This window comes from Telopea speciosissima, chromosome 5 (genome assembly GCF_018873765.1).
Source record: "Telopea speciosissima isolate NSW1024214 ecotype Mountain lineage chromosome 5, Tspe_v1, whole genome shotgun sequence".
NCBI lineage: Eukaryota > Viridiplantae > Streptophyta > Magnoliopsida > Proteales > Proteaceae > Telopea > Telopea speciosissima.
The window spans coordinates 33,968,270-34,112,448 of NC_057920.1; the positions used below are offsets into that span (position 1 = coordinate 33,968,270).

General features: G+C 41.7%; 1 non-coding gene across 1 annotated transcript; it reads right to left on the bottom strand.

Annotated features, from left to right (window-relative positions):
- Positions 1–137,114: 137,114 nt before the first annotated feature.
- LOC122663517 lies at positions 137,115–137,221 on the bottom strand. The gene has a single exon (XR_006333182.1). It is a non-coding gene; the product is annotated as a small nucleolar RNA R71 (small nucleolar RNA).
- Between the last annotated feature and the right edge of the window lie 6,958 nt (positions 137,222–144,179).

The window sequence follows — 144,179 nt, forward strand, 5'->3', positions numbered from 1 at the left end:
ATTTGTGCCCACTCAGAAGGCCCTGGAACCAGAGAACTGGCGACACTCGTCGCCTCATAAGTAGGAAAGTCTATAAACTATGCACCAATGCCCTCAATGTCATCATGCCCATCACCCTGCTCCTCTCCATGCTAGCCCTAGATGTCACCCTGCTCCTCACCCTGCTCATCACCACCCTGCACCTCATCCATCTCCTCATCCTCTGGTGGATCACCTCCTGGTACCTTCATCTTTAGTATCGAGGTCTTATCAATAGGTTTGAATCTATCCTTCTCCATGTACTCACCTGCCAAAGGAACCTCGAAGTGCCGGAAGACTAAAGTAAGGAACTTTTCATATGGAAGGTTCCCATCAGATGGGTTCTGTGCATGATATAGAATAACCTGGAGTAATAGGTATGGGAGGTTTATGACTGGACCCCCTCTGGTTGCTCCCAATAGGCAGTATGTGATATACGCTCTCATCATAGAAATGCTACCCCTATTACCGCCTTTGGGGTAGATGTTGTAGGTTACACACCTACTAATCACTTGAGCACTAGGCTTATAGGAAGCCTCAGATTTAAGTGTGTCCTATGACCCTATCAATGCTTTGAAGACCCTCCTCCTGGTATCCAAAGAGAACATCTCAGATATGTCAATGCGAGGCTTGTAGTAACACCTTTCTCCAGTATTGGGCAGTCCCAATATTCCTGCTAGTGAGGCAGTGGTCAATCTAATATCCAAACTCTTGTGCCCCAGATGGCACCAAGTTGCAGTAGAAGTACCGAACCAAGTTGGGATAATAAGGTTCAGTAGGTGTCAACATGGGGTTCCAACCCAAGGTGTTGAACCTAGTAAAGAGACTGTATTGGTGAAAGTCATCCACCTGGACCACCCGACCATTGACTATCTTGAGGGACTTAAACTTGTCCCAATCCTTAAAATGCTTATACCTAGAGAAGAGGAATTGGTCAAACTCGGGCTCCTCCGAAGATGAATCGTCCCTAGGTGAAGAGGGAGGCACCATAGATGATGATGATGAGTAATGATCACTCTCAACCCGTAGCCTCTTCTGGGCTACTGACTTCCTAGCCGTACGGTGACTAGTAGACATTTTGTTGCAAAAAGAAAAGGAAAAGAAGTAGTTAGGGCAAAGAAATTTAACAAAAGCCTAGCTAAAGTAAGGAGAAGCAAAGAAAAATCTAATCTAGTGAAAGTAACCAAGAAATCTTACCTAGGCTTGTGTGGTTTTGCGGAAAACCCAAGGAAATGTGAGGACTTGGGGTGGAAATGGTCACACTATCATCCAAAGAGCTTCTCTAGGTGTTTAGGGAAGTTTAGAAAAAGTTTGAAGTGAAATGGGCCCCTCTCGGACTCATATACTTGCGCCCTGATTCTCTGGGAGATGGCACTGGGCGATGCATCCAACGCCCAGAGACATCGCCCAGTGAATGCATTTTTGCTGATTATGTGTTTTAACACATGGGCACTGTGGTTTTACCCAACATAACCTTAATAAACTTGGGAAAACTGATTATTTATAAAAAAATATAATCATATTTGGATTATAAAAGAAAATATATAAAATAATAAAATATAATTGGTTAAAACTAATTAATTAAATAAATACAAATGCATAAAATTAAGGGAATACAACTCCTACATGGGGATTATAGTAAGACTCATTGAAAGTCGAAATCCTTTGTTTTGTAAGGTAGGTACCTTATGATAGGTAAATATACATGTACATACTCTTATGAGGATTGGTGTGTGTGTAAGATATTAATATTATGTGCTAGATATTGTGATGTACAAACTGAGTGGAGTGATGCTATGCAAAACCAAACATAGATATGTAGGTATGTTGTAATAACGTATTTACGACGTGTAGGGAGCATAGATCTTACCATATCCATAACTTAGGACAGCCAAGTTCAGGATCTAATAGGTTGTTTAGCCAATCAAAATTCTTTAGACGCTAAGGTACCTTGAGCCAACCCAATTATGTTCACATTATTTATAGTCATCTGAATTTTAGTAGACATGTACTTAATTCCTTTAATTAAGTATAACCTGATGCTTAGAACCATTTTCTATGATAGGACCCATTACCTCAGCCAAGCCTGGAGACCCCAGCATCATGATCTATATTAGACAACTACGAGAGAGACTGAGATGGATACGACTAGTACTACGTCAAGCCGAGAACCGGTTGGACTTTTATCTAGCCCTTGCTGCCATTAGTGGACTAGGGGAGCGAGACTTTTATATGTCCTTAGCTGAAGAAGTAAGAGCCGACATAGAGTACCTACTTGTGATGGAGTTTGTGATGGGAAGGAAGCTGGAATTGCTTACCTGTTAGACCAGGTAAATAATTAAATGTCTTTTACTTAAAAATTTAAAGTCTCTCATATAGTGTCATGCATAGCATAGCACTACATAAAATGTTTAAGAAAGAGAACATAATAAATGAAAGAAGCACTGCAAAACAAACAAAGAAGATGTATCTAACAATCCACCTTACTGGTGCGACTCATGAAGTTCTCTGGAACTATGGACTAGGTTTGTACCTGCACTAATTAGGAAATAATTGTTGGCCCCGAAGGGCAATATTGGAATATTGAACATGCTCCTCTTTCAGAGAAGTAACGATGGTCAACACAAGAAGAGGTTCTCGTGGTGGTCGCAAAGGAAAACAACCTCGTGTTATACCGGAGGTTGAACTGCCAAATGGGACTGAGGCTCAAAATTCTGAAACATCGGTTGCTTCGTCAGGGGCACTAGTAGCTGCATAAGCCACTGCTGCAGCACCTCAGCCGAATGTGGTAGCCGGCGACGTAACCGCATTCATGACCACTATGATGCGGACCATGCAACAACAACAAGAATTGCTTAGTCAGATGTCTACGCAGTTTGCAACCATGATGCATGAGCGTGCGGCACCACCACCACCCAACCGGCCCGTACTATTTCCACCACCTATGCCTCAACACTTAGCGGAGAACTCTACCACTAAGGTTATGGAGAGATTCAAGAAACTCCAACCGCTTGTGTTTTCCAAAATAGCTTCCGAGGAAATGCAGCTGGAACGGTGGATCAGTGCCCTAGAGAAGGCATTTGAAGTACTTGATTGCATGGACGCACAGAAACTGATATGTGTGGGTTATTAGTTGCAGAATGAAGCCGAAGCCTGGTGGAAAGCTACTAAGCCTAATTTGGAAGCCACTCACCCGAATCCCACGTGGGAGAAATTTAAAGAAGTTTTCTTCAAGAACTACTTCCCAGAGAGTTTCATGGATAGGAAAGAAGCTGAATTCACCGCACTGGTGCAAGGGACCAAGTCAGTGTTGGATTACCAACAGTGGTTTGAAGACCTGTTCCATTTTGCTCCAGAACACCTGAAAGGGGAAAGTTAGTAAGATAAAGAAATTCGAGAAAGGACTCAAGATTGAGATCAGATCAGTATTGTCAATCATGGACATCCGGGATTATGCTCAGATGGTCGACAAGGCAAAGAAGATGGAAGATAGATTTAAAGAGAAAGAGAAAGAGAAGGCTATGACGTTGCTTGGGTTGAACAAACGGCCAAATAATTTTCAAACTTTTGGATGGCCAAATAAAGCTTATCGAGGAATAAGTTCAAGCCCTAATCCGACTCTGTATCGTAGGCCGAACATGGGTTAGAGCCCTTTCCGCCCCACTTGCAATCGACCTGCTCAACCGATTACGAGTCAAGCGACAATAGCAGCTTCGCCAGCCCGATCAGCAACAAGTCAAGTGAGCCAAGCCTCAACACCTACTGTTCCACCCTATAAGTGCTATGTGTGCAATAAAGAAGGACACATGGCTAGAGATTGCAGATCGCGTGGGTATGGCAACAACTCGCCGAATCAGCAATACGCAAGACCTTTTCAGCCACGGGACAATCGGACGCTAGGAAAGGTGTTTGCAATGACGAATGAAGAAGCTGAAGCGAACCTCGATGTATTGACAGGTTAGTCTGCTGAACACTACTAAATTATAGGGAATAACTGGCTTACTTCATGTAACCTAAATTATGTATGAACCCTAGGTACCCTGAGTGTCTCGACCATACCTGCACGAGTATTATTCGACTCAGGCGCAACCCGCTTTCTTTTCTACCACTTTTGCGAGTAGGATGAAAGATCAACCGAGAGACATCGGGCACGAACTAGTAGTTAGCACACCGACGGGTAGTGTCATGAGTTTGAAGGAGGTCTATGACCCTTGCCAGATTGAGATTTGTGGGAAGAATCTCACCATACGATTGATAAAGTTGGATTTAAAGGATTTTGACGTAATACTAGGCATGGATTGGTTATCCACCTATGCTGCAAACATCTTATGTGTGGAGAAGAAGATAGTGTTTAAAATGGATGATGGCTCAATCCTCACCTATCAAAGTAAACCAAGAAGGAAACCCAAAAAAATAACCTTGTCTACCCTCCAGGCATGTAAATTGTTAGACGAAGGATGTCAAGGCTTCTTGGCCACTATAATAGACACGGAGGCGAAGAAAAAACCCTTGGAGGAACTTGGGGTCGTCAGAGAATTTCCTAATGTTTTTTCAGAAGATCTGACGCATCTACCGCTTGACTGCGATATAGAGTTCGCAATAGATCTAATTCCTGGTGCAGCACCAGTATCCAAGGCATCATATTGGATGGCGCTAATTGAACTGAAGGAGTTGTAGGTTCAACTTCAAGACCTGCTGAAGAAGGAATTCATACGACCCAGCGTATCACCCTGGGGAGCACCTGTGTTGTTTGTTAAGAAAAAGGATGGTAGTATGCGGCTGTGTATCGACTGCCACGAGCTGAATTAGCTGACTATCAAGAATCGATATCCGTTGTCGCACATTGACGACCTGTTTGATCAGCTACAATGGAGTAAGGGTTTTCTCTAAAATTGATCTTAGGTTGGGATACCATCAATTGAAGATCAAGAACGGCGATATTCACAAAATGGCATTCCGAACTCGATAAGGACATTACGAATTGCTGGTTTTGTCATTCGGATTAACCAACCCCCCGGCAGCATTCATGGACATGATGAACTGAGTATTCCATGACGTGTTGGATAAGTTTGTCATTGTGTTTATTGATAACATTTTGGTGTACTCCAAGAATGAGGAAGAACACACTTGACACCTTACTTTCGTGTTGCAGTGGTTGCGGGAGCACCAACTTTATGCCAAGTTCAGTAAATGTGAATTCTGGCTTCACCAGATTGAATTCTTGGGACACATCATCACTGAGGACGGCATCAAAGTGGATCCAGGAAAGGTGAAAGCGGTTCTCGAGTGGGAGACTCCGAAGAGTGCTGAGATTCAAAGTTTCTTAGGATTGGCCAAATATTACCGACGATTTATTGAGAATTTCTCGCAGATCTTGGCACCCATGACAAAACTTACAAAGAAGGGAGCCAAATTTGAATGGAATGAAAGCATGCGAGAAAAGTTTTCAGGAACTAAGAAACCGATTGGTGACAGCTCCAGTCTTGACCATTTTGGACAGCCTCGGAGGAATGGTAGTATATACTGACGCATCCAAGACAAGATTGGGTGGCGTCCTGATGCAAAAGGGTAAAGTAGTCACCTACACCTCCAGATAATTAAAGGAACATGAAAAGAACTACCCCACTCATGACTTAGAGCTGGCAGCGGTAGTCTTTGCATTAAAGATATGACGGCATTACCTATATGGTGAAAAGAGTGAAATCTTCATCGATCATAAAAGTCTGAAGTATTTCTTCACCCAGAAGGAGCTGAACATGAGACAGAGGAGGTGGTTAGAACTGGTAAAAGATTATGACCGTGAAATCTAGTACCACCCTGGTAAGGCTAACATTGTAGCTGATGCATTAAGAAAAAAATCTCAGACTGCATCTCTCGCTTCCTTAGTCGTAAGCGAGTAGTTGGTAGAAGAAGCTCAAAAGTTTGATCTGGAACTCGTGATCGAAGGAACGACTATACAATTAGCAGCCATGGATCTATAGCCATCGATACAAGAAGAGGTAATTATGAAGCAACCATTGGACCTCAAGCTGGCCAAGATCATTGGGGAAGTACAACAAGGTGTCCATAAGGACCCAGACTTTTCTTTGGCCCATGATGGACACTGAAGTTTTGAGACAGATTGTGCGTGCCTGATGGTTATGATGTCCAAGACTGAATCCTTAAAGAGGCGCACAACTTACCTTATTCAATCCACCCTGGAAGTACAAAGATGTACAAGGATTTCAAGAAGTATTACCGGTGGATGGGAATGAAAGAGACCACAGCAATATACGTGTCCAAGTGCCTCACCTGTCAACAGATAAAAGCAGAGAGACACCGACCGTATGGGTTATTGCAGCCACTTCCCATACCTGAATGGAAGTGGGAAAGGATCACTATGGATTTCGTGACAAATCTGCCCAACACTAGGAAGGGCATGAATGTAATTTGGGTGATTGTAGACAAACTGACAAAGGTAGCTCACTTTATACCAATCAAGATAAGCTATTCTATGGAGAAGCTCGCCCAATTATATATAAAAAATATAGTCCGCTTACATGGCGTGCCTGTCAGTATTGTGTCTGACAGAGATCCTCGATTTACCTCAAGGTTTTGGAAAAGTTTACAAAAGGCGTTGGGATCTCAACTGAATCTTAGTACAGCTTTCCATCCGCAGATGGACGGACAGTCAGAAAGAACTATTCAAACTCTGGAGGATATGCTTTGGGCCTGTGTTTTGAAAATGAACAATAGTTGGGATGCTCACATACCTCTGGTGGAATTTGCATACAAAAATAGCTATCACTCCACCATTAGCATTGCACCATTCGAAGCTCTTTATGGACGAAAATGTTGAACTCTGCTATATTGGGATGAAGTTGGTGAACGAAAATATCTCGGGGTTGAGATGATACAAGCAACCTGCGATAAGGTGGATGTTATAAGGGAGAAGATCAAGGCAGCCCAGTCAAGATAGAAAAGTTATGCGGATAATCGAAGGAAGGACATTGAATTTGAAGTTGGAGAAAAAGTGTTCCTTTGAGTGTCTCCAACTAAGGGATTGCTACGTTTCAACAAGAAGGGCAAGTTGAGCCCAAAATTCATCGGTCCTTATGAAATTCTGAACAAAGTAGGATCCATAGCATATCGACTACCATTACCACCATATTTTTTGGCCGTCCACGATGTTTTCCATGTGTCGATGCTAAGGAAGTACATTAACAACCCGATACATATACTATCGATAGAACCTGAACAGTTGGATGTGGATATGACCTACAAAGAGCAACCTATGGAAATATTGGACAGAAAGGAGCATAACCTCCGTAACCGCACGGTCGCCTTTGTGAAGGTTCGATGGGGAAATAACCAAATAGAAGAAGCTTCATGGGAACGTGAAGAGGAAATGAAGGAAAAGTATCCACAACTCTTCGACTTGCAAGGTAAGCAAGTTTCGAGGATGAAATTTTTGTAAGGTGGGGAGAAATGTCAAACCCTGCTCTTGACTGGCTAGAATTTTGATTGAAGGACAGGAACCCTTGACCAGGCAACCAAGAACACTATGGAGTATCACTCCAGTGATTTGATTGATGAAGAAACCCTGTGCATGTCTTCCTACATACCTGTCAAAAGATGGGCAGCTGACCCCTGCAACTGCACAGCTCATAGCATCATGTATGGCTTGAACTTTAGGTAATCTCTCTCATCTCCATAACTATGGGACCCACCCCTAGAAAAGTATGTAAAAAACTCTAATTAGCATGTGGGGACAATGCCCTAACCATGGGTCAAACCCCTGTGCAAACCCCACTGAGATTCAGCCTTGTTGAAATCTTTGGGCGATGTAAACAAGGCCCAGAGACATCGCCCAGAGTGCAAAATAGCATATTAAATTGATTTTAAATTATGGGGACCACTCATATTGGACATGGGCACCCTCTATAGGTAGAGGGGAGTCTGAGGGACCACCTCATACCCTTGGTTCACTGTGGACCCCACCAGTGTGCCCAGAATGGCTAAGAATGCAGTCAAAAATGCGTTTTCAAAAGGGGCCTTAACCAGCCAAATAGGCCTTAGCCAGCCTTGGCCTATAAATACATGTACCTCAGCTCATTTTAGAGCTCTTGGTACTATTCAATTCATTGGAGAGGGAGAAGAAAGAAAAGAGAGGAAAAGAGAGGAAGAAGGAGAAGAAGGAAGGATTGGGAGGCAGCTTTGCATCCAAAGCTTGGATTCGAGCAGCTCCACACTTGTGTAGGTATAAAACCTCATGAAATACCTATTGCCTCTTTGAAATCTCTGTTGTTTGTTGGATTTCTGCTCTCTGGCAGCCCAGAACAGATGGGAACTGCCTAAAACTACTCCAAATCTGCCATGCAAGTATGAAGCATGGAAGATCTTAGAATTTTAAGTAATATTACTGATCTATTATGCTGGTCTTGGCACCAAAATCTGATTGTGCATGGCTGCACTGCCAAATGCACTGTTATTTGGCTATTTGGAGCCCTGGAGGCAAGCCTTGGCTACATGGGACCTAGCCCTAGGTGGTAGCAGCCCTAGATTACCATTTCATATGTAAATACAACCTTGCATGTGGCCAAAATCCAGATCTGCAATTAAAGAAAACCCTGTGATACTATTCACTAGGCTGTCTGGGTAGCCTCTGGCAGCTAAGTGGTGGGCCCAGTGGAGAATCCACATGGACCAAAATGAAGATCACCCCTGGGGTCACTTAATACCCTAACATGCATAGGGCAAGGATTTGATCACTGGCCACAGCCAGCAACATAGGAATCTCACCCAAATCTTGTTTTGAAGACTCTAGGTGATGCACTGGGCGATGCACCCAACGCCCAGAGCCATCGCCTAGTGAATGAATTGTTGCTGTTTTGATGTTTTATCTTGGGGGGCCTCACCCATTGGCCATGGTACTGTGTGGGAAGGTGGGAAATGACCTAAATGCCCCTCCCTACATCTGTCCATAGGAGGGAATGCTTGGGAACCCAAGTGGGCCCCGTAGGACTTGGAAACCCTGCCTGTGCTTGGTCCTGTAGTACTGTCAAGCTGGGCACAGCACTATAAGTCTATTATGACCTAGGGTCAGGTACAAATACTGTAAATGACTATTTTACCCCTAGGCCATCATCTCTGGATGATGCACTGGGACATAGACCTAAGGCCTAGAGAATTCCAAGTGAAAACCAACTGAACACTGAGTCAACCCAGTGAGCTTAGGTTAACCCTAGGACCACCAGAGAAAGATTGGAATACTAAAATGATAATTTCTGATTTATATCTAGGATTTGATCCCGCGCTCGAGGCCTACAACCAGACTGCAGTTGGAACTAAATTTGCAATCGAGTACTTAGAACCAGACCCAAGTGAGTACTACACAATGATTGTCTGTTGATCAATATTGTGAATATTATCTGATGATTGTAAATGTTAGACTAGATGCCGTAGTCGGCTTGGAAATGAGGCCTATGGTAGCCCATAATATGGGATGCGGTTGACACCACCTGACTCATACGATGCCATATAGACATGGGGCTAGAGTTTCATCACCCGTGCTACGCACCCTTACCAACAGGGGTTAAGGTGTTGGATGCCTGTGAGAGTGACCATATGTGTATATGAGAAAAGAAATGAAATGAAACGAAAGAAATGTGTTTGTACCGGAATGGTGATTATGGGCTATAAGCTAGGAAAGAAAAGAAAAGAGAAAAGTGATGGATTTCCCTACAGGTCAATCACAGAGGGCTGGTCGGGCTGACCTTGGTGAATGAACGCGGGAGCTGACTAGTCCTCTCCGACAACTCAATGGATGTATCGCGGGAAGGGGTAACAAAGCCCGCACCAGGGATACATGTATTGGGGATTGTAGTAGCACTGAGCTGACTTAGTTGTATTGCTAGGTGGCTAATAATCAATCTGGACTTGCATATCATGTAGGATCATGTGGATTGTGGTTGCATGTGCATGCATGGTGATATGTTTTGCTCACGAGCTCAGTTGGACTCACACTCTGTTATACATTGTTTTCTTTAGATGATTTTACAGATCGATGTCGCTGTTGCATGGAGGCTCATTACGAGGAGGAGAGCCCTGGTTATTATGATGATATTGGTGTGGACCCTGACGGAGGTCATGCTGATGATGCGTGCATTCTCGGTGGTCATTGATGAAGACCGTTGAAGAGTGCACTTGATGCTTTTTATCTTGGGGACTCCTTTTTGTTTTGTTAGGAGTTTATCCCCGTCTTGCTTGTGGTTTAGCTGTAGTTTTTCTTACTTTCTTTTTGGGGTTGAGTCAGCTCACCCTATATATATATGTATGTATTTTCTTTGGCTTCTGTTCTTGTCAGCTTTACTTCTCAGTTTGTGGGTAGTTTGGGGAATGTATCAGGACAAACATATGCATATATATATTATCATCATTTCCCATATCGCTACGCTTTATCTTTGTTATTGTAATTGTAGTTTATCTTGAGCACTCTGATCTTACCTGTTGTAATGTAATGAATGTGGGACCGTGAATGTAATAACTGCTTCTGGATCCGTGGGATTTGGCGGATTGTCATTACGCAATTCGGGTCACCTACCTAATCCTCCCAAGGGGTGGTTTGGGGTGTGACAGGATTATTCAAGAGTTCAAGCTTCTTCAACTACATTCATGAAAAGCTTAATTAGTTCATGCACTTTCAACTTTGGTAGAAGGGAGTATCAAGTTCTTATTTTTATTTTTATGTTCTTCTTAACCTCTTAATTCTTCTAGTTTCTAATTTCTTATTCTTATTCTCTACCTCTTTTTTCTATTAGTTTTATTTTTTAGTATTATCATCTCCATTAAACCCTCCATTCTAATAGAATTCTCATTCCACTTTTTAATTTTATTTTTTTTATTCATGCTTAGGATTTTTATTTTTATTCACTATTATCATTATGCATTATGTTAGGATCTTAATTTAATTAATTTTATTTTAATTTCAGATTTGGTAATGCCATTTCAAGTGTGAGAAGCAAGCAATTTCAGTCCGATTCAAGCACCCTTGGGTTTACCTCTCTAATCTCTTATCTTTATTTTTTTCCTTGTGTTTTTTTTTTATGTGGTTGAGATGTGTGGCTGCTGTGATTTATTTCCTCCAATCCGTATTAGTTTGATAGGTTAGATGTTTATGTGTTAGGACGCCAATCAATTCATGCCAATTCAATTCCTTAGATGCGTAATTTCGATAGATGCTTATGAGTTAGGACGCGTTAATTTAATTATCATTAGTTTAATTCAACCTTTTAATCAATTTGGTTCACTTTGCATTGCTTTATAGTGAGTGAAATAGAGTGGCATACATCTCCTTGAGTTCGACCCGTAGCTACAATAGATCCGTACGCTTGAGGTTAATTATTTCTTGCAAACAAGTTTTTGGGTCCGTTGCTGAGGAGATTATTGTCCACTTTATTTTTCTCATTTTTAAGTAATTCGAAGTGCTTTAGTTTCTTCTCTTTCTCCCCTTTTTTTCTAAAAAAAAAAAAGTTTTTGAAAACCTCATCTTGTTTCTCTTCTGTTTCAAGGACTATGCACCCATTCTAAAGTCCTTCATATGCCCAAACCTTACCTCTTTTAGTGTCCCTCATAGGATTAAGTTACCTATGACGCTACATCTTGACTTGGTTGGGTGGAATGGCATATGACTTATCTTTGGAGGTGACCAACTTTAACAATAGGAAAACGACATAGTGAGTGCTCGTGGAAACAGAAACGTATAGCAATCCTCTACTCTACATCAGAATCCACTAGGAGTCGCCCGTAGGTGGCTCGTGAAGACTATACGGGTTCCCTTGCTGTCAACCTATATGACAAACTTACAGCTTTGGAACCACTGTTTTGATTCTCAAGGGACTGATGCACTATCTACCTTGGACTCCATCTTATTTTTGGAATTTTTTCTAGTCTTTTATTTTCTTTAATTTTTTCTAAAGGAGACCTCATATCTGTTTAGGTGGCTACGGTGTGGACTCATGATTCAAGTAACCGTCTTATTAGAATATCACCTTCTCCACCACCTTTGACCCCATCTTTGACCATGGGTGACCAACAACCCAAGACTCTTAAGGATAGGTTTTACCCTGCTAAGGTTGCACAACCCTCTTGCATCAATCTGCTTGTTGCTACAGGGAACAACTATGAACTCAAGATCCACTTCATTTGCATGCTACCCCACTTCCATGGGATGGCCAATGAAGATGCCTATATTTTTCTTAGAGAATTTGAGGAGGTCTGTGTTCTAATTAAGGTTCAAAATTTAACTGATGATGCAGTGAGGCTGAGGTTTATAAACTTTGCCCTGAAGGACCAGGCCAAGAAGTGGCTCTATGGACTGCTAACAAACTCCATTAATACATGGGATGAGTTCACCATTGTCTTCTTGAGAAAATTCTTCCCTCTTCACAAGACCAATAAGCTTAAGAATGACATCCTCCAGTTCAGGCAGAAACCACATGAGTCCTTCTCTAAGTTCATGGAGAAATTCAAGGACCTCCTTTTAGAATGCCCTCACCATGGTATTGATTTGTGGCAATTTTGCCAAATTATTTATGAGGGTATAGACTTTCAGTCCAAGCAGCTTTTAGAATCTATGTGTCCTATAGGCTTTACCTCTTTTTCTGAAGAGAATGAGGCCTGGACATTCTTGACCAACTTGGCTGAAAAGACTAGGGAGTGGAAATCTTTTCAAGATGCTGAAAGGATCACTAAGGGGTATCTCATTGAGGATGTTCCAGCCAAAGAGGTCAAACTTGACAGCCTCATCAAAAGGTTGGAGTCCCTAATGCCTAAAGAGCATATGCCAGTTAACCAGGTCAACCACGTGTCAATATGCAGTTGGTGCCATACACCTGGACATCTTTTGGAGGAATGCCCTAACACCTTTGTGGGTAATTCCAACACTGAGAATGTGAGTGCTCTCTACCAAAACAATCCATACAGCAACACTTACAACCCAGAATGAAGAAATCACCCCAATTTCTCCTAGAATCAGGGAAACCAAGCAGGTCCATCCAACTTTCACAATCAAGGCCAGCTTGGTCTCTAAAGGCCCAACTATGCACCACAAAATAAAGGTATGTCTCCTCACCCCCTTCCCCCTCATCCTCATCTAGGACCTCCATTGAATGCTTTGAGGCCTCCTCTCCTTGCACCTTAGCAGCAACCCCCAAGGTTTATCAATACAGGAGAAGTAACAAGAATGAGTGAGATGGAAAACAAGATAGCCCTTCTCATGATAAGCCACAATAATATGGAGAAACAACTCACCCAGCTTGTCACAATCCTGTATGAGAGGAAAACAGGGAAGTTACCTAGCCAACTTGAGCCAAATCCTAGGCATCAGGTTCGTATTCAGCAAGGTACCCAAGCTCCTCCACTCAATGTTGCACAAGGCTAATAGCATCAAGGGCCCTCCAGCCAGGTAAATGTTGTATATGCTTTAAGGAGTGGCCGTGAATATCAAGAGGTTAGTACACCTCAGTCATTACCATCTCATACTCTTGTTGTCTATCCCCCTTCTAAAGAGGCCTTTTGTTCCTGGTTTGTCTGATGAATCTGAAGAGATTCCAGATGATTTGATTGAGAAAACCAAAGATGATTCTGTTGAGGAAGTGAAAAGGACCACCCCTGAGAGTTTTTATACCCCACCTGCCCCTTTCCCAAATAGGTTGGTTAGCAAGAAGTCTCTTTCTGTGGAAAAAATATTGGATGTTTTTAAACAGGTTCAGGTGAATATTCCTCTATTGGATGCTATAGCCCAGGTCCCTGCTTATGCTAAAGTCCTCAAAGACTTATGCATCCAATAGCGGACCACCAATGTGCCCAAAAAGGCATTCTTGGCTACTAATATCAATTCTCTCATCGCACAACAAGTAGCAGCCAAGCATAAGGACCCTGGAAGCCCTACCATCTCTTGTACTATAGGCAACACCACTATTGATCATGCCTTACTGGACCTTGGTGCAAGTGTGAACCTGTTACCCTTTCATGTCTACCAACAGTTGGGATTGGGAGAGCTAAAACCGACTAGAAGTATTCTTCAACTTAGAGATAGGTCAGTTAAAGTTCCTAAGGGGATGATTGAGGATGTCCGATTAAAAGTTGAGGAATTTATCTTTCCTGTGGATTTTGTTGTCTTAGACACCCAACCTACTGCCAATTTTAAGGATCAAATCACAATTATTTTGGGTAGACCTTTTCTTGCTACCAGTAATATTAATTGCAAGAATGGTTTCATGAAGCTATCTTTTGGCAACACTTCTATGGACTTTAATGTGTTTAGGTTGGGCAAGCAGCCCAATATTGATGAAGAGGTACATATGCTTCAGGGATTTTCCGATGATGTTGATACTTTCTTTGAGATTGATTTTGATTCGGGATTTCAGGAATGTATGCAGGAATTGGAAAGTGTTGATGATACCCCCTTATCTGAGGTTTGGAGCATCCAACCACCATTGGATCCCCTTGGACCCCTATCCACCTCCAATCCTAAACCCTCTATTATTGAGCCCCCCCCATAATGGAGTTGAAAGCATTGCCCTCCAACCTCAAGTATGCCTTCTTAGGGCAAGATGACACTCTCCCTGTAATTATTGCTTCTGATTTGAATTCCATACAGGAAGAAGAGTTGATTAAGCTTCTAAAAGAACATAAGAAAGCCATAGGTTAGATCATGTCAGACTTCAAAGGTATTAGCCCCTCCATTGTTCAACATCATATTCATCTAATAGAGAGTTCCAAACCGTCTAGGGAACCCCAAAGGAGGGCTAATCCTGTGATGAAAGAGGCAATCAAGAAAGAGATCCTAAATTGCTTGGATCATGGCATAATTTATCCTATTTTTAATAGCCAATGGGTGAGTCCTGTGCAAGTTGTGCCAAAGAAAAGGGGAGTCACTGTAGTTGAGAATGCCAATAATGAATTGATTCCAACCCGTGTCCAAACGGGATGGAGAGTGTGCATTGACTGCAGAAAATTGAATGCGGCAACTTGGAATGACCACTTCCCCCTGCCTTTTATTGATCAGATGTTAGAGAGACTAGTTGGCCATGAATATTATTATTTTCTTGATGGATATGCTGGCTATAATCAGATCCCTATTGCTTTGGAGGACCAACATAAGACCACATTCACATGCCCTTATGGAACCTTTGCTTACCAGCGTATGCCTTTTGGGCTTTGCAATGCCCTTACTATATTCCAAAGGTGCATGATGAGTATCTTTTCTGATATGGTAGAGCACTTCCTAGAGGTGTTTATAGATGATTTTTCTCTTCATGGCTCTACCTTTTCTAATTACTTGTATCATCTTTCCTTACTTCTCAAAAGATGTATAGAAAAAAACTTAGTCTTGAATTGGGAGAAGTACTACTTCATGGTGAAGCAAGGCATAGTTCTTGGTCACATTGTGTCCAAAGATGAGATTCAGGTTGATAGATCTAAGGTGAACCTCATTGTTAATTTACCACCACCCAAGAGTGTGAAGGACATTAGATCTTTTTTTGGTCATGTAGATTTTTATAGAAGGTTCATCAAGGACTTTAGCAAGATAGCTAGACCTTTCACTTCCCTTTTGGCAAAGGACTGCCCATTTGATTTTTCCCCTGAGTGTCAAGAGAGTTTTGGGCAATTGAAAAGAGCATTAACCTTAGCCCCCATTATTCAACCTTCAAATTGGACAATACCATTTGAGCTTATGTGTGATGCCTCTGATTTTACTGTAGGGGCTGTTCTTGGGCAAAGAATCAACAAATTGCTCCATATGATTTATTATGCAAGTAGGACTCTTGATGATGCACAGCTTAATTATACCACCACTGAGAAAGAATTTTTAGCTGTTGTATTTGCTTTAGAGAAGTTTAGGCCTTATTTGATTGGATCCCATGTGATTGTTTGTGCTGACCATGCAGCTATCAAATATCTTGTGCAGAAGAAAGATGCTAAGGCTCGTCTCATTAGGTGGGTCCTCTTATTGCAGGAATTTGATCTTGAAATTAGGGACAAGAAAGGATGTGAAAATTTGGTTGCAGACCTTCTATCTCGGCTGCCTAATTCCTTGACTGTTGATTCTCCAATCAACGAGAACTTTCCTGATGAGTTTCTGATGGTAGTGTCTAGTGAACTTTGGTTTGCTGACATTGTCAATTATCTGGTTATGGGTGTGACACTTGCACATTGGTCCACCCAAGATAAGAATCGTTTCTTTTCACAGGTAAAATATTTCTTTTGGGATAATCTTTATCTTTTTAAGACTTGTTCGGATCAAGTAATCCAGCGATGTGTTCCTGATCATGAGCAACAATCTGTCTTATCTTTGTACCATGACCAGGCTTGTGGAGACCATTTTGGGCCCAATAAGACAGCGGCCAAGGTTTTGCAGTGTGGATTTTATTGGCCTACTCTTTTTAGAGATGCTTTTACTTATTGCAAGGTGTGTCCTTCATACCAATCTTTAGGGCATCTCACCAGGAGGAACATGATGCCCCTCAACCCAATCCAGGTGGTTGAGGTGTTTGATGTATGAGGCATAGATTTCATGGGACCTTTCCCTAATTCTTTTGGTAACCTGTACATATTATTTGTTGTGGACTATGTGTCCAAATAGATTGAGACAGTTGCTTGTAAGACCAATGATCATAAGGTGATTGTGAAATTTCAGAAGGAGAACATCTTCTCCCATTTTGGTACTCCCCGTGCTATCATTAGCGATCGGGGCAAGCACTTTTACAACCGACCCTTTGAGGCCCTCATGAGAAAATATGGTGTTAATCACAAGTTGGCCACACCCTACCATCCCCAAACCAGTGGCCAGGTTGAGGTTTCAAATAGGCAGATAAAGCAAATTTGGGAGAAAATCATCAATCCGAACCGCAAGGATTGGTCTAACCGGTTGGTAGATGCATTGTGGGCCCATAGGACCTCCTTTAAGACTAATCTTGGTCAATCTCCATACCGTCTGATGTATGAAAAGGCGTGTCACTTACCTGTTGAGCTTGAGCACAAGGCCTTTTGGGCTATTGTTTAAGTTAAAATAATACCGCAAGCGTACGGGTCTACCGTCTGATGCATGAAAAGGTGTGTCACTTACCTATTGAGCTTGAGCACAAAGCCTTTTGGGCTATTGTTTGAGTTAAAATAATACCGCAAGCGTACGGGTCAATCGTAGCCTTTTGGGCTATTGTTTGAGTTAAAATAATACCGCAAGCGTATGGATCAATCGTAGCCATAGGTCGAACACGAGGAGATATACGCCACTCTATTTAACTAACTTAAAAGTAATGCAAAGTGAACCAAATTAAAGTGTTACATTAAACTAATGAAAATTAATGCAACCTAATTCATAAGCATCTAACAAAATTAAGGGATTAAATTGGCGTCCTAACACATTAGCATCTAACCTATCAAACTAACGCAAATTGAAAGGAATAAAAATGTAGCCACACATAATAACCACATAAGGAATAAGGGAATAAAAGTGCATCCACAAACCACAACCATATATAAAAAAAAATAAAAGAAATAGAGGGAGAAGAAGAAGAAGATAGAGAGAGATAGAGAAGAAGGAGAATAAGATAAAGGGTTTAGAGAATAAAAACCTGGATGTGCTTGAACCGGACTGAAATTGCTTCCTCTTCTAAATCTCCAAGTCTTGTCATCAACTTAGAAACTTAGACTAGAAAACTAGAATTATTACAACCATATTGAAGACATAAAATTAAAGCATGAATCAAAAGCATCACAACCATGAAATTGAAAGCATGAATTCAAACTAGAACTTAGAAAGCCAAAAACTAGAAGAAGAGAAGAAAAAATTTCACTAATTAATTGAACTAAAAACTACACTAAAAATTGAATTAAAATTGAACTAGAAACTAACTAAAAATTGAACTAAAAATCCACTTGTTACAACCCAAAGGGTAAGGGGTATTTATAGGGGGAAGGGAGAAGAGAGAAGAGGGAAGTGGTAGGAGAAATATTCCCTAAGAAAAGAGAATATTCTCTTCTCCTTCCTCCTTATAATGCCTTAAATCCCAAGAAAAAAAACAAAAAAATAGAAAGAGGGAGAGAAAAGAATCCTAGATACATAAACCTTCTATTTATTAAAAAGTAACTTTCTAATTTTAACTTGTGCTTCATTTTCTTTGTAGGTGTCTTTTCCAAGCAATGAGATCAAGGCATCTTTGACTTTTCAACCTTTCATAGATGAGAGAATATCTTTCAAAAGAAATCTATCTCAAGTAGAATTCCAAAAGTACCCTTGAAAAATTAGAGGAGAGAGAGAGCAAGGGTGATGAGTAGGATTCCACTCATAATTAATGAAATGTCAAATTTATCCTTCAGAAAATGTGGAGCATGGGATGCTTATATGGGCCTCACTATTGTATTCCTTACGAAAAATCACCCAAATTTTGTCAAATTTGGAGTTCGGGAGCCCAAGATATCTCAAGTTGAAGTTGGACTGCTCCAGAGCCTTCCAAATGGAATCTTTCGGCTGACAGAAAGATTACTTTTGATAATTGTGCTAAGGCCCCTAGAATCCGAACTTCCGCTTTACTTTGTCCCCGATTGACTATCAATAATTACAAATAAACCCCAATCCACAAAAACGGCTGTAACTTCTTCGTTTCAACTCGGAATCAAGTGTCATTTGAACCGTTACGAAGCTGACTCGACGGGCTATGCATCTATACTATTAACACCTCAAAATTATGCTAAGGGGCCCACTATAATCACATTCAAATTATATTGATTGGCATGATTCTTTCAGTGCTCAATCCAAACTTGACTTTCTCGACTTCTGGGCGCTTCCGGCTATTCTTAGCATCTTTTGCTCCATTTTCACAAGAATTCACCTAAAACCTGAAAAGCACAAGAAAGCACCAAAGTAACTCTGTCTAATGTGGTAAATAGTATGCTTTATGCCCTAAGATTTCACACATAAATGTGCTCATCAGATTTCCCCACATGAACGTTACTTGTCCTCAAGTAAAGCAAAAGAAAAACTAATCTAGAATGCAAAAAATCCTAACTCACTCTCGTAGGAATCACGGTTGCACTTAGCATGTGCAACAAGCCTTTGAACCCCTAGGTTACCCCTAGTGGACGAGTTTAGTCTCGTGGGTGTTTGCAGTGAATGGACACCCAAAATTCAATTGTAAATGAATGATGCAAATTTTAATCATGGCATAAGTAGGACAGTGCACATAATCCCAAAAAGTACTCAACTAAAGATCAAGGAGCCAAAGGTTCCCCCACACTTGAATTTGATCACCCCACATCAATTCAAGTAACAAGCATGCATCAAGATTAAGGGATCTCCTCATATTTTCTGAACACTACTCACCTTCAGGTAAACCTCTCATAGCATCGATGGAACCAAAGACTTAGACTTTGACTATTTTTTACCATACTTTCTTTTCAGGCTTTTCAGGCATTAAGGCAAAAATTTTTTCTTTCACAACAGTAAACTCTATTTGTACTCTACTGCTATTCTCTGAATGACACGGTGGAGCATACACCAAACACCCAAATACTTGGTAGCTTTACTTTTTGCATATATCCATAAAGACTTTGAGACATTGATGAAAGAGCTTTTTGAGTTTCCTTCCAAGGAATTTCAATCAAGTCACTTTACTTCATGAGGCACAGTGCCCTGTCTAGGCCCAAGGAATTCCACTTTCTTTTCTGTTTCTTTCTTTTTTTCTTTCACCTTTTTTTTTTTTTTCTTTTCTTTCATTCACTTTCATGCTTTGCCTTGCCACAAACAAATTGGTCTCAACTACTAGCCAAAAGATAAAGGGTCCATAAAACACATAGAGGAATCTAGCCATCAAATGAAATAACACTCATATTTTCCAACTCAGTCCCTCTCACCGGATACAAACCGACTACTATCCTTGAAAAGGGATTTCTTTATTATTTCACATGCTAGGGCACCTAATTCCCTCTTTCTATCGCTTAGCAATCAAAGAAATGTAGGCACAACACCAAAACTACCGCCACAATCAAAATTTACCAAATAAGCAAGCTCCCCCCCCCCCCCCACATTTAAGTCATGCAATCTCCTCAATGCATGCATAAAAGAAATAATAAATACAAGGGAGGAGATGAAGGGGCTTACCAAATATAATCAAAAAGAGAATCATGAAGAGTCATGAGCTCTACAACAAGTACTTGGGGCATCAAAAGAAATCTCAATCCATGGCCGGCAAATGTAGAAAGAGCTTCAGAACCAGAAAACACTCGACCATGAATTTTAGTAAAACGAGAAATAATATAGAAGTTAAGCACAACTGAGAAATATCCACTAGAAAAATCTATCCTCATGGGACAGTGGAAAATGAAGGCATTAAAACTCATGCCATAAATCCTCCCATTCTCTCCCGTTTGCAATGTAGAACACATGTCATGTTTAGAAAAAATCAACCAAAAATGGATCACAGTAAGCATAAAAAGGATTATGAATAACCTCATCAAAATAATCATAAAAAATGGGAGGTTTACTCAAATCAATCCTAGCAATATAACTATCCGTTGTTTACATAACTTGGTTTTCCAAATAAGGATCGCGATAAAATGCTTGAAGAGCATCAGGACTAACATTGTCCTCCTCAATAAAATCATCAAACCTAGGAGGTTTGGATAAACCACTATGTGGGACAAAACAATCCTCAGTATGACAGTCAACTGGGTTTTCCAAAGAGAGAGAGGGAGATCGAATTTCTAGGATTTCTATGCTATCATGAAAATCTGATTCTAAATTAGTAGAAACACTAGGCGCACTGAAATAAAAAATTTCAGGCAAAAGTTGGACGTCCTTAGGTAGCTCATCAAACCTCGCTTTACTAACATCTTCAGGAGACTCAATCTCAACAAATAAATCATCTTGAAAATTATTGTGTTGAGAGTGACTCTCATTAACCTTAAACTGGGGTGGTGGACTTTCAAATTGGGGTGGTGGACTTTCAACATCATTAAACTAGGGATGGGGCGGTTTAGACTGACTAGGTAATGTACCCATTTCCTCCTCTTGCACCATGGTTATCAGTTGAGAGAGTTGCTTCTCCATGATATTTTGGCTTGTCATGCGAAGGGCTATGTGTTTCTCAAGCTCACTCAGTCTGGCCTCCTCACCCATGCTTTGAAACTTAGGGGGTTGGTGATATGGTTCAAGGAGAGGTGGCTCATTGAGATTCAGTGGAGGGTTGGGCATTGGCGGACCAAACTGACCATGGTATTGGAAATTGGGTGGTCCAGCTTGGTTATTCCATTGATCCCATGAGAAATTGGGATGATCACTCCACCCCTGATTGTAAGTGCTAAAAGAATTGTATTGAAATAGAGGACTCATATGCTCATCACCATAGTTCCCCCCATAAAGATTAGGACATCCGTCCATAACATGGATAGCCTGGGGATGAGACCAGTCAAAATTTTTTGAAAGCCCATAGTTGGGTTGGGGAACAAAATTGTACTGGGGTGGTGCAAAGTTATTCTCTAACTCTCTCTACTTTTGGCCGTCCTAGTCTGTTTAAGCATTTCCCCCAAAGTTATGGTTGCCTTAGCATAGTTCCACCTTTCCCCCAAAGTCATAGGTGGAAGTGTATCTCCCATTATTCTAAACTAACCACCTATCCCAAATTGAGGTCTCCCTTGGAAAAATTAAAGAAAAATAAAAGACTAAAAAAAATTCACTAAGAACATGAGGGAATAAATAGACAGTTGGTGCATTGCCCCCAAAAATCGAAACAATGATTCCAAAGCTGTAAGGTTACCATATAGGTTGACAACAAGGGAAACCATATAGTCTTCAAGAGCCACCTACGGGTGACTCCAATTGGATTTTAATGTAGAGTGGAGGACTACTATACGTTCTGTTTCCAAGGCATTCACTATGTCGCTTTCCTGTTATCAAAGTTGGTCACCTATAAAGATAAGTCATATGCTATTCCACCCAACCAAGTCAAGATGTAGCGTCATAGGTAACTTAATCCTATGAGGGACAAAAAAAAAGGTTGGGTTTGAGCATAAGAAAGACTTTAGATTGGGTGCACAGTCTTTGAAACAGAAGAGAAATAAGATGAGGTTTTCAAAAATTGATTTTTTTTTTTAGAAGAAAAGGTAAAATAAAATAAAGCACTTTGAATTACTTAAAAATCAAAAAAATAAAGTGGACAATAATCTCCCCGGCAACGGCGCAAAAAACTTGTTTGAGTTAAAATTAAACCACAAACGTACGGGTCAATCGTAGCTACGAGTCGAACACGAGGAGATATACGTCACTCTATTTAACTAACTTAAAAGTAATGCAAAGTGAACCAAATTAAAGTGTTAAATTAAACTAATGAAAATTAATGCAACCTAACTCATAAGCATCTAACAAAATTAAGGGATTAAATTGGCGTCCTAACACATTAGCATCTAACTTATCAAACTAACGTAAATTGAAAGGAATAAAAATGCGACCACACATAATAACCACATAAAAAAGAATAAGGGAATAAAAGTGCATCCACAAACCACAACCATATATAAAAAAAATAAAAGAAATAGAGGGAGAAGAAGAAGAAGATAGAGAGAGATAGAGGAGAGGGAGAATGAGATAAAGGGTTTAGAGAATGAAAACTAGGATGTGCTTGAATCGGACTGAAATTGCTTCCTCTTCTAAATCTCCAAGTTTTGACATCAACTTAGAAACTTAGACTAGAAAGCTTGAAACTAAACTAGAATTATTACAACCATATTGAAGACATAAAATTAAAGCATGAATCAAAAGCATCACAACCATGAAATTGAAATCATGAATTCAAACTAGAACTACGAAAACCAAAAAATAGAAGAAGAGAAGAAGAAATTTCACTAATTAATTGAACTAAAAACTACACTAAAAACTGAATTAAAATTGAACTAGAAACTAACTAAAAACTGAACTAAAAACTCACTTGTTATAATCCAAAGGGCAAGGGGTATTTATAGGGGGAAGGGAGAAGAGAGAAGAGGGAAGTGGTAGGAGAAATATTCCCTAAGAAAAGAGAATACTCTCTTTTCCTTCCTCCTTTACAATGCCTTGAATCCCAAGAAAAAAAGGAAAAATTTAGAAGAAGAAGTGCATCCACAAACCACAACCATATATAAAAAAACAATAAAAGAAATAGAGGGAGAAGAAGAAGAAGATAGAGAAAGATAAAGGAGAGGGAGAATAAGATAAAGGGTTTAGAGAATGAAAACCTGGATGTGCTTGAACCGGACTGAAATTGCTTCCTCTTCTAAATTTTCAAGTCTTGTCATCAACTTAGAAACTTAAACTAGAAAGCTTGAAATTAAACTAAAATTATTACAACCATATTGAAGACATAAAATTAAAACATGAATCAAAAGCATCACAACCATGAAATTGAAAGCATGAATTCAAACTAGAACTTAGAAAGCCAAAAAATAGAAGAAGAGAAGAAGAAATTTCACTAATTAATTGAACTAAAAACTACACTAAAAACTGAATTAAAATTGAACTAGAAACTAACTAAAAACTCACTTGTTATAACCCAAAGGGCAAGGGGTATTTATAGGGGGAAGGGAGAAGAGAGAAAAGGGAAGTGGTAGGAGAAATATTCCCTAAGAAAAGAGAATACTCTCTTTTCCTTCCTCCTTTATAATGCCTTGAATCCCAAGAAAAAAAGAAAAAATTTAGAAGAAGAAGTGCATCCACAAACCACAACCATATATAAAAAAAAATAAAAGAAATAGAGGGAGAAGAAGAAGAAGATAGAGAAAGATAAAGGAGAGGGAGAAAGAGATAAAGGGTTTAGAGAATGAAAACCTGGATGTGCTTGAACCGGACTGAAATTGCTTCCTCTTCTAAATCTCCAAGTCTTGTCATCAACTTAGAAACTTAGACTAGAAAGCTTGAAATTAAACTAGAATTATTACAACCATATTGAAGACATAAAATTAAAACATGAATCAAAAGCATCACAACCATGAAATTGAAAGCATGAATTCAAACTAGAACTTAGAAAGCCAAAAAATAGAAGAAGAGAAGAAGAAATTTCACTAATTAATTGAACTAAAAACTACACTAAAAATTGAATTAAAATTGAACTAGAAACTAACTAAAAACTGAACTAAAAACTCACTTGTTACAACCCAAAGGGCAAAGGGTATTTATAGGGGGAAGGGAGAAGGGAGAAGAGAGAAGAGGGAAGTGGTAGGAGAAATATTCCCTAAGAAAAGAAAATACTCTCTTCTCCTTCCTCCTTTACAATGCCTTGAATCCCAAGAAAAAAAGAAAAATATAGAAAGAGGGAGAGAAAAGAATCCTAGATACATAAACCTTCTATTTATTAAAAAGTAACTTTCTAATTCTAACTTGTGCTTCCTTTTCTTTGTAGGTGTCTTCTCTAAGCAATGAGATCAAGGCATCTTTGACTTTTCAACCTTCCATAGATGAGAGAATATCTTTCAAAAGAAATCTATCCCAAGTAGAATTCCAGAAGTGCCCTTGAAAAGTTGGAGGAGAGAGAGAGCAAGGGTGATGACTAGGATTCCACTCACAATTAATGAAATGTCAAATCTGTCCTTCAAAAAATATAGAGCATGGGATGCTTATATGGGGCTCACTGTTGTATTCCTTCCCAAAAATCACCCAAATTTCGTCCAATTTGGAGTTCGGGAGCCTAAGATATCTCAAGTTGAAGTTGGACTGCTCCAGAGCCTTCCAAATGGAATCTTTCGGCTGACAGAAAGATAACTTTTGATAATTGTGCTAAGGCCCCTAGAATCCAAACTTCTACTTTACTTTGTCCCCGGTCGACTGTCAATAATTATAAATAAACCCCTATCCACGAAAACAGTCGTAACTTCTTCGTTTCAACTCGGAATCAAGTGTCGTTTGAACCGTTGCGAAGCTGACTCAACGGGCTACGTATCCATACTATTAACACCTCAAAATAATGCTAAGGGGCCCATTGTAATCATATTCAAATTAGATTGATTGGAATGATTCTTTCAGTGCTCAATCCAAACTTGATTTTCTCGACTCCTGGGCGCTTTCAGCTATTCTTAGCATCTTTTGCTCTATTTTCACAAGAATTCACCTAAAACCTAAAAATCATAAGAAAGTACCAAAGGAACTCTATCCAATGTGGTAAAATGTATGCTTTATGCCCTAAGATTTCACACATAAATGTGCTCATCAGCTATCAAAAAGCTTAATTTTGACGTACCCACTGCAGGTGCTCATAGGAAACTCCAACTATCTGAGTTGGAAAAGCTTAGGAATGAGGCATATGAGAATGCCCAAATTTGCAAGGCAAAAACCAAGGCTTTCCATGATAGGCATATTTTGAGAAAATCTTTTGAGGTAGGTCAGAAAGCTTTGTTGTATAATTCTCATTTGCACAGGTAAGTTGAGCTCTAGATGGGATGACCCTTATATTGTTCAGACTATTTATCCCCATGGGGCTATTGAAGTTGTCAATCTAAGTACAGGTACTACTTTTAAGGTAAATGTCCAATTTTTGAAGCCATGCATTGAGATGCCTGCTCCAGTTGAGGAAGAGGTCATGGATCTCCATGAGCCTCTTTACTTTGAAGACTGATCTCCTGGTATGTATCCCCTCCTTTGTCCTTATTCCATCTTTTTTGCATGCATTGAGGACATTGAATGACTTAAGTGTGGGGGGATGTGTTGGAATTAATTGGTAAATTTTGATTGTGGTGGTAGTTTGGTTTTGTGCATACGTTTCTTTGATTGCGAAGTGAGAGAGAGAGAGGGAATTAGGTGCCCTAGCATGTGAAATAATAAAAAATCTCTTTTCAAGGACGGTAGTTGGTTTGTATTTGGTGAGAGGGATTGAGTTGGAAAATATGAATACTATTTTATTTGATGGCTAGATTCCTCTATGTGTTTATGGACCCTTTGATCTTCTGGCTAGTAGTTGAGACCAATTTGTTTGTGGCAAGGCAAGGCATGAAAGTGAAAATGGATGAAAAAAAAAAAAAAACAGAAAGGTATGTGGAATTCCTAGGGACTAGACTAGGCATTGTTGCCTCAGGAAGCAGTGTGTTCAAAATCCCTTGGAAGGAAACTCAAAAAAAAAAAACTCTTGCATCAATGTTTCAATGTCTTATGAATATATGCAAAAAGCGAAGCTATCAAGTATTTGGGTATCTGGTGTATGCTCCACCATGTCATTTAGAGAATAGTAGTGGAGTGGAAAATAGAGTTTACTATTGTAAAAGAAAAGTTATTGCCTTAATGCCCGAAAAGAAAGTATGGTAAAAAATGCTCAAAGCCTAAGTCTTTGGTTCCATCGATGCTATGAGTGGTTTACTTGAAGGTGAGTAGCATTCAGAAAATATGAGGAGATCCCTTGACCTTGATGTATGCTTGTTACTTGAATTGATGTGGGGTGATAAAATTCAAGTATGGGGGAACCTTTGGCTCCTTGATCTTTATTTAAGCATTCTTAGAGCTTGTGTGCACTATCCTACTCATGCCATAATTAAAATTCACAGCATTCTTTTCCTTATTGAATTTTGGGTGTATATTCACTGCAAACACCCACGAAACAAAACTCGTCCACTAGGGGTAACCTAGGGGTTTAAAGGCTTGTTGCACATGCTAAGTGCAACCGTGATTCCTATGAAAGTGAGTTAGGATTTTTGGCATTCTAGATTAATTTATATTTTTTTTTTGTTTGAGGACAAGTAACGTTCAAGTGTGGGGGAATCTAATAAGCACATTTATGTGCGAAATCTTAGGGCCATAAAGCATGCATTTTTATACTTGGAACGAAGCTACTCGAGGTTTTTGTTTATGTTTTTAGGTTTTAGGTGAATTCTTCAAAATGGAGCAAATGATGCTAAGGAGCCATTTTTAAGCTGTTTAGTGGTGTTTGGCAGTAGTCGAAAGCGTCCAGGAGTCAAGAAAATCAAGTTTGGATTGAGCACTAAAAGAATCACACCAATTAGTCAAATTTGAATATGATTACAATAGGCCCCTTAGCATAATTTTGAGTTGTTAATAGTATGGATGTGTAGCCCATCAAGTCAGCTTCACAACGGTTCAAACGGCACTTGATTCCGAGTTGAAATGAAGAAGTTACGGTCGTTTTCGTAACGACGCGCGAAAATGGCATGTAAGGGTTTATTTATAATTATTAAAAATTATTCGGGGACAAAGTAAAGCAGAAGTTTAGATTCGAGGGGCTTTAAGGTAATTATCAAAAGTTATCTTTTCTGTTAGCCAAAAGATTCCATTTGGAAGGCTCTGGAGCAGTCCAACTTTAACTTGAGATATCTTGGGCTCCCGAACTCCAAATTAGACGAAATTTGGGTTTATTTTGGGTGATTTTTCGTAAGAAATGCAATAGTGAGGCCTATATATAAGCATCCCATGCTCCATAAATTTTGAAGGATAGATTTGATATTTCATTAATTGTGAGTAGAATCCTAGTCATCATACACTCTCTCTCTCTCCTCCAACTTTTCAAGGGCACTTTTGAAATTGTACTATGGATAGATTTCTTTTGAAAACTATTCTCTCATCCATGGAAGGTTGAAAAGTCAAAGATGCCTTAATCTCATTGCTTGGAGAAGACTCCTACAAAGAAAAGGGAGCACAAGTATAGAATTAGAAAGTGATTTTTTGTAAAATATAAAATTTATGTAGCTAAGATTCTTATCTCTCCCTCTTTCTATTTTTCTCTTTTTTCTTGGGGATCAAGCTATGTAAAGGAAGGAGAAGGGAATATTTCTCCTACCACTTCTCCCTTCTCCTCTCCTTCCCTATAAATACCCCATGGTTCTCTCTTGTAAACTAGTTCAATTCATTAGTAAAATTTCTTCTTCTTTTATTCTAGTTTTTGGCTTTCTAAGTTCTAGTTTGATTTTATGATTTCAATTCCATGGTTGTAATGCTTTTGATTCATGTTTTAATTTTATGTCTTCAATTTGTTTGTAATAATTTAATTATAGTTTAGTTTCAAGCTTTCTAGTCTAGGCTTCTAAATTCTAGTGAGAAGATTTAGAAGACTTGGAAGAGGAAGCCATGGTAGGATTGTTCAAGAGTTCAATCTTCTTCAACTACATTCATGCAAAGCCTAATTAGTTCATGCACTTTCAATTTTGGTAGAAGGGAGTATCAAGTTCTTATTTTTATTTTTATGTGCTCCTTCTTTTTAACCTCTTAATTCTTCTAGTTTCTAATTTCTTCTTCTTATTCTCTACCTCTTTCTTTTTCTATTAATTTTATTTTATTAGTATTATCATCTCCATTAATCCCTCTATTCTAATAGGAATTCTCATTCTCCACTTTTTAATTTTATTTTTCATTCTCTACCTCCCTAGTTCAATCATGCTTTTAGGATTTTTATCTTATTTATTCACTATTATCATTATGCTTCATGTTAGGATCTTAATTTAATTAATCTTGTTTTAATTTCATTTGGTAGTGCCATTTCAAGTGTGAGAAGCAAGCAATTTCAGTCCAATTCAAGCACCTTTGGGTTTACCTCTCTAATCTCTTATCTTTGTTTATTTTTTCTTGTGTTTTTGTTTTTATGTGGTTGTGATGTGTGGCTGCTGCGATTTATTTCTTCCAATCGGTTTTAGTTTGATAGGTTAGATGCTTATGTGTCAGGACGCCAATCAATTCATGCCAATTCAATTCCTTAGATGCGTAATTTCGATAGATGCTTGTAGTTAGGATGCGTTAATTTAATTATCATTAGTCTAATTCAACCTTTTAATCATTTTGGTTCACTTTGCATTGCTTTAAAGTGAGTAAAATAGAGTGGCATACATCTCCTTGAGCTCGACCCGTAGCTACGATAGATCCGTACGCTTGCAGTTAATTATTTTTTACAAACAGATATGTTGAGTTCACTAGAGCTACTTTTCGTTTCAAATCAACATTCGAAATAATATTTGTTCTAATAGGGCAATCTAAGAAGTACAATCCACTTTGCACATATCCATATGGCACAAAAGAATTATTAAAATGAATAATTAATTTAGAGTTAAAGGACTATACCCGTCCAAAATGAGTTTTAAAATAGAAATAATCTTCCTATTAAAAGAGGGTACATAGTAACAATCCTTTTAAACCAAATTAACTAAACTAAAATTTAAAATATAAGTTCCCACAGCCATCGCCATGGTTTCAACTCTAGTGCCCATCTGAAGACGCACCTCATTTCTTTCCAGATTATTTGTCTCCTTGAACCCCTGCAAATCATTGCAAATGTAAATAGTGGAACCACTATCCACCACCCAAGAATTGGTCGGTTCAAAAGATAAATTAGACTCATAAAGAACGTAAACATCAAATGTACCTTCTTTAGCAGCCTCAGTATGATCTAGCTTTTTGTCTTTCACAGTAGCCAGGAATGCACGAGAGTTCTTTTTCTACTGACCCTCCTTCTTGCAATAGAAGCACTTGCCTTTTGCTTTATTGCCAAACTTCCCACCCTTGGGTTTTAGGGGCTTTCCCTTATTTCCCTTTTTCTTCTTCTTCCCATTTAAAGAAGGTTTCATATCAGTTGTATTGACCTCGGCCTTGTCTTTTTTCAAGGAAGCTTCTGCCTCTACCAATGCATTAGTAAGCTCGGTGAGCTCCATTTCCTTATCTGACATCTTATAAGACATCTTAAAGGGTGCATAGGCAGAAGTGAGTGATGCTAAGATCACATTAGTCTTATATCGTAGACCAAAATCAGTCCCCATGGATTCTAGTTTCTTAAATAGATTAATCATGTTCATGACATGGTCCATCGCTGGAGTCCCCTGGGACATCTTGTAGTTATGGATCTGACCCACTACATCATAGTGTGCATGTGTCAGCTGCCTGTTGAACAATTCAGCAAGCTTATCCATTTTACCACCTGAAGTGCATATATCCTTGACTGAGTCAAGAACTGATTTTTCCAATGATCCTAGGATGTAAAGTGATGCCTTGGAGTCCCTCTTGGGGAAATCCTGCATCTCTTTATGTGCCTCAAAATCATTCGGGTTGGGTTGAGGAGGAACTTGTTCATCAAGAACTGTGTTTAGTCCTTCTACAGTCAAGAGCAATTTAATGCTCCAATACCAATCGACATAATTTGTACCATTTAATTTGTATTCGCTAATGAGTGTTAACAAGTTGGAATTAATTGTAGCCATTGAATAATAATCTACACATGTGCAAGTAAAGTCATATGCATATTAATAACCATTGATAAAAAATGAGTATACACATCAATGGTCTTTCATGATTTAGGTCTCCCTCATGACCCAAAAAATGAATTGGATACCTATAACCCTTGCATGCATAACTTACCCTGTCTAGAGTCATTATACACACCGTGGTAGTGTGGACTAAGCTCTCCACCTCATGGGCTTATAATATTTTTGGCCACCTCGGTGTCATGCCCAGTCCCTCTCTACCACCATCTTCAAATCTCAAGAACAATCCTATTGAGATCACTCCTTCTTCTACCTCCCCTCAAGGCTCGTCTGATGAGCCTATTCCTATGAGAGATGAGGAATCTCAAGAAGAAAGGGTTGAAAAAGAAAGATATGTCCCCAAAGCCCCTTTCCCTAAGAGGCTTGTCAATAATAATAAGAAGGCGGCATATATAGACAAAATCTTAGATGTGTTCAAGCAAACCTAAGTAAATATCCCCTTGCTTGATGCCATAGCCCAAGTACCCACCTATGCCAAGGTACTTAAGGACTTATGCACACATAAGAGAACTACGAACGTGCCAAAGAGAGCCTTACTGATGGCCAATGTTAGTTCTATCCTTTCTGAGCAAGTTACCAAGTGCAAACACCCAGGCTGCCCCACCATTGGATTTGTAATAGGTAACACTAGGATTGAGCATGCACTCCTAGATCTTGGAGCTAGTGTTAACCTTCTACCTTATTCAGTTTATAATCAACTGGGTTTGGGAGATCTCAAACCTACTACCGTCACACTCCAGTTGGCGGATAGGTCAGTGAAGACCCCCAAAGGTAAGGTTGATGATGTCCTCATCAAAGTGGGAGAATTTATCTTCCCCATCAACTTCATAATCTTGGGCACCCAACCTGTCGTGAATCCCATGGATCAAATTCCTGTGATCTTGGGAAGACCATTCCTTGCTACGAGCAATGCCCTGATTAATTGTAGGAAAGGTCTGACGAAGCTATCATTTGGCAACACATCTGTCAATTTTAATGTCTTTAGGCTAGGTAGCCAGACCTAGCAGAGCATGCCAACATGTTGGAGTACTTTCCTGAGTCCGTAGACACACATCATGACATTGATTTTGATTCGGACTTTGTGGATTGTATGCATGAATTAGGGGACATAGATGGCTCAGATTTTTTTTTTGATATGATGCGTCTTCAAGCATCTGAGCCTATCGATTTTGATTTGGACTTTATGGATTGTATGAATGAACTAGGAGACATAGAGGGCACAGGTTTTTTCTCTGCTATGATGTATCTTCAAGCGTCTGAGCCTATTGGTGAGTTGGCCAAACTCCCTAAACCATCCATAGAAGAACCTCACCTTCTTAATTTGAAGCCCCGGCCTTCAAATCTCAAGTATGCTTTCCTTGGATCAAATCATACTCTTCCAATGATAATTGCCTCTGATCTGACTCCCGGCCAAGAGGAAGAGTTGATCCAACTGTTGAGAGAAAATAAGGAAGCTCATGGATGGACGATGGTAGACATTAAAGGACTTAGCCCTTCAATTGTACAACATCACATTAATCTCGTCGATGGTGCCAAACTGTCAAGGGACCCACAAAGAAGGGTTAATCCGATAATGAATGAAGCCATCCATAAAGAGATTCTGAAATGTCTAGACAATGGGATCATACATCCCATCTTTAATAGTCAGTGGGTTAGTCCGGTACAGGTTGTGCCAAAGAAATCTGAGGTAACATTGATACAATCCGCCACCAATGAGCTTATCCCGACTCGTATTCAAACTGGGTGGCGTGTGTGTATCGACTACCAGAAATTGAATGCAGCCACCTAGAAAGACCATTTTCCTCTCCCATTCATTGATCAAATGTTAGAAAGATTAGCCGGACATGACTATTATTGTTTCTTAGATGGATATTCCGGCTATAACCAAATCTCTATCGCCCTTGAGGACTAAGATAAGACTACCTTCACATGCCCATTTGGAACTTTTGCTTACCGACGCATGCCCTTTGGGTTGTGCAATGCCTCTGCAATGTTCCAACGGTGCATGATGAGCATATTCTCAGACATGGTTGAGCAATTCCTTGAAATATTCATGGATGATTTCTCCATACATGGCTCTTCCTATTCTGAGTGTCTTCACCACTTGAAGTTGGTTTTGGAGATAAGCAAGGAAAAGAACCTAGTTCTTAACTGGGAGAAATGTCACTTTATGGTAAAGGAAGGTATTGTCTTGGGGCATGTTGTTTTGAAAGAAGGGATAAAGGTTGATAAAGCCAAGGTAGACTTGATTGTCAATCTACCACCCCCTAGGAGCATCAAAGACATAAGATCCTTTCTAGGGCATGCAGGCTTTTATTGGAGGTTCATAAAAGATTTCAGCAAGATGGCTAGACCCCTGACAAATTTGTTAGCTAAGGATCAGGTTTTTGACTTCACTACTGAGTGTTTGCAGTCCTTTGAGCATCTAAAAAAGGAGCAAACTTTAGCTCCTATCATTCGAGCACCAGTATGGCCAGAACCTTTTGAATTAATGTGTGATGCATTTGACTTCGCCATAGGATCAGTCCTAGGTCAAAGGATCAATAAACTCCCTACAGTGATATACTATGCGAGGACTCTCAACGACGTACAGCTGAACTGCACTACCACAGAGAAGGAATTTTTAGCTATCGTCTTTGCACTTGAGAAGTTTAGACCATACTTGGTTGGCTCTCATGTTATTATTTACACCGATCATTTAGCCATCAAGTATCTAGTAGGTAAGAAGGATGCTAAAGCTCGCCTCATTTGGTGGGTTTTGCTCCTCCAGGAGTTTAACCTAGAGATCTGAGACAAGAGAGGTACTAAGAATTTAGTCGCCGACCACTTGTCTCGTCTCCCCAATGCGAATACAGACGAGTGTCAGATAAATGAGAATTTTCCAGATGAGCAGTTAATGGCTTTGACCAGTGAACCATGGATGCAAACATTATGAACTACCTGGTCACGGGTGAGACCCCATCTTAATGGTCCACCCAAGACAAATACCGGTTTCACTCTCAAGTGAAGTATTTCTTCTGGGATGATCCTTACCTTTTTAAGACTTGTCAGGACTAGATTATCCATTCATGTATCCCTGATCATGAGCAGCATTCCATTCTATCATTTTTCCATGATCAGGCACGTGGAGGTCATTTTGGGGCAAAGAAAACCACCACTAAAGTACTTCAGTGCGGTTTCTATTGGCCTACATTGTTTTGGGATAGTTTTGAGTAATGCAAGGCTTGTGGAGCTTGCCATACCCTAGGGTGGGTCACCAAGTGAAATATGATGCCCCTTTCCCCCATTCTAATTTTTGAAATCTTTGATGTTTGGGGCATAGATTTCATGGGACCGTTTCCCAATTCTTTCAGAAATTTGTACATTCTGTTGGCTGTGGACTATGTGTCAAAATGGATAGAGGCCATCACCTATAAATCAAACGACTACAAAGTGGTGGTCCAGTTTTTTAAGGAAAATATCTTATCCTGCTTCAGCATTCCTCGAGCAATCATAAGTGATAGGGATAAGCACTTCTGTAAAAGGCCTTTTGAGGCCTTGATGTGGAAATATGGGATCACCATAAGCTTGCGACTCCTTACCATCTACAAATGAGTGGCCAAGTGGAGGTCTCAAATAGATAGATCAAGCAAATTCTAGGGAAAACAGTGAGCCCCAACAACAAGGATTGGTCGACCCGTCTGTAGATGCCACGTAGGCATTTAGGACTACTTACAAGACCGATCTCGGTCAATCCCCCTATCGACTCATGTACGGGAGGGAAAGCATGTCATCTACCAGTGGAACTTGAGCACACGGCTTGGTGGGTCATCAAAAAATTGAATCTGGATCTATCTGAGGCCTGTGGGCATAGAAAACTCCAACTATCTAAGTTGGAAGAGTTGACAAATGATGCATATGAGAATGCCCGGATTTACAAGTCGAAAACCAAGGCCTTCCATGATAAGCAAATATTGAGAAAATCTTTTGAGGTGGATCAAAAAGTCTTGTTGTACAACTTTCGTTTGCATATTTTTCCAGGGAAACTGAGGTCTCGATGGAATGGACCTTATATTGTGCACTTTGTCTTTCCTCACGGTGCTGTTGAACTCTTGAGTCCCAGCACAGGTGAGATCTTTAAAGTTAATGGTCAACGACTGAAGCATTACCATGAGATGCCGAGTGAAGATAGTAAAGAGGTCATGGAGCTCCATGAGCCTCTTTACCCCGATGACTGAGAGACCTCCCAAGTATTCCCCCTACCCTGTCCTTACCTTTATTTTCTGCATGCATTGAGGACATTGCAAGGTTTAAGTGTGGGGGGGGGTTTGAGCTTCATTGGTAGAGTTTAGTCTTGGCATTGGTAGTTTGTACGTGTGCACTTCCCTTTGTTTTGGTACGAACCAAGAAAGATAGAAACCTAGGGAGATACCCCATATAAGAAGCAATAAAAATTATGTTGAGATGACGGTAGCACCTGTGTAGCTTGAGAAGGGAGCTAAATTAGAAAATAGGAGCGTTACCTTAGCCGAATGGAAGGACCATCTAGGTATCTATTGGTTTCTTGTGCCTTTGTTGAGGAGCTGAGACCAAATTTAATTTTATGGCATATATGGCATGAATGAATGGAATGAGTTTTTAAAGTATATTCTCAATCCAGTTGTAACCTGTAGCCTCTTTGGCTCGAGTGATTAAGCCTGGGGGTGTTTTACACCTAGTGCCCTAAAGCCGTCTAGCTTGGGAGCCATTGGCCCAAAGCTCGTTACAAGGGCCATTGAGAAAGCTTAATAGGTCAGGACATTGCACAGATAATAGAAAAAGGAAATAAGTATGAGAACTGTAGAATCAATGTCCTTGTGATATATGCAAAAGTGAATCTACCAAGTACCTGGGTGTCATGCCCAGATCCTGTCAGCTGACATACACCCAAGTCATGCATTTACCTGTTGCATTAGTTAGAATCATGGAATCATGAAAGATGGCTCACTGTCGCAGTGCCCTCTAACTATCCATATCCTAAAGTATCTAGATAGAGGTAAATATAGATAACCATGTGATAACGAGCCTGGCAATGTCCTGTCGGCGTTTGTGGGATCATATCACATAATCTCTACATTTTTCTTCAATAGGAGGCCATAGACATATCTACTAACTTAGACTAGTCCATATCATACATGTATTATGATTGAAGAGGGATTAAGCAACCCTCACATACATATCATGGATGGAATAAAATAACATAATTAATTAACATTAATTAAAAGTGATTATGGAATGGCGACATTTTTATCAGAAGCAATTAAAGAACCCTCCCAATAAAATTAAAACTAATAACTTTCTTTTAATTATGGGTGCATCAATCATGTCATGGATGCCACGCCTCGATAGTCTCTTCCGCCCGATCATGTCTTCAAAGTAGGTGACTTGCATCTCCATAAGCTTTGAACGTCACATGTGGATCACCATCAACATGCCCTGGGAGTCCTAGCTCCTCTAAAATTCCAATGGAAACCTTGGAAAAATATTCTACACACTTTCCTTTCCATAATAAAGAAACCACGCATGGAGAAACTAACCCACCATTTTGGGCTGCCCATGGGGTGGAGTATATTTTTTTATAAAAAAGAAAGGAGGAGAGAGAAAGAGAGAGAAGCATCACATCCACCCACAATCACAATGCATCACATACATCAAATTATCATCCACATTATTAGATTGCCAATCCCATAATCAAATAGACAATGTAACATTATATATGGGGCCCACAATCACATGGATAATTCCAAAAAATAAACATCACATCTCATGTGAAAACATGTACCCAAATTCACAATAGAATCCAATTTATTCCCAAGTGAGTGTAGAGAAGGATCTCTTCATCCATCTTCTTCCTCCAACCCATAAAATAATAAAACAAATAAAAACTCTTTTTTTTTTAGGGAAAAACACTATCAAACATACTGGGCAGTAGTTGCACAAGGCACCATGGGCAGCAGCCACATGGCACCACTGACAGCAGCCACTGGCACCGTAGGCAACAGCCCCTGGCACCGTAGGGAATCTAGGATACAAACAATTTTTTTTAATTAATTCTGGAATAATGGGTTTAAACCATATGATGGAATAAAAATAAAAAACATTACAAAAATAAAATTCCATCATCTTACATGAACAAGGTTGTTACAACAACCATAACCACCCATGTGCACATGGCAAGATTGTTACATGAATAACTACCTTGTAACCACCCATGTGCATATGGGAAGGTTGTTACAACCATTATAAGCCATGTACAAAAATATCCATCCATATTCTACCATGAATATTTAAATAAAAAGATTGCAACCCATGTACAATAATTACATCCAATTAATTATATGATATCCATGGGTGAGAAAGGTGGCTCTGATACCATACTGTGGGTTAAACTACGGTCCTGGAATCATGTCATGATTTCCTTGGGAAACCAATTATAAATCAATTAGGGAATTGCACCCCCTGGGTTAACCCATGGTTGCCCATGGACGCCCTATTTTAATTTTAGGGTTTCCCATGGTTGCCCTTGGGAACCCAGGTGCATCCGGTTAGGGTTTGGTCTGATAAACCAATGCCCTATCCTTCTCTTTTGTGTCCTATGAAATTATGGAACCCAAAAGAGATGGAAAAATTCATCTCTATTCCATCTACTGGAAAGAGGGATCTATCTCATACCTGAATGCGCAGCGGAACCAAATCGATTCGGGTTTCTTTCGCATCCCATAAATAATCAATAATTAAGAACAAGAGGAATTAACACAGAATTGCTAACCTGATGAGCCTCAACTGTTGCTCCTCCAATAGATAATAGTTCTTCTTCTAATGTGCATTCCAAGCAAATAGATCTGATCCTCCAATGGTGCAACCAAGGTTCTTCAAGCCAATCCTAGATGCTCTTCAATTCTTCAAGCAGACCTGGGTTTTCAAAACCCAAACTCTCAAGCAAAGTAGAGAGCAAGAAAAAGAAGAAGAAGAGATCATAAGAGAGAGAGAGGGAGCCAAAAACTATCTAAGAGGGGGGGGGGGCAGGCAAAACGTGGAGCACTCCCCCTCTACGTTTTTAGCTTCTTTATATAATGCTAGGGTTTAAAAAACCCGGGATGGAAAAATAAAATCCCAATGAGAGTCAGACTCTCTCTCTCCTTATTTGGCTGTTCTGTTTAAACTCAAAGTGCTTCTAATTGGTGAAGAAGCAGAATCTAATAAGGAATGATATAATTAATTACTTTATTTAATTTATGGATATTTACAATTAGCACCATATCCATTAATTAATAAAGAACCAATTATTTTATCAAATTCCAAATAACTCCCTACATGATATTTATTATCATGTACAACCCCCCCCACTAATCAACATCATCATTATGGAATCTAGGGCATGTACACTTGTACTGCCAAACCCCATTCCATAGTACATGTCCATATAAGAGTGTCTGTGTATCTGATCGGATCCCGTAAAACGCGATAAAACACTTTATTTAAATAATTACATATAATCTATTATTTTATATAAAATAGATTTTGCAAAAACCATTTCTAAAACGACACTGGATCCAGATTCCAATCCGACCATACTTAGACAATCTCAATCTTGGTGTTCCCCAATCGGGCAGTGGTGACCATGTTAAGTAACTCCTTCACTCACAAAGTGTTTGCGCATTCCCAGAACACCGACTTTGACCCACTTGAGTCTTAGTCATTGATGAACCAAAGAATGCGATTACACTTTGCAGCGACAGGGTCCTCTCAGGTAAGGGGTGTCGGTGACACATGTCTATCCCTTCCTACATCTAGTAGTAATACATGAGGGACTCGACAAAGTAGATTCTTCGACAATACACACATCGATCATGTGAGTGCATGCATTCATACCCTGACATCACATGTCTAGGCATACGTAATGCGACGACTATAAGATAAGTGTGCCCAGCCCAAACCCTAGTCTTGACTACCATTTTAAGTAAAACTTACGGACACATAATACTCCAAAAGTTTATATCGCATGTGATAATATTAAACCAAAATGTATAAAGGTTCAATAAAAAGTAAAATCGGATTGAATTGGATCGAACCGGGTTTGATGGACATATAAATCCAATAATTTGGGTGTCATGCCTAAATCTTGTTAGTTGACATACACCCAAGTCATGCATTTACCTATTGCATTAGTTAGAATTATAGAATCATGAAAGATGGTCCACTATCGCAGTGCCCTCTCACTATCCATATCCTAACGTATCTAGATAGAGATAAATATAGATAACCATGTGATAACGAGCCTGGCAATGTCCTGTCGGCATATGCAGGGTCATATCACATAATCTCTACATTTATCTTCAATAGAAGGGCATGGACATGTCTACTAACTTAGATTAGTCCATATCATATATGTATTATGATTGAAAAGGGATTAAGCAACTCTCACATACATATCATGGATGGAATAAAATAACATAATTAATCAACATTAATTAAAAGTGATTATGGGATGTCGACATTTTATCAAAAGCAATTACAGAACCCTCCCAATAAAATTAAAACTAATAACTTTCTTTTAATTATGGGTGCATCAATCATGTCAAGGATGCCACGTCTCGATCATTTCCTCCGCCCGATCACATCTTCAAAGTAGGTGACTTGCATTTCCATAAGCTTTGAGTGTTATATGTGGATTACCATCAACATGCCTGGGGAGTCCTAGCTCCTCTAAAATTACAATGGAAACCTAGGAAAAATATTCTACACACTTTCCTTTCCATAATAAAGAAACCCCGGATGGAGAAACCAACCCACCATTTTGGGCTGCCCATGAGTGGAGTACATTTTTTTATAAAAAAGAAAGGGGGAGAGAGAGAAAGAGAGAGAAGCATCACATCCACCCATAATCCCAATGCATAACATACATCAAATTACCATCCACATTATTAGATAGCCAATCTCATAATCACATAGACAATGTAACATTATATATGGAGCCCACAATCACATGGATAATTCCAATTATAAAACATCACATCTCATGTGAAAACATGTACCCAAATTCACAATAGAATCCAATTTATTCCCAAATGAGTGTAGAGAAGAGTCTCTTTACCCATCTTCTTCCTCCAACCCATAAAATAATAAAATAAATAAAAACTCTTTTTTTTATTAGAGGGAAAAACACTATCAAACATATTGTGCAGCAGTCGCACAAGGCACCATTGGCAACAGCCACATGGCACCACTGGCAGCAGCCACTAGCACCGTAGGCAGTAGCTACTAGCACCACAGGGAATCTAGGGTACAAACAATTTTCTTTTATTAATTCTGAAATAATGGGTTTTAACCTATGATGGAATAAAAATAAAAAATATTATAAAAATAAAATTCCATCATCTTACATGGATAAGGTTGTTACAACAACCATAACCACCCATGTGCACATGACAAGGTTGTTACATAGGGGTGTCAATGGGTCGGGTTGGGCCGGGCCTGCCTAAACCCTGACCCTGACCCTAGAGCCCTTAACCTAAACCCTGACCCTGACCCAACCCTGGCAGGGTCAAGAAACCCTCAACCCTGACCCGACCCTGTCAGGGTCTTCCCTAACCCGGCCCGGCCCGGCCCGACCAGACCCTGATAGGGTCGGGCAGGGTCGAGTTGACCCTGTTTTGACCCTGATTGATATATATCAAAGAATATATCTAAAAAAAAACTGAGAAATTCTTTAAAGAAGAAGAATAAGAGGGGAAGAAGAGAAAGGGAGAGAGGGACTTGTAAATTTAAATAAAATAATTCACATACATCTATAAAAATTCATAATAAAAATATTAGGGATAGGATTCTTTAAAATAGAATTCTAGAATTGACTACTAATAGCAGATCTTAATGGGTTCAAATAGTAATCAAAAGTGCATCAAAAACACCAATAGTTTTCAGCAAATAATATGAAGATAGTAATTTGAAACAGAAAATCAAATCTGATTTTAAAATAGAATAGAACTGGAAATCAGACTTGGAATCACAGATGCAATCAATGGAGAAATTAAAATTGCAACAAGTAGGGTATTCACAAGAAGAGAATAGAAAACAAAACACTGACCAAATTTGATGGTGAACAGAATGAAGAAGAATGGAAGAGAAGTAAAAGGATATAGACCAAGCATCTCTCCTGGAACTAGATTCGAATCCCACGATCCTCGGCATCTCACAACAATATTCGAATCACACAGAATTAGAAGAAGGCAAAGCCATTCTTATTCAATAATCAAAGCGTGTAGGTTATGAGCTTCATGAACATTACCAGGACTCTATATTTATATGTATGCATTCGGTTGGTGAGCCACTTAGAAAATATCTTGATCACTTGATCTAGAGCTAAATTTTGAGGTTTCAAAGACTACAGAACAGAATGATTTTCCTTATCGGTAACCGAGAATAATTTTCACTATCCCTTTCATACAATATATTTAGCTATCTAAAAATTGTTAAGAATCAGCATAAACAATAAAACAAGTGGTAGGCAACAAATGATGCCAAAGGGTTGGAAAAGGCATGCAAAATTCTCGATCTCAAGCAGATCATTCACCTCTTACAGATACGTTTTGGATATTTTGGAAAATTTTGCCATTGATTCCTCAAACAAATAGCTATTCATCTATTAATACAACCCACCCATTTGACTTAAAAAAAAAAAATAACCACTATCGATTCCCAACGAAAACGCCCACCACCCCTGTTTTTGCAGTACCAGCCAGAGATGGAAAGGAGGCGAAATCGATCTCCAGGAACTGCAAACGCAGCTGACTTGAATCAGATCGGCAAGACCTAACATCTCCAGAATTAAATCGAAAAGATCTTTGTGAAGCAATGACCAGTCACACTTCCTTTTTCGATGAAGATTTACTCTTTCTACTTCCATGGTTAAATGGGGAAGAACACGAAGCTGAAGCAGACAAAAAAGTTACAAATTGAAGTCGAAAGCTGTTAAATTTATAGGCAGATAACAGTCCTCTGAAACTTCGATTAACCCCTTCTAGGTTCGACCGTGAAAAGAAAAAAAAAAAAAAGAGGAGAAAGAGCAAAGAGAAGAGAGCGAGAGACAGAATCAAGAGCGAGATACAGAACAAGAAGAACAATCGGACATACCTAATGGGTCGAAACTCGCCTTGCAGCTCTCCTTGTCAGCCTTCTCCTCCAAAGTCCAAAAGAGAGCGATAGATGAGGCTAATCCAGACATTGCAGAGGGAAAGAGATGGGTTTTGGAGACTCCTCGTCAGCCTTCTCCTCCAAAGTCCAAACGAGAACGATAGATGAGACTAATCCAGACATCGCAGAGGGAAAGAGATGGGGTTTGGAGACGGCGCATGAAGGGAAAGAGAAGGGAAAGAGTGAAATGTGAATCGCCAGGCTAATCCAGACATCGCAGAGGGAAAAGAGATGGGATTTGGAAGGGAAAGAGATAGGGTTTGGGGACAGCGGATGCAGGGAAAGAGAAGGGAAAGAGCGAAATGTGCATCGCTTTTAGGTTTCGAAGGGTTTTGAGTTTTTTTTTATTATTTTTTGTTAGTATAAAGAAGAATATAATATTTATAAATATCTATATATCTATATATTATATATAGAAAAGTATTTATATATACTTATAAACAATTCAGGGTCGGGTCGGGCCGGGCCGGACTCAACCCGAGGCCTAAACCCGAGCCCGACCCGACCCTGCCAGGGTCAAGCTATTTCTAAACCCTAACCCGCCCTTCGGGTTGAAAAATCAGGGTCGGGTCCGGGCCGGGCTCAGGGCGGGTTCGGGCGGGTTCGGGCCGAGCGGGCTTTATTGACACCCCTTCGCACAAGGCACCATTGGCAACAGCCACATGGCACCACTGGCAGCAGCCACTAGCACCGTAGGCAGTAGCTACTAGCACCACAGGGAATCTAGGGTACAAACAATTTTCTTTTATTAATTCTGAAATAATGGGTTTTAAACCCTATGATGGAATAAAAATAAAAAATATTATAAAAATAAAATTCCATCATCTTACATGGATAAGGTTGTTACAACAACCATAACCACCCATGTGCACATGACAAGGTTGTTACATGAATAACTACCTTGTAACCACCCATGTGCATATGGGAAGGTTGTTACAACCATTATAAGCCATGTGCAAAAACATCCATCCATATTCTACCATAAATATTTAAATAAAAAGATTACATCCCGTATACAATAATTGCATCTAATTAATTATATGATATCCATGGGTGAGAAAGGTGACTCTGATGTCATAGTTTTCCTGGGAAACCAATTATAAACCAATTAGGGTATTGCACCCTTTGGGTTAACCCATGGTTGCCCATGGGCGTCCTATTTTAATTTTAGGGTTTTCCATGGTCTCCCATGGGAACCCTGGTGGATCCCAGTTAGGGTTTGGTCTGATAAACCAATGCCCTGTCCTTCTCTTTTGTGACCCATGAAATTATGGAACCCAAAAGAGATGGAAAAATTCATCTCTATTCCATCTCATGGAAAGAGGGATCTATCCCTTACCCGAATGCATAGCGGAACCAAATCGATTTGGGTTTCTTTCGCATCTCATGAATAATCAATAATTAGAAACAAGAGGAATTAACATAGAGTTGCTAACCTCATGAGCCTTAAGTGTTGCTCCTCCAATAGACAATGGTTCTTCCTCCAATGTGCACTCCAAGCAAACAATTTTGAACCTCCAATGGTGCAACCAAGATTCTTTAAGTCAATCTTAGATGCTCTTCAGTTCTTCAAGCAGATCTGGACATCTGGGTTTCCAAAACCCTAACTCTCAAACAAAGTAGCGAGCAAGAAGAAGAAGAAGAAGAAGTGATCACAAGAGAGAGAGAGGGAGCCAAAAACCATCCAAGAGGGGGGGGGGGGGGGCAGGCAAAAACGTGGAGCACTCCCCCTCTACGTTTTTGGCTTCTTTATATAATGCTAGGGTTTAAAAAACCTGGGATGGAAAAATAAAATCCCAGTGAGAGTCAGACTCTCTCTCTCTCTCTCTCCTTATTTGGCTGTTCTGTTTTCTCGAAGTGTATCTAATTGGCGAAGAAGCAGAATGTAATAGGGAACGATTTAATTAATTACTTTATTTAATTTATGAATATTTATAATTAGCACCATATACATTGATTAAATAAGGAACCAATTATTTTAGTAAATTCTAAATAACTCCCTACATAATAATAAATTATCATGTACAACCCCCCGCTAATCAACACCATCATTATGGAATCTAGGGCATGTACACTTGTACTACCAAACCCCATTCCATAGTACATGTCCATGTAAGAGTTTATGTGTATCTGATCGGATCCGGTAAAACTCGATAAAATACTTTATTCAAATAATTACATATATAATCTATTATTTTATGTAAAATAGATTTTGCAAAAACCATTTCCAAAATGGCACTGGATCCAGATTTCGATCTAACCATACACCGACAGCCTCAATCTTGGTGTTCCCCAATCGGGCAATGGTGACTATGTTGAGTAATTCTTTCGCTCAAAAAATGTTCACACATTCCCAGAACACCGACTTTGACTCACTTGAGTCTCAGTCATTGATGAACCAAAGAATGCATGAGCACTTTGCAGTGACAGGGTTCCCTCAGGTAAAGGGTGTCGATGACACAAGTCTATCCCTTCCTACATCTAGCAGTAATACATGAGGGAATCAACAAAGTAGATTCTTCGCCAATACACACATCGATCATGTGAGTACTCGCATTCGTACCCTGACATCACATGTCTAGGCATACCCAATGTGACGACCATATGATAAGGGTGCCCAACCCAAACCCTAGTCGTGACTACCATTTTAAGTAAAACTTATGGACACATAATGCTCAAAAAGTTTATATCGCATGTGATAATATTAAACCAAAATGCATAAAGGTTCAACCCAAAGTAAAACCAAATTGAACCAAACCGAACTGGGTTTGATGGACACATAAATCCAACAGTTTTCAGATTTGAAGAAGTAAGGACAACACCCACTGTTGAAGAATTCAGAGCTTACATGCTCTCACCACCACCAGGGAGACTCGTTTGCCCCCCTTCCATAATAGCTACGAAGAAGTTTTATAAGATTTCTTTGGATGGACCGAGAGGGAAGTCACAAAAATCATGAATTATGGAAAGGTTGATATTTTGAAGGTAGCAGGGACTTTCTCCAGGCAAAAAGGAGTCAAAGGAACTCAACAAAAGAATAGAAGGAGAGCATATCTCTTTTGCATGATTGGAAGATACTTGTTACAAAATCCAAAAAGGGGTGTTCCCCCTGTGATGGCGGACCTCATTTGGCAGCTCCTAGATGGGTGCGACATCGTCCCCACCATATTGGCAGAGACTTTCAAGGGTCTAGATGAAATGAAACCTTCCCGAAGATATGGAATAGATTATTGTGCAGGACCACCCATGATCTTATACATATGGTTGATGGAGATACTGCGATTGATCAAACCTATAATTGATGCCGGATTTCAGCCAAAGCATTTCCAAATTCGTAGAGAGACGGAGGAATTCCGTGAAATCAAGGACTGGAAGAAATATTTGGAAGAAAGAACAGGCGAGCAGGTTCAATGGAACTACCATTGGTGGGACATGAAAACCCCAATTCCCGAGACTTCAGGCTACAATACTGTGAGGTTAATGGACTTGACTCATACTACTTTCTACTTGCCTCATCTAGTGCCAACACAGTACCAGTCTCCGCTCAGGATGATGGAAGAGAAGATTCAACTGCCAGAAGAATTGATGCCGAAGATTGTGAATCTACTGGATACATTGTGGTGGAAAGATGTAATTGCAAGGTAACATTGTGGTCTATGTGTCAATTTCCCACCCTTTTTTGGTTTTTCTTACCCCTCTATCGTTTCCATGCATGTAATAACCAAGGATTAAATAAAAACATATAGAATTGTACATTGCAAAGGAAAAAGCAAGTGTCTTAATTAGATTAAAATATTGTTCCCATTCCATAAAGCATAATAAAAAAGACATCATCCAATCATTCCACCATTATTCCCATATTTAAAAAATAAAAACATAAAATTTAAGGAAAATGTCAAGCCTGCCCTTGACTGGCTGGGAATTTGAATGAAGGATAGGAACCCCTGATAAGGCATCCAAACACACTGTGGAGTATCACTCCAGTGTTGAATCTAATGGAGAACCCCCGAGAATGTTCCCCTTCATACCTATCAGAAGATGGATTGCAGACCCGTGTAGCTGCACTGCTCACAGCATTATGTACTGCACAAACTCCAGGTATTCTCTCTCCTCTCCATAAATATGGGGTCCACACCTGGAAAGATGTGTGTTGGACCCTGGGTGAGTTGTGGTTGCAAGGTCTAAGCCCTGGGCTAAGCCCCTATGCAAGCATAAAGGATTACAGCTTTGCTGTATTCTTTGGGCGATGTACTGGGCGATGCACCTATCACCCAGTGAATCGCCCAGAGTGGTTAAATTCATTATTTTGAACTCTAGACAAGTGGGGACCATCCATACAGACCATGGACACCCACCAGAGGTAGATGGGAGTCTTGGAAACCATAATTTACCCTTGGACCCCTGTGGACCCCACCAGAGTGGCCAGAATGGCCTAGAATCAGTTATGAGAATGCATTCTTGAGGTGGGGTCAGGCTACCAAACAGACCCTATGTTGGGCTGGTCTATAAATAGATAGACCCGGCCCAACATTTAGAACCTTACACTGTTGAAACCATGGAGGGGGAGAGAAGAGAGAAAAGAGAGAAAAGGAGAGAGAAAGGAAAGAGAAGGAAGGGAGAAGAAGAGGAAAGAAGGAGGAACAGCTGAGCAGCCCCTGATTCCAGCATCCTCAGTTCATCTCAGGTATAAAACCATGCCTCAATATGCTGCTGCAACTATTTACTATTCTCTCCTTTAGATCTCTGCCCTTTTGGATATGAAACTGGCCAAGGACAGCCCAGAACACCTGGGGGCTGCTTGTGCTACCTCAGATCTGACATGCAAACATATTACATGGAAGATTTGAGTGTTATTCATGTGTTTTCACTATTGTTTCATACCTGAGGCAGAAATCAGTCTCTGTGCCAGACTGCACTGCCTTGTTGCACCCAGATCAGGCAGTGTGGGTTGGATCTGTGCACACAGGCTGCTCTCGGCCTAGCCTTGTGTTGTAACAGCCTTCCACCACTCTATTTTATGTGGAATCCTCTTTGCATGCAGCCCAAACCATGGCCTTATGCTGGAACACAGCTGGGCTGCTGTTCTCTGAGCTGGCTGGACAGCTCCTGGCTGCCAAATGGTGGACCTAGGGCATGGTCCATGTGGACCACTGAAAACTACTCCTCATGGGGTCTACAACCACCCTACATGCATGGTGGGTCGACCTAGGCACTGTCCATGGTGAAAAATGCCAGTTTGGGAGCCTATTCACGCTATAAACAGGCTTTGGGCGATGCACCTATCGCCCAAAGAATCACCCAGAGAATAGAAATGGGCTGTAATGCTAACCAGACTCTGCGGGCCTTCACCAGTGAGGCATGTACAGTGTAGGGAGGTGTTAAATGACCAAACTACCCCTCCTCACATCTATCCATAAATAATTATACCTTGGGTACCCAAGTGGGCCCCACAAGGCCTAGCAACCCTACTAGTGTTGGTCCAGCTAAACTGCTGACCTAAGGACTGAATTGTGAGACTGTCGGGACCATGTACAACTTGTTTACTGGTAAAATGCCAGATCAATCCCTGATCCAAATCTCCTGATGATGCACTGGGACATAGACCCTATGGCCCAGTGCAAGACCCAGAGAATTCGAAGTGATACCAGACTGAGCACCGAGTCAGACCAGTGAGCTTAGATCGGCACTAGGACACCCAAAACAGTTTGACAAATTGAATAATAAGTTTTTTATTTATTACTTTAGGATTTGATCCCGCACTCGAGGCGCACTGCCAGACTCCAGCCGGAACCGAACCAGCAACAGAACCTGTAGGATCAGACCAAGGTGAGTGGAATGTCATCGTGTATGTAGATGTAACATAATTAATATGCTGAATTGAACCTTATTATAATAAGTACTGTGTTACATATTTAAATTCATGAATCTTAAAAACTCAATACAATATTGTCTTGACTACTGGAATTATGTTTGAATACTCTATGCTGATTATGAATGATAGACTAGATGTCGTAGCTAGCTTGGAAATGAGGCCTATGGTAGCCCATAGAATCCGATACGGTTAACACCGCTCGACTCATATGATGTCATCTAGACATGGGGTTAGAGTTTGATCACCCGTGCTACGCACCCTTTCCAATACGGGTTAAGGTGTTTAATGCCCATGGGAGTGACCATATATATGAGAAAAGAAAAGAAAAGAAATCTGAATAAGAGCTATATGCTGGGCTATAAGCTAGAAAAGAAAAGAAAAGAGAAAAAGGGATGGATGCCACACAGGTTAATCACAGAGGGCTGGTTAGGCTGACCTTGGTGAATGAATACAGGAGCTAACTGGTCCTCTCCGACAACTGAATGGGTGTATCGTGGGAAGGGGTTAAAAACCCGCACCAGGGATACATGTATTGGGGATTGTAGTATCACTGATCTGCCTTAGTTGTGTTGATAGGTGGCTAATAAATAATTTGATCTGCACATCATGTAGGATCATATGGTTGTGATTTCATATGCATGCATGATGATATGTTTAATTCATGGGCTCAGTGGAGCTCACACTCTGTTATCTATGTTTTTCTATTAGATGATCTTACAGGTGGATGTCACTGTGGCGGGGAGGCTTATTACCCGGAGGAGAGCCATGGTGGTTATGACCATATTGGTATGGACCCCGACAGAGGTTGTACCATTGATACGAGTGTTCTCGGTAACTACTAATGATGACACATGAGGGGTGTTGCTGTTGATGCTGATGCATTTTGTCTTGGAGACTCCTTTTTGTTTTTGACAGGAGTTTATCCTCGTTCCTGCTTTTAGTCTCTTTTTTTCCTCTTTCTTTTTGGGGTTGAGTTATCTCGCCCTGTATATATACTTTCTTTTGTTTTAGAAGTTGTATATGGTAACTTCTACTATTCTGTCTGTGGGTGTGAGCGAGGGAATGTTTCCATTTATTTATGTATATAACATCATTTCCTGTACTGCTACGCTTCTTTTATCTTTTATTGTAAATATAGTTTTCTGCAGCACTCTGAGTTGTACTTATTGTATTACGATGGATGTTTACCTATGAATGGATTAACTGCTTCTAGATCCGTGGGATTTGGCGGATTGCTATCATGCAATTTGGGTCACCTACCTAATCCTCCCAGGGGGTGGTTTGGGGTGTGACAAAAAATTTACGTAATATGTAAGAGGGGAAGGAGGCGAGACAAGTTCTCATCACTGGAGGATAAGGTCTCAACATCCAGCACCACCTCATCCTCATCATCATCAGCATAACCCTCATCATCACCTCTCTCATCATCATGCGGCCCAAATGGGGCAGGGGAGATTCCCGCGAATGATAATTGCCTCCTGAGATGGCTGTTCTCCTCAGCTTGATTACGGTTGTAGTTCTCATGGTAATCTTGAGATTCCCTCATATCACCAAGCTGGCCGCTATGCATTGGTTTCATTTTGAAAAGATAAGGTTTCAAAAGAAAAAAAAAAGAGAATAGAAAAAAGAAAAGAGAAAAAGCACTCTTGGACATAACATGTCTGCTCAAAAAGCACTGCATCCATGCTCGCCTGCATTCGGTGCATATCAACATACTGCTCGGTGTTAATTTGTTATGACAAAAGAGTAAAGTCAACATCAAGGGTGAAGAATCCAGTAAAAAAAAAGAGAAGAAGAAGAAGGTGACTTACCCCATCAAAAGGAAGAGGAAGTCCCAAGTCATGTGTTTGCAAGAAATAATAACCACAAGCGTACGGATCAATCATAGCTACGGGTCAAACTCAAGGAGATGTACGCCACTCTATTTTACTCATTTAAAAGCAATGCAAAGTGAACCAAATTAATTAAAATAGTGGATTAAACTAATGATAATTAAATTAACGCATCCTAACTCACAAGCATCTAACGAAATTACGCATCTAAGGAATTGAATTGGTGTCCTAACACATAAGCATCTAACCTATCAAAACTATCATGGATTGGAAGGAATAAATCGTAGGCACACACCATAACCACATAAAAAAAACAAAAGAAAGAGATTAGAGAGGGAGAATGAGACTAAGAGGTTAGAGATGTAAAACCCGAAGGGGCTTAAACCGGATTGAAATTGCTTGCTTGCTTCTCACACTTGAAATGGCGCTACCAAATCTAAAATTAAAACAAAATTAATTAAATTAAGATCCTAACATAATGCATGATAATAATAGTGAATAAAAAAAAATAAAATCCCTAAAAGCATGATTGAATTAGAGAGAGGTAGAGAATGAGAAATAAAATAAAAAGTGGAGAATGAGAGTCCTACTAGAATGGATAGAATAGAGGTGGTGAGAATGTGATTAAAATAAAAATAATGGAGGAATTAGAAGGTTAAGAAGAAGAAGAAGAAACTAAAAATAAAATTAAGAACTAATACTCCCTTCGCAGAAGTTGAAAGTGCATGAATTAATTAAGCCTTGCATGAGTATAGTTGAAGAAGCTTGAACACTTGAAGAATCCTTGCATGGCTTCCTCTTCCAAGTCTTCTAAATTTTCTCACTAGAATTTAGAAGCCTAGACTAGAAAGCTTTAAAACTAAACTAGAATTAAATTATTACAACCAAATTGAAGACATGAATTGAAATTAAAGCATGAATTAAACCTATTACAACTATAGAATAAAACTCATAAATCAAACTAGAAAACTTAGAAAGCCAAAAATTGGAAGAAGAAGAGAGAAGTTTCATTAAGGAATTGAACAACTTACAAGCTAAAGCCTATGGGGGTATTTATAGGGGGAAGGGGAGAAGAGGAGAAGAGAGGGAGAGAGCCCACGATTTTGGGAGAGAGGCCTCCTTCTAAAACCGTGGAGGGGAGAGAGAAGGGAAGAGAGAAATCCAAAAATAAGGGAATATTCTCTTCTCCTTCCTCCGTTACATTCTTTGAATCCTAAGAAAAAAGAAAAAAATAGAAACTAAGAGAGATAAAAATCCTAGCTACATAAACCTTCTACTTTTTAAAAAGTAGCTTTCTAATTCTAAACTTGTGCTTCCTTTTCTTTGTAGGTGTCTTCTCCAAGCAATGAGATTAGGGCATCTTTGACTTTTTAACCATCTAAGGATAAGAGAATATTTTTTCAAAAGAAATCTATCCATAGTATAATTCCAAAAGTGCCCTTGGAGAGTTGGAGGAGAGAGAGAATAAGGGTGATGACTAGGATTCCACTCAATCAATTAATCAAATACCCAAGCTGTCCTCTAAACATCGTGGAACCTTGGTGCTTAAAAAATTGTGGACAGTGTTGTCCCTTTAAAAATAGTGGAGGGTGTTGGCAGTGTGGGTCCCCCCTATGTGGATGGTAGCTCTTCTCTCTCTTTAAGATCGGAAAATTGTTGAAACGGTCCTGTACTTGCCGTGGATCTCAACCATTGATTAGATGTACCTTTTTTTATGCAAAAAATATCCATGGGAAGTGGCAAAATGTCTATGGGCTTGCATTCCAGCTCTTTTCTGACCCATTATTCTTTCGTGGGCTAAAAAGAATAATCAATTGCATGGAGGCCTAAATGAATGCGTAACTGAATTCCATCACATCCATCTTGCTCAAAATTTAACTCCGAACACAGCCATGTAAAAACATTGGGCAGCTTTACATGTAAATTTGGACATGTAGCTCCCGATAGTTCAGAATAGCAATAAATAGCCCAAAAACCTGAAAAGCACTAGAAAGCACCAAGTAACTCTGTCCAGTGTGGTAAAATGTATGCTTTATGCCCAAAGATTTCACACATAAATGTACTCATCAGATTCCCCCACACTTGAACGTTACTTGTCCTCAAGTAAACAAAAAAAAAAAAAAAAAAAAAAAAAACTAATCTAGAATACAAAAATCCTAGCTTACTTTCATAAGAATCACGGTTGCACTTAGCATGTGCAACAAGCCTTTAAATCCCTAGGTTACCCCTAGTGGACGAATTGTGTCTCGTGGGTGTTTGTAGTGAATGTACACCCAAAATTCAATAAGAAAAAGAATGCTGTAAATTTTAATCATGGCATAAGTAGGATAGTGCACATAATCCCAAAAAGCGCTCAACTAAAGATCAAGAAGCCAAAGGTTCCCCCACACTTGAATTTTATCACCCCACATCAATTCAAGTAACAAGCATGCATCAAGGTCAAGGGATCTCCTCATATTTTTTGAACACTACTCACCTTCAAGTAAACCACTCGTAGCATCAATGGAACCAAAGACTTAGGCATTGAGTATTTTTTACCATACTTTCTTTTCAGGCATTAAGGTAAAAAATTTTTCTTTCTCAACAACACACTCTATTACTGTTCTCTGAATGACATGGTGGAGCATACATCAGACACCCAAATACTTGGGAGCTTTGCTTTTTGCATATATCTATAAAGACTTTGAGACATTGATGCAAGAGTTTTTTTTTTTTTTTTTATTTTTATTTTTTGAGTTTCCTTCCAGGGAATTTTAAACAAGTCACCCTACTTCCTGAGGCAACAGCGCCCTGTCTAGTCGCAAGGAATTCCACTCTCCTCTCTATTTCTTCTTCTTTTCTTTCCTTTGTTTTTTTTCTTTCACTTTCATGCCTTGCCACAAACAAATTGGTCTTAACTACTAGCCAAAAGATCAAAGGGTCCATAAAACACCTAGAGGAATCTAGCCATCAAACAAAATAGTGCTCGTATTTTCTAACTCAATCCCTCTCACCAAATACATACCCATTACCATCCTTGAAAAAGGATTTTTTTATTATTTTGCATGCTAGGGGACCTAATTCCCTCTCTCTCTTTCGCTTCGCAATCAAAGAAATGCATGCACAAACCAAACTACCACGACAATCAAAATTTACAAAATTCATAAATTAAGTCTAACACACTCCCCACACTTAATTCATGCAATGTCCTCAATGCATGCAGAAAAGAAAGAATAAGGACAAAGGAGGGATAACATACTAGGAAATCAGTCTTCAAGGTAAAGAGGCTAATGGAGATCCATGACATCTTCCACACTTGGAATGGGCATCTCAATATATGGCTTCAAACGTTGGTCATTTACCTTAAATGTAGCACCTGTACTTGGATTGGCAATTTCAACAGCCCCATAAGGATAAACAGTCTGAACAATATAGGGGCCATCCCATCTTGAGCATAACTTACATGGAAAGATGTGCAAACAAAAATTATACAACAAAACTTTCTGACCTACCTCAAAAGATTTTCTCAAAATGTGCCTATCATAGAAAGCCTTGATTTTTGCCTTGTAAATCCGGGCATTCTAATATGCCTCATTTCTAAGCTCTTCCAACTCAGATAGTTGGAGTTTCCTATGGGCACCTACAGTGGGTAGATCAAAGTTAAGCTTCTTGATAGCCCAAAAGGCCTTATGCTCAAGCTCAACAGGTAAGTGACATGCCTTTCCATACACCAGACGTTATGAAGATTGACCAAGATCAATCTTAAAGGCTGTCCAATGGGCCCACAAAGCATCTACCAATCGATTAGACCAATCCTTGTGGTTCGGGTTGATGGTTTTCTCAAGAATTTGCTTTATCTGCCAATTTGAAACCTCAACCTGACCACTAGTCTGGGGATGGTAGGGTGTGGCCAACTTGTGAATGATCCTATATTTTCTCATAAGGGCCTCAAAGGGATGATTATAAAAATACTTGCCCCGATCACTAATGATAGCACGTAGAGTACCAAAACAGAAGAAAATGTTCTCCTTTAGGAATTTCACAACCACCTTGTGGTCATTGATACTGCAAGCAATAGCCTCAATCCATTTGGACACATAGTCCACAGTAAGTAACATGTACAGATTTTTAAAAGAATTAGGGAAAGGCCCCATGAAATCTATACCCCATACATCAAACACCTCAACCACTAGAATTGGATTGAGGGGCATCATATTCTTCCTGGTGAGATGCCCTAACGATTGGCATAAAGGACACGCCTTGCAATAAGAAAAAGCATCTTTAAAAAGAGTAGACCAATAAAATCCACACTGTAAAACTTTAGTCGCTGTCTTATTGGGCCCAAAATGGCCTCCACAAGCCTTGTCATGGCAAAAAGATAAGATAGGTTGTTGCTCATGATCAGGAACACTCCTTCGGATTACTTGATCCAGACAAGTCTTAAAAAGATAAGGATCATCCCAAAAGAAATACTTTACCTGTGAAAAGAAACGATTCTTATCTTGGGTGGACCAATGTGCAGGTGTCACACCCGTAACCAGATAGTTAACAATGTCAGCAAACCAAGGTTCACTAGACACTGTCATTAGAAACTCATCAGGAAAGTTCTCATTAACTGGAGAATCAACAGTCAAGGAATTAAGCAGCAGGGATAGATGGTCTGCAACCAAATTTTCACTTCCTTTCTTATCCCTAATTTCAAGATCAAAATCCTGCAACAAGAGGACCCACCTAATGAGGCAAGCCTTAGCATCTTTCTTTTACACAAGATATTTGATAGCTGCATGGTCAGTGTAAACAATCACATATGAACCAATCAAGTAGGGCCTAAACTTCTCTAATGCAAACACAACAGCTAAAAATTCTTTCTCAGTGGTGGTATAATTAAGTTGTGCATCATCAAGAGTCCTACTTGTATAATAAATCACATGGGATAATTTATTGATTCTTTGCCCAAGAACAGCCCCTATTGCAAAATCAGAGGCATCACACATAAGCTCAAATGACACTATCCAATTTGGAAGTTGAATAATGGGGGCTAAGGTCAAGGCTCTTTTCAATTGCTCAAAACTCTTATGACATTGAAGGGAGAAATCAAATGGGCAGTCCTTTGCCAAAAGAGAAGTTAGAGGTTTAGCTATATTGCTAAAGTCCTTGATGAACCTTCTATAAAAACCTGCATGACCTAGAAAAGATCTAATGTCCTTCACACTCTTGGGTGGTGGTAAATTAACAATGAGGCCCACCTTAGATCTATCAACCTAAATCCCTTCTTTGGACACAATGTGACCAAGAACTATGCCTTGCTTCACCATGAAGTGGCACTTCTCCCAATTGAAGACCAAGTTCTTTTCTATGCATCTTTTAAGAACCAAAGAAAGATGATGCAAGCAATTAGAAAAGATAGAGCCGTGAATAGAAAAATCATCCATAAACACCTCTGAGAAGTGCTTTACCATATCAGAAAAGATACTCATTATGCACCTTTGGAATGTAGCAGAGGCATTGCAAAACACAAAAGGTATACGCCTGTAAGCAAAAGTTTTATAAGGGCATGTGAATCTGGTCTTATGTTGGTCCTCCAAAGCAATAGGGATTGGATTATAGTCTGGATATCCATCAAGAAAACAATAATATTCATGGCCAGCTAGTCGCTTTAACATCTGATCAATAAAAGGCAAGGAAAAGTGGTCCTTCCAAGTTGTCGCATTCAATTTTCTATAGTCAATGCACACTCTCCATCCCGTTTGGATACAGGTTAGAATCAATTCATTATTTGCATTCTCAATTACAATGACTCCTCCTTTCTTTGGCACAGCCTGCACAAGACTCTCCCATTAACTATCAGAAATAGGATAAATTATGCCATGATCCAAGTACTTTAGGATTTCTTTCTTAATTCCCTCTTTCCTCACAGGATTAGCCCTTCTTTGGGGTTCCCTAAAAGGTTTGGAACTCTCCATTAGATGAATATGATGCTAAACAATAGAGGGACTAATACCTTTGAGGTCTGACATGGTCCAACCTATGGCTTCCTTATGTAGTTTTAGAAGCTTGATCAACTCTTCTTCCTGAATAGAAGTCAAATCAGAAGCAATAATTACAGGAAGAGTGTTATCATGTCCTAGGAAGGTATACTTGTGATTGGAGGGCAATGCTTTCAACTCTAATGTAGGGGGCTCAATAATGGAGGGTTTAGGAATGGAGGTGGATAGGGGTCCAAGGGGCTCCAATTGGGGGTTGGATGCTCCAGACCTCAGTTAAGGTGGTATCATCAACACCTTCCAATTCCTGCATACATTCCTGAAATCCTGAATCAAAATCAATCTCAAAGAAAGTATCAATATCTTCGGGAAATCCTTGAAGCATATGTACCTCTTTAGCCATATCAGGCTGCTTGCCCAACCTAAACACATTAAAATCCACAGAAGTATTGCCAAAAGATAGTTTCGTAAGACCATTCCTACAATTGATTAAAGCATTACTAGTAGCACGGAAAGGTCTACCCAATATGATTGGGATTTGGTCCTTAAAATTTACTGTAGGTTGGGTGTCCAAGACAATAAAATCCACAGAAAAGATAAATTCCCCAACCTTTAGTAGGACATCCTCAATCATCCCCTTAGGAACTTTTATTGAGCGATCTGTAAGTTGAAGAGTAATTCTGGTCGATTTCAGTTCTCCCAATCCCAACAGTTGGCAAACATGAAAGGGTAACAAGTTTACACTTGCACCAAGGTCCAATAAGGAATGATCAATGGTAGTGTTACCTATAGTACAAGAGATGGTGGGGCTTCCAGGGTTCTTATGCTTGGCTGCTACTGGCTGTGTGATGAGAGACCTGATATTAGCAACTAAGAATGCCTTTTTGGATACATTGGTGGTCTGCTTTTGGGTGCATAAGTCTTTGAGGACTTTAGCATAAGAGAAAATCTAGGCTATGGCATCCAGTAAAGGAATATTCACCTGAACTTGCTTAAAAACATCCAATATTTTCTCCACAGAAGGAGATTTCTTGCTAACCTAGTTGGGAATGGGGCAGGTGGGGTATAAACTCTTTCAGGGGTGGTCCTTTTCACTTCCTCAATAGAATCATCTTTGGTTTCCTCAACCAAATCATCTGGAATCTCTTCAGGTTCATTAGACGAATCAGGAACAGATGGCACTACAATGGCCTCTTGAGAAGGGGGAGAGACAACAGAAGTATGAGGTGGTAAAGATTGAGGTGTACTAACCTGTTGATACTCATGGCTACTCTTTAAAGCATACACTACATTTACCTGATTAGAGGGCCCTTGATGTTTTTGGCCTAGTGCAACATTAAGCTGAGGAGCTTGGGTACCTTATTGTATTAAAGCCTGATGTCTAGGATTTTGCTTAGGTTGGCTAGGTAATTTTCCTGTTTCCCTCTCATGCATGATTATGACAAGCTGGGTGAGTTGCTTCTCCATATTATTGTGGCTTATCATGAGAAGGGCCATGTTTTTCTCCAACTCACTTATTCTTGTTGCCTCTCCTGTATTGGTAAACCCTGGGGGCTGCTGATAAGGTGCAAGGAGAGGAGGCCTAGCAAAATTAATAGAAGGTCCTAGATGAGGACAAGGGGGAAAGGGGTGAGGAGACATACCTTGGCTTTGTGGTGTAAAGTTGGGCCTTTGGAGACCAAGCTGGCCTTGATTATGAAAGTTGGATGGGCCTGCTTGGTTCCCTTGATTCTAGGAGAAATTGGGGTGATTTCTCCATCCTAGATTGTAAGTGTTGCTATATGGGTTTTTTTGGTAGAGGACACTTACATTCTCGGTATTGGAATTGCCCACAAAGGTGTTAGGACATTCGTCCAAAAGATGTCTAGGGTTGTGGCACCAACTGCATATTGACCAATGGTTGACCTGGTTAACTGGTATAGGCTCTTTAGTGATAAGGGACTCTAACCTTTTGATGAGGCAATCCAATTTGGCTTCCTTAGCTGGCACACCCTCAATGAGGTAACCCTTAGTGGTCCTTTTCAGTCTCTTGGGAGGACTCCCACTCCCTAGTCTTTTCAGTCAAATTGGTGAAGAATGTCCAGGCCTCATTCTCATCAGTAAAAGAGGTAAAGCCTACAGGACACATAGATTCTAAAAGCTGCTTGGTCTGAAAGTCTATGCCCTCATAAATAATTTGGCAAAGGTGCCACGAATCAATACCATGGTGAGGGCATTCTAAAAGAAGGTCCTTGAATCTCTCCATAAACTTAGAGAAGAACTCATGTAGTTTCTGCCTGAACTGGAGGATGTCACTCTTGAGCTTATTGGTCTTGTGAAGAGGAAAAAATTTTCTCAAGAAGACAATAGTGAACTCATCCTATGTAGATATGAAATTAGTTGGCAGTCCATAGAGCCACTTCTTGGCCTGGTCCTTTAGGGCAAAGGTTATAAACCGAAGCCTTACTGCATCATTAGTTAAATTTTGAACCTTTATTAGAACACAGACCTCCTCAAATTCTCTAAGAAAAAAGATAGGCATCCTCATTAGCCATCCCATGGAAGTGGGGTAGCATACTAATGAAGTAGGTCTTGAGTTCATAGTTGTTCCCTGTAGCAACTAGCACATTGATGCATGAAGGCTGTGCAGCCCTAGCAGAGTAAAATCTATCCTTAAGAGTCTTGGGTTGTTGGTCACCCCTGGTCAAAGGTGGGGTCAAAGTTGGTGGAGGAGGTGGTATTCTAATAAGAAGGTTACTTGAATCACGGGTCCATACTGTAACCACCTAAACAGATATGAGGTCTCCTTTTGAAAAATTAAAGAAAAATGAAAAACTAGAAAAAATCACCAAAAACAAGAGGAAGTCCAAGGTAGATAGTGCATCTATCCCTCAAGAATCGAAACAGTGGTTCCAAAGTTGTAAGGTTGCCATAAAGGTTGACAGCAAGAGAACCCATATAGTCTTCACGAGCCACCTACAGGCGACTCCAAGTAGATTTTGATGTAGAGTGGAGGACTACTATACGTTTCTATTTCCAATAGCACTCACTATGTCGCTTTCTTGTTGTCAAAGTTGGTCACCTCCAAAGATAAGTCATATGTCAATCCATCAAACCAAGTCAAGATGTAGCGTCATAGGTAACTTAATCCTATGAGGGACACCAAAAGAGGTAGGGTTTGGGCATATGAAGGACTTTAGATTGGGCGCAGAGTCTTTGAAACATAAGAGAAACAAGATGAGATTTTCAAAAATTTATTTTTTATTTTTGAAAATGATGAGGAGAAAGAAAAGAAACTAAGCACTTTGAATTACTTAAAAATCAAAAAAATAAATTGGACAATAATCTCCCCGACAACGGCTCCAAAAATTTGTTTGCAAGAAATAATAACCACAAGTATACGGAACAATCGTAGCTACGGGTCAAACTCAAGGAGATGTACGCCAGTCTATTTTACTCACTTAAAAGCAATGCAAAGTGAACCAAATTAATTAAAGTAGTGGATTAAACTAATGACAATTAAATTAACGTGTCCTAACTCACAAGCATCCAATGAAATTAAGCATCTAAGAAATTGAATTGGCGTCCTAAAACATAAGCATATAACCTATCAAAACTAACGCGGATTAGAAGGAATAAATTGCAGGCACACACCACAACCTCATAAAAAAAATAAAAGAAAGAGATTAGAGAGGGAGAACGAGACTAAGAGGTTAGAGATCTAAAACCCGAAGGGACTTGAACCAGATTGAAATTACTTGCTTCTCACACTTGAAATGGTGCTACCAAATCTGAAATTAAAACAAAATTAATTAAATTAAGATCCTAACATAATGCATGATAATAATAGTGACTAAAAAATAAATAAAAACCCTAAAAGCATGATTGAATTAGAGAGAGGAGAGAGAGGTAGAGAATGAGAAATAAAATAACAAGTAGAGAATGAGAGTCTTACTAGAATGGATAGAATAGAGGTGGTGAGAGTGTGATTAAATTAAAAATAATGGAAGAATTAGAAGGTTAAGAAGAAGAAAAAGAAACTAATAATAAAATTAAAAACTAATACTCCCTTCACAAAAGTTGAAAGTGCATAAATTAATTAAGTCTTGCATGAGTATAGTTGAAGAAGCTTGAACACTTGAATAATCCTTGTATGGCTTCCTCTTCCAAGTCTTCTAAATCTTCTCACTAGAATTTAGAAGCCTAGACTAGAAAGCTTTAAAACTAAACTAGAATTAAATTATTACAACCAAATTGAAGACATGAATTGAAATTAAAGCATAAATTAAACCTATTACAACCATGGAATAAAACTCATAAATCAAACTAGAAAACTTAGAAAGCCAAAAATTAGAAGAAGAAGAGAGAAATTTCATTAAGGAATTGAATAACTTACAAGCTAAAGCCTATGGGGTATTTATAGGGGGAAGGGGAGAAGAGGAGAAGAGAGGGAGAGAGCCCACGGTTTTGGGAGAGAGGCCTCCTTCTAAAACCATGGAGGGGAGAGAGATTGAAAGAGAGAAATCCAAAAAGAAGGGAATATTCTCTTCACCTTCCTCCTTTATATTCCTTGAATCCTAAGAAAAAAGCAAAAATAAGAAACCAAGAGTGATAAAAATCCTAGCTACATAAACTTTCTATTTTTCAAAAAGTAACTTTCTAATTCTAAACTTGTGCTTCCTTTTCTTTGTAGTGTCTTCTCCAAGCAATGAGATCAAGGCATCTTTGACTTTTCAACCTTCCAAGGATAAGAGAATATTTTTCAAAAGAAATCTATCGATAGTACAATTCCAAAAGTGCCCTTAGAGAGCTGGAGGAGAGAGAGAATAAGGGTGATGACTAGGATTCCACTCAATCGATTAATCAAATACCCAAGCTATCCTCTAAAAATCGTGGAACCTTGGTGCTCAAAAAATTGTGGACAGTGTTGTCCCTTTAAAAATCGTGGAGGGTGTAGGCAGTGTGGATCCCCCCCATGTGGATGGCAGCTCTTCTCTCTCTTTAAGATCGAGAAATTGCTGAAACCGTCCTGTCCTTACGGTGGATCTCAACCATTGATTAGATGTACCTTCTTTGATGCCAAAAATATCCTTGAGAAGTGGCAAAATGTCTATGGGCTTGCATTCCAGCTCTTTTCTGACCCATTATTCTTTTTTGGACTGAAAAGAATAATCAACTGCATGGAGGACTAAATGAATGTGTAATCGAATTCCGTCACATCCATCTTGCTCAAAATTTAGCTCCGAACGCAGCCGTGCAAAAACATTGGGTAGCTTTACATTTAAATTTGGACATGCAGCTCCTGATAGTCCCGAATAGCAATAAATAGCCCAAAAACCTGAAAAGCACAAGAAAGCACTGAGTAACTCTGTCCAGTGTGGTAAAATGTATGCTTTATGCCCTAAGATTTCACACATAAATGTGCTCATCATCATGATCAGAAACTTTACAAGCAGGAAGAACAGTCTTAAGACTGGTATCAAAAAGAAAGAAGGTGGTCCATCCTCGATACCCTGGGATAAGGTCACTCATCCTAGCAGTGCAAAGATTGGCGAAGGGCGGGAATCCATGCGGTAGCTGTATGAGGGAAGCATCCCATATGCACCAGGAATTAGGGAGCGACCTGGTTCCTGCAAAAAGAAGAAAGCAAGTTTGTCAGAACAAAAAAAGAGGGCATAAATTAAGGGCAAAATTTAAAAGAATACCATAGGAGCCTCTCGAGTCAGGCGAACACATTGTCTCTCGAAAGAGAAATTCTTGATAATTTGGGTCAGCAAAAGTCAATTCTAGGGCAGGGATTCCGATCCTCAAATCTCCAATGTCGGAAGATAGAAGAACAGAATGCATATGGGAAGGAGGACGATGAGGTACTAGCTGGGTGGAATGCCATTGAAGCGTGACCCTCTCTACCAGATAAAGTTTGGCCCCGGCCGGCCCTTAAAAACCAATCCATCTCTAGGTGACTATAAGGGCACAGTTGTAATCTTTTTGATCGCCCTCATCATCGATCTTCATCTCGTCATAGGGATGCCAATAGACCTGACAGATATGGTCAGAAAGTCAGTCATCATAATCAAAGCAATAATATGGGGAAAGTTTTTTAGGTTACCCGGTTGACTGTCAGGTCATTGAGCTGGATGCGCACTTGCAGCTCATCAACAATGGTGCTCCTCGATGCCCCCAAGTGTACTGCTCTAGGATGTAGGGGATTGTCTCATCAGGAAAAAGGGGGACATGAATCCCCAGAACTTCATAGCACCACACCTATTAATAAAGGACAAAATAAGGAAATGGCAGATAAAAAAAAAAGAAAGAAAAAAAATGGAGAAGATAGGGAACTAAAATGTACTTAAGGGACGTAGATCATCCCCAAGAAGTGGGCATAAGAAGATCTACCCCAGTCGAAGGTCTTGGCCTCATCAAAGTCTGTGAAGAAATGAGCAAAGGAAGTGTCCATACGACCACGTCCATCACAGAAAAGGACATTGGAGATCAAGTACAGGAGAAAGCTCCTAGCAGCCTGATCTAGTAGCTCATCAGAAGAATTATCATCTATCTCCTGCTCGTCCCATTTCTTTTTCAAGGAGGGTACAAGCATGATGCGCTCAGTCACCTCAAAGCTGAGAAGATCACTAATCTCTCTCAAAGTCCTCATCCAGTCGGATGGAGCCAACATAACAGACCTCCGAGTGAAGGGAAGGCCAGTAATCATTAAGAAATCAAGAGGAGTAATGGTTACCTCCCCTGCAGGCACATAGAAAGTATGGGTTGATGGCCACTAGCGATCAGCTAAGGCTCGAACGACCAGGGTATCAAGCTATGGGGCAACTACTTAGGCCGCTCGACCAAGCCCAGTGTGATCTACCCTCTCCCTCGCAGAGGGGTGAAGCTGCCAATACCACGACTGAACATCATCTATACGACAATACTTCTTATAACTAGGGGCATAAATATCCTACCAAATGAATAGCAGAAATAAAGAACTGAATCAAGCATATGCAATAAAAGTGGAAGAAGCCAAGAGTCACTGACATCTGTGAGACCTTGACCCCAGATAATGCAGCACTTGTGATGGGTAGTATCCCTCACCGTCAAAATTGTGTACCACTCCGCACAAATGTCTCCCACTACCCCTAAGGAAGGGCTCCCAGACCGAGTTTTCTTTGTAAACATGATGAAGAAAGAACGTAAAAGAAACACAAGGAGAAGGAAATGCAAGAGAAAAAAGAAAAAAAAGGATAGAGGGTAGAGCTCTAAAGAGGGAAACCCAAAAAAGAGAGGAGGGGAAGTGAGAATGAGAGAGAACCCCCATCTTCCTTTATAACCAAAGAGAGGGGGCGCGTCAGGTGGCACCACAGGTCTGCGCAAAAAAAGTAAGAAATTTTTTTTGGGACCTCCATGCCATGATCCCTTGGGCCTTGTCACTATACCCCAAACTTTTATTTTTTAAAACACCTCAATTTTCAAATTTCCGATCGCGATGCCTTCTCATCATTACTCTTTCAAAAATTCGGGCGCTATTACATCTCATCATTAATGTTTCAAAAATTCGATAGCGATGCGATCTCATCATTACAATTTCAACATTTTCGGTTGCAATGTCGTCTCATCGTTACACATTTCAAAATTTTGGTCGTGATGCCGTCTCATCGTTACTCTTTTCAAAAATCTAGTCATGATGCCATCTCATCGTTACACTTTTCGGTCACGATGCCATCTCATCGTTACACTTTCAAAATTTTTGGTCCTGATGCCGTCTCATCATTATAATACTATCACATCACTAAGAGTATAGGTAAAGCAATGTTTGAATGCCAGGAGGATATCCGGCTGAGCAATGTTCAAAAATCAGAATACCTGCAAGAAAATGTTGAATGCCAGGAGGAAATCCGGCTGAGCAATGCCCAAAGATCAGGTTCCCACAAAGCAATGTTCAAATGCTAAGAGAAAATCTGGCCGAACAAAGCCCAAAGATTAGGTTCCCAACAAGTAAAATTTGAACGCCAAGAGGAAATTCTGCCGAGTAATGTTCAAAGATCAGAACCCCTGTAGGCAAATGTTCGAATGCCAGGGAGAGACACAGTCGAGAAGTGTTGCCTCATCAGGTAAGTACACACTCAGGTACTGCCGTCTGAATTCTCAAAAAGGATTTACCAAACGGTTTGCCAAAGTGTTGTTCAAAATCCATCGCCAATGAGCAAAGCGATGGTAGTTAGCGCTCATCGAATGGTTTTTCCGAAACGAGGTTTTATCATTCAACTCCATCATCTATGAGCAAAGTGGCGGTGATGCATGCTCCTGGTGACAATATCAAACAATATTTTATCTTCGCTCTTTGGATGTTGGCATAGGCCTCAGCCAAAGAGGGGCAAATTATAGACGCTGAATTTTGTCACCCCCCAGTAATGACAACAATCGGACGCAGAAGACTGGCAATGCCCCCAAAAACCAAACACAATACATCTCCTCCCATCCCAAAAAGCATACATTATGGGCACAACCTCCCCCAAGACAGCCCCAGACTACCATCACAACCCCCACGAGGTAGCATCATGGTCGTAGCCCCTCAAGGTAGTGCCCTACACTGCATGGCCTTGCCATGTGGTGTCATGGCCCTGCTGTGTGGTGCTGCATACGCACGCTATAGCCCTGTCGTGTGGTGCCACGCATGCGCACGCTGTGGCCCTATCGTGCGGTGCCACGCGCATGCATGCTGCCCTGCCATGTGGTACTACATGCATGCCCACTACGGCCCTACCATGCGGCGCTGTGTGCCTTCGGCTCTACCGTGTAGTCCCGCAGGTGGCCTAAATCTAGATTTTCCCACAGTTTTACTCTACTACGGCCCCGCCATACGGCCTTGCCATACGGCCCCACATGTTTTCTACGGTGTCACCAAACCAAAATTTACCTATAAAAAGGGGGTCACCCCCTCATTTGAGAGATCGAAGTTTGTGGGAGAGGAGGCTCCCCCAGAGCTCTAATTTTTGGATTTTTCCTTGTTTTCCATGTTTTGGGCTCTTCCCCAATACGATTTTGAGTCTTCAAGTCTTGCCCTTCTGTCCGAAGTCCGGGCTATCCGAGTCAGGCTTCCTTGACCCTTTCTTACCCAAATCTGGGAAACCTCCTGTGGCGTAGCCACTTTGTCTGGCCTTTGAGCCCCTAGTTTCCAAAGCCTGAGAACACCGTTATTCTATCCGAGATAGTAAGATTCGACACCTGCAAGCCGTTACTCTGTTTGACGAAGGGATAAATTCAGTCTTTTGCCTCCACCTGAGCTGGGGGATGCCGTCCGTTTTGCATAATTGCATTTATTTAAAGCGTATAGGTATATATTTCTTCCATTAACTTCTAAGTTTAGTACAATGTAACCCTTTCAAGCACTCTCATGTAGTGTATAGTAGTTAGTGTAACATATTTTAATTTAGTTAAATAGTTTGTTTATCATTATTTATCCACTCATGTGAAAATAGGACATTCATTATGGGAGAATATTTGAAAACAAGCATCTAGTAGAAAAATTGGTTTATCTGGCGAGATGGGTGCGTAACACCTTCTCACTGTCGTAACCTGACCACTTACCCTGAATCTTTGACTAGACCAACTGAAGTCTCGTAGCCCTTTTAGGGCTACACCAATGGGTCCTAGGCCCTAACCCTAGGTGGTGACTCCATTTCATTTTATTGTATGATACCCATCCCTGTTAAATTGAACCAAACTTCTGAGAAGACGCATTCCTTCTCCCTCTAAACAGAGGAGCAATTAAAACCCCCCGTGTACCACCAAGCTCTGGGGCGGATCCTCACAGTCAGCTCACCCTTTCCCCCCTCTCTTTTTCATTGTTCTTGACCTAGGGTTTAGGTTATAGGTTGGAGTTTGGGGTTCTAGCCTAAGAGCTATGTGAAACCCTTATATTGGACTTCAAATAGAGTGCTTGCACCCCTCATAAGCCCCCTTCATAGCCCCATAGCCATAGTTGTTTGAATCACCCAAAAATGGGGATTTTTAAGTTTAGAACCCTATATTTTGGGTTGAATCTCAAGGTCCTATGTGACCATAGAAGTGTACGAAGACTACCTAAACTTGGGCTCCCATGAGCTTGGATCACCCTCAGCTCGAGCCCTAGCTATTTGACGGCAATTCTGGGCTTGTGTGGTCAATAGGATGCAGTAGATGTGCCATCAACCACACAACCTCCTCAAGAATGGAATCTTTTCAGGAAATGTAATCTATTTGTATCAGCCACAAGTGCAGCAGATGGGCTTCATCAGTCATATGATCTACCACATAGAGCAGTTCAACAACTATTTTGGGGAAGATCATGGGACCTGATTCTCGGTCCAAACCTAAATTAATGGATACCTAAAATAAGACGTCCTAGGGTAACTACAACCTATAGGGAGTACATAATGGTATGCAGGAATTGAGGAAAGTAATTGGAACACCAAAGTTACGACAACTTGGTGAGTAGGTTAGATACTTGGTTTGTTTACAGAGTATTTCTCGCATTGTATGTTGTGTATGCCATTTCTATGTATAATCTCATATTTGATATGCCTAACATGATGTTCATGCTCATGCTCATTATGTATGCTAGACTAGATATTTAATTCTCATATACATGCTAGCCTAGGATTATGTCTAGCAGGTTTATTACGATCATATTGAATGTTGAATGCTAGATACTTAGGATTCTTTGCATAAGCTTGTATGAATGTGAATGGAATGTAAATGCAGGAAATCAATAGGTGATAGAACATGATTGTGGGAAATGGATATGTGATGGAATATGAATGTGGAAAATTGATATATAATGGATGTGTGTGCTGGGATCCGAGTGCCAAAGGGAAAGTCGGGGCCCGTGATTGCCATGTGTTAAAGTTGCTGATGCTCATTTAGAACTAGGCCTTGGAAATGGGGTACGATATGGCTGATGTGAATTCTATGACCGTATTCACCATACTCACTATTGTACTTTACTTTGATATAACTATTGCATTAGAGATATTTATTGCATTAGGTTGAAACAAATTTGTGATGGCCAACCGGAACTTCAGTATCACATTTGTTGTATAATTTGTATGTGTGTGTGTGTATGCTATGGGAGACGAGAGGATAGTGGGGCCGACTGATACTTCGGCACTGTGGACTCGGCCTCTGGTAATGTATATGCATATACCACCATTCATGTATATCTTTGCTTGTTAGGATGAGACTATACCTAGTACTGCGATCTCTTGTTGACAGGGGTTAGGTGTTGGACAACCCACAAAGTATGCTCATGGTGATTAGACGAAGTACTCCATCTATGGTATGATGAGAGTTTTGAAAGTGGACTGAGTTTGGTTTTTTGGACCGAATGCTAGGACGAGGTTGTTTGGGGTTTGCAGACAACTTATGAGGAGTCCAGTTCCGTAGTATCCTAATTATAAACCTAGCTTGATATCATTGGGCTCCGCCGTTCTCGGGACCAGGGATGCTTCCTAAGGTGTTGCAATAGTACTTTATCCAGACTTAGTTGTATTTCTCAGTGGATAAATAAATAAACTCATACATGCATCATGTGTACTATTCATTCATATATTGACTATGTGTACTTGCATGATCTAACTACTCATTGAGGTTAGTGAAGCTCATCCTTCCAGGGTCCTCTCTTTTTAGATGTGGATGCAGGTGCACCAGAGCTAGTAAGATCGGATCCTCCCTTTTCGTACATTAATGGACTTGATATTTGGTGTGCTCCTAAGGGAGGGGAGCACAGTTGGGATTGTACATGTGATGTGTGTTCCTACGGCGCACGGTGATTCTTAGGCATGATGCCCTTTGTTTTGTTACACTTTAATGTAATCTTTTTAGTATTAGTTATTATGTAATTAATACATATATTTTGCAACTAAACTTGTGGTGATTTGGACAAACTACCACTTTATTTATGTGATACAACATAGTAGCTTTCGCACTTTGATATACTATATATTTATATTATCTCTTTTACAACTCTGATTATTATTATGATTGTTTATGGTTATGGCAATGCACTGCATCTATGATCCTAGTTGTTGTGTGGGGTGTCAGTGTACATCCTAATCACATTGTCTACTTATAGGGAGTGGGGTGTGATAACAATTGTAGGGTTGATGAGATTTTTTTGTGATACCATTGTCATAGTACAATGTGATTATTACTGGAGGTGGACCGAGCCTGGGTGACCGATGTATGATTTTAGGACCGTGGTTCCAAGATGGGTTTATTGGGGTTCGCTGGGAGACCCATGATGCATTCGAGGACCGATAGACTCCTATATCATAACTAGGGTTTGATATCACTAGGTGACCGATGGACGATTCTGGGACTAAGGATACCATCTAATGTGTTTTTTTTTGATAGGTAAGTATGATTGCATAAGAAGAGGAAAAAAGGAAGAATATATAGAGATAGGCATCCCCTACCCTCTACCCTTAGAAAGGCCTGAGAGGGAGAGGATGACTCCCAAACCAAACCGAGGACAAGCCCCCGGGAGACAAACAGAAGATAAACAAAACCCTGACCAAACTGAATTACAACTAAAATAAATTTTCTGGTCCATATCTCCTTGGATTAAATCCAACAACTCCCTTGGAAAATCTAAAGGGTAGAGGATTGATTCCCCATCCCCAACATCAAGGGCCGCAACATAGTTAGTAGGTTGATTCACTTCTCTCCATACATGCTGGATTTCTTTGCGATGCAACTGCTCGAAGAGTGAAATAATCTGACTTTTTACAACCTACACACTCCAAGGGAATATGATTTTAACATGCAGAATATCCACTACCAATTTAGAGTCAGACCTAATAGACACATTTAGAATATCTTTTTCAAGGCACAAGGAGACCCCTCTAAGAATAGCTAGAAGCTCTACACTAAGGACTGAAGCATCCTCCCCTTTTCCAGTAAAAGCCAAGATTGGATCACCAATAGCATTCCGAATGAGACATCCATAAGAAGCCTTATCCACCGAAACAGACACATCACAATGAAGAGCCACCATGTAAGAAGGTGGTTTAAACCAAATGCAGGCCTTTGGTACCATAACAGCCCACACCACCCAAATACTCCAACTATTAGAAAGGAATTGGTTTCTAGGGATATGCATACGCGAAATAGGTGAGGCTGCACATTTAGTTGCCACATCAAATTTTATGGCCCTAGGATTTGCGCACCAGTTCTGACCTTATTTTGAAACAGCCTTTGATTTTGCTCCCACTAGATATGATGCATCGACCAGCTTAGGAATGACATCAAGCTTGTTGTTAGCGTAAACAACATTGTGAAGCCAAGATGTCACATCTTTGAGATTATTAGGCCGCCCACCACTTTGGGAGCACAAAGATCTGGCTTTCCCCCAAATGATCCTTGAGAAAGAGCATTCAAAGAAAAGATGATCATGGCTTTCAATCCCTGCCCAACAGAAAACATAATTTGGCCCAACTTGAATATTGCTTTTAATTAATTGATCTTTGGCAGGAAGAGCCCCCATAAAGTACCTCCAAGTAGTAAACAATTGCCTAGGAATATTCCCAGCAAACCAAATGAGCTTGCTCCAGTCCACCTTTCCAGAACTCCTTCTAATAGTTTCCCAAGCTGATTTAGTAGTAAATAGGCCGTTCAGGGAGTTTTTCCAACTAATAAGGTCATCTCCCTCATTCTGTAAAAGGGGAACATTAGGAAGATCTCCCCAAGCATCAATCAAATCAAATGAACCAAATGATCTAGGGTGCCATGAACCTTCCCTAATAATGTCTGAAACCAAATCAAGATGATTAGAACCAACGTCATAATGAATACGGACTCCGAACCTCTTAATTAAAACCCCTTAAGGAAGCCATTTATCAAGCCATAACCTAGTTAATTGTCCATTTCCAACAATATGGTAGATGTATGGTTCAGACAAATCTCTATATTTCAGCACCTTTTGCCAAACCCAAGACCAATTTTAAGGGACTTTGGCAGTCCATATAGAGTCATTTTTTAAGTATCTAGTATTGACCCATCTAACCCATAGACTATCTTTCTTAGAAGCAATCCACCAAATTTGTTTAAGCATACTTGCTCGGTTCATGTCAGAAATTCTTCTGATTCCTACGCCCCCTTCATCCTTTGGTTTGCAAACATTATCCCAAGAGATGTAGTGAACCTTGCATTCCAGAGATGGCCCGGTCCAAAGAAAAATTGAGAAGTAGGACTCCAGCTTCTTTATTACACCACCTGGAAGGGCAATATTCCAGACCAATAAATGTAACACCCTTGGAGAATAGAATTAAGGAGTTGCAACTAGCCTGCAAAGGATAAGAAGCGAGCTTTCCATCCTTTGAGCTTTCGCCTCACCAGATCAAGAATAAGGGAGCAATCTACCAAGGAAAGCTTACTAGAAATAAGAGGCACACCGAGGTACCGAATAGGTAACTTGGTATCCACAAAGTTCATCGATTCCAGAAGTGGCAGCCTGATCATTTGGGTAAAGCCCCCTAAAATAATAGAGGACTTAGCTTTATTGAGTTTTAAGCCAGAGTAGGTATGAAAATTGTCCAAAACTCCCAAACAAGCTGAAATAGAATCTGATGTGGCTTTAAGAAAGATCATTAAATCGTCTACAAAAATAAGATGAGATAGGTGAGAACCCTTGCATCTAGGGAGCAAACTGATCCGACCTTCGACCTCCAATTTCCTCATCAAAGTAGAGAACCCTTCCATTGCAATAGTAAACAGGTAAGGGCTAGAGGATCCCCCCTAACGAATTCCCCTTTTCCCTTTAAAGTAGCCTACAGGACTTCCAATTAAAATAATCAAGAAACAAGGGGTTTCAACACAAGCTTTCACCCAATCAATAATCTTTTAGGGAACCCCATCCTCTCCATGATCTCAAAAAAGGAATTTTTCGCTTAAGGAATCATAAGCTTTATGTAAATCAATCTTCAACACCACCGTCGGATTCACCCCTTTTCGATCAATTTCTCTAACCACATCATGGCACACTAGAATATTATCCATAATAGACCGCCCCTTGATAAAAGCAGATTGAGTGTCGCTAACCACCTTCCTAATAACCCCTTGTAACCTGTTGGATAAAATCTTTGTAATGATTTAATAAAACAAGTTGCAAAGAGCTATTGGTCTATAACCAGCAAACAAGGGCACATCCCCTGTCTTAGGAATCAAACTGATGAAAGTGGCATTGATTGAAGAGGGCAGAAAAGAACTAGAGAAAAACTATTTCATAGCCAAAAAACCATCCGGTCCAGGGGCTTTGGAATTCTTCATGGCGAACACCACATCCATAATTTCCTTGTTAGAGACCTTCCCAATTAGACCATCTTGTTGTGCACAGGTCCGCTATCACGTCTCCGTCCCAATGTAAGATATTTTACCATAATAGGGGGTGACTGGGATAACACGTGTCATCCCAATACCTACCAGGATCACAGATACAGTGTCCCGAGCCACAGTCCACCCTGTCACACATCGTGATAACAGAGAGGAACGTACCAAAGTGAAATAAACGTTCCAAATTATAGAGTTAGCAGAACCAAAATTAAATTAAATCATGTAAAATTATAGAGCATCGGTTCTCTAATGATAACACATATTACACTTTTAATGTCTGTAACCGTTCAATCTCTCCTTATAAATAAACATACGGTTTATATATGATTGTGGAATGAAGATAAAAATTAAATAATAAATAATTGCCACAAAGGCACCAACCTTGGGTGTACATCTACATCCAAGTCACAGCCATCGACTCCACTTGATTCGCATCCAACGGTGCTCGTCAAGAGTAGTACCTTCTACAAAGAGGTTGCGCAACGGGGTTAGCAACACTAACTAGTGAGAGACCAAAGGGGAATGCACATACACCACACAATCAATATCAAGCAGAATGATGCATGCTAATGTTAGATTCATTTTCCACCTAGCACACAATTCTAACGGTCAAGTGTATGCTACTGTGATAACTCGGGAGACACTGAGGGTCACTTAACTTATTGCCCTAGTGAAACCTTAGTTATCACAAAGGGACCTACGCCGGTAGAAGCCATCATGACCACCCAGTGGCAAACCCTGATAGCCATCACTACCCCTGTCTTAGCCTCTCCCACCTTCACAGACCACAGGTGCTTAGACTATCCAATACATAAACCCTATTGTCTCGAGAGGTATTCCGGGTGCATTAACGTCCCATTCCATCTAGTACCCGGGTACCATCATGGCATAGCACACATAGATCAGGATGGCATATTACAGTTTTCATAATTAAATAAATTGGGATTCTAGTATCGGCATGCCCAGCACCGTAGCCTGATACAATAGTGAGAATTATATCACATTTATAACTATTCACAATTGAATAATAATGCAATGTGCAGAATGCTTATAATATACAATAGCATGCTTAAGATTGTGAAATATATATATTCAAATCCAACAAAGTCACCCAGAACCCACTCACCTAACACGGGTGTCGCCATGTGTGGTTGACATGAATCTCACATGGGCTTCCCGCTATCCATCGAGTTGGGTAGCCTAGGAACACAAAAACAATCATTAAAGCATGCATAGAAGGGTCCCATGCTAGGCCTCCAAGGTTAAAATCAGATTTCAACCAAGATAGCACGAGCGGACTCATGGGCGGTTTCAGCAGAGGTGAATCCACCCCTGACTCCGTTCAGGCCAAAAGTAAAAAATAGAGAGAGCGGACCCACAGGTGGAAATTCTTAGTTGGATCTGCTCGTGCATCCATTCGACACCTGAGACACATCTAAAAGGGAGCAGATCCACGGGCGGATGTGCTTCATGAGTCCGCCCTAGCGTCCAATCGATTCTTGAGACACACCCGAGAGCAACTGGCCTCGGGCAGAGGCAAACAGAATGAATCCATGCCTTCGTCCACTCAGGCCATTTCACAAGGTTTATTTTGGGCAGACTGATGGACGGTATCACGATTGGTGGATCTAGTCGTTTGTCCGCCAGTAGTCTCTTCTGAGATTTCAAAGGGCTTTTGCTCCAGCTTGAAGCTTGGTGTGTCCCAAGCTCTCAGGGATAAGGGAGAGGTATCCAAGCCTTCCTAGGGTCACTAGATCCTAGGCTCACCTCATGGATCTAAGATCCTATAAGGATTGGGTCTCAATTTGGTCTAAGGGTTGGGTTTTAGGTTCAAAACCAAGGATTCAACAACCATGGCTGCAATATAGCTCTTATAGGTCTAGGTCAGCTCCCTTATAGCTCCCAATTAGAGCCAAGCATCACCTTGAGTCCCAAATGGTACCCTAGGTGGTTAGTCTTAGCTCAACGAACTACCAAAATCAAAAGGGAAAAATGAAGAGAGAGAGGTACCAAGCTTGAGATCTTACCTTGGTGAGATTCTCCTTCTAACCATCCTCTCCATCTCTTATCCTTCACATTCTTCTTCTCCCTTAGTCTGGTCTTGAAGAGGAGATGTGGGGTAGTCAGCCATTTTGGCATAGCTCCCATCTTCTTCCCTTCCCCTCCTATTCCTCTCCTACTTCTACTTCTTCTTCTTCCTTTCTCCTCCTTCTTCTCTTGTCTCTTCTCCTCCACGGTTTGCTTGGGAGGGGGAGAGATAAGAGAATAAGGATTCTTTTATCTTTAAGGGGTAGATGGGGCCTTAGGTCTTGTTTGGTTTAGGTACCCCCAAACACTTAGTGGCCCCTAGGTTCAAATGAGTTTTAAGTTTAGGCCTTAGGGCTTGTTTGGCCCAAGCCATAGACCATTAGGTCCATTTAGTTAATTAGGGTCTATTTGGGGTTCATCTTAAGTCCATAGGACTTAATTGTCCTCTAGGGTCTATTTGGTTTAGGTTAGGGTATATAAAACCCATTATTTAGTAAAGTTAGGCCTTATAGGCCCCACTTTATGGTCCAACTAACCAATCAATGGTAAGGGTAGGGGTCCATATGGTCCTAGGGTCCAATTAGGGTATCCGGGACATCAGTATGTGGGTCGCACAGGAAAATAAACCAAAAAGGTAGATGATAGCATGGGCGAATCCTCGAGTGGATTTAGTTCGAGTGAGTCCATTCGTGACTCCGGTGCTACTATCATGGCCCAAACTTCAACGAAGGTTGCGGGGCTTTGGCCCACACTTCCAATACTTCGAGGGGATATTTTTAGTAATATTTTAAGTTTGAGGTTACAGGTGTTGGGCAGTGCCACCGTGGCATTGTCCCTTAGGTAAAGGTCTAAACTGCCCTGGGTATAGGGGTATATTTAGGGTGCGGGTGTAACATCCCCCCAACCTTATTAAAATTCCATCCTCGAAATTTGAGGCAACCCAGGTCTCAAGCGTGAGAATTTGTTGAATAATCAACATTTCTAATTACCCACTACATGAACTAAGTCTAGGTCGGGTTAAAATAAGGCATTGCCTATTTGACACGACAGGTCAGGTTCTAAAATTTCTCTTTTCCTTATAAGGTCACATTACCACAGGAGGTGTGGTCCACAATAACCCTAGGCTCCATTGAGTTAAGAGTCGATGGTCAAGATATTTCCGTAGGCATCATAAGGCTTTACACACTAAACTAAACCACCAGGAACAAAAAGTTCCCTAGGTCTTCCAGATCAAGTGATACCACTCTGACCTTAACTACTCTGGTCATCCTTGGGTTACAGGACTGAATCTATCCAGTCCCCAATGTAGGGTTTACCTTCTGAATACTTTCACTTCAGGTTATCTCATTACCTAACCCAACTTTAGAATGATTTAGAATATTGATAGAATCTCCTATTGTTCACTCCCAGTACAGAGGGAACGCATTTGGTGACCCATTACTCCATTCATATCTGTTGTTGGAGAAGGTCTTGTTATATCCTTCAGTTTCAGCTTCACCACCTATATAAACCTATAACATAGTCGTCCCACGGTGAAAGTCCATATTGGTCCTCTTTTGGGAACCAAATAATTCTTCACTAGTTTTGGTTTAAGTCAATCCTTTTAAGTAGGTCCCATAACTAACCTATTCGGTCATTATTAAATGTATTTCCTATTAACTCAGGGTTTGGCTGACCAGGGTCGGGGCTCAAACCAGCTACCATGATAAGGTCAAACCAAGGTCACACTTGTAGTGCTAGAGGATTTAGTCTAGCCACACATAAATCTAAGGTTCTAAGGAACATACCTATATATATTATTTTCACACCAATCATAGGTATAAATCTTAATAATTGCATTCATATCCCTAAGGCATATATTTACCACTTAAGTACATCCACAAGGATCGGTTAGCTCTAGGTATGGTATACTAAGTCATCTTGGGTGTCACCTCACAACTTAGGATTCCCTCTATGCGTCTAAACAAGGTTTGGGTGAACCAAGTAAAGTACAAATAAAGTTGTCGTTAGTCCGTGAGGTGTCATAAATGACCTCCAAGTACACACGATCTCTGTTGGTCACTCTGGCTAAGTTATCCCGAACCAGCCCGAGATCTCATCTTCTTGTTTGGTTACGAGTTGGACCCTACATATCCCTATAAGGGTTTCTACACCACATAGGTTTAGGTCTCCTAAAATCACTCCCGGTCCGCTCACTGACGGGGTCTAAGGATTTTCATCCTCAAAAGTAACTCTCCTTCTCTTACATAGGAGGGAAGTCACAGCATACACTAATGCCTGCCAATTTTCATTGGCTGGCCCGACTGATATAGGCCCAAGAATGTAGACACCATAGTTTACATTCAAGGCAAGTAATGACTATGCATAGGCCAAGGAAAAGGGGTGTTCAATCTAGGGTATAGGCACAAAATCATCACATATAGGGGTGATTAAAAGGTCTCAAAAAACTGGGCTCAAAATCCTAAAAGAAATCGGGCGGACTCACGGACGGAATCAGTGTTGTGGGTCCCTTCGTGGCTCCTCCGTAAAATAGGGAGAACGGACTAACGGGTGGATACGAAATGTGAATCCGTTCGTTCGTCCGGTCTCAAAGAACTCACAGGCCGGAGGAAATGATTTAAATGGATCTTCGGACGGACTCATGAAATATGGATCCTCTCATTGATCAAGCAGTTTTAAAATCCAAAGTTTTAAGTTTTATGTAGGGCGGATTGACAGGCGAAATCATGATAAGTGGATCCATTCGTTCGTCCGTTCATGGAATTTCAGTAAAAATAGAGCCGCAAGTTTTAAAACTCATTTTGGCTCCAAAGAGAGGGGAAGTATAACCGCAGGGGAGAGGCTCTATAGGGTTTTCATTTGGGCTTCCTAGCACTTCCTTGAGTGGATTTTCTTGCAATCTCAAGCCCTAAGATAAACTCTCACTCTCAAGGTAAGATTCTCCTCCCTATTTCTCTTTCCCATAGTCTTCCTCTTCCATTTGTAGGATTTGGGAACAATGTCTCTTCATATTCCTTTCCTTTTCTTCTTGGATTTGGTATGGATAATCCTAGTTTATGATCATGTCTGATTTTGTTTGCACTTTCATGGCCATGTATACCAAGATCATGCCCAAAATCGATTTAGGCTAAGGTTTTTAGGTTTGTTCAAGCCCTAATCGATCAATGGCACTATATGGTTTGATCATTGTTTGCTTATTGCATCCATTACAAACTTTAAAAGTCTTTTCAAGCATCTTAAAGATTGTTTGCAATGCTTGCCAAGTGTAGTTGGATTTACTTGGACATTTCTAGGTTTAAATTGGGGTAAAATCCTCAATTCCTCAACACTTTGGGAAATACTCTTCAAGTTTATGTTTAATCCATTGTATGCATGTAGACTTCATAGATATCATCCCATCCACATGTCCTCAAGTACATTTCTCAGTTCCATTCAATCAACTCAATTTTTTTTTTGATGTATTCTCAAATACATTTCTTATCTATGGAATTAATTGCATAATTCTTGTATTTATCCCCTTTTTTCAATAAATAGTTCTTGTCTCTTGCTTGGGGTAGTCTACTCAATCACTTGCTTGTTTGACATTGTTTGCGATGTAAGGTAGCCAAGAGTATATATATATATGGTTCACTTTTAATCTCATTCTTCACATCCACACACTAGGGATCTTATATAGACTTCATATGTATATTGATCTTGTCTCTTCTTCCACTTTAAACATATCCCCAGCGGTATCCTTGTTTTAAAATTTTTTTTTTCACTCCTTTCATTTAATAATTCCCACATCATTTATGCACTTTGCTTCTCTAAATTTTATTTTTCGATCATAAATCATTGAATCACTTTGGCTCACACATGTTGTCCTTCTTTGGTTGGTACCTTGTGTGTAGGAAGATCATGGCTCCTAAAAGAAAGAGAGACCTATCCATTGTGCCTTCCATCCCTACTGCTTACAACGTGAATTGATTTACTTCAGAGAAGACTGAAGGAATCTTCAGAGAGTATCTTTTCAACCAAAAGATTTTAGTGGAGAGAGATGTAATAGTAGAGGAGCTTTTGGCCTACAAGGTGGGGACCAGGTTTGACAGGTTGAAATGAACTGACATGCTGATTCAGCCAGAATTCTACTACCCTACCTTGGTCAAGAAATTCTACTCAAATCTGGTAGTGGTCTAGGAGGATGACGACGGCTCCAGATTGACTTCCTATGTAAAGGGAGTGGTCACTAGCTTCAATGCCGTGGAGCTGGGTGTTCTTCTCAATATATCCTCAGAAGGTGAGAGGGTGTATTATCCTCTAGGCAGTCATCCAGACAAGTGCCTCCATCCAGATGAGAAGTGAAAGTTGTTTAAGGTTCTCTCCAATGATAGATTTGAGGAGAACGAAGACCTTTACAAGTTTCCTCCTTCACAGCGGGTTCTAATCTTTATAGCCAGGATCAATCTGGCTCCTTCCAAAGCACATAGCATCCTTTGATATCTGTGGTTCTAGCCCATTCTCTGTACACCGGCCAGCCTGTCTACCTGCCCCATGTGGTCATCCAGCATATGGCTCGAGCAGTAGTGAATCCTACCCGCAACAACACCTTGCCCTATGGTCGGCTGCTCACTAGGATCTTCTTATTCCTTGGGATTGAGTTTGACCATGAGCCTGAGGGAACAAGCACTGAGGGGCCTATTGGGTTTAATGCACTATAGAAAATGAATTTGTACTATGATTATGACAGTGCAGGGGAGCAAGTTCAGTACGGGGATGGTAGAGGGGCCAGTGATGATGAGGATGACAGTGATGATGACCTTGAGTTTTTGGGTTTTGGACCGTTTGCAGCAGGAGCTTCAAGTGTACCAGGAGGAGGTAGTGATATCTTGATGGCTATCAGGCGACTGAACCTGAGGATGGTAGATGGCTTCGACGATGTCAAGAAGCAACTCTCCGACCATACTCGGTACCTAGAGGGCATAGAGCGAGGAGTGGATGATATTAATGCCTTCCTAGGTCGCGGTGGTCGCGGTGGTGCAGATGATTAGTTCAGTTCTTCTCCAGCAGTTCTCTGAAGTTAATTTGATCAATTTTCTTTCGGTTTTCTTGTCTTTGTGATGGATATTTGGTATGTTGAGCTATTTTCTTTTGACTTTCTTTTTATTTCCTTGCTTTTCTTTTTCTTTTCTTTATTTTGATCAGTAGTTTGGGAACTTTTGAGAACATTTCAATTATGGTGGATGAATGTACCCTAGTTTGGGTGGAATAATCAAGTGTTTTGAGTTGGCACAGGTGGAATCTTATGGGTTGGGTTGGAAAGGGCACAGTCATGGCCAAGCAGAGAATTGAAACAATTATGATGGTTGAATTTATTTTTCTTTAATTTGTCAGGAGGAATCACATGTTTTAGGTTGGAATGGTGAAGCTATAGATTTTGGAGTTGGGAAGGACATAATTGCCTTCAAGGAAATATTTGGAACAAGTGGGAATTTGTAATTAATTTTACATAGACATATATCTATATCTTGTGTGTTTGCTTAATTCTCCTTTGTTTAAATCATTGTGAATTATTGTGGTTGGTTATGTTTAATTCATTATTATTTATGAATTATAATATATATTTGCCCGCCTATTACCTATTTAAAACCCCAACAAACAATTGCATAATTATTACTTTACAACCTATGTTTCAAGTACTAATCCCATGTTGCCTATTATCCTTCTAGGTTCTTGTTTTCACTCCAATCAGTCTTCTCCTAAGTCTGCACATAATCATTTATGTTCTTGAGATTTTTAATTTAGAACCTATTTGTGGAGAATAAATCAAGAGGTTACATTGGACTGTGGTTGGTGCAGAGCATCATTGCTCTGATACCACTCTGTCACGCCCTTATCCCGATGTAAGATACTTTACCACAATAGGGGGTGACTGGGACAACACGTGTCATCCTAATACCTACCAGGATCACAGATACAGTGTCACAGTTCACCTTGTCACACATCGTGATAACAGAGAGGAACGTGCTAAAGTGAAATAAACGTTCCAAATTACAGAGTTAGCAGAAGCGAAATTAAATTAAATCATGTGAAATTATAGAGCATCGGTTCTCTAATGATAACACATATTACACTTTCAATGTTTATAACCGTTCAATCTCTCCTTATAAATAAACATATGGTTCATATATGATTGTGGAATGAGGACAGAAATTAAATAATAAACAATTACCACAAAGGCACCAATCTTGGGTGTACTTCTACATCCAAGTCACAGCCACCGGCTTCACTTGATTTGCATCCAACGGTGCTCGTCAAGAGTAGTACCTCCTTCATATCAACTAAAAAGGGGTTGCGCAATGGGGTTAGCTATACTAGCTAGTGAGAGAGCAAAGGGAAATGCACATACACCACACAATCAATATCAAGCAGAATGATACATGCTATTTTTAGATTCATTTTCTACCTAGCACACAATTCTAATGATCAAGTGTATGCTACTGTGATAACTCGGGAGACACTGAGGGTCACTTAACTTATCACCCCAGTAAAACCTCAATTATCACAAAAGGACCTACGCCGGTAGAAGCCATCATGACCACCCAGTGGCAGACCTCGATAGCCATCACTACCCTTGTCGTGGCCTCTCCCACCTCCACAGACCACAGGTGCTCAAACTATCCAACACATAAACCCCTGTTGGCAAGGGTCGTAGCATAAAGGAACAAGCATCCTAGCCGCAGATATACTATATGCAAATCCTATTGTCCCGAGAGGTATTCCGGGTGCATCAACGTCCCATTCCATCTAGTACCCGGGTACCAGCACGGCACGACACATACAGATCAAGATTGTCACACCCCAAACCAACCCTAGGAGGATTGGATAGGTGACCCGAATTGCATAACGCCAATTCGCCAAAATCCCACGGATTTAGAAATACTGCTTACGATCATGGAACCACAACCATCTCTTTACCATAGGCAAGATCAGAGTGCAGCAAATAAACTACAGTTCAATAATAAAAGGAAGCATAGCGATACGGGAAAATAGTGATAACATATACATATAAAAGTTTTACATTTCCCATCAACCCACACACAAAGAAAACAAAGAAGCAAAGCTGATAAGTACAGTACTACATACAAATACATGTATAGGACGAGCATACTCAACCCCAAAAAGGAAAAAGAAAAACTACAACCAAGCCAGAATGGGGATAACTCCAAATAATCCAAAAGGAGTCCCCAAGCCAAAAGCTATCACGAACAGACTTCAATGGTCTTCATCAACAACCACCAAAAATGTGTGCAGGATCGGTATGACCACCGTCGGGGTCCACACCAATATCATCGTAACAACCATGCCACAGCGGCATCCACCTGCAAAATCATCTAAGAAAAATATTGCATAACAGAGTGTGAGCCCCACTAAGCTCGTGAGCAAATAACATCAATCATGCATGCACATGCAATCACAATTCACAATTCATATGGTCTTACATGATATGCAAGTTCAGTTTAATTTTTAGCCACCTAGCAATACAACTAAGTCGGGTCTATGCTACTACGATCCCCAATACATGTATCCCTGGTGCGGGCTTCTAACCCCTTCCCACTATACACCCATTGAGTTGTCGGAGAGGACCAGTCAGCTCCCGCATTCGTTCACCAAGGTCAGCCCGACCAGCCCTCTGTGATTAACTCGTGGGACAATCCATTTCTTTCTTTCTTTTTCTTTTCTTTTCTGGCTTAGAGCCCATGTGCACCATTCCGGTGTTCTATACATTCATGCACCATTCCGGTGTTCTTTTCATTTCTTTTTCTCTTTTCTCTTTTTCTGATGGTCGCCCCCATAGGCATCCAATACCTTAACCCCTATTGGCAAGGGTGCGTAGCATGGGTGATGAAACTCTAGCCCCATGTCTATATGGCATCGTATGAGTCAGGTGGTGTCAATCGTATCCCATACTATGGGCTACCACGGGCCTCATTTCCAAGCCTACTACGACATCTAATCTAACATTCACAATCATCATAGAAGAATTCACAGTGTTGATCAACAGACAGTCATTATGCACTGATTTGAGTAGTTGAACAAAAGTAAATAACACAACAATTATATTCAATTCTTATTAGCCGGCATCAAATCATAATTACATAAACACATATGATAGTATTATTCACTCACCTGCACTTGGCTCTAGGTATTCAGTCACAATCCCAGTTTCAGCAGTTGTCTGGTCATTGACCTCGAGCACGAAATCAGGTCCTAAACATAAATCAAAAGTTGTTATGTTAAGTTATCAGTCTGTCACTGGAAGTCCTAGGGTTACCCTAAACTTACTGGGTTGACCTGGTACTTAGTTGGTTACACTTGGAATCACTGGGCCTTAGGCTCTTGTCCCGGTGCCTTAACCAGTGTCAGTGGCACAAAGGGTAAAATAGTCATTTAAATGGTTGTACCTGACCCTAGGTCAGAATATGTTTATAGTGCTGTCCATAGCTTGTCTGTGCTATAGGACCAGGACCAAGCACAGCAGGGCTTTCTTTACCTACGGGGCCCACTAGGGTTCCAAAACATATCAGGACAGATGTGGGGAAAGGCTTTTTAGCAATTTTCCAACCTTCCAACAGTGTCCATGGGTCAAAGGGTGAGATCCCCCAAGTCTGTCCATCAATCTAGCCAATTTTCCTTCACTGGGCATTGGCACTGGGCCATGTCTACATCGCCCAGTGCCTGTAGAATCTATATGGGCTGAGTTCCCAAGGCTGGGCTTTTCAGGCTAGGCTTATACTTAATCCTCTGCATGTTTGGGGGATCAGGTAGCCCCTGAGATGGCCTACCCAATGGTCCAATTGGATCATCCATTAGATCCACCATCAGGCTGCCAGAGCTGCCCAAGCAGTCCAGATGAATAGTACCATAGGGTTTTGGCCAGGCTTGGGAGTTGGTTTCAGCCACATGCAGGGCTGGAAATGCATGAATAACAAGGGTTCAAGGCTGCAATCACCTAGTGTTTTGTCTCTGCAGCCCTAACTTGCACCCAGGGTTCCAAATCACAGATCAATAGGGCCATCTAGCAGTGCAAGTGGGCACAGCTAGGTTTCGGCCATAGTAACAGCATAACTAAATGCTCAAATTACATAAAAATTCCAGATCTTCCATGCACAAGGTCTGCATGGCAGATCTGGACTAGTACTGGGCAAACCCTAGCTATTCTAGGCTGCCCAGGGAGCAAAAGTATAGTATACACAAAAAGGGAATGGAGACAGCAGGTATGAATGGGTGTTTTATACCTGAAATACCCTAAGAGAGGGCTCGGATGCAGCAGGGATGGGGGTGGTAGCACCTCCTTCCTCTTCCTTCTCCTTCTTCTCTGTTTTCTCTCTTCTTTCCTCTCTTCTCTCCCATGGATTCTCCAATAGATAGAAAAGCTCTAATGAGCTCTAACACCCCCTATTTATAGACCCCCCCTTCACTGAGGCATGTTTGCCTGTGAAAGCCCTTTTTAAAATCAGTTTTTAAACTGGTTCTGACTGATTCTGAGCTCACTGTTGGGGTCCGTAGTGAACTGAGGGCATGAGGTGGTCCCTTAGACTTCCCTCTATCAGTGGAGGGTGCCCATGTCCATAATGGGTGGTCCCCATAAATAAAATCCATTAAAATACTCAAAATCAGTCACTGGGCGATGTCTCTGGGCCTTGCTGCATCGCCCAGTGCCATCGCCCAGAGAATTCTAGCAAGCTAAAATTCAATGGGGCTTGCACAGGGTTTGACCCCAAGTCAGGGTATTGTCCCCACATGCCAAATAGGAGGTTTTACACATTTTTCACATAGGTGGGTCCCACTGTTTGGGGAGGAGAGAGATTACCTAGGATCCAAGTCATACATCAGGCTGTGAGCTGCACAGTTGCAAGGGTCTGCTATCCATCTTCTGACAGGTATATAGGGAAACATGTTCAAAGTATTCTCATTGATCTCATTGAGTGGTGTGATGCTCCACAGTGATCCTGGTTGCCTAGACAGGGGTTCCTACCCTTAAATCAAGAATCCAACCAGTCAGGAGTAGGGTTTGACAAGGATGGCATATTACAGTTGTCACACCCCAAACCACCCCCTGGGAGGATTAGGTAGGTGACCCGAATTGCGTAACGACAATCCACCAAATCCCATAGATCTATAAGCAGTTATTACATTCACGGAACCACATTCATCACTTTACCATAAGCAAGATCAGAGTGCTACAGTAAACTATAATGAATATAACAAAAGAAAGTATAGAGATACACAAACTAAAAAGTAAAGCTGACAAGAACAAAAGCCAAAGAAAATACATACATATATATATATATACAGGGTGCGCTGACTCAACCCCAAAAAGAAAGTAAGAAAGACTACAGCTAAACCACAGGCAAGACGGGAATAAATTCCTAACAAAAGTAAAAAGGAGTCCCCAAGACAAAAAGCATCAAGTGCACTCCTCAACGGTCTTCATCAATGACCACCGAGAATGCACGCATCATCGGCATGACCTCCATCGGGGTCCACACCAATATCATCATAATAACCAGGGCTCTCCTCCTCGAAATGAGCCTCCATGCCACAACGGCATCAATCTACAAAGTCTTCTAAAGAAAAACAATGTATAACAGAGTGTGAGCCCCACTAAGCTCATTAGCAAAACATATCATCATGCATGCACATGCAACCACATTCCACATGATCCTAGATGATATGCAAGTCTAGATTAATTATTAGCCACCTAGCAATGCAACTAAGTCAGGTCAGTGCTACTACAATCCCCAATACATGTATCCCTAGTGCGGGCTTGGTTACCCCTTCCCGCGATACATCCATTGAGTTGTCGGAGAGGACCAGTCAGCTCCCATATTTGTTCACCAAGGTCAGCCCGACCAGCCCTCTGTGATTAACCTGTAGGGCAATCCATCACTTTTCTCTTTTCTTTTCTTTCCTGGCTTATAGCCCATAATCACCATTCCGGTGCAAACACATTTCTTTCTTTTCATTTTATTTCTTTTATCATATACACATATGGTCACCCTCACAGGCATCCAACACCTTAACCCCTGTTGGCAAGGGTGCGTAGCACGGGTGATGAAACTCTAGCCCCATGTCTATATGGCATCGTATGAGTTAGGTGGTGTCAACCGCATCCCGTACTACGGGCTACCACAGGTCTCATTTCCAAGCCGACTACGGCATCTAGTCTAACATTCACAATCACAGTGTTGATCAACAGACAATCATTGTGTAGCAATTTGAGTAATTGAACAGAATTAAATAACACAGCATTTAAAATTTAAGAATTTATTTGCCGGCATACAGTTACACATGCATATATGATAATACAATCTCCTGGGTCTAGTTCTAAGAACTCGGTTGCAAATTCAGTTCCAACTGTAATCTGGTTGTAGGCCTCGAGCGCAGGATCAAATCCTAGATATAAATTAGAAGTTGTCATTTTAATATTCTAATCTATTTATGGGGGTCCTAGGGTTAACCTAAGCTCACTGGGTTGACCTGGTGTTCAGTTGGTTTTCACATAGAATTCTCTGGGCCTTGCATTGGGCCTTAGGTCTATGTCCCAGTGCATCATCCAGAGATGGTGGCTTAGGGGTAAAATTGTCATTTATAGTATCAGTACCTGACCCTAGGTCAAAATAGGCTTACAGTGCTGTCCTCAACTTGGCAGTGCTGCAGGACTAAGCACAAGCAGGGTTTCCATCACCTGCAAGGCCCACTTGGGTTCCCAAGCATTCCCTTCGTATGAACAGATGTGGAGAGGGGCTTTTAGGTCATTTTCCACCTTCCCACACAGTACCATGGCCAATGGATGAGGTACCCCAAGTCAGAATGCCAAAACAGTAGTGTTCCACTCACTGGGCAATGGCTCTGGGCATTAGGTGCATCGCCCAGAGTCTTCAAACCGAGGATTGGCTGAGATTCCTAGGTTGCTGCTTATGGGCAGTGACCAAAACATCTCCCCATGCATGTTAGGGTGTTAGGTACCCCCAGGGGCAATCTTCATTTTGGTCCACGTGGATTCTCCACTGGGCCCACCACAAGGCTGCCCAGACAACCCAATGAATAGTGTCATAGGGTTTTCCACAGCAGTAGATCTGGATTTTGGTCACATGCAAAGCTATAAATAGATGTAAAATAGTGATTCAAGGCTACCACTACCGAGGGTTAGGTCCCATGCAGCCAGGGTTTGCATCCAGGGCTCCAATAAGTCAAATAACAGTGCATCTGGCAGTGCAGCCATGCACAGCCAGATTTGGCTCCAAAACCAGCATAACAGCTCTGTATTTTTACTCAAAAATCTCAGATCTTCCATGCTTCACACTTACATGGTAGATCTGGAGTAGTTCTAGGCAGTTCCCAGCTGTTCTGGGCTGCTAGAGAACAAAAACCCATCCAAAACACAGGCATCAAAAGGAGCAGTAGGTTTGGGAACAGATCTGTATACCTGAGCTGAGCTTGGGTGCCACAAAATCTGGGCTCAGGTGTGAGCAGCTCCCCCCTCTTCCTTCCACAGTGAACCAAGGGTATGAGGTGGTCCCTCAGACTCCCCTCTATCGATGGAGGGTGCCCATATCCATTATGAGTGATCTCAAAAAAGGAATTTTCTACTTAAGGACTCATAAGCTTTATGTAAATCAATCTTCAGCACCGCCGTTGGATTCACCCCTTTTCGATCAATTTCTCTAACCACATCATGGCACACTAGAATATTATCCATAATAGACCGCCCCTTGATAAAAGCAGAATGAGTGTTGCTAACCACCTTCCTAATAACCCCTTGTAACCTGTTGGATAAAATCTTTGTAATGATTTTATAAAACAAGTTGCAGAGAGCTATAGGTCTATAACCAGCAAACGAGGTCACATCCCCCGTCTTAGGAATCAAACTGATGAAAGTGGCATTGATTGAAGAGGGCAGAAAAGAATTGGAGAAAAACTATTTCACAGCCAAAGTAAGATCCTCTCCCACAACCTCCCAAAAATGTTTAAAGAAAGCAGCCCTAGAACCATCCGGTTCAGGGGCTTTGGAATTCTTCATGGTGAACACCACATCCATAATTTCCTTATTAGAGACCTTCCCAATTAGACCATCTTGTTGTGCATAGGTCAGCTGTCACGCCCCCAACCCGATGTAAGATATTTTACCTTAATAGGAGGTGATTGGGACAACACGTGTCATCCCAATACCTACCAAGATCACAGATACAGTGTCCCAAGCCACAGTCCACCCTGCCACACATCGTGATAACAGAGAGGAACGTACAAAAGTGAAATAAACGTTTCAAATTATAGACTTAGTGGAAGTAAAATTAAATTAAATCATGTGAAATTATAGAGCATCGGTTCTCTAATGATAACACATATTAAACTTTCAATGTTTATAACTATTCAATCTCTCCATATAAATAAACATACAGTTTATACATGATTGTGGAATGAAGACAGAAATTAAATAATAAATAATTACCACAAAGGCACCAATCTTTGGTGTACATCTACATCCAAGTCACAGCCACCGGCTCCACTTGATTCACATCCAACGGTGCTCCTCAAGAGTAATACCTCCTGCAAAGGGGTTGTGCAACGGGGTTAGCAACACTAACTAGTGAGAGAGAAAAGGGGAATGCACATATACCACACAATCAATATCAAGCAGACTGATGCATGCTAATGTTGGATTCATTTTCCACCTAGCACACAATTCTAATGGCCAAGTGTATGCTACTGTGATAACTCGGGAGACACTGAGGGTCACTTAACTTATCGCCCAAGTGAAACCTCAGTTATCACAAAGGGACCTACGCCGGTAGAAGCCATCATGACCACCCAGTGGCAGACCCCAATAGTTGTCACTACCCCTATCCTGGCCTCTCCCCCATTCACAGACCACAGGTGCTCAGACTATCCAATACATAAACCCTTGTTGGCAAGGGTCATAGTATAAGGGAACAAGCATCCTAGCCGCAGATATACTATATGCAAATCCTATCATCCTGAGAGGTATTCCGGGTGCATCAACGTCCCATTCCATCTAGTACTCGGGTACCATCATGGCATGGCACATATAGATCAGGATGGCATATTATAGTTTTCATAATTAAATAAATTGGGATTCTGGTACCGGCATGCCAGGCACCGTAGCTCGATACAATGGTGAGAATTATATCACATTCATAACAGTTCACAACTGAATAATAATACAATGCGCACAATGCTTATAATATACAATAGCATGCTTAAGATTGTGAAATATATATATTTAAACCCAACAAAGTCACCCAGAACCCACTCACCTAACACGGGTGTTGCCATGTGTGGTTGGCATGAATCTCACCAGGGCTTCCCGCTATCCATAGAGTTGGATAGCCTTGAAACACAAAAACAATCATTAAAGTATGCATAGAAGGGTCCCATGCTAGGCCCACAAGGTTAAAATTAGATTTCAACCAAGACAGCACGAGCGGACTCATGGGCGATTTCAGCAGAGCTGAATCAGCCCCTAACTCCGTTCAGGCCAAAAGTGAAAAATAGAGCGAGCGGACCCATGGGTGGAACTTCTCAATTGGATCCAATTATGCATTCGTTTGACACCTGAGACACATCTAAAAGGGAGCGGATCCACGAGCGGATGTGCTTCTTGAGTCCGTCCCTGCATCCGATCGATTCCTGAGACACTCCCGAGAGTAACTGGCCTCAGGTGGAGGCAAACAGAATGAATCCGTGCCTTCATCCATTCAAGCCATTTCATAGGGTTTATACTTGGCTGACTGACGGACGGTACCATGATTGGTGGATCTGGTCGTTCGTCCGTCGATAATCTCTTCTGAGATTTGAGAGGGCTTTTGCTCCAGCTTGAAGCTTGGGGTGTCCCAAGCTCTCAGGGATAAGGGAGAGGTGTCCAAGCTTTTTTAGGGTCACTAGATCCTAGGCTCACCTCATGGATCCAAGATCCGATAAGGATTAGGTCTCAATTTGGTCCAAGGGTTGGGTTTTAGGTTCAAAACCAAGGATTCAACAACCATGGCTGCAATGCAGCTCTTATAGGTCTAGGTCAGCTCCATTAGAGCTCCCAATTAGAGCGAAGCAGCACCTTGAGTCCCAAATTGAACCCTGGGTTAGTCCTAGGTCAAGGAACTACCAAAATCAAAAGGGAAAAATGGAGAGAGAGAGGTACCAAGCTTGAGATCTTACCTTGGTGAGATTCTCCTTCCAACCATCCTCTCCATCTCTTCTCCTTCACATTCTTCTTCTTCCTTAGTCTGGTCATCAAGAGAAGGAGATATGGGGCAGCCAGCCATTTTGGCATAGCTCCCATCTTCTTCCCTTCCCCTCCTATTCCTCTCTTACTTCTACTTCTTGTTCTTCCTTCCTCCTCATTCTTCTCTTGTCTCTTCTCCTCCACGGTTTGCTTGGGAGGGGGAGGGATAAGAGAATAAGGATTCTCTTATCTTTAAGGGGTAGAAGGGGCCTTAAGCCATGTTTGGTTTAGGTACCCCCAAACACTTAGTGGCCCCTAGGTTCAAATGAGTTTTAAGTTTAGGCCTTAGGGCTTGTTTGGCCCATGTCATAGACCATTAGGTCCATTTAGTTAATTAGGGTCTGTTTGGGGTTCATCTTAAGTCCATAGGATTTAATTGTCCTCTAGGGTCTATTTTGTTTAGGTTAGGGTATATAAAACTAATTATTTAGTCAAGTTTGGCCTTGTGGGCCCCACTTCATGGTCCAAGTAACCAATTAATGGTAAGGGTAGGGGTCCATATGATCCTAGGGTCTAATTAAGGTGTCCGGGACATGAGTATGTGTGTCCCATAGGAAAATAAACCAAAAAGGTAGATGACAACATGGGCGGATCCTCGAGCGGATTCAGTTTGAGTGAGTCCGTTCGTGACTCCGGTGCTACTGTCATGACCCAAACTTCAAGGAAAGTTACGGGGCTTTGGCCCACACTTCCAATACTTTGAGGGGATACTTTTAGTAATATTTTAAGTCCGAGGTTACAGGTGTTGGCCAGTGCCACCGTGGCATTGCCCCTTAGGTAAAGGTCTAAACTAGGGGTGCAAGTTTGGCCCTGTCGGCCCGAACCCGCCCTGGCCCGCCCTGAGCCCGAACAGGGTCTGAGTTGAGATATTTGGCCCTGAGGGCAGGTTAGGGCTGGAAATTTCTGACCCTGAGTCAGGGTCGGGTCGGGTTAGGGTTGAGGCCTCAGGCTAAGCTTGTCCCGACCCTGCCCGACCCTGATTTAAGTTATACTATAAAATATATATTGATATAATATATACATTATAAACTTTAAATGTCACCTACATTTTTTTATATAATATATTATATATGAAGACAATAAGTGATATAATACTTTTTATTATAGTGTTATTTTATGTAAATTTGATAATGTTCTCTCCGGCCCATTCCAGCCCATGCATTTCTTTCCCCTTCCCCATGATCATGGCCAATCAGGGTCAGCCCGGCCCGACCCTGAGGGCGGGTTAGGGTTGGATTTTTCTGACCCTGAGTCAGGGTCGGGTCGGGCCAGGGCCCAGCTAAGGGGACTTAGGGTTGGGCTAGGGTTCTATAAAGCCCGACCCAACCCGACCCTGTTGTAGCCCTAGTCTAAACTGCCCCGGGTATAGGGGTTTATTTGGGGTACGGGTGTAACGTCAACTCAATAGTTTCAGGGAAGAAATCTCTATCATCGACATTAGCTCCAAATAAATTCATATAGAAAGAAACTGCCTCCTTTTTAATAAGATTAGGCTATTTGACCACCAATGTGTTGCAATAGCACTTTAAGGACTTAGAATTGTTGTTTAGGTTATTAATAAAATGAGATCACCCATCCATTCATTGCATGGACTATTTTCACTTGCTTGCATGCCCCCTCCCCTCACTAAGCTTGGTGATGCTCACACCACGTGTGTGCCCCCTTTTTAGTTGGTGATGCAGATATCTTAGACACATTGAGCATGGCTAGTACTGTTCCCACTACTAAGATTGGTGGACCCAGGAGTTCAATGAGCATGAACCGAGATGCGCTTGCAACAGCTGTGCTTATGGAGCACCGTGATCATGATGTGGCGATTTTCACTTTACTTTTGATATTTGGACTCTTTTGATGTAAATATTGGGATATGTAATGGAATTATATTTTGCTACAGTTGTTTATGTGATAAGACAGTTATTATACATTTATCACCATAGATGACCCCATAGTATGATTTGATATTATTATATCGCTTCCGTTGTCAATTTTTATATTGGTTTATGAATCGTGAGTTGTGAGCTTTAGATACTACATATACGAATCCTGGTAGGTCTAGTTAGATATTAGCGAATATCCAATCACATTTTTGGTCTAGCAAGAGTTGGGTGTGATAGTGTGGTATCAGAGCCCCTTGTTCTCTCTCCTAACTCAGAACCATACTGAGCCTAGGATATATATAATAAAATTTATAAAAAACAAACAAAGAAAAACGTAGGGACACAAATAGGAAACTACCTTAGATAGTTGCAAAAGTCGTCAATTGATAATTCATTCCAAAAATAGTTGTAGCTTACAATAAAACACTACTGAATTAAAGTGGTCACAATTTCCAATTGAACCAAAGTAAAAGAAGTTACATAATTATATATATATATATATATATATATATATAGATATAACCTAAAGCAAGCTAAGGTAAGAACTGGCATCTTCATCATCATCGATCTACTGGTGGTGGTGGATGTGGAATGACTGGGATGATAAGTCCCACATGACGTTCAATAGCCAAGAAGTGACCCTTCAGCTCTGCAATCGCTCATCTAAGTTGGTGAACCTCCTCTCCATCATAGTAGACATGGTACTCAGACTGCCCATTACATCACTCAGACTGCATTGGTGTCCTGATGGTGCACAAGAAGAAGAAGCTCCTGGTGTCTGGTAAGCCGGTGCGAGAGCATAACCTACTTCAACACTCATCTCCTCCTCCAGATTTGCTATGTCCATAAGGTCTTCACCATCGTACTCATCATGTGAGGATGACTAATAGAGCCACCCGAGCTCACCTTAAAAATCAACAAGCTCCTCCATACTTGGGATAAGTTCTTTCCTAGACATGCCCATCTTCTTCGACGACACATGATCAAAATGGGTTGAACCCATGCCTCCCATGCCCTCCCCCTTAAAGTCTATCCCAAAATGAACAAAGATGCATGTGAGCATCCTACCATAGGGCAAATTCCCCTCCTTAGAGTTCACCGCCTTAACCACCATATGTCACATAAGGAGGTACAACAAACTGATTTGATATCCCATATACAAATAGAAAGTGACATAGGCTTGGAGTGAAGAGACTTGATGGTAATGGCCCCCTATAGGAAGGATGTTCATCTATACCAACCTACATTGCACCTTAGTCGAGGGAGTCAAGACTTTGCTATCTGAAGGTATTCCTCTTGTGGAATTGTCGTTGGTAAGGACTCGACAAATTTTTATGCATTAGAAATCGGTAAATCATCGTTAGTTTTCATTTTGGGTGCACAGTACACCCGATGAACCTCATTGGAAATCCCTAAAATATTGGCTAATTCCTCCATTGAAAATGAGATACCAACTCCCTTCACAGGGCTTGTGATGTGGAAGTCATCCCCCTTTGGGTTAATGTACATTAGGTTATAGTAGAAGTGTTACACCAAGTTCGGGTAGCATTCTTGGTCTAACCTCAAAATCGGAAGCCAACCTAACTCATTAAATCGTTGATGAACCTTATAAGCTTGAAGTTCGGAAACTACAACAAACCTCCCATATTATACCTTCTTGGAAGCATGATCGGGCCAAACACATTATTTCTCGGTAGTGCGGAACCACCTAACATCAAAATGATTGATTCGAACAGGTACATTGTGGTGGGGAGCTATTTTATAAGATTGCAAAAGAAAGAAATGAAAAACTAAGTTTTGGAATGCAAAACAATTAAAGTTAGGGTCTAAGAGCATGGGAACCAACCTAAGGATGAAGATTGAGCGACGAATAAAAGTGTTCGTTAGCCAAATCGATGCCTAGGAGCGTTGGAAAAATCCACCTGTCGTTCCTTGGTGTCTTCCCTAGAGCCAAATGAGAGATTAAAGTTAGATAAATGAGCCCTGGTTTCCCATTTTATAACTTTTCTGCCCTATCGGTCGATTGGTTCGATCACTTTGATCAATTGGCAATGATCGATGATTGGGATTGTGCAGATTTTGGTTGATCTACCTGATCAACCAGCATGCACAGGTGGTAGATCAGTGGTGATTGACCGATGGTGTTTGCTATCATATCATGTTGAATGCATCATACACCATCATGCATGGACACATTTTGTTTGTATGTCCTTATCTTTGTGAAATGTATTCATGTTATGAATGATAAAAATTGATGATTTAATTGCTTGAACAGGGATTAAGAATGTAAGGGTAACCCGATCTGAAGGGAACCCGCTTCCTCCAGGTCAAGGAAGGGAAGAACCACCACATCGGGGTAACCCCTCTACATCTACTGTGCCACCTACCAATCCCAAAGCACCATCAGTGCTTATGACATAAGAAGTCAATGTTATGATGGGGAATATGATGCAACCCTTTAATAGCAACAACAACAATCCATGGATTAAATGAATGCTCAATTTGAAGCTCCTGTTCAAGCTAGGAACATAACTCAAATCCATCCATACCTTTTGTACCGCAAGATCAGTATGTAGCACAAGGGTGAACTGACACTGCAAGTTGATGGAGAAGTTTCAGAAGTTAAGGCCTTCATACTTCTCCGGAATCAGCTAGGACCTTCTTCTACTACCAAATGGGTCCGTGGCATGGAGAAATATGTGTTGGGTATCAATTGCAAAATGAGACTTATGCATGGTCGAGAGCTTCCCAACCAGTATTGATGGTCACTCATCCCAACCCCATCTGGGAAAATTTTAGGGATGCCTTCTTTGGGAATTATTTCCCCGAGAGTGTTCGAGACCACAAGGAGGCTAAGTTCATGGAGCTGTTGCAAGGATTGAGGTCGATATTGGAATATCATCAAAATTTTGAGGATTTGTTCTACTTTGCACCTGACTACATAAAGGTGGATAGGAACAAGGTAAAGAGATTTGAAAAAGGGTTAAAGCTAGGGATCAGTGCTGTACTTGTGGCCCATTGGCTACAACCTTATGCCGAGGTTGTCCAAGTGGAAAATTACGTGGAGGATCGATAGAGGGACAACTACACAACATAACAAGGGTCTAGAAAAATACCGATGATGACACATGGTTTAGAGGACTTAGCAAGACTCCCAGTGTATCATATCCCCTACACCTATGCAGTTCAAAAGGCTAGAGGCAGGCTAAGCTCTTCAAGCACCACAACCCTTAGTGTCAGCTTGGCTGGCATGGTCAAACGCTCGTTGTTTCACATGCAACCAATGAGAGATATGGTAAGGATTTGCCCACAGCGTAGGCCAGGGGATGCAACATATATATTGCCCCTAGACAATAGCAGGACCAGACAACTGCTTGTCCCCCACTGCCACAACAAGGCCAGAACCCTCAGGGACATGTGTATTCTATGATGATAAAGGATTTCAAGGCTTGCCCTACATTAGTTACAGGTACAACTACCTAACTGTCCAATGCATGTGCATGCATGCATATTTATTCACATGCTAAGTTAATGTTATGTGGTAGGTACCTTGGCCATCTCTTGTTTACCTGCTCATGTATTGTTTGACTCTGGGGCCTCCCACCCTTTTGTATAACCTAGGTTTCTAGTAAGATGGAGATACCACCAAAGGATTTTAACACATGGTTTGTCGGTCAGTACTCTGACTGGAAGTGTTGTGAGAGTGAGTATAATTTATAAACCCTGTCTAGTGCACATTAAGGGTAGGGAAATGATAGAGCACTTACTCGAGTTGGAATGATGGATTTTGATGTTGTCTACATATAGAGCTAATGTCATATGTATCGAGAAGAGGATTTTATTCAGACCTTAAGATGGTGATGAATTCACTTATGAGGGAGACAAGGCAAGGAAGCCCAAGAAGGTGATCATGTCCTCCCTTCAGGTGAAGAAGTTGATGGACCAAGGGTGTCAAGGTTACTTAGCCATGATGATGGACATTGAAGCCAAGGTAAAGCCATTAACAAAATAGAAGGTAGTAAAGGACTTCCTGGACGTATTTCCAGATGACTTGACAGAACTACTACCGAACCGGGAGACAGAGTTCGTGGCTGACTTGATTTCGGGGTTGGCATCTATATCAAAGGCACCATACTAGATGACGCCTATAGAATTGAAGGAGTTGCAAACTCAGTTATAAGGTCTATTGAAGAAGGGTTTTATTAGACCCAATGTGTCTCCCTAGGGAGCACCGGTCCTCTTTATCAAGGACAGTAGTATGAGAATGTACATTAACCACTGGGAGCTTGACAAGCTAACTAACCATCATGAACCAATATCCATTACCCAAGATAGACAATTTGTTTCACTAGCTACAGGGTGCAAGGGTATTCTCCAGATTGATTTTAGATCAGATTACCACCAGCTCAAGATTAAGAGAGTGACATAAGTAAGACGACCTTTAGATCTCGATACGGGAGCTACTAGTTCTTGGTCATGTCATTTGGATTAACTAATGCACTGGCTGCATTCATGGAATTGATGAATCAGGTATTTCAAGATGTGTTTGATAAATTTTTTATTGTATTGATCGACGACATTTTGATTTACTCCAAGAATGAAGATAAACATGTTGAGCACCTGAGACTGGTATTACAACATTTGAGGGAGAAGAAGCTATACTTTAAATTTAGCAAGTGTGAGTTTTGGCTTCCTTAGGTAGCTTTTGTGAGGCATGTAGTCTCGGAGAAGGGCATTGAAGTTGACCCGGGTAAGTTGAAGGAAGTACTATAGACACCTAATTTTTGTCACCCCTAGCAATGATGACACAAGGAGATTCAACACTTGATGTTTTAGAAATTTTAAAAATTCTAGTTTTGGTGTTAAAATTGACAAAATTATCCCCCATAAAATTGAAAATAAATTTTTTTAAAAATGGATTTTGACGTTGTGGGTTAGTGTTATCTATTCCTTGGACCAGACACTATGCTTTGGTGCGAGAGCGTCGTGAACTAACTCTCAATTCCCCATTTACATTATGTGGCCAATGCGCCTACTTGTGGGATGTTTGTAGTAAAGTTCCCAGCTAAGGCTGCACTTGCATCTCGCATCATTGAAAAGTGCTCAGAATGAGCTTTCTGACGATACGTTGCACGTCAATTTTTAACCAGTGGTTTGGAACTTATGACCTTTAGGATGTCCCCTCGTTTTGGCAGATTTTTTATTCTATTTCCAATAGTGGGAGGGTGCCACATGTCACCTAATCATTTAACCTAAAATATCTAAAAAATCACCACAAATATCTTTTAGGTAGTCGGTGGGCTTGATAGCTGACTCCCTACAAGTATAAAAAGGGAGTACCTCACATAGTGAAGGAGTGAGGATTTTAGAGAAAAAAAGCACTGAAATGGTGGGCACCGGATCTTCCTGAGCCAGGGAAAAATGCCAACAATAGCAACACTTCTTCTTCTTCTTTTTCTTCTATTTATTCTATCTAATCGCCTCCCTTGATCTTCCCTCATTTCTTGAAACCACCATTAATCTCTCTTTATTTCTTCTTCCACACCTCTCTCACCCTTCTTCCCCATCATTGGCTTAAATGCCCTAAACCTAAAGTTCCAAAATCATTACTCCTGATCATGATTCAATTTCCAATGAACATTTCAAATATTTTTTTAGCATTGGTAGAAGCGCATCACTGGACTATGCTATAAAGCAAGCTGGGAAAGAGGCTGTGAACAATCCAATATTTTTGGGTCTGGACTATTGCATGAAGAAACCTTCGGTGGGACCTTCACAAGGTAGCAAAACAGACAAGGGAGATAAGTGCCGATGGGGGACCGGCGGGACTCTCTAATGCCTAAGTTAGGTCTCTTTAGAAAATAGATGAAGCAGTAAGAGTTTTAAGAATGCGATCCCCTTGCATCAAGTGTTACCATCCAATTTATAGGGTTGGTTCCCTTTGGTTAATGTGGTAATGTAAAGGTCCTAATTTCACCAATTGTGAAGCCTTCCTATTGTTAGGAGGTGGAAGGTTCTATTAATCAAGTTATGGAGAGTCCCTATCTGATAAGCTCTCCTACATGTGAGAGAGCCTTATTTGGCGAGCATCATTAAATGCTCAAAAATTCCTTGGAGCCGTAGAGGGTGGTTTCTTACTTTGGATGAGCATACTTAGTAGGCGATGATGTGCCAAGGCCGTTGTTGAGTAACCATGCATAGTGGGTGGTGATGTGCCAAGGCGTGTAGAGTTGCCCTAGGTAGGATAGTTGACCGAGTAGACGCACCAACTTCTTCTTGCCTCTTGGAGTGGATCTCTAGACCTTCCGGACGGGTCTCGTAGGGGTATGGTTAGCCCGGTTGATCCAGATAAATATCTTTATCGATGCCACATGTCATATTATCATAGGGTGGATATTGTATGGTATAACATAAAGCCCCCCACTCCAACGGACTTTGTTTGGGTGCATTGAAGTAGGACAGTCATTAATGCGCTTCCTATCTTTTTGCTATTCACTTTATTGAAAACATCTTAGCTCTTTGTTGGGCTGATTCAGATCTGTTTTCCGACTCATCATGTTTGCTTGAGCAGTGTGGCTTCCTATCAGTTCTCAATTACCCCCAATCTTGTGATTGGATGCCGTCATTACCTCGGAACGCGAGTTGTAACCATTGCCTCGTTGAGACTCTTTTGGAGTGGTGGTTCTTATTCTTAACCTTAATCTTCGTGAGTATCTATGCACTGAACTTGTAAAATTTGGCATTTCATGGGGAATAGCCATCTTTGCCAATGAATCTTCATCAATGCTTCTATTGGAAAGTGTTGCCATTTGTGGCTTTCTAGGCATCGTAATTGCAATCCTCCAATGGGAAATCGTCACGTCCAATGGCACAGTTATTCCTTCCTGGGCCAGTTATTTCCTTCTGGTACTTGGAAAGTCTATTGGTCTGCATTATTCTTTCTCCTATAAATAGGTGGTTTCTTCTCCTTCATCTTTCATTCTCGATTCCCTATTCTTCTATCTCTGCTACTGAGTCTTATCTGTACCATTTTTGACTCGGGCCATGGTCCCTGTTGTTGTGATCTGGAGTTCCTTATTCAGATATGGCATTGCCTGGGGCACCTTCTCAAGTGGAGATTGGCCTTGTGTTGCCACTCCTACGAGTGCTTGTTATTTTTCCTTCCAGTGGTGGCTGCGTCTTTGCAACTTTTCTTTCAGACTTTATCTTCGGATGGCGTAGTGAACCCAGACTTTATCTTCCAATAGTGCCTCAAGTGGCGGTAGTGTAGATACAGCCAGATTTATTTTTACCCTCAATCGCTTTGAAGAGTCACTTATGGATTAATTTCTGGGAGGGGGAAGGAGATGCGCCCTAGGAACTACCTCCCGCTTATCTAACTCCTTGCTTATTTTTTATGAGTGGTTCCTGGGCGCAAGATGGAGCCAGGGAACAAGTGATCCTATTGTGGTTTCCATGGGCCCAGTGGGTTAGTTGGGCCTTCATGGATCCTATGAAGAGTTGTCTAAGATTTCTTCACTGGACTGCTCGACAGTGGTGATCAACATCTCTTCACATGATCCAGGGGCAGGACATTCCACATGTTGACCTTCTGCGAGAGCTTCCTGTAGGTTGTGAGAATCTTGATAGTGCCAGAGAGTTGGAGAACCTTAAATGTCCCCTTGGTGCTTGGGATTTTAGAGATATATATCTCCTTTGTTGATGGTGCTTGTCTTTTTCTGCTGTCTTGCTATTCTTTGGCCGAGGTTGAGATTGTAGTAGTCTTTCGAGTTTTTCAGAATTTCTTCTTTTCTCTTGGGCTTTGTCAAGCAGTGGTAGTATTGCCCTTATGTTTGGCAATGGCAACTACATATGCCCAAGACCACGACTGAGCATTTTGTTGGACACAGGTTGCTTCGCCTGAGTTGTTTGATCATGGTGTTGGAGATTGGTGATGCTTCTGCCAAGTATTGGATTTTTCATATCCCTTTACCCCCTCCTGTCTCAATTGAGTGACAAGGAATCTTTGTGTAACCAATGCCAAAATCTATTTAATAGAACTCCAAGCAGATGCTAGTTATGAAGCCAAAGTTTAGTAGGCCCTTGATGAGCACATTTATATGTGAAATTTTAGGGCATAAATTATATATTTTACCACATTGGACAGAGTTACTCGGTGCTTTCTTGTGCTTTGCAAGGTTTAGGTGAATTCTTGTGAAAATGAAGGAGATGATGATAAGGAGATGTTTTTAAGCTTTTTAGAAGTGTAAATGGATGCATAGCCCATCGAGTCAGCTTCGCAATGGTTCAAACGGCACTTAATTCCGAGTTGAAACGAAAAAGTTATGGCCGTTTCCGTAACGACGCGTGAAAATGGTCTGCAGGGGTTTATTTATAATTATTGACAGTCGGATGGGGATAAAGTGAAGCGAAAGTTCGGATTTTAGGGGCTTTATTGCAATTATCAGAAGTTACTTTACTGTACCCGAAAGATTCCATTTGGAAGGCTCTGGACAGTCCAACTTCAACTTGAGATATCTTGGGCTCCCCAACTCCGAATTGGATGAAATTTGGGTCTATTTTGTGTGATTTTTTGCAAGGAACACAATGGTGAGACCTATATAAGCACCCCATGCTCCATGTTTTCTGAAGGACAGAATGGGTATTTTATTTATTCTTGAAGGAATCCTAGTCATCACCCTTACTCTCTCTCTCCTTCAACTTCTCAAGGGCACTTCTGGAACTCTACTTGGGATAGATTTATTTTGAAAGATATTTTCTCATCTATGGAAGGTTGAAAAATCAAAGATGCTTTGATTTTATTGCTTGGAGAAGATATCTACAAAGAAAAGGAAGCACAAGTTAGAATTAGAAATTTACTTTTCTAAAAATAGAAGGTCTATGTAAATAATCTTCTATTCTTCTTCTTTCTATTTTTTTCTTTTTTTCTTAGGATTCAAGGCATTGTAAAAGAGGAAGGAGAAGAGAATATTCTCTTTTCTTAGGGAATATTTCTCCTACACTTCCCCCTTCTCTCTTCTCCTCTCTTCCCCTATAAATACCCCTTGCCCTTTGGGTTGTAAGAAGTGAGTTTTTTAGTTCAGTTTTTCAGTTTTTAGTTTAATTTTAATTCAGTTTTTTAGTGTAATTTTTACTTCATTCACTTAGTGAAATTTTCTCTTCTTTTTCTATTTTTTGCTTAAGTTCTTAGTTTTGATTTCAAGTTCCTAGTTTTGATTTCATAAGTCTAGTTTAATGGTTGTAATAGTTTTAGTTTAAAGCTTCCTAGTCTAAGTTCCTATGTTGATGACAAGACATGGAGATTTAGAAGAGGAAGCCATGGAGAGTTTATTCAAGTATTCAAGCACATCAAGGTATCTCATTCTCTAAACCCTTAATCTCATTCTCCCTCTCCTTTATCTCTCTCTATCTTCTTCTTCTTCTCCCTCTATTTCTTTTATTTTATTTTTTTATATGGTTGTGGTTTGTGGATGCACTTTTATTCCCTTATTCCTTTTTATGTGGTTATTATATGTGACTGCATTTTTATTCCTTTCAATTTGCGTTAGTCTGATAGGTTAGATGCTCATGTGTTAGGACGTCAATTTAATCCCTTAATTTTGTTAGATGCTTATGAGTTAGGATGCATTAATTTTTATTAATTTAATTAGTTTAATTTAAGACTTTAATTTGGTTCACTTTGCATTACTTTTAAGTTAATTAAATAAAGTGGCGTATATCTCCTCGTGTTTGACCCGTAGCTACGATTGACTCGTACGCTTGCAATTTTATTTTAACTCAAACAAGTTTTTGGCGCCGTTGCCGGGGAGATTATAGTCCATTTTATTTTTCTGATTTTTAAGTAGTTCGAAGTGTTTTAGTTTATTATTTTCTCTTCTTTTTTTGAAAAAAAAAATTAGTTTTTGAAAACCTCCTCTTGTTTCTCTTCTGTTTCAAATAGTGTGCGCCCAATCTAAAATCCTTCATATGCCCAAACCCAGCTAATCTTGGTGCCCCTTGATTTGTTGGGTAGTTTGGATTGGCATGTGACTTATCTTTGGAGGTGACCACTCTTGATCACAGGAAAGCGACATAGTGAGAGCGTTGGAAACATAAACGTATAGTAGTTCTCCACCCTACATCAGAATCCATTTGGAGTCGCCCATAGGTGGCTCGTGAAGACTATACGGGTTCCTTTGCTGTCAACCTATATGACAACCTTACAGCTTTGGAACCATTGTTTCGATTTCTGAGGGATAGATGCACTATCTACCTTGGGCTCCCTCTTATTTTTAGTATTTTTTTTTCTAGTCTTTTATTTTTCTTTAAATTTTTATTTTATTTTTATGGGAGACCTCAATTTGGGATAGGTGGTTAGTTTAGAATTATGGGAGATACACTTCCAAATAAGACTTTGGGGGAAAGATGGACCTATGCTAAGGCAACCATGATTTTGGAGAAAATGTTTAAACAGGTTAGGGAAGCCAAAAGTAGTGAGATAGAGAATAATTTTGCATCACCCCAGTACAATTTTGCTCCCCAACCCAACTATGGGCTTTCAAAAAATTTTGATTGGTTACATCCCCAAACAATCCATGTTATGGAAGGATGCCCTAATCTGTATGGGGGTAACTATGGTGATGAGAATGTGAGTCTTCAATTTCAATACAATTCTTTTGGCACTTACAATCAGGGGTGGAGTGATCATCCTGATTTCTTGTGGGATCAATGGAATAACCAAGCTGGACCACCCAATTTCCAATATCATGGTCAGTTTGGTCCTCCAATGCCCAACCCTCCATTAAATCTTAACGGGCCGGGCCACCTCTCCTTGAACCATATCACCAACCCCTTGAGTTTCAAAACATGGGTGAGGAGGCCAAACTAAATGAGCTTGAGAAATACATAGACCTTCTCACAACAAGCCAAAATACCATGGAGAAGCAACTCTATCAACTGATAACCATGGTGCAAGAGGGGGAAACGGGTACATTACCTAGTCAGCTTGAACCACCCCATCCCCAGTTTAATGATATTGAAAGTCCACCACCTCAGTTTGAGGTTAATGAGAGTCATTCCCAACAAGCTACTTTTCATGATGATTTATTTGTTGAGATTGAGTCTCCTCAGGATATTAGTGAAGCGAGATTTGATGAGCTACCTGGGGAAGTCCAACTTTTTCCTGAAATTTCTGATTTTAGTGAGCTTAGTGTTTTTATTGATTTAGAATCAGATTTTCATGATAACATAGAAACCCAGGAAATTCAATCTCCCCCTCTCTCTTTGAAAAACCCGGATAATGGTCATTTTGAGGATTCCATTGTCCCGTTTGTTGATTTGTCCAAACTTCCTAGGTTTGATGATTTTATTGAGGAGGATAATATTAGTCAAGATGCGTTTCAAGCATATTTCCATGATCCTTATTTAGCAAACCAAGTTCTGCAAAGAGCGGATAGTTTTATTGCTAGGATTGATTTGAGTAAATCTCCCATTTTTGATGATTATGTTGATGAGGTTATTCATAATCCTTTTTATGCTTATTGTGATCCATTCTTGGTTGGTTTTTATAATAATGACATGTGTTCTACATTGCAAACGGGAGAGAATGGGAGGATTTATGGCCTGAGTTTTATTGCCTTCATTTTTCACTGTCCCATGAGGACAGATTTTTCTATTGGATATTTCTCAGTTGTGCTTAACTTCCGTACTATTTCTCGCTTTACTAAAATTCATGGTCGAGTGTTTTCTGGTTCTGAAGCTATTTCTCCATTTACTGGCCATGGATTAAGATTTCTATTGCTGCTCCTAGCACTTTTTGTAGAGCTCATGACTCTTCATGATCCTCTTTGTTGATTATATCTGGTAAGCCCCTTCATCTCCTCCCTTGTCCTTATTCTTTCTTTTATGCATGCATTGAGGACATTGCATGAATTAAGTGTGGGGGGGATATTGGGCTTAATTGGTAAATTTTGATTGTGGCAGTAGTTTGGTTATGTGCATACGTTTCTTTGATTACAAAGCGAGAGAAAGAGGGAATTAGGTGCCCTAACATGCGAAATAATAAAGAAATCCCTTTTCAAGGACTGTAATTAGTTTGTATCCGGTGATGGAGATTGAATTGGAAAATATGAGTACTATTTCATTTGATGGCTAGATTACTCTATGTGTTTTATGGACCCTTTGATCTTTTGGCTAGTAGTTGAGACCAATTTGTTTGTGGCAAGGCAAGGCATGAAAGTGGAAGTGAATGAAAAAAAAAAAAAAAAAAAAAAAAAAAAAAAAAAAAAGAAAAAAAACAAGGAACAGAAAAGAAAGTGGAATTCCTTGGGACTAGACAGGGCACTGTGCCTCATGAAGCAGAGTGACTTGATCGAAATTCCTTGAAAGGAAACTCAAAAAAAAAAAAAAAACTCTTGCATCAATGTCTCAATGTCTTATGGATATATGCAAAAAGCGAAGCTACCAAGTATTTGGGTGTCTAGTGTATGCTCCACCATGTCATTCAGGGAACAGTAGTGGAGTAGAAAAAGAGTATGTTGTTGAGAAAGAAAAAAAAGCTTTTGCCTTAATGCCTGAAAAAGAAAGTATGGTCAAAAATACTCAAAGCCTAAGTCTTTGGTTCCATTGATATTATGAGTGATTTACTTGAAGGTGAGTAGTGTGCAGAAAATATAAGGAAATCCCTTAATCTTGATGCATGCTTATTACTTGAATTGATGTGGGGTGATAAAATTCAAGTGTGGGGGCACCTTTGGCTCCTTGATCTTTAGTTGAACACTTTTTGGGATTATGTGCACTGTCCTACTTATGCCATGATTAAAATTTATAGCATTTATTTACAAGTGAATTTTGGGTGTATATTCACTGCAAACACCCACGAGACACAACTCGTCCACTAGGGGTAATCTAGGGGTTTAAAGGCTTGTTGCACATGCTAAGTGCAACCGTGATTCTTACGAAAGTGAGTTAGGATTTTCTGCATTCTAGGTTAGTTTTTTATTTTGCTTTACTTGAGGACAAGTAAGGTTCAAGTGTGGGGGAATCTGATGAGCACATTTATGTGTGAAATTTTAGGGCATAAATTATACATTTTACCACATTGGACAGAGTTACTCGGTGCTTTCTTGTGTTTTTCAGGATTTAGGTGAATTCTTGTGAAAATGAAGGAGATGATACTAAGGAGATGTTTTTAAGCTTTTTAGAAGTGTAAATGGATGCATAGCCCATCGAGTCAGCTTCGCAATGGTTCAAACGGCACTTAATTCCGAGTTGAAACGAAGAAGTTATGGCCATTTCCGTAACGACGCGTGAAAATGGTCTGTAGGGGTTTATTTATAATTATTGACAGTCGGATGGAGACAAAGTGAAGCGGAAGTTCGGATTTTAGGGGCCTTAATGCAATTATCAGAAGTTACTTTACTGTACCCGAAAGATTCCATTTGGAAGGCTCTGAACAGTCCAACTTCAACTTGAGATATCTTGGGCTCCCCAACTCCGAATTGGATGAAATTTGGGTCTATTTTGTGTGATTTTTCGCAAGGAACACAATGGTGAGACCTATATAAGCACCCCATGCTCCACGTTTTCTGAAGGACAGAATGGGTATTTTATTTATTCTTGAAGGAATCCTAGTCATCACCCTTACTCTCTCTCTCCTTCAACTTCTCAAGGGCACTTCTGGAACTCTACTTGGGATAGATTTATTTTGAAAGATATTTTCTCATCTATGGAAGGTTAAAAAATCAAAGATGCTTTGATTTTATTGCTTGGAGAAGATATCTACAAAGAAAAGGAAACACAAGTTAGAATTAGAAATTTACTTTTCTAAAAATAGAAGGTCTATGTAAATAATCTTCTATTATTCTTCTTTCTATTTTTTTCTTTTTTTCTTAGGATTCAAGGCATTGTAAAAGAGGAAGGAGAAGAGAATATTCTCTTTTCTTAGGGAATATTTCTCCTACACTTCCCCCTTCTCTCTTCTCCTCTCTTCCCCTATAAATACCCCTTGCCCTTTGGGTTGTAAGAAGTGAGTTTTTTAGTTCAGTTTTTAGTTAGTTTTTAGTTCAATTTTAATTCAGTTTTTTAGTGTAATTTTTACTTCATTCACTTAGTGAAATTTTCTCTTCTTTTCCTATTTTTTGCTTAAGTTCTTAGTTTTGATTTCAAGTTCCTAGTTTTGATTTCATAAGTCTAGTTTAATGGTTGTAATAGTTTTAGTTTAAAGCCTCCTAGTCTAAGTTCCTATGTTGATGACAAGACATGGAGATTTAGAAGAGGAAGCCATGGAGAGTTTATTCAAGTATTCAAGCACATCAAGGTATCTCATTCTCTAAACCCTTAATCTCATTCTCCCTCTCCTTTATCTCTCTCTATCTGCTTCTTCTTCTCCCTCTATTTCTTTTATTTTATTTTTTTATATGGTTGTGGTTTGTGGATGCACTTTTATTCCCTTATTCCTTTTTATGTGGTTATTATGTGTGACTGCATTTTTATTCCTTTCAATTTGCGTTAGTCTGATAGGTTAGATGCTCATGTGTTAGAACGTCAATTTAATCCCTTAATTTTGTTAGATGCTTATGAGTTAGGATGCATTAATTTTTATTAATTTAATTAGTTTAATTTAACACTTTAATTTGGTTCACTTTGCATTACTTTTAAGTTAGTTAAATAAAGTGGCATATATCTCCTCGTGTTAGACCCGTAGCTACAATTGACCCGTACTCTTGCGGTTTTATTTTAACTCAAACAGCCCTTAGTCAAACTTTGTCTTTCCTTAGAATCCTATCTCTACTCATTTAGACCGTGCGCTGGGGATTGTCATGGGTAACCAATGCCATCGATTGAGTGTTGGCTTTCTTTAAAATTTTTACCTCTCCACTGGCAATCGAGCTGTCACGGGCATATTTTTAACAAAGTCAACATACCCGTACGGTGCCTTGGACAACGCTTGACCAAGGCCAGCCAAGACCATACAAGTCCTGATGATCACCTCATATGATTTTACAACAACCGACAGAGCGATATAAGTTGAGGCTCACTCAACCACCCCAGGATTCTTCACTGCTCACCCAACATGTCCCACTTCGAGAACAAGACTAGTCGAGGCTACTCGACCACCTCAAGATTCTTCACTGCTCACCCAACATGTCCTTCCTCATGTAACCCACGCCAGAGCCACACCAAGCCAACCGTCATGGCTATGCTCAAGGAGTAATTCAGCCCCACTCGAACGACACAGCACATACTGAAGGCTTGCCACACCTATGGCATTCTCATCCATGTGATGCCACCACTATTGCCCATCTTTGGCTAGCATCTACCTCCACACAGACACACCTAAGCAAGACCAATGCTAGGCCAAGCTAAGGACTAGCTCACCCGCATGTTAGACAAGGGATAGCCTACTCGCTCCTGCTCACATGCCACTGTCACATATGGTATGCTAGTGAAACATAAATAGGAACCTCTATTTCTATAGCAGACGCCATAGCAGTGCCTTCCTCTCCATCATAGTCCTCATCAGTAACCAAAAGAGGAAATACCCATCGCCCACTTCGTATACGAGTGTCCGTCCATGATATCCAACCATAGAGTACTTGTACTATTGTGCATGTGGGGCTAGGCCAACCCCGCATACAGTGCCTTGCCAGTGACAACCTTGTTGATGCTTGTGGCCTGCCATGATACCATGCTAGGAGCTTTGACACCAAGGGGATGAGGCACACCACCCCTCCTCAAGGTTTCTCATATGCTTTTCATGGATTTCCAGAAGGAGACATGAAACCCCTAAACAAATTATATGGATAATGGAATGTCATGAGGCAAGTGACCCTCGCTCCAAGCAATGCCATGCTCACTCCAAGCCCCAATCCAATCCACCTTTAAGGTACCATGCACACCCTTGTTACCCACCTTCCCAAGCAAGATGCTCGTGACACTCTCCCATACTTGATTACATTGATGCCCTCGTTGAAAATTCAACTCTCAGCTCTTTAATCCACCTTCAAATATGTATCCCAATCAAAAACCACTCCCTCTAAACTACATGACTCAGCTCTCCTCCATTTTCTAGACGCCAAGAACTTTCATTGGGCCTTAAACAAAGATGCACCACCTCGCCTATGGAGTCCAATCGTGCGACTTGGATACGCACTGCCTTGGCTCTTCCTTCGGTCTTCAAATTAGGTTCCACCAAGTAACATTGCCAACAACTTCTGAGGATCTTGTAGCTTCAAGTAGAGATGCACCAACCTGCTTGAATATAGTCTTCCTTGACACCACAACTCCCCATCCAACAAACACATGTGCTTCATTACATAGAGGTTGCTATCTTGAAAGGATACTCCATCAAATCCAACCCTGCACCACTTTGGGTACCAAGTGACCCACCTTCCCTAGTGCAGTCACCCCCTCAAACCAACAACACCATGTCTAAAGCACCCATCCAATGTGTCGTCCTCTGACATCACACTTTAGTAGTATTCCAAACATTGTTGTCCCTAAATTCTGCCTCTTCATGCACCTATGTGCCTAGTTTCTCCCTTGTGCACCTCTCATGCTAATGCTCAAACTCGCTACCACTTAATCTGTAACCAAAGCTTGACATGTTGTTCCATACAAAAACACCCCCACTATGCTACAAACCAGCTGACCCATGAGTTGCATTTCTCCCTTGTGTTGCACCATGTATGGTGCCCAAGTGTGAGCTACGCTTCTGTTGAGTGCTCACGGCCAGTCGACAACCATCTCCAAGACACAAGCTTCGTTGAAGTCCCAAAACAACACCTACACCTTCATCCCAAATCAAGCTGCCTCCTACGCCCATCTCTGTGACCTGTCTGTCACCATGCATCACTGCTTTAGGTCTTCAATCCTGTCTCTACTCCTTTAGGACCTGTCTGTCACACTGCCTCACTCATTGAGGACTTAAATGATGCAAGTCACCCCTGACTTCATTGGCGTCTAGTCTCACACACTCGCAGTTGGTGACTACCAGACCCTCATCACACTTCTAAAGGGCCACTTCTCCTTGTTGGAGGCATCACACTGTAGGATAGTCCGCCAACTGCATCTTACCATCCTACACATGTGGAACAAACACCTTTGACCCCATTCAGTTTATATCACAATGTGCCAGCAAATGGATGCCAACCTTCTACTTTGGTATAACGTTGGCATGGATCCATTGATCCAACTCCTTTTAGATCAAGGTTGTTGTGCTCCAGGTATAACCCAAAGAATGTATCCAAGTTGAGGTCCACTTGAATCTGTGTATATTAGCCTCTGCCATAGAACACAAACATTAAACCTTTTCTTCTTTGCCTCATTCAGAAGTTCTTTTTTTTATTTGCGCCCTAGCGTGCCCATGTTTCTCTAGTAGCTATTGCACTGGAGTCTTCTTTGCCTTCTGAGAAGGACTTCCTTGCACCCTAACAGCGCTGCTGTTGTTCTTGCACTTGCTAAAGTCTTTCTTGCATGTGTCAACGACCTTACTCTTATCTGTACTTGAGTAAACTTACAGCCCCACATCAAGCTACAACAATAACCACCTCGTTGACAATGCCATTTCCTTTTGTAAGCATGAACTACCACTCCATGCCATTTGTGACCTTAGTAGTTTGCCACCTATCCAATCCACATTCATTAAGCACAACACAACCGATCCAGTCGCCAAGCTCCCAATGTAGCACACTGAGCGCAAACATAAGCCCAACCGTGTCGACCAACCAGCCCCTTCCACAGCCTTAAACAACTGAATCAATTGTTAGAGCAGTACTATTCAACCAATGACAATGTGTAGCTCTGAACAAACCAACTATCAGAGCCCCAAGTGTTTCCATACTAGCACAAAGCTACCTTTGATACCAACTGTCATGGACATACTTTTACTAGAGTCAACATACCCGTGCAGTGCCTTGGACAATGCTTGACCAAGGCCAGCCAAGACCATTCAAGTCCTCCTGATGATCACTGCATTTGATTTCATGACAACTGACAAAGTGATACAAGTTGAGGCTCACTCGACCACCCCGAGATTCTTCACTACTCACCCAACATGTCCCTCCTCATTTAGCCCAAGGAGCCATACCAAGCCAACCATCATGACTATGCTCAAGGAGTAATTCAGCCCCACTCTAACGACATAGCACATACCGAAGGCTTGGTACACCTACGGCATACTCGCCCATGCGATGCCACCTCTATCGCCAATCTTTGGCCAGTAGCTAGCTCCACACAGACACCCCTAAGCAAGACCAACGCTAGGCCAAGCTAAGGACTGGCTCACCCACATGCTAGACACGGGATAACCTACTCGCTCCTACTCACATACCACTGTCGCATAGGGTATGCTAGTGACATAAATAGGAACCTTTTCTTCCGCAGTAGTGCACCATAGAAACACCTTCTGTTCGCTCATGGTTCACATCAATAACCAAACCTACAGAGGTGTTGCGTCAGAAATCCTGCTAGAGCAAGCTCTGCCTGCAAGACAAGAATTAGCAGAGAAAATCGGGCATCGCCGGTGATCTCACTCCGATGCTTAAGTTAGATCTCTGAGCAGCAGTCAATTCAGAAAGAATTCAGATAGTTTGGATGTCTGTTACCTCCCTTACTTAAGGTGGTTGGGAGGTAGAATCGTGCCTGAATAGGTAAGCTAGAATCTCGGAGTGGAGTGAGACCGTTGTGGAGTGAAGTGTGGGATAGAGTTTATCCGTTACTTCCCACGTGCCGGATTAGGCATGATGTGGGTAAGAGTCTCGGACCATGTTGGTCCGTGCTAGACTTGGTGTTGTTCATGTAAGTTATGGAGGTCGTTCATCATATGCCTGGCGGTGGCCAAGCTGTTGTCATTTACAGGCGAGCACGTTGCGCTCTTACGGTGTGGGCTTGGATGCGACCTGGGGCCCAGCTCAGTACGTGTTCATAGCTTGGTCCTTTCTACAAGCTTGGAGAGCATCCCAGCTCACGCTTGTTAGGCTGTGTGACTTCGTCCTTGACTCACAACCTCGATGGCTCGTTCTCGTGGCTCCTAGTCCTTTATCCCATCACGAACCCCCCACTCCCCTAGACACTGGCGTCCTGGGGAGTTAAATCGATTCGAATTCTTTAGCATCTGATCTCGCATACGTAAGCCTAACATATTGATGGCTGGGCATGACTTGACGTTCCAGCCATCGGTCGACACATGGCCTAGGCCATTAAGATGCCTCGATCCGAGCCCTTGTCATTTTGGGCTTGGCTACACTTGACGTTCCACATTCAAACGGATGCGTGGTCGTAGGCATTATGAGGCCTGGGCTAAGCCTACCCTCGATTGATCCTTATCACGCTAAGCCACCCGCTATGGTTTAGCCACGTGGCCTACGCTTTTATTACATCTCGGGCAAGTCCAACATTGGCTGTTCTCGGCCCTACGATGGACTTGCCCCCTGGCCATTGGATTTGAGGGCGCTTCCTCTTCTCCTCTTCATCTATAAATTGGACTTACCCCCTGGCCTTTGGCGAATTTGAATCTCCTACTCTTTTTGGCTTCCATTGCAACTATTTCCTGCCACTATATTTGCTTCGGTGATTGCCATTCTCTCCAGTAACTCCCAAGCTTCTTCACTTAAACTCTGCCCTATAAGCTCGCACTGCATACCCTGCTCGAGCCACATCTTCTACCCTATTCTTATTTCCTGCTTTTGCAACCTTCATCAGTAAGTTCCTCTCAATTATGTCTTCTTCTTCGTCTCAGGCAGAGGCCAATAAGGTCTCCAACAAAGTTGCTAGAATGAGTGGGGGTTTTGACCCCGAGGTGAGCTTTCAGAGGACCCAAGAGGAGCGATCTGCACTCTTTGGGTCCAAAAGGTTTGTTGCCCAGGCCAGCCACCTGGCCCAAGCCTCCTCTACCCAGTCTAGTGGGGGCATGCAAGCCTCAGTTGAGGGCCTAGTGGAGCATACCGCTGACGGTGGTGGCGCTCCCGGGGTGGAGCAGGAGGAAGAGGTCTTACTGAGGCCCACTTGTGTGGCTGCCTTTGAGAGTACCATGACTAAGCATTCCCTAGCTGCTTTGAGGGCCGAGTATGGGTTCCCTCCAGAGGTAGAGATGTGGGTACCCACCATAGCCGAGAGGGTGAACACCCCATGACCTGGCATCGTATGCCTGTATGAGGTCGCGTTCTAGTGCGACCTCCGCCTCCCTGTCCACCAGTTTGTTTTGGACGTGCTGCATCACTATACGATCTCCCCCAGTCAGTTAGGGGCGAATTCCTGGAAGCAGCTTTTGGATTTTATCTGTTCTTCCCCCAGCTCGACTGTAAGGCCTTGTGGGCGCTTTTCATTTATTTTTTCCACCTGAAGAAGACCACCGATGAGTGGTTCTATGAGGCTTTGCATGGTACGAAGGAGCCACAGAAGCCCAAAGAGTTCATAAGCCATATTCCCCCATCCGCAAAGAAGTGGAAAGACCGTTTCTTCTTTGCGCGCATCAAGGGTGATCCCTTCAAAGTGGAGTGGGAGTGGGTGAGGCTGAAGCATGTGAACAAGGTCCCCATGCTGAGCTCATAGAACCAGCAATCTCTCGAACTCGTCGCACAGGGGGCGGCCTTCGACCTGCGCGAGCTGACAGATGGGGCTCTATTAGTTAGGCACGGGCTGAGCTGAGCACGAGGTGAGTCCCTTCCCCTGTAGATTTATTTTTTTCTTTTGCTCTATGATCGCGAGCTATTTTTGACTTGCCTTTATTTTCTTTTCAGTGGAATACGAGCCAGACTTGCATGAGTTCCACGAGGAGGTAGAGGTCGAGAGGCAGCAGGTCCTGGGGAAGCAACCCAAGCGACAAACCCGCTCTTCCCTGCCAGGCATCACCATCAAGGATTCAGTGACCTGCACCCTTGGGAAGGAGAAGCATGAGCTCCCCTTGAAGGGCAAGGGGAAAATGGAGAAGGGTAAGGACAAGGTGGAGAAATCCACCAAGTCCCTGCCACCAAAGGCCCCAGAGAAGAGGACTCGCGACGAAGTGGTGGACCTCGATCTGCCTCTGAAGAAGGCAGCGCTGGGGGCAGGGTCCTCAGAGAAGGCTCCCCAGGACATGAAGAAAGCCCCCCAGGACCCTGCAAAGGGGGATACTGCCAAGGGCGAGAAGGGCCTGCCCCCTCCAAAGGGGAAGAAGCGCCTCCAATTCCAGTGGGAGGTCTACGAGGGTGAGTCAGCCTTTGACTATCCCTAGGTGGCAAAGGAGCTGATGGATTACGGCCCCCCTCAGGACGTGGCTACTGTTCGTGCCCAGTCCGACGAGGAGCTTATGGACTCGTTCGCGTTGGACTTTGCCAGGGTGAGGCTCGAACTTGGCTCTCTTCATTGTTTTCTTGAATGGCCATCTCTTGACATCGCCTTATTCTTTGTAGGTTACCCGTGGGGCAAGTGAACTCCGAAAGAGGGTGGCGAGCTTGGCTGTGACCTGTGAGGAGGAGAAGAAGAAGAGGAAGGTCGCGGAGGAGTAAGTGATAAACACCGTGACCTAAATCTCTACGCTTGAAGCTGCGGCCAAGGATCATCAGGAGATGGTCAAATCCTTTACTAACTGCATAGGGGTGCTGGAGAAGCAGGTGGAGCAGTTTGAGAGAGAGACGGAGATGGAGAAGAGAAAGACCCACTCCATCCAAGAGGACCTAGTCAACCTTCAGGAGTGGCAGCCCCAGGTAATCGACGAGGCCGTCAAGAAAGCTTTGGAGGCCTTCAAGGTTTTGGAGGAGCTGAGGGAGCACATGAAGGAACCAGCCCGCAAGGGTTATAGGGGGGGTGTAAATGACACTGTAAAGCACGTCCTCCAAAAGACCCCGGGCTATGATTTCTCGAGCTTCAAGTATTACATCCCCCCTATTCCCGTGACTCCCATGGCGCTTGCGGCCTCTGAAGGCCCTACCATTGAGGTTAGTCTCCCTGCTCCAGTGCCTCCTCCTATGACTATTATGACCACCGCTGATGAGACCACTCCTTCTGATCCTCCCCCTGTGGACCAATCTTTCAACGATCCTCCTCCAGCGGACCCAACTTCCAACGATCCTGCCTCAAATCCTCCACCGGCCACAAACTGAAGACTTTGTGATTTTTTCTTTTTGCTGTGCTATTTTTCTTCTCTTCTTTTTTTTTTTTTTTGGTACTGTGTAAATATTCAGCCCGTCATCAATTAAAGATATTTTTCTTAAGTATCGGAGCACGTTCTTTCTTCTTCATCCCTCCCTTTCTTTAGGTCACCTGTTCTCGAAATTGGACTCCCGTGTCAACCTCTGAGGTCGTGCTTTCAGGCCAACCCTGTGGATTGGGCTTTCTTATCAACTTTTGAAGTTGGCCTCCCGCGTCTACTATTTTTGATGTTTGCTTTTCCACGTGAAGTAAGCGTCATCATGATTTTGGATCTTTCCTTGAGATTTCTTGTGGATTCCCCACGCAAGCATTTATTGTCTTTCCTTTTCGATCGACATGCGATTTATCCTTGCCTTTAATGGAACTGACATTGAAGTTGGATCGCCGCTTTAGTAACAGCGCCTTTTAGGTTTCTTGGAGTGGCCAAGAGCCAATGGGATATGGGCACATGGCCCTGGGTGTAATGGCTTTGGCACGAAAACTGAATTGCCGTCTTTGTAACTATGCCATCTCCAATCTTTGGGGAGGTGCGAGGCCAATAAGGTTAAGGCACGTGGTCTTGGACGTAACTCCCCCTTCACATGGTTCTAGATCTCGAGCCATCGCTTGGCTCTTTAAATAGGGGTTATGCCCTTTGTTCCATGTGCCTTTGCTTCTCACAGATCTATGGGTTACATTGCTTTTCTCATGGAGGTTTATACCTTCTCCAGCGCTCGCTATGCCGGCGCCTTTTCAGATACAGGGCTGCAAATTTTGGGAGGCTTGTTCTTCTTATCGGTGCTTCTTTTGGCTTCAATCTGCAATCAACTGTGACCCTTACATCTTCAATCCTCAATCGACATGCAATGTCTTTTGGGTGACTGGCTGTGAGGGTTCCTCTCTGTGCAGCGTCCCATTGCCAACTCTTAGGAGTGGGAACGTTACATCAGAAAGGTGGAGAATCTTGAGGAGGCTGTCATCTCCCGATCCAACTGTTAAAGGATTCGGATGGTGATGATGTGGAACCATCAGTGTGCTGGAGAACCCAAGCCAATAATATGCTCGTGCTCTTCAAGCTCTTCATTCCTTGCGGAGGTAGAGGAGTAGAAACAGGGCTATTTTGGCGCTTTATCCCTTTGATGGTGAATCCCATTTGGCAAAGTAGTCTGCTCTTGATTCTCGGGGTCGCTCTGTAACAGGTGGTATTGCACTATGAATGCCGAGCTTAGTATCAATCTATATTTGCTACTCCAGTTTCACACTTCGCGACCCCTGGTGCTTGTGCTTCATCAGCCTTCTTCTGTTCGAGAGCACCAAGATGCCCTTCATTGAACTCATGTTGCTAGTGGGCTTTAGTTTGCCACGTTTTCTCCTATAGTGAAGGGGAACCTGGATCATGAATCGATCTTTATAACTGTTCTTGGATATCATAATCTCCTCATGTACTTGTACTTTATGCTTTAAAATATTAATAAAAGAATCTCTTTCTCTTTCACTTGAGTTCTTCTTCAAGTTGCGATCTTGTTGCCTTCACTACTTTAATGCTGACCATGGAGGTCAGACTTTAGTGCTGACCTTAGAGACCAGTCTTTCGTGCTGACCTTAGAGGTCAATCTTTAGTGCTGACCTTGGAGATCAATCTTTCGCGCTAGCTCAACGAGCTAGACTTTTGTGCTAGCTCCACGGGCTAGACTTTTGTGCTGACCTGTAGAGGTCAGTCTCTCGTGCTAGCTCAATTAGCTAGACTTTAGGAACGGCCATTTTAGGTCAACGCAAGACTGTGAGCACAACTGTAGACAAAACTGTGACCATGAACTGATATTTTATTGATTCACGAGTAACTTTTACAGCGACTTCAATGACTTTACTGATAAATTTTTTTTTTAGATTCTCTGAATTCCAGGGTTGTGGTATCTTGTTGCCCCTCGGGGTCTTCAAACGATAAGTGCCTGGCCTGATCTGCTTGGAGACCACATATGGTCCTTCCCAGTTTGCATCTAGCTTGCCTTGGTGTTGAGGTTGGGAGGCACTTACTTTGCGCAGTACTAGGTCACCAGCCCTGAACATCCTCTTCTTGACCTTAGAATTGTAGTAGCAGGCCGTTCTCTATTAATAGGCCACATTTCTCATCAATGCATCCTCTCTGACTTCATCAAGGAAGTCCAGGTTGGCCCTCAGTCTGTCCTGGTATGTCCTTTCATTGAAACTGAGGCTCCTAAGCGAGCCTGCTACTACCTCGACCAGTGCCAGAGCTTCGGTTCCATAGGCTAGCCAAAATGGGCTCTCCCCCGTGGGCGTTCGAACTATAGTTCGATATGACCATAAGACACTAAGGAGCTCATTGACCCGTTTTACTTTCACCTCTGTTAACCTTCTTTTAATTCCCGCCAGTAGGGTACGATTGGTGACTTCTGCTTGGCCGTTTGCTTGCGGATAGGCTACCGAGGTCGTTCAGAGCTCTATGTCGTACTGGGCACATAACGCCCTGAACTGCGGGTTGTTGAACTGCATTCCGTTGTCTGTCACTAGTTTCTTTGGCAGCCCAAACCGGTAGATGACCTTATCCTTGAAAAAATTTTCCATTTGTTGTCGCGTGATCTTTCCTATTGGCTCTGCTTCTACCCACTTGGTGATGTAATCCACTGCGACTACTAGGTACTTCCTTCCCCCTAAGGCCAGGGTGAAGTTACCCAGGATGTCCATTCCCCACATCGCAAATGGGAAAGGGCTGAGTATGGACGCTAGCTCTGTGGTAGGTTGGCGTAGTATGGATGCGAACTTCTGGCACTGCTCGCACCTTCTCACATACTGGATCACTTCCTTTTGCATATTGGGCCAGTAGAACCCTGCTCTTAGTACTTTATAGGCCAGGTGTTGCCCCCCATGTGACTGCCACATATGCCTCGGTGAACTTCGGTCAGGGCTTTTAGAGCATGTGTGGGGGTCAGACATTTCAACAACGGGCCAGACACTGATCTTTTGTACAGTTCCCCTTCCACCATCGTATATCAAGTTGCACAACCTCGAACCTTACGTGCCTCGATCTTGTCTTCGGGTAGAACATCGTCCCTCAAGTATGCGACTATTGGGTCCATCCACCTGGGCTTGACCTTGATCGACGTAACCTCTCGGAGTAGGTGGGAGGGATCAGATAGCTGCTCAATGTATACTGACCTATCGAGTTGAGCCAGTGCTTCTGTTGACAGGCGTAAGAGCGCGTCTACCTTCTTGTTCTTGTTCGGGGGCACTCGGCTCATCTCGAATGCGTTGAACGAGCTCACTAACTTCTTGGCTACTTCCAGGTATGCCACTATGCGATTGTCTTTGGCTTAATGCCCGTTGACTTGATTCACGACCACCTGTGAGTCAGCTCACACTATCAACCTCTTGACCTGTATGGCCTTAGCCGTTCTCAGCCCTGCTATCAGTGCTTCGTACTCCGCTTGTTATTTGAGGTTGGGAAGTTAAGGCATAGTGTAAACTATATCTTGAAGCCTTCTAGGCTCGTTAGAATAAATCCAGCCCCCCTGACCTCTGAATTGCTCGACCCATCTACAAACATAGTCCACGATGGCTCTGGGCTGGACTCGACTTCCATTTGGTCCTCTTGTTCTGGTGTGTTCTGGTTCTATGTACACTAGACGACTAAATCTGCCAGAGCTTGGCCCTTTATGGCCATCCTGGGCCTGTACTCGATCTAATACTTGCTCAGTTCTACAGCCCATGCGGTCAATCTTCCAGACACGTCTGGCTTGTGGAGCACTTTCTTTAGCGGTTGATTGGTCATGACCACTATGGGATAGGCCTGAAAGTACGGCCTCAACTTGTGGGCTGCTTTCACCAGTGCGAATGTGAGCTTCTTGATCTGGGGGTAACGAGTCTCCGTATCTAGCAGCACGTGGCTAACGTAGTACACTGGTTTTTGTAACCCATCTTCTTCTCTTACCAAGGTCGCGCTCACTGCTACGGGCGATGTGGCCAACTACAGTAGTAGTTCTTTCTCTGATACTGGACGTGCCAATAGGGGTGGATTGGTGAGGTACGCCTTCAGATCTTCAAAGGCCTTTTGGCATTCCTCAGTCCACATGAAGCCTTTGATGTCTTGAAGAACGGTAATAATTTGTCCCCAGATCGTGACACAAACCGTGCCAGTGCTATGATCCTCCCGTTTAGCCTTTGTACTTCACGAACAGTCCTGGGCGGGCTCATCTCTTGGATGGCCCTAATTTTGGCTGGGTTGGCCTCAATCCCTCTTTGAGACACCATGTAACCCAGGAACTTGCCAGAGCTGACCCCAAAGGCACACTTGGATGGGTTCAATTTCATTTGGTGGGCCCACAACACCTGAAATGCTTCGCCCAGGTCGACCAGATGATCTTGGGCTCTTATGCTTTTCACCAGCATATCGTCCACGTAGACCTCCATATTTCTACCTATCTGAGCCTTGAACAGCTTGTTTACCATTCTTTGATAGGTTTCCCCTGCATTCTTTAGGCCAAATGGTATCACCAGGTAGTAGAAGTTTTCCTGGTCAGAGCGGAAAGCTGTATACGCCTCGTCACCTTCCTTCGTCGGGATCTAGTTGTATCCTGAGTAGGCATCCATAAAGCTTAGCCTCTCGTACCCTGCCATTGTGTCTATCAGTAGGTGATTCTCAGCAGTGGATACTTGTCCTTGGGGCATGCTTTGTTGAGGTCGGTGTAGTCTACACGCATCCTCCATTTCCCATTTGGCTTAGGGACCATTACCACATTGACAAGCCAGGTGGGAAACTGCTCTTCCCTGATGAAGTTGGATGCCTTCAATTTCTCTATCTCTACTTTCATTGCGGCCTATCATTCTGGGGTGAACGTCCTCCTTTTCTGTTGTACTGGCTTTCTGGTTGGGTCCACGTGCAGGGCATGCTCAACAATGTGGCATGGTATGCTTGGCATATCAGTCGCTAACCAGGCAAACACATCCTTGTTCTTCTGGAGGAACGAGGTGAGCTCCCTCGCTTCCTCAACCTTCAGCAGAGACCCAATCTTCACAGTTCTTATGGGATCCTGCTCGTCCAGTGGGACCTCAACAAGCTCTTCAATCAGCTCACCTTGCTAGTAGCGCTTATCTCCTTTGTGGTTAACCACGACTTCCACTGGGTAGGCCGTTCCCCTACAGCTGCCCTTGATCTGCTTCAAGAAAGCAACATAGCATTCCTGGGCTTTCTTCTGCTCCGTCTGGCATTCCCCTATGCCATTCGGGGTGGAAAACTTGACTTTCAGATGTTTTATGGAGACTATTCCCCTCAGCTCATTCAAGCTAGGCCTGCCTAGAATGGCATTGTAGGCTGTCGTGACCCGTACCACCATAAAATTCACCTTGATGGTGTTTTGACAAGGGGTGGTCCCCACTGTCATTAGGAGCTTGACTGACCCCTCGATCGGGGCTGGCGCACCTGAGAACCCGTATAGGGGTACAGACTCAGGGTTCAACGTGCCTTGCTTGAACCCGAACTGTAAGTAGGCATCATAGGACAACGTGTCCATCGATGCCCTAGTGTCCACTAGGATCCTATGGACGGGATGATTGGCTATAACTGCCTGAACCACGATAGCATCGTCATGTGGCCAGCTTAGGCCCTCCATATCCTCATCTGAGAACGTGATCACGGGCTCAGTGCATGCCTTCTTCTCGGGCATCTTGGCCACTACCACGAACTGCGCTTTTGCCTTGGCCTTGCGTGACAACTACTGCCCTGGTCCCCCCAGGATGGTGAGGATAGCAGGCGCTGTTGAGGTGTTGGCCTCATCCTGGTTCCTTCGGACCTCCCTATGGTCATCGGGCCGGTCATCGCGACGATCTTGATCACCTCCTCTTCTGTCTCTATCTTCTCTCCTGTGGTCGTTCCTTCCGGCTTCACGACCTCTGGAATTATCCTTTCCATCTTCCTTGACATAGCACCTCAGATGGCCCTTTTGGATCACATCTTCTATTTCTCTCTTCAATTGCCTACAGTCCTCAGTGTCGTGGCTGACATCCTTGTGGAACTTACAGAACTTATTCTTGTTTCTGTCCTCAGGCCTAGAGAACATCGGCCTAGGTCATTGCAGTAGATCTCGATCATACACCTCCATCAGGTTTTTAGTCTTGGTGGTGTTGAGTGGGGTGTAGCCTGGTCTCTGGTCTCGGTTTGACCTCGCCTTCTTGGTGTCTTTCTTCTACTCATCCTTCTTGCTCGCTCTCTTTTTATCTGGAGCCTTAGTATCCATCGCCTTTCGCTCCTTCATGATGTCAAACATGTTGGCGTACTAATAGCAGCGGTCCAGTAGCTGCAGCATGGTGGTCACCGGGTCCAGGGCGAGCGACTTCACTAGGTCGTGGTTAGTGACCCCATTATGCAAGGCATTAAAGGCCATTACATTGTCCCGATCCTTGATTTCCAAGTTCTCCATGTTGAAGCGGGTGATGTAATCCCTGATGGACTCATCAGGTTACTGTTCGACGACCAATAAATTGGCAGTAGTTTTCTTTTGCTTCACACTGCTCTGGAAGCGGCTCATAAATGCCGCGGCCAACTCGGTGAAGCTTGTGATCGAGTTGGGTTTCAGCTTTACGAACCACAGCGTTGCTGGCCCCTTAAGAGAGGTGGGGAACGAGCAGCATGACACCACATCAGACCCGCCATAGACCGTCATCATGGCATTGACGTAACTGATATGGTCGTTGGGATCACCCTTGCCATCATAGGCCTCAAAAGTGGGAGGCTTAAAGCTCCTAGGGAGTTCAGCCCTCGTGATCTCGGCCATGAAGGGGTGTTGGCCAGGCCTAAAACTCTCCTCAGGGACACTGCCCTTCTCCAGGGCCTCGATCTGGGTGTTCATCTCTCTAAGCTTACGGTCAAGCTCGCTTTCCATGATCTGGTTGTGGACGGCATCAGCCCAAATCGACGCGCGTTCAACTCATCCCGAAGGTCACGCCTAGGCGACTTGTGCTGGTCAACCTGCTCAATGCGTGAGTCTGAGGCTTTGGAGTGACTTCTCTCAGTCCTGCTATGAGTCCTTCGGCCGATGGTCACCGACTATTCCCCCCCTCGTGAGGGCCTACTCCCAGTAGGCAGGTTCCCAGTGCAAATGATCCCTGGAGGGGGCAGTTCTCTTCTGAACGGGTGCGAGGACCCAGCCCTGCTCCCTATTGCTTGCTTGCCATCTCTCGTGGGCCTCGGGTTCTCTTGTGTGTTCCTTGGGAGCACCAGCACAGGTGTTGGAGGCAGGGTTAGTGCTGGTAGGCCTGTAGTAGTAGCAGTTGCCAGCTTAGCCGCTCTCAACGCCTGCAATTCTCTGACCACATCCCTAAGGAACTGGTTCTGGTGGAGTACCTGTTGTTGCAGGTCTTGGGTCTGGCCCACATTGGCAGGGGCATTAGGATCTACCACCGTAGGGGTGAGTCCTTGAGGCAAAGGCGACAGAGGTGGCAGTGCCCTGATGCTGCGGCTAGACTGGCCCTGATCTTACGTGGTATTTTGGCTAGCCACCTCAGTCGCAGAAGGTTGGGTCCCCGCGGCTTCGCCTTTCGCCTAGAGCTGGTTCCCAAAGGATCCCGTATTTGCTCGCCGCATGGTTTGCTTTTCAGTTTGTCCCCTGTCGCGAGAATTCTTCATCACCCGGTGTGTCACCGGGTTCTCCACGACTGGTGGAACCTGAGTGTTGGGTGGAACGACATTTTGTTCTCCGGCCATGATCTTGAATTGATGGTTTGGTAGAGATTTTGAGGCTTTGAGAATGTCCTTCCCACAGACGACGCCAAACTATTGAGTTAGAAATCCTGCTAGAGCCAACTCTGCCTGTAAGACAAGAATTAGTAGAGAAGATCGGGCATCGCTGGTGATCTCAGTCCGATGCTGAAGTTAGATCTCTGAGCAGCAGTCAATTGAGAAAGAATTCAGATAGTTTGGATGTCTATTACCTCCCTTACTCAAGGTGGTTGAGAGGTAGAATTGTGCCTGAATAGGTAAGCCGGAATCTCAGAGTGGAGTGAGATCGTTGTGGAGTGAAGTGTGGGATAGAGTTTATCCGTTACTTCCCACGCGCCGGATTAGGGGTGACGTGGGCAAGAGTCTCGTACCATGTTGGTTCGTGCTGGACTTGGTGTTGTTCACGTAAGTTATGGAGGTTGTTCCTCATATGCCTGGCTGTGGCCAAGTTATTGTCATTTATAGGTAAGCACATTGCACCCTAGCGGTGTGGGCTTGGGTGTGACCTGGGGCCCAGCTCAGTACGCATTCATAACTTGGTCCTTTCTACGAGCTTGGAGAGCATCCCAGCTCACGCTTGTCAGGCTGTGCTTCTTCATCCTAAACTCACGACCTCGATGGCTCGTTCTCGTCGCTCCTGGTCCTTTGTCCCATCAAGAGGAAACACCCATCACGCAGCACTTCAGCTACGAGTGTCCACCCATGGTATCCAACCATGGAGTACCTGTGCTGTTGTCCATGTATGACCAGGCCAACCCCGCATACAGTGCCTTACCAGTGACAACCTTGTTGATGCTTGTGGCTTGCCACAATGCCATGCTAGGAACCATCACACCAAGGGGGATGAGGCACACCACCCTTCCTCAAAGTAGGTCATATGCTTTTCATGGATTTTTAGAATGAGATGAAACCCCTTGGAAAATCATACTAATGGATTACAAAACGTCACAAGGCAAGTGACTCTCACTCCAAGCCCTAATCCAAGTGCCTTACTAGTGACAACCTTGTTGATGCTTGTGGCTTGCCACAAAGCCATGCTAGGAACCATCACACCAAGGGGGATGAGGCACGCCACCCTTCCTCAAAGTAGGTCATATGCTTTTCATGAATTTCCCGAACGAGATGAAACCCCCTGGAAAATCATACTAATGGATTACGAAACGTCACAAGGTAAGTGACTCTCACTCCAAGCCCTAATCCAAGCCACCTTCAAGCTACCATGCACACCCATGTGTGCAAACCAATGTGCCAAGGCCATGCCAAGCAAGATGCCCATGATAGAGTGGCATGAATGTCTTGGACAACCAACACCCCCGATCGGGTGTTGGCCTTTTGTGAAATCTTACCCCCACCCTCGATCAAGTGGCGAGGGCATTCTTGGACAACCAATGCCCCGGATCAAGCATTGGCCTTCAAGCGTGCTTTCGCCAAACAGACCTTCTCCTTTTGGATTTCCTTTGTATTTTCCCTTTTCTCTATTTTTTCTTCTTCAACTTTCATGCATGGTGCCTTCTTGTAAGGGCAAGTCTAGTCTTTGCGAGGAGAAAATGCTACTTCTAAGATAGGGTGGTGCATTCCCAAGGGGGAGCGGTTAACCTTTCCTCTCACTTTGGTTATTCCTGATAGGCTTCGGCCTCCGATTGTTCCGGCAAAACTTTAACCTCTGGTTCCTGAGGGCAGTACCTTTCACCCTGTGGGGCGCGTATGGTGCCTCCTATCCCTCGGAGACCTTGGCAATCCATCACAGGTCAGTCCCCTCCTTGGGCTGCCAGAAGGCTCACTAGTACACTCGCTAAGCTGATTTAGACCATTTTAGGAGGGAACTCCAAATCCTTGATTCCATCACTCTCAGGCTTCGTAAGAAAGGGGAGTTTTTTGGGGTGATGAGCACATTTATTTGTGAAATCTTAGGTCATAAAGCATGCATTTTACCACATTGAACAGAGTTACTCGGGTGCTTTCTTGTGCTTTTTAGGTTTTTGGCTATTTTATGCTATTCTGGGCTATTGGGAGCTGCATGTCCAAATCTACATGTAAAGTCATCATTTTTCTTTCCATGGCTGTAAAGAGGACTAAATTTTGAGCAAGATGGATGTGACGGAATGCAATAATGCATTCATTTAGGCCACCATGCAAGCGATTATTCTTTTCAGGCTAGGAAAGAATAATGGGCCAGAAATGAGCTGGAATGCAAGCCCAAGCCTGTCTACCACTTCCCAAGGATACTGTTGACATTAAAGAAGGTGTTTCTAATCAAGGACTGAGATTTACTATCACACCCCAAACCACCCCCTGGGAGGATTAGGTAGGTGACCCGAATTACATAACGGCAATCCGCCAAATCCCATGGATCTAGAAGCAGTTAATACATTCACAGTCCCACATTCATCACTTTACCACAAGTACGATCAGAGTGTTGCAGAGAAACTACAATTATAATAACAAAAGAGAAAGCGTAGCGATACGGGAAATGATGGTGATATATATACATAAGTTCTGAAACATTTCCCAGTACAACCCACAAACTGAAAAGCTAAAGCTGACAAAAACAAAAGCCAAAAGAAAATACATACATATATATATATATACAGGGCGAGATAACTCAACCCCAAAAAGGAAGAAAAACTAACAATGCACCACAAGTAAGACGGGGATAAACTCCTAACAAAAACAAAAAGGAGTCCCCACACTCCTCACTGGTCTTCATCAATGACCACCGAGAATGCACGCATCATCGGCACGACCACCGTCGGGGTCCACACCAATATCATCATAACAATTAGGGCTCTCCTCCTCATAATGAGCCATCATGCCACAGTGGCATCCACCTGTAGAATCATCTAGAGGAAAGACATATATAACAGAGTGTGAGCACAGTCCCCATTGAGCTCGTGAGCAAAACATATCATCATTCATGCACATGCAACCACAATCCACATGATCCTACATGATATGCAAGTCCAGATTATTTATTAGCCACCTAACAATACAACTAAATCAAGTTAGTGCTACTATAATCCCCAATACATGTATCCCTGGTATGGGCTTGGTTACCCTTTCCCGTGATACACCCATTGGGTTGTCAGAGAGGACTAGCCGGCTCCAGCATCTCCCTACCCAGGTTAGCCCGATCGGCCCTCTGGATTGAACTAGTGAGGTAACCGACTCAATAAAATTCCACCAAACCGGTGCATAATCTTTATATGTGGCATATAGCAAAAAAAATTCACCTTTCAGTGCTTCCCGAGCTTTTAGCCCGAGGCTTCCCAAAAAATTTACCCTGGGGCATCCCAGCTGTGCTGAGGCTTCTAGGCGTAAATGCCTCTAGGGTTTTACGATAGTCCTCATAGTCATCCAACACCTTAACCCCTATTGGCAAGGGTGCGTAGCATGGGTGATGAAACTCTAGCCCCATGTCTATATGGCATCGTATGAGTCGGGCGGTGTCAACCGTATCCCATACTATGGGCTACCACCGGCCTCATTTCCAAGCCGACTACGGCATCTAGTCTAACATTCACAATCATCATGTAAAAATCACAGTGTTGATCAACAGACAATCAATGTGTAATAATTTTGAGTAATTGAACAGAATTTAAATAACACAGCATTTATAATTTAAGAATTTAACTGTCGAAAAAATAATAATACAGTTACACATATATACACGATAATATTTCACTCACCTGGGTCTGGTTCTAAGAACTCAGCTGCAAATTCAATTCCGACTACAGTCTGGCTGTAGGCCTCGAGCGCGAGATCAAATCCTAGATTTAAATCAAAAATTTGTCATTTAATATTTCAAACTATTTTTGGATGTCCTAGGGTTGATCTAAGCTCACTGGGTTGACTCGGTGTACAATTGATCATCACTTGGAGTTCTTTGGGCCTTACACTGAGCCTTAGGCCTATGTCCCGGTGCATCATCCAGAGTTGATGGTCTAGGGCAGAATGGTCATTTGTTACATTAGTTCATGTTCCTAGGTCACATTAGTCTTACAGTGCTGCAGGACCATCACAGGCAGGGTTTCCAAGTCCTATAGGGCCCACTTGGGTTCCCAAAGTATTTACACACATGGATAAATGTGGAGAGGGGCATTTTAGTCATTTTCCACCACCCTACACTGTACTATACAATCCCTTTGTTGGAGACACTCGGAGGAACACCTTTTCCCCGACTTCGAATTCGATGTCCTTTCTTCGATTATCCGCATAACTTTTTTGTCTTAACTGGGCCGCCTTGATTTTCTCTCTTATGATATCCACCTTGTCACATGTTGCTTGTATCATCTTTGGTCTGAGATATCTTCGTTCACCAACTTCATCCCAATAGAGCGGAGTCCGGCACTTCCAACCATAGAGAGCTTCGAATGGTGCCATGCCAATGGTGGAGTGGTGACTATTGTTGTATGCAAATTCCACCAGAGATATGTGGGCATCCCAACTATCACTCATTTCTACGACACAGGCTTTGAGCATGTCCTCCAGAGTCTGGATAGTTCTTTCTGACTGTCCGTCTGTGGATGGAAAGTTGTACTAAGATTCACTGAGATCCCAATGCCTTTTGTAAACTCCTCCAAAACCTTGAGGTAAATTGAAGATCTCTATCAGATACTATACTGACAGGCACTCCGTGTAAGCGGACTATATTTTCAATATATAGCTAGGCAAGCTTCTCCATTAAATAACTTATTTTGATCGGTACAAAGTGAGCTGCCTTAGTCAGTCTGTCTACAATTACCCATATCGCATTCATCCCTTTCCTGGTGTTGGGTAGATTTATCACGAAATCCATAATAATCCTTTCCCACTTCCATTCAGGTATAGGGAGTGGCTGCAACAGTCCATACGATCGGTGTCTCTCTGCCTTAATTTGCTGACAGATGAGGCATTTAGACACGTATACTGCTATGGTTTCCTTCATACCAATCCACCAGTAGTACTTCTTCAAGTCCTTGTACATCTTCGTGCTTCCAGGATGGATTGAATAGGGTGAGTTGTGCGGCTCTTTAAGGATTCGGTCTTGGACATCATAATCATCAGGCACGCACAATCTGTCTCAAAACTTCAATGCACCATCATGGGCCAATGAAAAATCTGGGTCCTTGTTGACTCCTTATTGTACTTCCCATATAATCTTGGCCAACTCAGGGTCCAATGGTTGCTTCGCAATTACTTCTTCTTGTATCAATGGCTATAGATCCATGGCTGCTAATTGTATAGCCGTTCCTTCGATCACGAGTTCCAGATCAAACTTTTGAGCTTCTTCTACCAACTGCTGGCTTACGACCAAGGAAGCGAGAGATGCAGTCTGAGATTTTCTACTTAATGCATCTGCTACAACATTGGCTTTGTCGGGGTGGTACTGGATTTCACAGTCATAATCCTTTACCAGTTCTAACCACCGCCTCTGTCTCATATTCAGCTCCTTTTGGGTGAAGAAATACTTCAGACTTTTGTGATCGCTGAAGATTTCACTCTTTTCACCATATAGGTAGTGTCGCCATATTTTCAACGTGAACACAACCACTGCCAATTCTAAGTCATGAGTGGGGTAGTTCTTTTCGTGTTCCTTCAATTTCCTGGAGGCGTAGGTGACCACTTTATCTCTTTGCATTAGGATGCCACCCAATCCTGTCCTGGATGCATCAGTATACACTACCGTTCCTCCAGTTCCATCCGAAATGGTCAAGACTGGAGCCGTTACTAACTGGTTTCTTAACTCCTGAAAGCTTTTCTCGCACGCTTCATTCCACTCAAACTTGGCGACCTTCTGTGTAAGTTTTGTCATGGGTGCCGAGATGCGTGAGAAATTTTTAATAAACTATCGGTAATACCCGGCCAACCCTAAGAAACTTTGGATCTCAGTGACACTATTTAGCATTTCCCACTCGAGAACTGCCTTCACTTTATCTGGGTCTACTTTAATGCCATTCTTGGTGACGATATGTCCCATAAATTCAATTTGGTGAAGCCAAAATTCACATTTGCTAAATTTGACATAAAGCTGGTGTTCTCGCAACCGCTGTAGCACTAATGTAAGGTGTCGAGCATGCTCTTCTTCACTCTTGGAGTACACCAGAATGTCGTCAATAAACACAATGACGAACTTGTCCAACACATCACAGAATACTCTATTCATCATGTCCATGAACGCTGCCGGGGCGTTGGTTAACCCAAACGACAAAACCAGGAATTCATAATGTCCATATCGAGTTTTGAACGCTATTTTGTGAATATCATTACTCTTGATCTTTAATTGATGGTATCCAGACCTAAGATCAATCTTGGAGAAAACTCTTGCTCCTTATAGCTGGTCAAATAGGTCATCAATGCGTGGCAACGGGTATCGATTATTGATGGTCAATTTATTCAACTCGTGGTAGTCGATACACAGCCGCATACTACCATCCTTCTTCTTAACGAACAGTACGGGTACTCCCCAGGGTGATACGCTGGGTCGTATAAAACCCTTCTTTAGCAGGTCTTACATGAACCTGCAACTCCTTCAATTCAATAGGTACCTTTCGATATGGTGCCTTGGATACCAGTGCTGCACCAGGATTAGGTCAATTGCAAACTCTATCTCACGCTCAGGCTGTAGCTGGGTCAGATCTTCTGGAAAAACATCAAGAAATTCTCTGACGACGTCAAGTTCCTCCAAGGGCTTTATCTTTGCCTCGGCGTCTATCACTGTGGCCAAAATGCCATGACATCCTTCGTCTAGCAACTTCCGAACTTAGAGGGCGGATAAAGTTATCCTTTTGGGTTTCCTCATTGGCTCACTTTGATAAGTGAAATCTTACCCTTCTCCCAACTTAAATACTATCTTCTTTTCTGCACGCATGATATTTGCATCATAGGTGGATAGCCAATCCATACCTAATATCACATCAAAGTGCTTTATATCAAACTTTATCAACCATAAGGTTAAATTTTTCCTATAAATTTCTACTTAACAGGGGTCATAGACTTCTTTCAAGCTCACGACACTACCTATCGGTGTGCCGACTACTAGTTTATGCCCGATGTCTCTCAGTTGATCTTTCATCCTACTCGCAAAAGTGGTGGAAACGAAAGAGTGGGATGCGCCCGAGTCGAATAACACTCGTGCAGGTATGGTTGAGACACTCAGGGTACCTAGGGTTTGTACATAATTTAGGTTACATAAAGTAAACCAGTTATTCCCTACAACTCAGTAGTGTTTAGTAGACTTACCTGTCAATACATCGAGATTCGCCTCTACTTCTTCATTGGTTAGCGTGAACGCCTTTCCCAGCGCTCGTGGCTGAAAAAGTCTAGCGTAGGGCTGGTTTGGTGCTTTCTTGTTGTACCCACGTGATCTGCACTCTTTAACCATGTGCCCTTCCTTGTTGTACACGTAGCACTTATAAGGTGGAGTAGCAGGTGTTGAGGCTTGGCTCACTTGACTTGTTGCTGGTCAGGCTGGCGAAGCTGTTGTTGTTGCTTGACTCGTAGCCGGTTGAGCAAGTCGATTAAAAGCGGGGCAAAAAGGATTCTGGCCCAGGTTCGGCCTATGGTACAGGGTTGAACTAGAGTTTGAACTTGTTCCTTGATAAACATTGTTTGGCCATCCAAAGGTCTAAAAGTTATTTGGCCTTTTGTTCAACCCAGGTGACTTCACAGCTTTCTCTTTCTCTTTCTCTTTAAATCTATCTTCCATTGTCTTTTCCTTGTCGACCATCTGAGCATAGTCCTGGATGTCCATAAGTGACAGTACTGATCCAATCTTAGTTTTGAGTCCCTTCTCAAATTTCTTTGCCTTACTAACTTCCCCTCTCAGGTGTTCTAGAGCGAAATGGAACAGGTCTTCAAACCGCTATTGGTAAACCAACACTGACTTGGTCCCTTGTACCAGTGTGGTGAACTCAGCTTCTTTCCTGTCCCTGAAGCTCTCCGGGAAGTAGTTCTTGAAGAAGACTTCTTTAAATTGGTCCCACGTGGGATTTGGATGAGTGGCTTCTAGATTTTTCTTAGTAGCCTTCCACCAGGCTTCAGCCTCACTCTGTAGCTGATAACCCGCACATATCAGCTTTTGTGCAACCGTGCACTCGAGCACTTCAAATGCCTTCTCTAGGACTCTAATCCACCGCTCCGGTTGCATTGCCTTAGAAGGCAATTTGGAAAATGCGGGTGGTTGGAGTTTCTTGAATCTCTCCATCACCTTGGCAGTAGAGTTTTTCGTCAAGTGTTGAGGCATAGGTGGTGGGAAAAGTACGGGCCGGTTGGGTGGTGGAGGTGGTGTCGCATGCTCATGCATCATGGTTGCAAATTGCATAGACATCTAGCCTAGCAATTCTTGTTATTGCTGCATGGTTCACATCGTAGTGGTCATGAACGCAGTTACATCACCGGCTGCCACATTCGACTGAGGTGCCGCAGCAATGGCTTGTGCAGCTGTTGGTGCCTCTGACGAAGCAGTCGCTGCTTCAGAATTTTGAGCCTCAATTCCATTTGGCAATTCAACCTCTGGTATAACACGAGGGCGTTTTCCCTTACGACCACCTCATGAACTTCTTGTGTTGATCATGGTTGCTTTTTTGAAAAGAGCAACATACTCAATAGTCCAACACTTCCTGTGAGGTCAACAGAATAATTCCCAATTAAGACATGTACACACCTATTCCACAGTTCCAGTGATTCTGTTGTCATCCCAGCAAGGTGGATTATTATCTTAATATCTGTTATTGGTTATAAGTATTTTTTTTTTAATTGTTTATCTTATTTGTGTGCTTATTATTTAAGTATTTTATGCGATGACAACTATGCATGACACTATGTGATAGTTTTTTTTTGTTTTTTTTTTATTTTTAACCAAAAACTTTTAAATATTACCTGAACCTAACAGGCAAGTCTCTGTAATTGCCAACTGTTGACGATGCTCTGCACGTGAAGGTAGGCTATATCACCTCTAACCTCATCAGCTAAGGATAAGAAAATGACTCGATGTTCAGGTTCGCTAGTGTCCACAAGAGCTAAGTAGATCACTAGTTGGTTCTCAGCACGAGCTTGCACCGTACGTATCTTGATCAATCTTCTCCTTAGTTGCCTAATATATCGCATGCTGCCAGAGTCTCCAGGCTGGAATGGGGTAGTATGGTCCTATCAGGAAAAGTTTCTAAGCATCAGGTTACTATACATACTTAATTAAAGGAATTAAGTACAGGGTTATAGGAATTTAAGTGACTTAAACCAATAAAGATATAGCCTGGGTTGGCTCGAGGAATCTTAGCATCTAGGGTTTCAACTTGACTGGACAACTTATTAGATCCTAATCTTGGTTGACCTAAGTTGTGGGTATGGTAAGATCTATGCTCACTGCACGTTGTAAATACGTATTACAACATACTTACATATCTATGTTCGGATTTGCATAGCATCACACCACTCGGTTCATACATGCACAATATTAGGCACATACTATTAATATCTACACACACACTATTTCTTATAGGCGTATATGTATTTATCTATCCTTAGATATTTAAACACAAGAGAAAATTTCCAAATTCCTATGTGTTTTATACTAGAACCCCCAAGTGGTGATTATATTCTCCTAAATAGGGTATCTAGAAATATTTGTATTCATTTAATTAATTAATTTGAATAATTAATTCATATATTTTCTTTTTATACATATCATGATTATTTTATAAAAATTTATATTTTCATGATTATTGAGGTTATTTTAGACAATACCAAAGTTTCCATGAGTTGTTACACAAAAACAGCAGCATTTTAATCTCTGGGCGATGTCTCTGGGCATTAGATGCATCGCCCAGTGCTATCACCCAGAGAATCGGGGCTCAGATATAACAATCCGACAGGGCCCCATTTTATTTCATTTCTCTTCTAAAACTTCCTAAACTCCTAGGGCAGACCTTTGAGGGCTTGTGTGACCTTTTCCACACCAAATCCTTGCATTTCTTTGGGTCTTCCACGAATCCACGCAAGCCTAGGTAAGATTCTTTGGTCATTTTCACTACATTAGGTCTTTTCTTTGTTTCTTTCTATTTTAGCTAGAGTTTTATCAATTTCGTTTGCTCTAACCACTCTTTTTTTCTCTTTTTGTAGCCTAATGTCTACTAGCCACCGTACGATGAGGAAATCCGTAGCACGCAGCACTGCTAGAGGCTACGGTCAGAGAGCGAGAACTCTTCTTCATCTACGGTGCCACCTTCTTCACCTAGGGATGATTCTTCATCGGAGAAACCGGAGTTTGACCGGTTTCTATTCTCTAGGTATGAGCATTCTAGGGATTGGGACAAGTTTAGGTCCCTAAAGATTGTTAATGGCCGGGTAGTACAGGTGGATGACTTCCATCAGTACAGTCAGAGTACTAGGTTCAACACCTTGGGTTGGGCCTCTATGCTATCACCTACAGAACCATGTTATCCCAACTTGGTTTGATACTTTTACTGTAACCTGGTGCCATCTGGGGCATAGGAGTTTGGACTAGAGAGTAGAGTGAAGGGGGTGGATATTAGGCTGACCATCGCCTCACTAGCGGAGATCTTGGGGCTACCCAACACTGGGGAGAGGTGCTATTACAAGCCCCAGATTGACATTTCTGAGATGTTCTCTTCGGAGACCAGGAGGAGGGTCGTCAAAGTATTGACTGGGTCTGAGAGCACACCCAAATCTGAGGCTTCCTACAAGCCTAGTGCTCTCATTATTATTAGGTGTGTCCTACAACATCTATCCTAAAGGCAGAAACAAGGGTAGCATTTCTATGATGAGGGCCTATATTACTTAGTGCTTACTGGGAGTGGGCAGAGGAGGTCCAGTGATAAACCTCCCATATTTACTTCTTCAGGCCATGTTGTACCATGCCCAGAACCCTTCTGATGGGAACCTTCCATATGGGAAGTTCCTTACTTTGGTCTTCCGGCACTTCGAGGTTCCTCAAGATGGCGAGTACGTAGAGAGAGATAGGTCTAGGCCCATCAACAAGACCTCAATACTAAAGATGAAGGTACTAGGGGAGCCAAGGAGTGATCCTGAGGAGGATGAGCAGATGGAAATGCAGGGTGATGATGAGTAGGGTGAGGAGCATGGAGAGGAGGGAGACATCCAGGGTAAGGAGCATGGTGACTTCGAGGGGATTGGCACACAGTTCACAGATTTTCCCGCTTATGAGCCAACAGGGGCCACTAGCTCGCATGTACCAGAGCCATCTGAGTGGGCACAGGTGATGTCACAGTTCCAGGGTCTCAATACTCAGCTTACTGATATGGCGACTAGGATGGATCAGGGCTTCTCATCTTTGGAGAGTAGAGTGGTATCTGTAGAGCAGCGTCTAGACTTTTGGGATAGATTCTACTGCATTGACTCACGCCAGTCTTATCCTCCACCAAGCGACTTGCCACTGACTGAGTAGTACTCCCGACAGCTTCTACATGTGCAGCCTAACTTATTATGTAGTTCAGACCTTTCTTACTTTTTTTGTTTTTTATAGTTTATGTAGTTTCCTTTGGGTGTGGTGTATATATGTTTCTTTTTTTTTTTCTTCTACTGATGTAAACTTGAAGGTAGTACCTTCAGTCAAACAGTTTGTAGTGGCTCGGCCATAGTTATCTTAAAATTAATGGAATTATTGCATCTTTATCTTTTAATTACTTCTACTTCCCCTGTAGCTTTTACTTGATTACATGTTTTAATGTTGGTAGCTTATTATTCCTATTCTGCATCCCGTGAATGTAAGAAGAGCCTCTCACTCTGATACCAAGCTCTGTCACACCCCAAACCACCCCCTAGGAGGATTAGGTAGGTGACCCGAATTGCATAACGGCAATCCGCCAAATCCCACGGATCTAGAAGCAGTTAATATATTCACGGTCCCACATTCATCACTTTACCACAAGTAAGATCAGAGTGTTGCAGAGAAACTACAATTATAATAACAAAAGAGAAAGCGTAGTGATACGGGAAATGATGGTGATATATATACATAAGTTCTGAAACATTTCCCAGTACAACCCACAAACTGAAAAGGTAAAGCTGATAAAAACAAAAGCCAAAAGAAAATACATATATATATATACAGGGCAAGATACCTCAACCCCAAAAAGGAAGAAAAACTAAAACTGCACCACAAGCAAGACGGGGACAAACTCCTAACAAAAACAAAAAGGAGTCCCCAAGACAAAAAGCATCAAGTGCACTCCTCACTGGTCTTCATCAATGACCACTGAGAATGCACGCATCATTGGCACAACCTCCACCGGGGTCCACACCAATATCCTCATAACAATTAGGGCTCTCCTCCTCGTAATGAGCCATCATGCCACAGCGGCATCCACCTGCAGAATCATCTAGAAGAAAGAGATATATAATAGAGTGTGAGCCCTACTGAGCTTGTGAGCAAAACATATCATCATGCATGCACATGCAACCACAATCCACATGATCCTATATGATATGCAAGTCCAGATTATTTATTAGACACCTAACAATACAACTAAGTCAGGTTAGTGCTACTACAATCCCCAATACATGTATCCCTGGTGTGGGCTTGGTTACCCTTTCCCGCGATACACCCATTGGGTTGTTGGAGAGTACCAGTCGACTCCAGCATCTCCCTACCCAGGTCAGCCCGACCGGCCCTCTAGATTGAACTAGTGAGGTAGCCGACTCAATATAATTCCACCAAACTGGTGCATAATCTTTATATGTGGAATATTGCCAAAAATAATTCACCTTTCGGTGCTTCCCAAGCTTGTAAGCTGAGGCTTCCCAAAAAATTTACCCTGGGGCATCCCAACTGTGCTGAGGCTTCCCGGCGTAAATGCCTCTAAGGTTTTATGGTAGTCCTCACAGTCATCCAACACCTTAACCCCTGTTGGCAAGGGTGCGTAGCACGGGTGATGAAACTCTAGCCCCATGTCTATATGGCATCATATGAGTTGGGCGGTGTCAACCGTATCCCATACTACGGGCTACCACCGGCCTCATTTTCAAGCCGACTACGGCATCTAGTCTATTATTCACAATCATCATGTAAAAATCACTGTGTTGATCAACAAACAATCAATGTGTAATAATTTTGAGTAATTGCACAGAATTTAAATAACATTGCATTTATAATTTAAGAATTTAATTGCCGGCATAATAATAATACAGTTACACATACATACACGATAATATTTCACTCATCTGGGTCTGGTTCTAAGAACTCAGCTGCAAATTTAGTTCCGGCTGCAGTCTGGCTATAGGCCTCGAGCATGGGATCAAATCCTAGATTTAAATCAAAAATTTGTCATTTAATATTCCAAACTATTTTTGGATGTCCTAGGGTTGATCTAAGCTCACTGGGTTGACTCGGTATACAATTGATCATCACTTGGAATTCTTTGGGCCTTGCACTGGGCCTTAGGCCTATGTCCTGGTGCATCATCCAGAGTGGGTGGTCTGGGGCAGAATGGTCATTTGTTATATTAGTACATGTTCCTAGGTCACATTAGTCTTACAGTGCTGTCCCTAACTTGGTAGTGCTGTAGGACCATCATAGGCAGGGTTTCTTAGTCTTGCGGGGCCCACTTGGGTTCCCAAAGTATTTTCACAGATGCACAGATGTGGGGAGGGGCATTTTAGTCATTTTGCACCTCCCTACACTATACTATGGCACTAGGGTGAGGATCCCCAGGTCAGAGCATCAAAACAGTAAAATTTCCTTTATTGGGCAATGTCTCTGGGCGATGTTTGCATCGTCCAGTGCATCACACAGAGATTGTAAAATCGGAATCAGGCTGAGATTCCTAGGTTTTGCACCATGGGCAGTGCATGGACCTTCTCCCAATGCATGTTAGGTCATTTTGGATCCCCAAGGGCATACTTTGCACTGGTCCTTGTGGATTTTCAATTGGGCCCACCACTAGGCTACCAGAGGCTGCCCAGACAGCCCAGTGAATAGTAACTATGGGTTTCTTCAGATGCAAATCTGGGTTTTGGCTGCCTCCAAGGCTGGATTTAGATATGAAATGGTAATCCAAGGCTGCTACCACCTACGGCTAGGTCTCATGCAACCAGGGCTTGTAATCAGGACTCCAAATAACCTGGTTTTAGTGTAACATAGTAGTGTAGCCAAGCACAGTTCTGGTTTCGGTTCCAGATGTAAAAATAGATGTGAAAATCATCATAAAAACCTCAGATCTTCCATGCATCATGCTTGTATGGCAGATCTGGGATAGTCCATGGCAGTCCCCAGCTATTCTGGGCTGCCAATGGCCAGAAACCCAGCAAATCACAAGAATCAAAGAGAGCAGCAAGTATGAGCATATGTGTTTATACCTGCACAGGTCTGAGAAGGCACGAAATCAGGGCCTTGGGGTGTAGGGCTGCTCCCTGCTTCCTTCTTCTTCTCTTTTCCCTCTTCTCTCTTTTGCTTCCTCTCTTTTCTCTCTTTTCTTTCCTCTCCCTTCTCCAACGATTTGAATAGTAGCCAAGGGTTTTAAATGAACCCAAGTCACTGGTATTTATAGCCCAACCCATGACTAGGGCCTGTTTGGCTTCTAAGGCCTGTTTCAAAAATGCATTTTTGACTGCATTCTCAGCCATTCTGGGCACTCAGGTGGGGTCCACAGTGATCCAAGGGTATGAGGTGGTCCCTCAGACTCCCCTCAACCTATAGAGGGTGCCCATGTCCAGTATGGGTGGTTCCCACAGATTAAATCATTAAAATAATACAGTTTTGCACTCTGGGCGATGTCTCTGGGTGATGTCTGCATCGCCCAGTGCATCGCCTAGAGAATTTTGCAAGGCTGAAACTCTGTGGGCTTGCACAGGGGTTTGACCCAGGGTCAGGACCTTGTGCCCACATGTCACTTAGGGTCTTGTTTACACATTTTCAAGTGTGGGTCCCAAATTTATGGAGGGTAGAGAGAATACCTAGAGTTCAGGCAATACATTATGCTATGAGCTATACAATTACAAGGATCAGCTATCCATCTTCTGACAGGTATGTAGGAAGACATGCACAGGGTTTCTTCACCAAGTTCAATCACTGGAATGATACTCCACAGTGTGCTTGGATACCATGTCTGGGGTTCTTGTCCTTCAGTCAAGATTCTAGTCAGTTAAGGACAGGGTTTAACATTTACGATAAGTACAGGACCCCTTCTGCGATTTTCAAATCTTGAAGAGAGAGAAGAACTGCCATCCATACATGGGGGGACCCATAACCATCCACGATTTTTGAAGATGCACATGGTAATCTCCATAATTTTTAAAGGGAGCACACATGCTCCACAAATTCTGAAGAAGGACATCATGGGGATTTAATTATTCTTTGAGTGGAATCCTAGTCATCACTCTCTCTCTCCTCCAACTTTTCAAGGGTATTTTCAAAACTTGGTCAAGGATAGATATCTTTTGGAGAATATTCTCTCATCATTGGAAGGCTGAAAAGTCAAAGATTGAAGATGCTTTTATCACTTTACATGGAGAAGACTCATGCGAAGAAAATGAAGCACAAGAATTAAATTGGAAAGTCTACTTTTAGAAAAATAGCAGGTCTATTGGACCAAGCTTTGTATATCTCCTACTTTCCATATTTTTTTTATTTTCCTTGGGATTCAAGTTTTTTGTAGAGGAAGGAGAAGGGAATCTCTATTTTTGGGAGGACTCTCTCCAAAGCCTCCACGGTTTTAGAAGGAGAGAGCCTCCCAAAACCGTGGTCTCTCTCCCTCTCCTCCCCTCTTCTCCTCCTCCTATAAATACCCATGCTTTGGGGGTTGTAAAAGGGTGTTAATTCTAGTGCTATTCTAGTTCAGTTTTTTTTATGAAATTTACTTCTTCTTCTCCTTCTAATTTGTGATTTTCTAGTTCTAGTTGTATTTTATGAGTTTAATTCAATAGTTGTAATAATTTTACGCAAGCTTTAATTCAATTATTGTCTTCAATATGGTTGTAATCTTTTAATTCTAGTTCTAGTTTTAAAGCTTTCTAATCTAAGTTTCTAATTCTTGTGAGAAGATTTAGAGAGTTGGAAGAGGAAGAAGCCATGCAAGGTTTATTCAAGTTGTTCAAGCTTCATCAACTATATCCATTCAATGCCTAATTAAGTCATGCAATTACAACTTTGGTAGAAGGGAGTATTGGTTCAAGTTCTTATTTTTATTTTTGTTTTCTTCTTCTTCTTAATCTCTCACTTCTTCCATTGTTTTCATTTTAATCTCATTCTCATCCCCTCTATTCCCTCCATTCTAGTAGGACTTTAATTCCCCACCCTTATTATTTTTTTTATTCTCATTCTCTACCTCTTTAATTCTTTTATGCTTATGGAATTTTATTTTTTATTTAACATCATCATCATGCATTATGTTAATCTTTTAATTTAATTATTTTTGTTTTATTTCAGATTTGGTAGAAGCATTTCAAGTGTGATAGAGGAAGCAAGCAATTTCAGTTCGGTTCAAACACCTTCGGGTTTTACTTCTTTGACCCCTTATATCTATTTTTCCTTTATTTTTGTGTGGTTGTGATATGTGGCTGTGGTTATTTGTTTCTTCAAATCCGTGCTAGTATTGATAGGTTAGATGAATGTGTGTTAGGACGCCAATTCAATTCGTTAGATACGTAATTTTGTTAGATGGATGTGTGTTAGGATTCGATTCGATAGATGCTTGTGAGTTAGGATATGTTAATTTAATTATCATTAGTTTCATCCAACACCTTAATTAATTTGGATCACTTTGCATTGCTTTTAAGTGAGTACGATAGAGTGGCGTACATCTCCTTGTGTTCGACCCGTAGCTACGATTGATCCATAAGCTTGCGGTTATTATTTCTTGCAAACAAGTTTTTGACGCAGTTGCCGGGGAGATTATTGTCTCCTTTGTTTTCGTATTTTTAAGTAATTCAGAGTGCTTTTATTTTTTTTCTTTTACCTTTTCTTCTAAAAAAAAAAAACCTCATCTTGTTTCTCTTTTGTTTCAAGGACTGTGCGCTTAATCTAAAGTTTTTCATATGCCCAAACTCAGCCTCTTTTGATGCCCCTCATAGGATTTAGTTACTTATGACGCTGCCCCTTAATTTGGTTGGGTGGATTGGCATGTGACTTATCTTTGGAGGTGACCAACTTTGATAACAGGAAAGCAACAAAGTGAGAGCTTTTCGTGATTTTTTTTCTTAGCCCTTTTATTTTTCTTTCCTATCTATTTAGGTGGCTATAGTGTGAACCCGTGATTCAAGCAACCGTCTTATTAGAACACCACCTTCTCCACCACCTTTGACCATGGGTGACCAACAACCCAAGACTCTTAAGAATGGGTTTTACCCTACCAGAGCTACACTACCTTTCCTGCATCAGTCTACCAATTGCTATAGGAAACAATTATGAACTTAAGACCAACCTCATTAGTATGCTACCCCACTTCCATGGGATGGCCAATGAAGATGCATATCTCTTCCTCAGGGAATTTGAGGAGGTTCGTGTTCTAATTAAGATTCAAAATTTAACTGATGATGCAGTTAAGCTTCGGTTTATAACCTTTGCCCTGAAGAACCATGCCAAGAAGTGACTCTATAGACTGTTGACTAATTCCATTACTACATGGGATCAGTTTACCATTGTCTTTTTGAGAAAATTTTTTCTTCACAAAACCAATAAACTCAAGAGTGACATACTCCAATTTAAGCAAAAACCACATGAGCCATTTTCTAGGTTCATGGAAAGGTTCAAGGATCTCTTGTTAGAATGCCCTCACCATGGTATTGACTTGTGACAAATCTACCAAATTATTTATGAGGGCATTGACTATCAGACCAAGCAACTTCTAGAGCCTATGTATCCTATAGGCTTGACCTCTTGGACATTCTTGACCAACTTGACTGATAAGACTAGGGAGTGGGAATTCACCCCAGAGGCTAAAAGGACCACTAAGGGTTACATCATTGATGGTGTACCAGCCAAGGAAGCCAAACTGGATAGCCTCATTAAACGGTTAGAGTCCATAGTTCCTAAAGTGCCTATACCGGTTAACTAGGTCAACCATGTGTCCATATGCAGTTGGTGTCATACACCTAAACATCTTTTGGAAGAATGCCCCAATACCTTTGTGAAAAATTATAACACTAAGAATGTAAGTGCTCTCTACCAAAACAATCCATATAGCAACACTTACAATCCAGGATGGACAAATCACCCCAATTTCTCCTAGAATCAATGGAACCAAGCAGGCCCATTCAACTTTCACCATCAAGGCCAGCTTGGTCCCCAAAGGCCCAACTATGCACCACAAAATCTAGGTATGTCTCCTCACCCCTTCCCCCTTCATCCTCATTTAGGACCTTCTATGAATTTTTCTAGGCCACCTCTCCTTGCACCTTATCAGCAACCCCCAAGGTTTACCAATACAGGAGAGGCAACAAGAATAAGTGAGCTGGAGAAAAGCATGGCCCTTCTCATGATAAGCCACAATGATATGGAGAAACAGCTGACCCAACTTGTTACAATCATGCATGAGAGGGCAAAAGAGAAATTACCTAGCTAACCTGAGCTGAATTCCAGACATCAGGCTCTAAGTCAGCAAGGTAACCAAGCTCCTCAGCTCAATGTTGCACAAGGCTAGTAGCATCAAGGGCCCTCCAGCAAGATTAATGCAATATATGCTTTACGGAGTGACCGTGAGTATCAACAGGTCAGTACCCCTCAGTCTTTACCATCTCATACTCTTATTGACTCTCCCCCTTCTAAAGAGGCCGTTGTAGTGCCTTCTGTTCTAGGTTTGTCTGATGAACCTAAAGAAATTCAAGATGATTTGCTTGAGGAAACAAAAAATGATTCTGTTGAGAAAGTGAAAAGGACCACCCCTAAAAGAGTATATACCCCACCTGCCCCATTCCCAAATGGGTTGGTTAGCAAGAAGTCTCCTTCTATGAAGAAGATACTTGATGTTGTTAAATAGGTTCAGGTAAACGTTCCTTTATTGGATTCTATAGACCAGGTCCCCGCTTATGCTAAAGTCCTCAAATACTTATGTACCCAAAAGAGGACCACTAATGTGTCCAAAAGGCATTCTTGACTGTTAACATTAGTTCTCTCATCGTACAGCCAGTAGCAGCCAAGCATAAGGATCCTGGAAGTCCCACCATATCTTGCACTATAGGCAACACCACTATCGATCATGCCTTATTGGATTTTGGTGCAAGTGTGAATCTATTGCCTTATCATATCTACCAACAGTTGGGATTGGGAGAGCTAAAACCCACCAAAATTACTCTTTAGCTAGCAGATAGGTTGGTAAAAGTTCCCAAGGGGATGGTTGAGGATGTCCTGCAAAAGGTTGGGGAATTTGTATTCACTGTGGATTTTATTGTCTTAGATACCCAACCTACTACAAATTTTAAGGACCAAATCCCAATTATCTTGGGTAGACCCTTCCTTGCTATCAGTAATGTTTTAATCAAGTAAAGGAATGGTCTCATAAAATTATCTTTTGACAATACTTCTGTGGACTTTAATGTGTTTAGGTTGGAAAAGTATCTTGATATGGATGAAGATGTACATATGCTTCAGGGATTCTCCGATGATGTTGAGACTTTCTTTGAGATTGATTTTGATTCGGGATTTCAGGAATGTATGCAGGAATTGAAAGGTGTTGATACCACCTTAGCTGAGGTCTGGAACATCCAACCACCATTGGAGCCCCTTGGACCCCTATCCACCTCCATTCCTAAACCCTCTATTATTGAGCCCCCCACATTAGAGTTGAAAGCATTTCCCTCAAATCTCAAGTATGCCTTTCTAGGACATGATCATACTCTCCCTATAATTATTGCTTCTGATTTGACTTTTATTCAGGAAGAAGAGTTGATCAAACTTTTAAAAAAATATAAGGAAGCCATAGGTTGGACCATGTCAAACCTCAAAGGTATTAGTCCCTCCATTGTTTAACATCATATTCACCTGATGGAGAGTTCTAAACTTTCTAGGGGACCCCAAATAAGGGCTAATCCTGTGATGAAAGGGACAATTAAGAAAGAGATCCTAAAGTGTTTGGATCATGACATAATTTATCCTATTTCTAATAGCCAATGGGTGAGTCCTATGCAGGTTGTGCCTAAGAAAGGAGGAGTCACTATAGTTGAGAATGCAAATAATGAATTGATTCCAACCCGTATCCAAACAGGATGGAGAGTGTGCATTGACTATAGGAAGCTGAATGTGGCAACTTGGAAGGACTACTTCCCCTTGCCTTTCATTGATCAAATGTTAGAGAGACTAGCTGGCCATGAATATTATTGTTTTCTTCATGGATATGCAGGCTATAACCAAATCCGTATTGCTTTAGAGGACCAACATAAGACCACATTCACATGCCCTTATGGAACCTTTATTTACCGGCGTATACCTTTTGGGCTTTGCAATGCCCCTGCTACTTTCCAAAGGTGCATGATGAGTATCTTTTCTGATATGGTAGAGCACTTCCTAGAGGTGTTTATGGATGATTTTTCTATTCACGGCTCTACTTTTTCTAATTGCATACACCATCTTTCCTTGGTTCTAAAGAGATGCATAGAAAAGAACTTGGTCCTGAACTGAAAGAATTATCACTTCATGGTGAAGCAAGGCATAGTTCTTGGTCACATTGTGTCCAAAGATGGGATTAAGGTTGATAGATCTAAGGTGGACCTTATTGTCAATTTACCACCACCCAAGAGTGTGAAAGATATTAGATCTTTTTTAGGTCATGTAGGTTTTTATAGAAGATTCATCAATGACTTTAGCCAGATAGCTAGACCTCTAAATACCCTTTTGGCAAAGGACCACACCTTTGATTTCTCCCCTGAGTGTCATAAGAGTTTTTAGCAATTAAAAAGAGAGTTGACCTTAGTATCCATTATTCAAGCTCCAAAACAGACAGTGCTATTTGAGCTTATGTGTGATGCCTCTGATTTTGCTATAGGGCCTGTTCTTGAGCAAAGAATCAACAAATTGCCCCATGTCATTTATTATACAAGTAGGACTCTAGATGATGCACAGCTTAATTATACCACTACTGAGAAAGAATTTTTAGCTGTTGAGTTTGCATTAGAGAAGTTCAGGCCCTACTTGATAGGCTCACATGTGATTGTGTATACTGATCATGCAGCTATCAAATATCTTCTGTAGAAGAAAGATGCCAAGGCTTGCCTCATTGGGTGGGTCCTCATGTTGCAGGAATTTGATCTTGAAATTAGGGATAAGAAAGATAATGAAAATTTTGTTGCAGACCATCTATCTTGGCTGCCTAATTCCTTGATTGTTGATTCTCCAGTCAACGAGAACTTTCCTGATGAGTATCTGATGGCAGCAGCGTCTAGTGAACCTTGGTTTGCTAACAATATTAATTATCTGGTTACGGGTGAGACACCTGCACATTGGTCCACCCAAGATAAGTATCATTTCTTTTCTCATGTCAAATATTTCTTTTGGGATGATCCTTATCTTTTTAATACTTGTTCGGATCAAGTCATTCGGATGTGTGTTCCTGATCATAAGCAACAATCTACCTTATTTTTTTGCCATGATCAGGCTTGTAAAGGCCATTTTGGGCTCAATAAGACAGTGGCCAAGGTTTTATAGTGTGGATTTTATTGGCCTAGTCTTTTTAAAGACGCTTTTATTATTGCAAGACGTGTTCTTCATGCCAATCTTTAGGGCATCTCTTTAGGAGGAACATGATGCCCCTCAACCCAATTCTGGTGGTTGAGGTGTTTGATGTATGGGGTATAAACTTCATCGGGCCTTTCCCTAATTCTTTTGGCAACCTATACATATTACTTGCTGTGGACTATGAGTCCAAATGGATTGAAGCAATTGCTTGTAAGATCAATGACCATAAGGTGGTTGTGAAATTTTTAAAGGGGAATATTTTCTCCCATTTTGGTACTCCCCTTGCTATCATTAGTGATCGGGCAAGCATTTTTGTAACCGTCCCTTTGAGGCTCTCATGAGAAAATATGGTGTCAGTCACAAGTTGGCCACACCCTACCATCCCTAGACCAGTGGTCAGGTTGAGGTTTCAAATCCATAGATAAAGCAAATCCTTGTGAAAACCATCAACCTGAACCACAAGGATTGGTCTAATTGGTTGGTAGATGCTTTATGGGCCTATAGGACCACCTTTAAGACTGACCTTGGTCAATCTCCGTACCATTTGGTGTATGGACAGACGTGTCACTTACCTGTTGAGCTAGAGCACAAAGCCTTTTGGGCTATTTAAAAGCTTAACTTTGATCTACCTATTGTAAGTGCCCATAGGAAACTCCAACTATCTGAGTTGGAAGAGCTGAGAAATGAGGGATATGAGAATGCTCGAATTTACAAGGCAAAAACCAAGGCTTTCCATGATAGGCATATTTTGAGAAAATCTTTTGAGGTAGGTCAGAAAATTTTGTTGTATAATTCTCATTTGCACATCTTTCCAAGTAAGCTGCGCTCTAGGTGATGGCCCTTATATTGTTCAAACTATTAATCTTCATGGGGCTGTTGAAGTTGCTAATCCAAGTACAGGTGCTACTTTTAAGGTAAATGGTCAACGTTTGAAGCCATACATTGAGATGCTCGTTCTAGCTGTGGAAGAGGTCATGGATCTCCATGAGCCTCTTTACTTTGATGACTGATTTCCTGGTATGTATCCCCTCCCATTGTCCTTATTCTGTATTTTCTGCATGCATTGAGGATACTGCATGAATTAAGCATGGGGGGTGTGTTGGACTTAATTGGTGAATTTTGATTGTGGCGGTAGTTTGGTTTTGTGCATACATTTCTTTGATTGCGAAGTGAGAGAAAGAGGGAATTAGATGCCCTAGCATGTGAAACAATAAGAAATCCTTTTTTAAGGACGGTAATTGGTATGTATCCGATGAGAGGGACTGAGTTAGAAAATATGGGCACTATTTCGTTTGATGGCTAGATTCCTCTATGTTTTATGGATCCTTTGATCTTTTGGCTAGTAGTTGAGACCAATTTGTTTGTGGCAAGGCATGAAAGTGAATAAAAAAAAAAAAAAAAAAGAAAGAAAAAAGAAACAAGAAAGGAAAGTGAAATTCCTTGGAACTAGACAGGACACTGTTGCCTCAGGAAGCAAGGTGACTTGTTCGAAATTCCTTGGAAGGAAACTAAAAAAAAACTCTTGCATCAATGTCTCAAAGTCTTTATAGATATATGCAAAAAGCGAAGCTACCAAGTATTTGGGTGTCTGGTGTATACTCCACCATGTCATTCAGGGAATAGTAGTGGAGTAGAAATAGAGTTTACTATTGAGAAAGAAAAAGCTTTTGCCTTAATGCCTGAAAAGAAAGTATGGTCAAAAATGCTCAAAGCCTAAGTCTTTGGTTCTATCGATGCTATGAGTGGTTTACTTAAAGGTGAATAGTATTCAAAAGATATGAGGAGATCCCTTAATCTTGATGCATGCTTGTTACTTGAATTGATGTGGGGTGAAAAAATTCAAGTGTGGGGGAATCTTTGGCTCCATGATCTTTAATTGAGCACTTTTAGGGATTGTGTGCACTACCCTGCTCATGCCATGATTAAAATTGGCAACATTCTTTTTTATTGAATTTTGGGTGTACATTCACTACAAACACTCACGAGATAAAACTCGTCCACTAGGGGTGACCTAGGGGTTCAAAGGCTTGTTGTACATGCTAACTGCAACCGTGATTCCTACGAAAGTGAGTTGGGATTTTTGCATTTTAGATTAATTTTTTTTTTGTTTGCTTGAGGACAAGCAAAGTTCAAGTGTGGGGGAATCTGATGAGCACATTTATGTGTGAAATCGTAGGACATAAAGCATGCATTTTACCACATTGAGCAGAGTTACTTGGATGCTTTCTTGTGCTTTTCAGGTTTTTGGCTATTTTATGCTATTCTGGGCTATCGGGTGCTGCATGTTCGAATCTACACGTAAAATCATTATTTTTCTTTCCATGACTGTAAAGAGGACTAAATTTTGAGCAAGATGGACGTGACAGAATGCAATTACGCATTCGTTTAGGCCACCATGCAAGCGATTATTCTTTTTAGACTAGGAAAGAATAATGGGCCAGAAATGAGCTGGAATGCAAGCCCAAACCTGTCTACCACTTCCCAAGGGTACTTTTGACATTAAAGAAGGTGTTTCTAATCAAGGATTGAGATTTAATGGCAAGTACAGGACCCCTTCTGTGATTTTCAAATCTTGAAGAGAGAGAAGAGCTGCCATCCACACATGGGGAGACCCACAACCCTGCACGATTTTTTAAGATGCACATGCTAATCTCCATGATTTTTAAAGGGAGCACACATGCTCGACAAATTTTGAAGGCCATCATGGGGGTTTAATTATTCTATGAGTGGAATCCTAGTCCTCACTCTCTTTCACCTCCAACTTTCCAAGGGTATTTTAGGAACTTGACTATGGATAGATATCTTTTGGAGAATATTCTCTCATCCTTGGAAGGTTGAAAAATCAAACATTGAAGATGCCTTTATCACTTACTTGGAGAAGACTCCTGCAAAGAAAATGAAGCACAAGAATTAAATTGGAAAGTCTATTTTTTTGAAAATAGCAGGTCTATTGGACCAAGCTTTGTATCTCTTCTACTTTCCATATTTTTTTTATTTTCCTTGGGATTCAAGTTTTTTGTGAAGGAAGGAGAAGGGAATCTCTATTTTTGGGAGGACTCCCTCCAAAGCCTCCATG